General features: G+C 31.8%; 12 protein-coding genes, 2 long non-coding RNA genes and 2 pseudogenes across 16 annotated transcripts; 10 read left to right on the plus strand and 6 right to left on the minus strand.

The window, feature by feature from the left end:
• Positions 1-8,667: 8,667 nt before the first annotated feature.
• Positions 8,668-9,825, minus strand: LOC25487615 (inactive poly [ADP-ribose] polymerase RCD1-like; annotated as a pseudogene).
• Positions 9,826-10,344: 519 nt separating this feature from the next.
• Positions 10,345-12,614, minus strand: LOC112419032 (uncharacterized). 2 transcript variants are annotated; one of them, XR_005644206.1, is made up of 3 exons: positions 12,583-12,614; positions 11,522-11,751; positions 10,345-10,544 (listed from the first exon to the last, which is right to left on the minus strand). It is a non-coding gene; the product is annotated as an uncharacterized lncRNA (long non-coding RNA). The 2 variants fall into 2 exon arrangements; XR_003009052.2 differs by having other exon boundaries at positions 12,549-12,614.
• Positions 12,615-14,655: 2,041 nt separating this feature from the next.
• On the plus strand, positions 14,656-20,389 carry LOC25487616 (tetratricopeptide repeat protein 1). The gene is made up of 5 exons (XM_013609596.3): positions 14,656-15,012; positions 16,764-16,943; positions 18,122-18,248; positions 18,659-18,772; positions 19,896-20,389. Exons 1-5 carry the CDS (start codon positions 14,737-14,739, stop codon positions 20,009-20,011), a joined length of 813 nt encoding a protein of 270 aa, XP_013465050.1. The 5' UTR covers positions 14,656-14,736; the 3' UTR covers positions 20,012-20,389.
• A 5,016-nt stretch (positions 20,390-25,405) lies between these two features.
• Positions 25,406-29,775, plus strand: LOC25487617 (lipoyl synthase, mitochondrial-like). The gene is made up of 4 exons (XM_013609598.3): positions 25,406-26,005; positions 27,715-27,926; positions 28,475-28,854; positions 29,470-29,775. Exons 1-4 carry the CDS (start codon positions 25,572-25,574, stop codon positions 29,578-29,580), a joined length of 1,137 nt encoding a protein of 378 aa, XP_013465052.1. The 5' UTR covers positions 25,406-25,571; the 3' UTR covers positions 29,581-29,775.
• Positions 29,776-36,778: 7,003 nt separating this feature from the next.
• Positions 36,779-41,093, plus strand: LOC25487620 (protein SYM1). The gene is made up of 7 exons (XM_013609603.3): positions 36,779-37,379; positions 38,104-38,244; positions 38,335-38,448; positions 38,542-38,715; positions 39,583-39,698; positions 40,346-40,430; positions 40,677-41,093. The coding sequence occupies exons 1-7, from the start codon at positions 37,059-37,061 to the stop codon at positions 40,680-40,682; spliced, it is 957 nt and encodes a 318-aa protein (XP_013465057.1). The 5' UTR covers positions 36,779-37,058; the 3' UTR covers positions 40,683-41,093.
• A 10,068-nt stretch (positions 41,094-51,161) lies between these two features.
• LOC112419281 (protein FAR1-RELATED SEQUENCE 5) lies at positions 51,162-53,825 on the minus strand. Its single transcript, XM_039830769.1, has 3 exons — positions 51,724-53,825; positions 51,532-51,618; positions 51,162-51,446 (listed from the first exon to the last, which is right to left on the minus strand). Exon 1 carries the CDS (start codon positions 53,803-53,805, stop codon positions 52,024-52,026), a length of 1,782 nt encoding a protein of 593 aa, XP_039686703.1. The 5' UTR covers positions 53,806-53,825; the 3' UTR covers positions 51,162-51,446; positions 51,532-51,618; positions 51,724-52,023.
• An 820-nt stretch (positions 53,826-54,645) lies between these two features.
• On the plus strand, positions 54,646-55,816 carry LOC25487621 (short-chain dehydrogenase reductase 3b). 2 transcript variants are annotated; one of them, XM_039830770.1, is made up of 3 exons: positions 54,646-54,722; positions 54,818-55,077; positions 55,162-55,816. In XM_039830770.1, exons 1-3 carry the CDS (start codon positions 54,709-54,711, stop codon positions 55,599-55,601), a joined length of 714 nt encoding a protein of 237 aa, XP_039686704.1. In that variant the 5' UTR covers positions 54,646-54,708; the 3' UTR covers positions 55,602-55,816. The 2 variants fall into 2 exon arrangements, with proteins under 2 accessions (XP_039686704.1, XP_013465058.1); XM_013609604.3 differs by having other exon boundaries at positions 54,818-55,816.
• A 2,115-nt stretch (positions 55,817-57,931) lies between these two features.
• LOC120578092 (PXMP2/4 family protein 4-like) lies at positions 57,932-58,968 on the plus strand (annotated as a pseudogene).
• A 3,591-nt stretch (positions 58,969-62,559) lies between these two features.
• LOC120578255 (uncharacterized) lies at positions 62,560-65,432 on the plus strand. The gene is made up of 2 exons (XR_005644207.1): positions 62,560-62,926; positions 65,217-65,432. It is a non-coding gene; the product is annotated as an uncharacterized lncRNA (long non-coding RNA).
• A 1,251-nt stretch (positions 65,433-66,683) lies between these two features.
• LOC25487625 (putative cell wall protein) lies at positions 66,684-67,560 on the minus strand. Its single transcript, XM_024776677.2, has one exon. The coding sequence runs from the start codon at positions 67,330-67,332 to the stop codon at positions 66,952-66,954; it is 381 nt and encodes a 126-aa protein (XP_024632445.1). The 5' UTR covers positions 67,333-67,560; the 3' UTR covers positions 66,684-66,951.
• A 153-nt stretch (positions 67,561-67,713) lies between these two features.
• On the minus strand, positions 67,714-71,593 carry LOC25487626 (probable protein phosphatase 2C 52). The gene is made up of 6 exons (XM_013609609.3): positions 71,281-71,593; positions 69,671-70,161; positions 69,207-69,548; positions 68,845-68,962; positions 68,521-68,744; positions 67,714-68,326 (listed from the first exon to the last, which is right to left on the minus strand). Exons 2-6 carry the CDS (start codon positions 69,911-69,913, stop codon positions 67,841-67,843), a joined length of 1,413 nt encoding a protein of 470 aa, XP_013465063.1. The 5' UTR covers positions 69,914-70,161; positions 71,281-71,593; the 3' UTR covers positions 67,714-67,840.
• A 5,451-nt stretch (positions 71,594-77,044) lies between these two features.
• LOC25487627 (photosystem II repair protein PSB27-H1, chloroplastic) lies at positions 77,045-77,873 on the plus strand. Its single transcript, XM_013609610.3, has one exon. The coding sequence runs from the start codon at positions 77,067-77,069 to the stop codon at positions 77,646-77,648; it is 582 nt and encodes a 193-aa protein (XP_013465064.2). The 5' UTR covers positions 77,045-77,066; the 3' UTR covers positions 77,649-77,873.
• Positions 77,874-97,046: 19,173 nt separating this feature from the next.
• LOC25487628 (uncharacterized) lies at positions 97,047-101,155 on the plus strand. Its single transcript, XM_013609611.3, has 6 exons — positions 97,047-97,869; positions 97,996-98,204; positions 98,747-98,969; positions 99,642-99,727; positions 99,846-99,937; positions 100,489-101,155. Exons 1-6 carry the CDS (start codon positions 97,780-97,782, stop codon positions 100,731-100,733), a joined length of 945 nt encoding a protein of 314 aa, XP_013465065.1. The 5' UTR covers positions 97,047-97,779; the 3' UTR covers positions 100,734-101,155.
• A 7,084-nt stretch (positions 101,156-108,239) lies between these two features.
• Positions 108,240-109,504, minus strand: LOC25487630 (protein EPIDERMAL PATTERNING FACTOR 1). Its single transcript, XM_013609613.3, has 2 exons — positions 109,314-109,504; positions 108,240-108,700 (listed from the first exon to the last, which is right to left on the minus strand). Exons 1-2 carry the CDS (start codon positions 109,411-109,413, stop codon positions 108,429-108,431), a joined length of 372 nt encoding a protein of 123 aa, XP_013465067.1. The 5' UTR covers positions 109,414-109,504; the 3' UTR covers positions 108,240-108,428.
• Positions 109,505-119,779: 10,275 nt separating this feature from the next.
• Positions 119,780-123,400, plus strand: LOC25487632 (uncharacterized). Its single transcript, XM_013609616.3, has 6 exons — positions 119,780-120,012; positions 120,095-120,227; positions 120,741-120,844; positions 121,072-121,243; positions 121,484-121,621; positions 121,720-123,400. Exons 1-6 carry the CDS (start codon positions 119,972-119,974, stop codon positions 122,926-122,928), a joined length of 1,797 nt encoding a protein of 598 aa, XP_013465070.2. The 5' UTR covers positions 119,780-119,971; the 3' UTR covers positions 122,929-123,400.
• Positions 123,401-135,353: 11,953 nt separating this feature from the next.
• On the plus strand, positions 135,354-137,501 carry LOC25487633 (ethylene-responsive transcription factor ERF053). Its single transcript, XM_013609618.3, has one exon. The coding sequence runs from the start codon at positions 135,848-135,850 to the stop codon at positions 137,126-137,128; it is 1,281 nt and encodes a 426-aa protein (XP_013465072.1). The 5' UTR covers positions 135,354-135,847; the 3' UTR covers positions 137,129-137,501.
• The last annotated feature ends 4,169 nt before the right edge of the window (positions 137,502-141,670 follow it).

Consider the following 141,670-nt stretch of genomic DNA (forward strand, 5'->3'; position numbering starts at 1 on the left):
TAGCATTCCAGGGGCTGTCCTTTGGCTTTGAAATCCCAGCCTCATGTTCTCCTTCTGCTGGTCTTCTGATGACAAAGGCAATAGTGTCCTCAGTGATCCAGACACGGATTCCCATGATGCTTGATCTTATCTGGGTTTTGGAGAAAGTTTCCAAGCCCATTTCCGCTCTAGACTTCCCTTTGAGTTCAGGATTGAGAAGAACTTTTTCATCTTCTTCAATCTTGGCGGCTTCCCTGTCGTAGATGCTGGCTCTAACCCAGAAATGACGAACCAGTGTTTGATAAGTTGGTCCATTTAGAAGATTGAAGTACCTTCCCAGACCTTGTTTCTCGTAGTACTTGCCAATGTCACAGTCGTGAGCGGCCAAAGAATCAAAATCCACCGGACTTTCTGATTGAATGTTTAATTCCCATTCCTCCAAGGACATAGTTCTTCCTTTGATTTCATAAGCAGGAGTATCTATATCCATATTCGATGAAGAACCACCGGCAGAACTTGAAGATGCCATTGATATGAAGTGGTTTTAGGGTTCTAAAGAGTTTTTGAGAGGATGAGAGAATGCGTTTACTTTCGCAGAGGGTTAAGACGAAAAATAGAAAGTGTTTGTTGTGAAGTGAGTAGTGTGTGAATTGACTTAGTGTTTTTATTAAACCGTTTGCAATTCAATAGAGACAAACAAACATAGCATTAATGACAAATTGGGGGCGCGTGTAAGTATGTTAAAAAGCGAATAAAACATCATTGCCCTTTTTGTTATACTCCAATACAAATAGACCACGTCAGAGACTCTTCAGAAAACTACCTTTTGGGTAATGGGACAGCTGTTACATAAAGTAACTGCCAGCGTTCCCACTAACCAAGCTATTCAGAAGCAAAGAATAACACTTCTGAAGTTTTAGTGCTGACGTCATCTTCAGAAGCACATTTTCCTCAGAACCTCAGTTAAGAGCTTCTGATGAACCAAAAATGCTCCTGAATAAACTTCAGAACCAAACTTCTTATTCAGAGGCAAGCCATTTTTCAATCAGACACAAAATGCATGTTCAAATTTTTCTTAATAAAATCAAATCTTTCAACAGACAAAGGTTTTGTAAATATATCAGCCCATTGATGTTCAGTATCAATGAATTGTATATCTAAAATTCCTTTTTGAACATAGTCTCTGATAAAATGGTGTTTGATTTCAATATGCTTGGCTCTTGAATGTAGAATTGGATTCTTTGACAAACAAATAGCAGCAGTATTATCACAATAAATGGGAATACTGTTAGCATTGATCTGATAGTCTTCCAACTGATGTTTCATCCAAAGTAGTTGTGTGCAACAACTTGCAGCTGAAATGTACTCTGCTTCTGCTGTAGACATAGCAATAGTTGCTTGTCTTTTGCTTGCCCAGGATATCAGATTCTCTCCCAGGAATTGACAATTTCCACTGGTTGATTTTCTTTCAATCCTATCACCAGCATAATCAGCATCACAGAATCCAATCAACTTATAATCTAGGGATTTCCTATACAGGAGTCCAAGATTAGTTGTTCCTTTCAGATACCTGAAGATTCTCTTAACTGCAGTTAAATGAGATTCTCTAGGATCTGATTGAAATCTTGCACACAAGCATACACTGAATAAAATATCAGGTCTAGATGCAGTGAGGTATAACAGAGAACCAATCATACCTCTGTATAGCTTCTGGTCTACTACTGTTCCAGTATCTTCTTTGCTTAAGGTGCAGGTTGGATGCATTGGAGTGTTCATCACTTTACAATCTTCTAGCTTGAACTTCTTCAGAAGCTCCTTTGTATATTTTGTTTGATGAACATATACTCCTTCTTTACTTTGGTTGATTTGAATTCCCAGAAAGAATTTCAATTCTCCCATCATACTCATTTCAAATTCATCCTGCATTAACTTAGAAAATTCTTTGCAAAGAGATGCATTAGTAGAACCAAATATTATATCATCAACATATATTTGCACAATCAAAATATCTTTCTTAAGAGTCCTTCTGAAGAGTGTTGTGTCAACTTGTCCTCTTTCAAAATCATTTTTAATTAAGAAATTACTTAGTCTATCATACCAAGCTCTGGGAGCTTGTTTCAAGCCATATAGTGATTTCTTAAGTTTATAAACATGGTCAGGATGCTTAAGATCCTCAAACCCAGGAGGTTGTTTAACATACACTTCTTCTTCAATGACACCATTAAGAAAAGCACTTTTGACATCCATTTGATATAATATTATGCCATGATTAATTGCGTAGGATAGAAGTAACCTGATTGCTTCCAATCTTGCAACTGGAGCAAATGTTTCAGTGTAATCAATGCCTTCTTGTTGACTGTAGCCTTGAGCAACAAGTCTGGCTTTGTTTCTGGTTACTTCTCCTTGTTCATTCAGCTTGTTTCTGAATACCCATTTTGTTCCAATAATGTTCTTCTGAGAAGGTTTGGGTACCAGATCCCACACATCATTCCTTTGGAATTGATTTAGCTCTTCTTGCATAGCTAATATCCATCCATCATCTGAGAGAGCTTCTTCAACAGTTTTGGGCTCAATTATTGAAAGCAGTCCTATTAAAGACTCTTCTTGTCTAAAATGTGATCTTGTTCTTCTAGGACTATCTTTGCTTCCAATGATTAACTCCTCAGGATGTGAAGATTTGTGCTTGAATTTAGGTTGAATAACCTGCTGAGTGTTATCTTGAAAGTCCTCAGAAGCAATTTCATTCTGTACTTTTGAGCTAGGTTCTGCTTCTGAATTAGACTCGGCTTCTGGAGTGATTTCAGTTTCTGGACTAGATTCAACTTCTGTATACTTTTCAGAATCAGAAGGTTGATCAGATTCTGATGCATCTTCAGAATCAGTTGTACCTGCATTACTTTCACTTTGCTCTGAAGTTTTACTTCCAGGCTCTCTATCATCAAATTTTACATGCATAGATTCTTCAACACATTGTGTTTCTGAATTATACACTCTGTATGCCTTTGACCTTTCAGAGTAACCTAAAAAGATTCCTCTTTGAGCCTTGGCATCAAATTTCTTCAGATAGTCTTTAGTGTTTAAGATGTAACAAGTACATCCAAACTGATGAAAGTAAGAGATATTGGGTCTTCTTCCTTTAAAGAGTTCATATGCTGTTTTCTCCAACATAGGTCTGATATAGATCCTATTTTGAATATAACATGAAGTATTGACTGCTTCTGCCCAAAAATGTTTAGCTAAGTTGTTTTCATGGATCATGGTTCTGGCCATTTCTTGTAAGGTTCTGTTCTTTCTCTCTACAACCCCATTTTGTTGTGGAGTTCTAGGAGAAGAAAACTCATGGAGAATCCCATGTTTTTCACAAAAAAGTTCAAATGGCTCATTTTCAAATTCACCACCATGATCACTTCTGACTTTCAAAATTTTCAATTCTTTTTCAGATTGTATTTGAGTGCAGAAGCTGCTAAACACTTCACATGCATAGTCTTTACTTTTAATGAATTTTACCCAAGTCCATCTGCTGTAATCATCAACAATGACTAATCCGTATTTACTTCCATATAAAGATGCAGTGTTAACTGGACCAAAAAGATCAATATGGAGTAATTCTAAGGGTCTGGAGGTTGATACAATGTCTTTAGATTTGAAAGAACTTTTCACAATTTTCCCTTTCTGACATGCACCACAAAGTGCATCTGAATGATAATCAATGTTAGGCAATCCTTTGACCAGTTGTAACTTGCTAATTTTAGAAATTAATCTCCAATTAGCATGTCCCAACCTTTTATGCCATACCCATTTTTTATCATTCATTGACAGAAGGCAAACTACCTTCTGATCAGCCAGATCAGAGAAATTTATTTTATAGACATTCTCAACTCTCTTTCCCTTGAATGTAATGGATTTGTCATCCTTGTTGACTAGTGTGCAGTTGGTCTTACTGAACGTTACATCATACCCATTGTCACAAAATTGACTAATGCTCAATAGGTTATGCTTCAGACCATCTACTAGCCACACATTATTAATTGAGATGGAGGAATTACCAATAGTACCTGTACCAATGATCCTTCCAGTTTGGTTGCCACCAAACTTCACTTTTCCTCCATCTTTCATTGTAAGGGTAAGGAACAAAGCTTTCTCTCCAGTCATGTGCCTTGAACATCCGCTGTCTAGGTACCATGACCTTTGTTTCTCTCTTGCCCTTAAGCACACCTGCATTTTTGGCCAATTCAGATTTAGGTACCCATATCTTCATGGGTCCTTTTGGGTTAGTTTTGGAGGTTTTACTTTTCCTCCCTTGTACCTTAGGGTGAATGCTGAGTGGCTTCTGATCATTCAATACTTTAGGTTTGACACCTTTTGGTATTGTTTTCTCAGAAGCAGTAGCTGCTTTGTTCTTCTGATCCTTTTGTTTTAGAATTTTAGATTCTGGTTTAATCAGATTCTGATGAACAGATTCTGATCTTTTCAGAATTTTAATCTTTTGACTCTTAGGATCAGATTTTGTCATTACCTTGATCTTAAGATTCTCTGGCTTTGATGTGATCTTAGCCTGTGAACCTGAAGCTTCAGGTTTTGACTGAACAGCAGTTATAGCATTTGTACCTTCAGGCACAAAGGTGGATTTCAATCCATCCTTGATACAATCACAGTAGCTCTTGAGACTGTATTCTTTGGATTTCTCCTCAGAATATCCAATCCCTTTGCCTTTGTTCTTGTATGTGCTGTAGATCATAGAAGCAACTTTGCTTCTGTCTATTCCAGCCATAATAAAATCATCCAAGGCAATCTCATGTTTATTGCCTGAACCTTTATCACATTTTTCTTGTAGCTTCTGACAAAGACTCTTGAGTCTATCTTCATATGTTGTTGATATGAGGTTAAACCCTTTGAGTTCTTCTTCAGAAGCTTTCAGTTCCAATAGAGTTGATTTTTGTTGTTTCATCAAATCAACATATTTTTCTTTTAAATCTGTCAACTCATTGGTTCTGTGTTCAAACAGTGATAAAAGTTCTTTTAGAGAATCAACAAGTTCTTGTCTAGGGATTTTGGAATATACCTCATTTTCATCTTCTGAATCTGATTCAGCTTCTGATACTGCTTCTGATGATACTGTTGCCACTAACCCAACGGCTGCCTTAGCATCATCATCAGCTTCTTCTTTATCAGAACCAGATTCACTATCCAAATCTTCCCAGGTCGCCATCAAGCTCTTTTTGATTTGCTTTCTGAATTTACTGGAGTTGAAGCTTGATTTCTTGGATTTTCCTTTAAACTTCTCCTTCTGAAGATCAGGGCAATCAGCAATGAAATGACCAGGCTTCTTACAATTGAAGCATCCCTTCTGATCTTCTTTCTTGAAGTTCTTGTAGCTACCTCTCTTGCTCAAAAATTTCTTCTGCTTCCTTGCCAGATACTCAAGCTTGTTGGACAGCATAGCCATCTTTACAGATTGATCTTCATCAGAATCTCCATCAGGTGATTCTTCTTCAGATTCACTGGCTTTGTAGGCTTTGGAAGACTTTGAGGTCTTTCCTTTAGATGGTAAAGCAATGGATTTACTCTTCTTAGAGGTTTCATGCTCATTTAAACTCATTTCATGCACTTTGAGTGAGCTAACAAGATCTTCAACACTTAAAGTATTTAGATCCTTAGCTTCCTCAATAGCAGTTACTTTGGGTCTCCATCTTGAAGGTAAGCTTCTCAAAATCTTACTAACATGATCAGAGGCAACATAGCTTTTCTTCAGTATTTGCAATCCAGAAACTAAAGTTTGAAATCTTGAGTACATTTCTTCTATACTCTCATCATCCTTCATTCTGAAAAGTTCATACTGATGAACTAGCATCAAAGCTTTAGCCTCTTTTACTTTCTTGCTGCCTTCAAAGTTTGCACATAGAGAAGCAAACATAGCCTTCGCAGTAGATTTGTCACTCATTTTCATGTATTCGGTGCGAGGTATAGAAGCCACAATGATTCCTCTTATCTTGTGATGTTTCTTATAAAGCTTCTTCTGAGCAGGAGTATGTATTCTTCTGTCTATAGCAGCTCCTTCTTCATCCAAATCCAGATCATCAACTCCATCTTCCAGTATATCCCATAGCTCTTCATCCAATCCCATGATAAAGCTGTACATATTAGTTTTCCACCATGAAAACTCTTCTGGATCTCCATTAAACTTTGGAGCTTTTCCAGAGTCTGTTTTCTTGTCAGCAGTATCATAGTCATGCTTGACACTTGTGTATTTTGGAGTAACTGATTCCTCATCTCCAGACATGTTTTTCTAAAAGATCTTGAACTGTAACACGGTTAAGTGCTGTGATAACAGAGCAAGCTCTGATACCAATTGAAGGTGAAAAACACAAGAAGGGGGGGTTGAATTGTGTTTTCTTTTTCTCTTAAAAAATACTTCTTCTGATAAAACTTCAGAAGCAGTTTGTTTGCTTCTGATGAAATGATCAGAGTCAGATTGCAGCGGAAAAGAACAGAGCAGAGAAAAGAAAGACAAAGACACAAGCAGTTATCCTGGTTCCTTCCACAACACGGAAGTAGTCCAGTCCCCCTTGCACTTCCAAGGAGATTTCACTATAATCACAAAGATTACAACTGCTCAATACTTTCAAAGTATGAGACTTCACAAAACAATGCTCAAGCACACAAGCAAGAGTCTTCCAATGCTCAAGCACTAAGCAAGAGACTTCTAATGCTCAAGCACGCAGGCAAGAGACTTCTAATCAAACAAAAATACAGAGAATTGAGTTTGAATTGAACACTTGATATACAATCAGTGGTGTTCACAATACAATACAGAAAAGACTCTAGACTTTGAATTTCTAAGATGTATCAAATCAGTGCAGAAATTCAGTGTGCTTTGTAGAATCAAATTGACAGAGTTTTGGCGCTTTTAAACTTATGTATCTCTATCTTAAATCTTCAAGTCTTCATTCCTTTATATAGAGGTGTGAAAGAGACGTTGAGATAATCAGCACGTCTAAAGAGTCGTTTGAAATCCTTTGATTATCCACCAGTGATCCTTTGCCTGATTTGGGTGTAGTCCTTTGAAGAATAAACTTCAAATTCATTCCCATCTTGAGTGTACAAATTCTGCAGGCATGGCTGTTGTTTTGTCTTGTAGCGTAGACAGAAAACAGAGTAGTGGAGGTAGTGGTTGTACACTTGTACTTTGTCAACTCTATTAACGAGAGACAAGAGCTCAGTGCTATCCATATATCCGTTGATACCTCCCTTTCAATTCTTTGTTCTTCTTTGATAAGACTGAATTGAGAATCAGCAACTTTGAATCTTCAGTTTGATTAAAGGATCAAAAGTAGCTTCTGGTGAAGATATTGCTTCTGATGAAAACTTTTGCTTCTGATGACTTTCTGCTTCTGATGACTTTCTGCTTCTGATGACGTTCTGCTTCTGATGACGTCATCTCTTCAGGAGCAGTTTTCTTCAGATGCTCAGAATTTCTTTTTTCTTTCCATTGTTCTTCCAAGACCTATTGAAATAACTTGAATAGCCTTTGGTCCTGTACACTTGAACAATTATTAGTAATAACCAATTGACAATTTTTAATACCTTGTTATCATCAAAACTTAATAAGGTTCATTGTGAAACACATTTTGTTCCAACAAATACGGTCAATGAAAACGTGTTAGTGGTTGTTGCAACCGTCCAAACCCACATTAATGGCTCTGAATCTTTCCAGATTTTACATTCCGGAACGCCCTTAGCCCTATAGGAAGTGTCAACTTTTCTCTCGTTCACCATTATTGCATTAATCCGGAAAATATATTCCGAAAAACAGATGTGCATTCCGGATTTTATATTTCGGAATGCATCAGTCATGGCCGGTGGTCTGCATCATACGTTTTTGTCGGTGGTCAAGTAAAAAAAAAACGTGGTAAAACGTGTTTTTTGACATTTATGGCCTCCCAAACGTTTTTGACCCACCCCTCCCTATATATAGCCTTCGAAACCCCACCATTTCTCACACCATCCTCTCCCACTCTCTCCTCCTCCTCTTCCTTCTACAACCATGGTTTTCCATCGTTGGTCTTTCATAGATAAGGGTCTCGTTGAAAACTTTTAGGGTTTGTATGAACGGTCAATAAGGATGGAACCGCGCTGCAACGAAGCGCGGTTCATCTGAGGGTCATGTGGGTCAGTGTGGTTCTTAGCTTGGCCTGCTTGGGCGTAAGTTTGAGCACCCCCCACCTCCCTCAAGGGCATTGTTCTCTTCTTCCCGCCCTCCTCTTCCCTCCTCCTCCGGTTTTCCTCCAATAGGCAAACTATTGATATGTCCCATCACATACCAGTGGCTAGGCTCTTATGAGATTAGAATTAGACTCATAGGAGATTAGAAATAGATTTAGGATCTTATGTAATAAGCTTAAAAGACTTGAAAATTATTGTAATGTATTGTTCATATATTAATAAAATGAGTTGTTTTTATGTTTGTGTCTTTTTATTTCTATTTTTTATTTTATTTGCATTTTATTTTTCGAATTTTGTAGATTAAAATTGCAAAAGTTCTCCTAAAATATTATTCCGGATTTTCAAATCCGGAAACATCTGCAAAATTCTAACAATACCATCCGAAAAACGAAATCCAGACCAGGGGTAAAATTGGGAAAAAATAGGGCGCGCGAGGAAAGACATAGGGTGGGAAAAGTAATAGTCTTTGGGATATATATGTGTGTTTATATTCATGTTCCAAACCACATAGTGCTATGGGCTTTGAATGTCATCCACCTCATTTTCATATTCATAACCACTTGAACAACGTTGGTCATTGCTTGGACGAAGAAGCTCCATTTTCCCCATTTTGACACGACATAAGACCAAATACTTAATTCCATCTTCATCAACGTCACAATAAAGTGAACTGTAACACATGTAAAAACTAAATCCTCTTAGCGTTCAAATAACAACAACAACAACAATAAATTCCCTAAAAAAACAGCTACATCAACAACAACAACAGCAACAATAATAATAATAATAATGTATGAATCTCAATGTTCATTCATATGAAAACTAACCATGCATAAGGACGGGTCACAGTTGCAAGATGAACACGAAATCCATATATATTATTGAATGGAGATAATTCATAGCGACGAAGTCCATATTCCATCATTTTTTACAGTTCATCTTTAGAACAAGCAATCCACGCATAGCGAACATTGGCTTCCCCCTGAATTCCATTTGTGAGATCAGCTTGCTTTTGGAATAACTCCAGTCGTGTTTGCATTAACATGCTTGAGTTGCAGTAAATATCAACAATGTCAGACTCGGTAATGCCCAAAATAGTCATTCCTATAAGAAACATCTCCTGTACATAATCCACATTCAGTTTTCCATATATATATTCAGTGTAAACATCTAAATCTACATCTAACTATTGCTTAATAGCTCCACCAAAAACTTCAGGAAAAAAGCAATTCTCTTCCTCATCAATCCACGCAATGGGTTGTTTGAAACCCGTTTTGAAATCCACATTATGCATATGTAGAAAATCTAGTAAAACCTTTTGACCATCTAACTCTACCTCCACGCATGTCTTCTTGATTTTGAAGTCTTTTTTAACCAAGTCAACAATATCTTCTGGATAGTCCAACCATTTATCGTTCTTATAAAACATCAAACATACGGCATCCCACTTTTTCTATAGTTTAAATAAATCTTGGACAAGGACCTATAAATACCAGGACCAGAGTCATTTGATTCGCTAACACCTTCAACCAATCTCATTTGTTTGACAACCATATTTGTTGGTGTTGAAACTCCACTCAAATGTGCAGATCCATCCAATGTCTTTGAGGTTTTTGCTTCCATTTTTATCCACTAGATGACTATCTGTACACACACACGCTAAAATATAAAAGTTCGACTGCAATAGGTAAATAGAACTCTAGACCTTAAGTAACAAGAATATTTGGTAGTCCCTAGATAATTAAATCATTTGAGAATATTGAACTAGTATAAAGAATCATGTGTTCATCATGGAGAGCAAAACAAGTCATTTGAAACAATTGGACAAGTAAAATATTGTAACATTACGAAGAGAACATAATAAAATAAATGGTTAATAGGTCTTTACCCCCTGTAATATAGGTAATTTCTGGTTTTCTCCCCTGTAAAATTTTTATTTTGATTCACCTCCTGTAAAATATTTTTGTTTTGATTTTTGTTTGGGCCAAACAAAAATCAAAACAAAAATATTTTACAGGGGGTGAACCTAAAGCAGTAATTATTTTGAAAGTCATTGTAGTAAGATCAATTTATTGATAATTCATATGTAACACCTACACTATATTTAGCGTAAGTATTAACTTAGTACTGGATACATTAAAATTACAACAGAATTTCGACCGAATGAATATAAACATCAATACAAGTTCATACATCTGATAACTTGAAACATATGTCAAATACATGCATCTAATACATATGAAGAAGCATAAGAAACCATCCAAACTAGTACGACACATGCATATGAAGATAAGTCATTCAACCTCTTGTTTGTCTTTCCTTGCCACGAACAACCTGCTGATCTGAAATAAAATAAAAGGATTGGGGTGAGACAGGATCTCTCAGTGAGTTCCACCTATCCTAAGTTGTAGGCAATCTTGGGGAGCCTATGATCGCCATATGTGTGTACATGTACATAATTTAAGGATATACTGTTCTGTTTTGTCATAAACATATTCATCATATTCATAATTAAGTTAGAATGTTATCGTTTAACAAACAATTATTATATGAGTTCATTTTACGGAATGGATCCGACTAGAGTAACCCCGAATACATTCGATCTGATAACCGGCTAAATTCTCTATCTGAGCTATAATCGGACTCCTCTTGCCGCCGCGTGGGCCACCCAGTCGGAACATACTCCCACTTCAACTGGCAGAAGTGGACCATCCATTTGGAACTTATTCCCATCCAGGCATAATATGGAGCTTGTCTGAGCTATAACTTATTTGATTATAATATGAACATATAGTCTGAATATATTATCCGAACATAATTTCCTGTGACATATATCTGATATGTTTCTGATCATACTTACTCATATATGTATCATAAAGTATTTTCCCATGGGGTTAGTAGCATTTCCCCACTAACATTCATACATAAACTGATATTACACGCTCTCTTGTGTCATTGCATTTCCATTATGTTTGTATTATCACCATATGATCCAAAACAATCGTATACTCAATGATCGACTGAGTTTTAGCAAAATTTTCACACAACAACCTGTTGCACCATTGCCAAAGAATGAAACCGGTTGCAAGGAGTAGTGCAACCGGTTGCACAATTGTAACCTTCAACTTATTCCTCAGCCATCATTGAGCACACGGAATTTCAAGTAAAAAGAGCTTGCATACAGTTTATTACAAATATAATCAGCAACAATTACACAATTTGGGCAACTAATATATATAGTTAGACCTGAGTCAGTTGTCTCACAGTTCATAAACTTACAACCTACCCAAGGGAAAGTTCTATGCTAAAAGGAACTCACCTCGATAATCTGAATTCTCTAAAACAGCTTATGCTCAGCTTAAAGCTTTCGCCAAATTCTTATTTCTTTCGTGCTATGTTGTTCCGCACACAACCTTTAGGTCCAATCCTTTCAAGCATTCCAGAACCTCCATAAAATTAGGGTAACTTGGTTAGGAGATATCCCTGCCATGAACTCCTCATGTACCATCTCGAATAGCTCTCGTACGTCAAAACCCGCAGGGTCCACACCTGCAATTTCAAGCATCAGTACCCTCGACTTCAAATGCATTTTCAGAACTCATTATTAATCGATACCATACGAAATTGATATCCAACCAGAAGGGAATTGAGTGAAGATTCTAAAAATCCAACAACTAAATAATTCTGGGTTAGAAAGCTTAAGTTATGACTCAATTACCACATGTATGTCCATACGAATTTCTGCTCATAATCCATAACATTCAAGCACAATCATTTTTAACAATAATAACCCACTTTATTCAACAACACAACTTTACCTACATCAATAACAATTCATTTTGAAGCCATGACTTTATCAATTAGCCATCTGAGCCTCTTGTCCTTCTCCAAATTTTTAAATCACTATATTCTTGGCTCCAATTAGCAAACAACAAGATCAATACGACTGGAGTATTTTTTATCAAAGAAATAGCAAAAATCACAAGCACCAAAACTATAAACTCATCCATTCCTTCAAATCATGATATAGTTTGTCCCCCTCATTCACCTACTATCAATTAGTTATCCATGGATGAATAAACTAAGCATACAAAGTTGTTGCATTCACGTCAACTTCAAGAAACCAAAATCAAACCCATTAATCAACTCTTATAGAAAGCCAAAATGCCAAGATAAACTTCATTCCACTCTACCAAACAAAACAACACCTTGTTTATGTTACTAAAAGTCCCAAAATAAATTTATAGCAACCACACTACATCTTAACTATAATTACCAATTCCTTCAAGATTCATACCAAATTCTTACTCTTATTTAAGAATCAAAGCATAATTAAAGGAACTCACATTTGCTGGATTGAAGAAACTGGCGAGAACTTACAGGTTTTTTTTCTTTCAAAATCTCCTCCTAACTAGGGTTGGGAATAGGCCAGGTTTTGATAGGCCTGAGCCTGGCCTACAAAAAAATTTGCAGGCCTGAGCCTGGCCTATGGCCTTTCATAGGCCTATTTTTTTGGCCTGGCCTGACCTATTTAAAAGTCTGGCCTGACCTGAAAGCCTATTTACAGGTCTACTTACTATTAAAGTCACTAAACATTCCATTTTATCTACTTTTAAATAGGCTTAATAGGCGTCAAAGCCTATTTCAGTGTAAGACTTGTCTATCACTACTATAAGGCCTTAAAAGCCTTTTCACTATAAATCTTTAAAGCCTATTTAAAAAGTCCACTATGAAACCTAACATGCATAAACAGGCCGGCCTATTAGGCTTCATAGGCTTTTTTGATAGCCTAAGCTTGGCCTATTTACTTAAATATGCTTTTTAAAAAGCCTAAGCCTAGCCTTTTTAATAAACAGGCCAGGCTTAAACAGGCCAGGCCATAGACCCCTGTAGGCCGGCCTGACCTATTCCCAACCCTACTCCTAACCCTCTTGACCCATGCTCTATGCTCTTCTTTCCACTTAATTTCAGGTTCTTAGTATTTTAAAAAGTTATTTGTTTACATGATCTTGTTTTGTTAAAATAAAAATATAATAATAACAAAAGTCCACTGTCAACGCTTCAATAATACTCCCTTCGGTCCTTATTATAAGAAAAATTTCAAAAAAAAATTTTGGTCCAATTTATAAGAAAAATTCACAACTTTTAAGGTGTATTTATTGTTTAAAAGACTTTTATATCCCTCATTTAATACTTCTCTTTTTAATATTAGTATGTGTATTTAATGTTTCACAATTTTTTATGAGGATATATTTGTAAAAATATTCAAAAAGTTTCTTTAATCAATGATTGTATTGGTTTTGATGTTTTTTGGTTTTGTTTCTTATAATAAGGACATGTGGGAGTAGTAAAGAGCAAAGCTTTATTATAAGCTAGCAAAACAGGTCCATATAATTCAGGGTAAACTAATAAGCTAGATGACATGGATATAACAATCCACCATTATTTTTTTGTTAAGTAGAATAGTGATCGAAGCTCACACAATTTAAGACTACATCTGTCTTTAATTATAAGATCCTTTTGAAAAAAATTGTCCCTTTTTATAAGATCCCTTTTCTATTTCCAACTACATTAATTATTTCTTTACATACATGTCCCTATTAATTATACATCTTTTTTTTCAATCAACAATAAATAACATGTTGAAAACATAAATCATTTCTCTCTTAAAGGATAAAATTGTAAAAACAATACTAATTACAAACATATTTAATACAAATATCCACTATCTTAATTCCCGTTATTTTTTCAAAAGGACCCTATAATTAGGGACGAAGGTAGTAATGGAGAAGTGGCGTGTTGATGTTTGAATCTCGACCGCTGCATATATTATGAATTGTCCCTACCAACTGAATCAAGCTCACGGAATAAGTTATAACTAAATTGGATCAATTTCACAAAGTTACCATTACTCCACATAAGTAGCAAGACAACACAAACATCCTAGGGATTCATGGTATTTTCACCATAAATCATCAAACATAATCAATTAAGGAAAATTCATTCAATTCAAACAATGAAGATCAAACTAATATACGAAGTTTGTTGAAATATTTATATCAAATAAAATATTGATTTTAAAAAGGATAAAAATAAAAAGAAATATTGAGAATAAATATTAAAGTGAGACGTAACATAAAAAACCAAACTTTATATATTTGCTAGATATATATTTTTAATTTTCATAAAAAATCTCACTTAAAATGAAAAGTTTATTCTAACAAAGGAGTCGCGAACTTAAAGTTAAAATGAAAATGATGAAAATATTTCGTAGCACTTATTCGTCTCAAAAAAGATGAATTCTTTTTTTTTTTTGTTAAGAAAGAGGTGAATTCTAATCGATAAGCTACACAAATAAATAAATTATTATAAAAACAATTTTAAATCAAAATAATTTTATTCAAATTCAAACTTGCATAAAATATATTTTATAAGGAAAAAAAAAACAGTTTTAAAATCAGTGTAATTAGCAATCTCAAAACAAAGAATCACTTTTAATCCAAACAAATCTTTCCACAGCAAACCTTCTCGAAGATGGTAGTAATCGAAGATCGAAACGAAATTCCCTCCACCGCAGCTTCAACCAACGACGTTTCCGACGGCTTTGAAACCGCCAGTGACACCGATCTCGGCAGTGACGTCGACGCCAATGACGGCGGCGGAGCAATCAAACACGAGGAAGAAGATCATCGTGATCAGCAAAGCCACCAACAGACAGAGCAAGAGAATGAGAAGGAACAGGAGCAGAGAGATTCTCAGAGAATCATTTCCTCTGATGATGCTTCCATTGACGATGAGGAACTGAAACAGGTTTCGAAATTTTGGGTTTTGTTAGTTTTTGGGTTCTACTGATTGCTGCAATTTTTATGCTAGTTACTTTTATTTTCGATTTTTCAGCTTATTTCCATAGCTCTGTAGAATAGCTTATGTGAAAACAGCTTTACTTTATTTTATATTTTATTATAGGAATAATTCATACATAAGTTCTTTGTGCCCGTTTGGATTGACTTATTTTTGAGCTTATGCAAAACAGCTTATGCAAATAAATAATTATGTATTATTCATAAGCTTGTCAAGGTAGTTTAGGAAAAAATAGCATATGAAGATACAATTTTCGTTAGTGAGAACTTATGAGTTAACATAAAAGCTTATTTATTTGCATAAGCTATTTTTCGTAAGCTAAAAAATAAGCCAATCAAAACCGACCCTTTATATGATAAGCGCTTATAACATATGAGCTTAATTTGTTGTTTGTCCAAACGGGGCCTTATTACACTCTTATACTATCATCTTCTACTGATATGAGAGAAAATTAAGGCATGAAGAGAAGTAGAAATCCTCTGGTTTGATAAGTTTTAGGCTCTGTTTGCGAGTTTGGAGGGAAGGGGAGGGGAGGGGGAAAATAGGGAAATCGTCCATCTTTTTTGAAATAGTGATTTTGTAATTTGTAGAGAATGATAGATGAATGTTTATGATTAATATATTTTTAATTTTTAGAGTATTATAAAAACATAGATTGAATTTGAAGAAATTATCTAAACCCTCCAAAATCCTCCTTCTTTATAATTTTTTAGTTTCCTCATTTTAAGGGGGATCTTGTGTTATGAAGAAAATTAAATCCCCCAAAGTCATTCCATCTCTTCTCCTCCAAACTCGCAAACAGAGTTTAAGGTGCAAGAGGTTTTCCCTGCATAAACCTAGTTGAAGGGAGGTAGCCATGGTTTGATGGGTTTAAGGAGTCATGTCACAATTGGGGATGAGGGGTTCTCCAATAACCCAAGTTGGAGAGAGGTTCTATTCTATACATTTTTGGTCTACTAAAATTGTTCAGTATACTTTTGTCTTAATTGTATTTGGAATTTCGGGTCTGTTTCTACTTTCTAACAATGTTGAAGCGTTGAAAAACCAACTTAGGCTCCTCCGTTTACTTTGCAAAAATTCTTTATGTTTTCATTTTCTAAAATCTGTGTTTATTTTAACATGGTAGTAAGAAGATGCGAGACTCTTGAAATCAACCATTGTGATGGAGAGAAGATGAAATGCTAGTTAGGAATGTGATGCATTTTTGGAAATAATGAAAACAATTCTTTTGGCATGTCATTGTTTCTATAAAATGCACACAATTGTTCTCTTCAATTTCTTTATTAGCAAGTAAAATTAACACAAGGAAATGAAAATAGATTTTTTTTTTCACAAAGTAAACAGGGCCTTAATATTCTGTGTGCATGCCTATTAATGTTGAAGGGGAGCCTTGGTGCACAACAATTGAAATCATTTTCGGGTGACTAGAAGGTTACATATTTGAGTTGTAGAATTAGTCCCTTGTAAATACAATAGACCCGTTATGGGTCTAACTCTTCCTTGAACTTGTCATGGTTATGAACTTTCTGGCAACAGGTTTCCACAGCTAGATTATTGCTAATTCTCACTAGTGGAAAAAGAAAGCTGGTTGTTTGTGAAAAATAATTTTTTCACCAGCTTTTTAATACTGATTTGATTTCTTAAAGAAATGTTTTCTTATGATGAAAGATAGTTTTTGAGTGGTATGTTTTATGTAACAGAAAGCATTGGTTCAAGCAAATGAAGCAAAGGTAGAAGGGAACAAACTTTTTGTAGATGCAAAGTATGAGGAGGCATTAACACAATATGAACTTGCTTTAGAAGTTGCGCCAGACATGCCTTCCTCTGTGGAAATACGCTCAATATGCCATGCAAACCGTGGAGTGTGCTTTCTGAAAATGGTATGACATTCTTTTGTGTTGTTAATGAGAATAGCTTTTTCACTTATCAACCAGATAAGATATTTATCTCAATTTGCTTTTGCTTGACTGCCTCTGCCTAGTGGTCTGTCTAGCTCTTGACCTTTATATGTTTGAATTCATGTGAGAGGTCACAACTATAAGTTGATGTCCTAAGTTGGTTTTGCATTCAGCTCTTTTAGGTTTTTCGTACATACTAATCCGGAAGAATAATAAACTAAAAATTATGTGCTAATATTCTTTTGTTCAACGTAAATTATTTTAATTAAAATTTGGTTTAATAACCGAACATTGATAGGGTAAATTTTATTTTCCATTAATTTCTAATCATATTTTATCGTTTAACACAGTCTAAAGTCTAAACAGGTTTAAAGAAATAATATTATGTGACAAGAACTTGAAATATGATCAAACATCTGTCTAAAACCATTTTGTGTTGTCATTGTATAGTTATTATCAAACTCTTAATAATTTAATTTATAGAGGTAAATTACCATGTGGATGATAAAATATCTGCGAAAATGTAAAAGTTTAGCTGAAACAAGGATCACGAAAAAAGTAAAGAATACTTCCGTGAAACCTTCATACCCGAGATTAATATTCCCTGGAACTAGAAACAGTCATGAGCAGCAGCAGCAGAAAAAGGAAGTGTAGGCTGTAGAGTATATCGTCTCTGATAACATAACAAGTTTAATTTCAGGAAAGGGGACACCTTTAGAGACGTGGCCATTTTGACCCAATCATAAGCAATTTAACATGTTTTAAAAATAGTTACTATATTTATGTACGAGTATCAACCAAGTTTCTTGTAGAACTAGAAATCAAATTTGAGGATAGGTATTAATTTACTATATATTAGCTGAGGTATGTACATAGTTATTACTTATTAGCTCCCTGATGCTATAAATCTCAGCAAAGTTGGATCCCAATTTGCTTCGATCAAAAGACCTGTTTAAGCAAAAGATGATAAGAATGGCAGTCGAAACCTCATTCTTCAGTTTTGCCTTTGTTTCTACTTTTTGTCATACATGCTGATATTTTAATTTCATTCCAAATAATGTTGCTCTGCTGCGGCACAGAGTCTAGCATCACCTTTGTGTTTTTCTTTTGTCTGTGATTGACTGAGTTGTTTATTATTATCTTTGACACATATACCTCAGGGAAAATATGAAAACACAGTTAAAGAATGCACCAAAGCGTTAGAATTGAATCCTATGTATGTCAAAGCTTTGGTAAGAAGAGGAGAGGCCCATGAAAAGCTTGAGCATTTTGAAGAGGCCATTGCTGGTGAGTTCAAATTTTATAATAGGGCAGGGTAATTATACCAATGTCCTCTCAAGTTTTCACCTCTTAAACCTGACACTGTTTATCTTTGAGAATTATATCTACAACCTTTACTTTATGTACAGTTCTTTTGCTTGACACCCTTCCTTGTTTGGGGGTACTCTGTTTCCTTTTGCAAATAACTAAGTAAGGGAGTTGTAGTCTCTTAATTAAGGTTGTGAGGTGACTGTAATATTAATTGCTAACCTCGGGATGGTTATTGTTGTTACCCTTTTATTTTTGCTTTTAATATGGATGACTTTGTGTTTTGCACACTAATAGCATTTGGATTCTTACAAGTTTTTTTTTTTTTTTATTCATGATAATCATAACCAGCTCTTTTCACTTGATCAAGTTTTTCTTTCACTTGATAGATATGAAAAAGATCTTAGAAATTGATCCCTCAAATGATCAAGCTGGGAAAGCTATTCGACGGTTAGAGCCTCTTGCTGCGGTAAAACGGGAAAAGATGAAGGAAGAAATGATTGGTAAGTATTTTTGTCTTTCTCGTTGTTTTTCAAAGATTTACATATGTACTTTATTTTTATTTTTTGTATGGTGGTGTGTCGCCATGCTTTAATTGCGTTCCCTGTTTTCTTCGTTGTTAAATGTTTGTTTATTGACGCGCTACATCGTTTAATTCACGTGTTTCCGTCAAACAACTCAATCTGTAAATAGATAGTTCTTGAGTTTGGTACCACAGCCTCTATGACAGGTGGTTTGAAAAGTGATATTTTGTATCCCCGTTCTTCTAATAAAATGTTGAATTTCAGATCAAGGTAGGTGAGATTTGCTGTCTACACTGTGGTTGTCGAACTCTGTAGCTAACAAATAGAATCATAGGAGTTTATGATTCTTAGGAATCAAAACTGAACTAACTTGCTTGCAAGGTGTAAATTTGAGTAAAAACGAGTTGTTAAATTGAAGACTAATGGTCAAATCTACAACATAATGGTTATTTCCCCTTAAACATGCTTAAAGTGATAGTGGTTCAACATTTTTAAAACCCAAAATGCATCAGTTGAATGATAAGGCTCTGTAGTGTACAAAACTATAATCTCATAGTCGTAGTACTCAATTCCACATATGCTTTTTACATCCTGACACAAACTCCTGTAAAGGAGGTGAACGATACTATGTTGGGTCTAGACTCCATATAGCCCCCAACATAAAGTTACAAATCAGAAACATTAACTGACCCATTGACATTGTTGCAAGTTTGCAAAGAACCGGAACATAAAGGTTATAGCTGGTTTATATATATTATTTTAGGGAGTCTTTCAGGCCAAACATAAAGATTGTCTGAATTATATTTATTTTCATCTCTTAGAAGTGCTATGGATATCCAGACAGAACTAGTTAGTAGGTTAAGATTCTTCTGAATTGCACTTGGGACGTTGAACTACTGCATAAGCATCAAAGCTTATTATTAGTTCATTATTTTCTGGTGATTACCTAGATGCATTATTCTTTTTCATAAAAGAAAAGTTGTCTTAAATTGTGAATAGTTTGTGACACTATATTGTATGTATTTAATCTTCGCTTCAAGTGATCCTGAGTACATGTTTCACTATCATCATTTCCTTAAGACATAATTATTTCTTGATGCAGCAAAACTGAAAGATATGGGCAACTCTCTATTGGGCCGCTTTGGGATGAGTGTAGACAACTTTAAAGCAGTCCAAGATCCAAACACTGGTTCCTATTCTGTCTCATTCCAACAGTAAGTTTGGTTGAGCAAAGTCATGAAAGCGTTTGTTTTGAGATTCCGTTGTTCATGCAAGTCACTAGTACAGTTCAGATGCTCATGTATATTGTAAGAGAACTAAAGCATACAATTTTATTTCCTTCAAAGGGCATTGGTTGATTGATTCATCATGTGAAGGGGATTCATAACAAATAAGTCTTTGATAGTCTTTTTGGGGAAAATATCAAGTTGGATGTCGGTTTGTGCGATTCGTAAATCTTAGTAATACTTTTATTTAAGCTATTTTTTTAGGGAACCTGGCCAGATTGTTGATCTTTTGGCAAAGCAAGGATTAGGGTTACCAATGTCGATTAAGCTAGTATTAAGTTTCTGATTTTTATTTTTAATGTTGTGTTGACATGCTTATTCTATTTCTAGTTGTTTTTTGGTTGGGGGTAGCCCCCTTTCATTAACAAAGAAAATACATTTTTTCAAGATAAACTTGACAGTTGGTAAAAATTCCATTTTGACCCCTAATAGTGATATCAGATTATTTAGTAGGACTAGCATGAGATTTTATTTGTAATTTTGCCAAAATCCCCCCAAAACACACAGTAGGTTTGCTTTCGGTAGTGTATTCTGACAAGTTTGAGTATATAGGGGGCGAAATGAGAAACTGTAATTTTTATTTGATATAATTTTGCTAAAAGACTCAAATCCTACTTTTATGCTATGAAGGCTGGATACAGATACGGGTACGAGTACTATACGATACGGGTACGCGGATACGTGAATTTTTTATCTAATGTTGATCAATTGAATCACCTCTCTCGTTACCTTTGTCCACAAGAAGTATAATTTTAAGTGATTCATCAAGAAACAATTCTAGTGATGCATATCCAAAATTGAATCATATACATCTCTATTGAATGTTTACAACATTGTCTCACTCTTTTACTCTTCATCTTTTTCTAGGATACATATATGTGAAGTATCTTGTAAATATCCTTGTGTATCTGCGAAGTATCGTATAAGTATTCGTTAAAATATTTTTTAAAAATTTAAATAATTAATTCCGATACTTCGTGGGTGCGTATCCGCGAGTATCCGTGGAGTATCGGTATCCAATACGTATCCGATACGGGTACGTCTCCGTTTTGGAGTATCTAGACTTCATAGATTTTATGGGACTTGGTGAGTCAATCCATATGAGGTAGTGTATTTTGACGGCTCAAAAACGTTGTGCGAATTTAATCATCAAAATAAAAGTAAAAACTAAGGTAATATTTTTAGAGAGCCATTAACATGGACCCAAAAACAGTGTCCATTGGTTAGTCTGTGGATATGACCTGCAACAACCGGTAACCTCAATTTCGTTGTCTATTTCTGTGGTTTGTTGTCTAGTCTACATGTTAAATATCCTGCTTATTCTGATCCACGAGAGCAAAGCAGATAACAACAACGATTTGTATCTCATGTTTAGATCTGCAACGAAGAGCTCACTTGTGTGCTTCATTGATATGGAAGGAAAATGGGTTAAAAGAGCTTTAAAATATTGATTCTGCATATTTTGATTTACATTTTTTTTTTTTTTAGACATGAAAAATCACGTCCTCTCCGATGAATTTTGGTTGAATCAAACCGAAAATTACTTTTGAAGATTTTCTACACATATCTATTGAGATGGGATTTGGACCTTAATTTTTTATCATAAATTTATTATGGACATTGATGATTTTGAACCTTTTAATTTCGCAGTTGCTTAATATTTTTCAGGAAAAATTAAATTAATTCATATATGCCCATCGATAAAAAGGAAAAGAAAGAAAAAAAATTCGCCGTTTAATTAAAAAGAAGGTAACTTTTTCACACGTAAACTTTAAACTTCAATGCGTCATTTGACCATTGAATTCAATAATTATTTCACCAAAAATAATTGACATGTTTTATATGTTACATACCCATGTTTGGACGATGATTGCTTTGAAAGGTGAAGTGATAAAGATCCAACGATAGAAATGTAATGTAACTATGCAGTGCGGTGATGGAACCCAACACAAAGGGGCTGGAAATGACGAACATTTTGTAAAGGAGAAATTACCTTTTAAGTCTAATTAAAATAAAAATTATTTATTTAATTTAAGATAATTGTTGCGCAGCTAATTTGCAAGTCTATGAAAAATCGATGACTTCATAAACTAAGACATAAAACTTATCTAATCCAAAAAATCAATGGAGGCAAAAAGCTATGAAAAATCAATGACTTCATCATTTTAATTAATAATAACAATGTTACTAAGAGTGTTGTAAAGAATATTTGTTTAATATGTGATTATCATCCAATATACCAGTCAATTTAGTAACAGTAGAAAGAAGATGGTGCTGTCAATGATTCAGTAAACTCTACATGCCACCGTATGATCCGAATTAATAGCGAGTTTTTAAGAATATTTACTTGAGTTGAGAAAGATAGATTTTCATCACAAAATCTTTTAGAACATTTCATTTTTAGGTTTCGATTCCTCGTTGTATATAATTGAGTTTAAGAAGGAGTTGATTATATGTTTTGTTGGCATTAATCGATAGCTATGAGAGGAAGAAGAGCACAACATAATGACATTGCAGAACTAGGGTCAGTGGTCACAATTGATTGTAATGATCAATCAATGCTACCACTCCTCTCATAATATATGAAAGATAAATAATATTTAAGAAAATAATAATAATATCCTTTTTTCGTCAAAAAAGAAAATTAATTCTTTTTTTCCTGGTAAAAGAAGAGGGTGACGCCAAAAAAAATTAATTCTACTAAAAAAAATATAACTACATTTTTTATGAAATAAAATAAAATCACATTTAAATGGGTTTGTAATTCAAATCACATATGTGGTTAATTTTAGACATGCACAATAAATTTAAAGTATTCTACTAGATTATTATTGTCAATAGGAATTACCCAAAATAAAGAAAATTTGTCATAATTATTAAAAGTTTAAATAATAAAAGATAATAGCCTGAAAGAAACCAATAATAAAACTAATATTTTGACTTTTTCAGGAAAAAAAACCTAATAGTTTCACATGTACAAATTAAAAATTCGTGCAAAATCAAATCATATCATCCAAGAGAGATTATCATGATGCGATGTGATATCACTATAAATACAAACTATCTATTAATTTTTTTTCCTTAAAAAAAATTAATATTTATTTTTACCCTATCTCACTATTCTCATCATTTAAATGTTCTCAGTGAATTTAGACCAAAAATAAAAATATATTCTCAGTGAATAATAACATTCTCCTGAAGAACTAGGTACATCATTATATATCTACTTATCTATCCATTTGTTTTATTTTTTATTATATATATATATATATATATATCTTTTATGTATCTAGATCCTCGTTATCAGAAATATAAAATGTTTATATGTTTACATGTTTTATTCTTTATGTTGTTTGATATTATTTTTTTGTCAATAGAAAAAAAAACCTCTAAATTCAAAGGCGAGAATAAAATGTATTTTTTTTACTTTGAGAAGTAAGAAATATGAAAACGGTTAACGTCGGCAGACTACTGGAAAAGAAAAAAATCCAATGACGAAAATAATAATATTAAAATTGTATTCAAAACAACGTTAATCTTTACAAAGATTAAGCACGAAAGAGTTGGTTGAAACAAATTGAAAAAATAATGGAAAATTTTATTGAATCATCATTATTAAAAAAATTAGTTATTTGATAAATAGTACATAAATGTAATAAATCTTAAAATTTACAACCCTTTATATTTTTAACATTTATAATCTCAAGTAAGTGTGTAAATTGTGTACATGAAAAATTGATTGTAACAAAATTCATTCTCCATAACTCTTCACGTATTAAACATGACTCTTAGTCATGTATGCTTGATATCTGAAAAGTTAGGGAGAACAAATCATATTAGATCTAACTTTTCATGTATACAACTCACACTTATCCGCGAAATTCAATTGTTTATGAAAAAGTAAAAAACGGAGGTGGACAAACTTTTTATGTAGGTGGTTTTAACATTTTCCTTATCGATTATGTAAGTCCACAACATTTGGACATTCATTGAAAATGAACTATCATCTAAAGAAGTTTGCTCTTCCCACATCATTGCTCCCTCAAATTTTCGAAAATACCTATATCAAGATATACTGAAAAGTCATCTTCTATTCAATACCTATTGAAAGCTACATCACCATAATGAAACTTCCAATAAGTTACCAACAATATGTTTCTTTCTGTAAGTTTTGAAATGGGTATTTTTTTGAGGTCATGAGAAAAAGGCGTGGAGACAAACTTTAAGAAAGTTGCTCTATAGGCACTTACACCTTAAACTGACCAAAATATCCCAAATAGATATTAGCTATCGTTCACTCTCAACAGTTAATTGTCGTTTCAGACATATCGTATACAAGAACGCATAAACATACTTGTTCTTATTAGAAACGATAATTAATTACCGTTCGACGCTTTGGTTGTATTCTAAAGCATATTTCCACATGCGCGACTTCTAAGTGACATCATGTATTGGTGGCTTGAAGAGACTCTACATCTAAAATTTGAAGCTCTTAGAAGTTACTTACCACTTTAATGATTTTGTCTCCTCATTACCATCAACTTCTTATTGTCTTTTATTGAAGACAATTGAAAATGATTGCAGATGCAACTTATTTGAACGATAATTAATTACTGTTTCCACTTTCGGTTCCTATATACAACATGTTTGAAACAACCGTTAACTCTCATTTGAGAATGAACATAGTTTATTGACGTTGGGGTTTGGGGACACTTTTGTCGGTTTGAGGTGCTTGTAAGCAAATACTAGATACATAAAAAGCAATTTTTAACTTCTCATCCAAAAACCAAAAAAATGTTGGCCCATTTATAGGCCCATATTGGTGATTGGTGTTTATTAGCGTTGGCGTGTGTGAAGAATTCAGCTCATTATTCAAATTGTTTCGTTCATTCCTAAAGTAAATGTTCATATTGTCTCTGCGTGAGTTAACTTGCGTTGCATGAGTTAAATCACGTTGCGTGAAGTTAACTCATATAGTCACGCTAGTTATATTTTCCGTGTGAGTTAATTCACGTTGCTAGTTTTCGCACCAAAATTTCAATTTTCTAGAAAAAAGCACAATCAGAGGAAGTTGTTGTATCTAATTAAAGCTTGAAAGCACCGTCCTTTAAGAAGAAGAATCCATAAAAAAAAAAAGAGTTTTTGTATCTAATTAAAGCTTGAGATCACTTTCAATAAATTGATATAATGATATTGTATTCAGTTATATATCAGAAACCTTCACCATTTCAATGGAACTAGAGGAAGTTGTTGAATAGTATTGATATAAAAATGGAAGTTTCACTAATTTGGAATAAGAAGCAAATGAAAAAGGACGAGGAATTGGAGGAGTGGTGTGGGTTGAATTGAGTAAACTCACGCAGGGGTATTTTGGTCATTTACATTGGAAATGGGCAAAATCATTTGGGTGGAGAGCAGAATTCGTGTGTGAATCCTCTCTCTTTCTCAATCTATCTTTCCACGCGATCTGTGACTATAACGAAACGAGAGAGATGATGTACTCACGGTTCAGAACCGTCGCTAAAAACCTCAAATCCACCACAAAACCCTTCTCTTTCACCACCGCCACCACAACAACCACCGTATCATCCTCCGAATTTCCACAGAATCTGACCGAACTCCGAGCTCGTCTTGCAAGGGAATCCCCATCCCTATCAGACTTCATTTCCTTGAAATCGAACAACGCATACTCTGTTGAAGTTGGAACGAAGAAGAATCCGCTTCCGAAACCGAAATGGATGAAGGAATCGATTCCTGGTGGTTGGAAGTATGTGCAGATTAAGAAGAAACTGAGAGAATTGAAGCTTCATACGGTTTGTGAGGAGGCGAAGTGCCCTAATATGGGAGAGTGTTGGTCTGGTGGTGAAACGGGTACCGCTACCGCTACTATTATGATTCTTGGTGATACTTGTACTCGAGGTTGCAGGTTAAAACCAATCAATTTTTCAATTTTCGCAATTTTATGTTGTTTTAGTATTCTTGATAGATAAATTAAACTATGAAGCATGGATGCCAACACTTACATAGACACCAATGATAATTTAAGGAAATGTAAGTTATTGAGTGCAACGAAATGTGTTGTGTCAAACACCGTGACATGTTGCACATTGTATATGGCTTCAATATGAAATGTTGGTGCTACATTAAATAGATTTGAAATGTAGTGTGGCGCGTGTGAGAAATACAGACATTGGTATAAGCAAGTTGTATCACTTTGGTTGTTTGGCTTGTTCTGCTGAAATGATGTCAGTTCAATAGTTTGCAATGATACGTTGAATTGAGTGGCTCCATAGTTTTCAAACAGACAAATGTGTATCAGTGTATACCCTCCGGTCATTATTATAAGCAAAAAACCACTTTTTAGATTAATTTAATAACCGAAAAAACCCATCAGTTTAGTCCTTGAACTATCAACCTCTCACCAATTTAGTCCCTAAACTATATAAAATCCATCAATTCAGTCCATAGTATTGAGACTGGGGACCAAATTGATGGATTTTCACATACTGTAGGGGCTAAATTGACGGATTTTGCATATTTTAGGGACTATTTAGAACATTTTTATAGTTTAGAGACTAAATTGATGGTTTATTCACTAACTGATGTATCTGGTCTATATAGATACATAAGTTATTCAATGAATCTATAAAGTGGTTTTTTGCATATAATAGTGACAAGAAGGTGTATCTAACTACTGAATTTGTCATTCTTGAATAATGGATGAGAATGTTGATCAATTTCCTCCAAGTTTTATGTTCTTTTCATCTTTGAAGTATAATCTCATTGAATGATATTGGAGCTCTAATACAATTTTGATATGCAATTGTTGATTACGCCGATGAGTCAAGGTTGCAGTACTAACAATTCAGTTCCAAATCCCATGGATTTTTTTGCATAATTTAGTAAGTGCTAATTACATTCATCTAGAAGATTTGGTGCTTGACGGTCCTTATGAATGCATAATCTAGTGCACTCATGTATTCTAAGCTTTGTGGTTTCTTTTATGGCTCAAAGCATAGTTTCACAGAACAACTGAACAAGTGGTTGAAGTTTGAATTTCAAACTGGTTTATCCTTGTAACACACGTGCATGCGCATGCACACACGTTACGGATTTCTCTTGTTCTTTGTGTGATTTCAATATAATTTATCTTACTTAAATTGTTGTAAGCAAGTTGTAATACTTAGGTTGTTTACTGACTTGTAATGAAATGATGCCAGTTACAGTGATGAGCTGAATTGAGTGGCTCCATTTATCACCTAGTTGCTAAGCATTTAGTAGATGTGATCATATTTTCATGTTCATTACAAGTTTAAACGAAATTATTCCTAGGTACTAAAAGATTCCCTGAAAAAAAAACTTCCATATTCTAATTCTAATGAAAATATTTCTGATGGATGAGTAGAGAAAATATACCCCCGTGAGAGTATATAGCTTATTTTTAATTTGCATGACTACATTATTCTTGGAAATGTTTTAAAGTTTGGCTGCACTTTTTTTTTGTTGAGAAAGTATCCGGGATTATGATTTCATACTCATAAGAATGTTATTTAGGGGGATGTAAGTATTCCTAAAACCAGTTGAAGTTGTGTGTGGAATTTTTTTGTTATAAAATGAATTTATGTTATTTTCCAGATTTTGCAATGTTAAGACATCAAGGACTCCTCCACCACCTGACCCTGATGAGCCCACCAATGTGGCTGAAGCAATTGCATCGTGGGGTTTGGATTATGTTGTTATAACAAGTGTTGACCGTGATGATTTACCTGATCAAGGGAGCAGTCATTTTACTGAAACAGTTCAGAAGCTGAAGATACTGAAACCTAGCATACTGATAGAAGCCTTAGGTATGCATTTTGAATATATGCAGTTCCCAAAAATAGATTAATGTGATAATTTGTGAGAATCATGTTCTAACTTCTATCTAATAGTAAACAGCGATCAAGCCTGAATTTGCTAGGTGGGTACGGGTGTAATAAAAAGACGTCTATATGGATTTTAGTTAGAGCTAGTAGTGGGAGTGGGTCATGAATGTGAAATGAAGGACTATCTTTTGTGAGTTTCTTTTTCAACTTGAGCTATTTGATAGAGAGGTGAATTATGTGGTACCTAAAATGAAAATTCCCTACGGAGTTTCTGTTGATGAATTTCTCTTACACTGCTGTTTATTATCGTGACTGTTACTGTTTAATAGTATGGCTTTTAATTAAAACTAAAAAAAAAATCTTGTCTATTGGGATTTGGGCATACGGCCACGGGAATTAATCTGACAGTTTGGTTTGTGTTACACATGTTCATTATAGGGTTGAGTGGGGCCAAGTTATATTATTAAGGAGACTTCACTTAAAATAAATTTCTCCATGTGACGATTGTTGCTCTAATTTTGTTGCAACAGTCCCCGACTTTCGAGGAAATGCTGAGTGTGTAGAGAAGGTTTCCAAATCAGGATTAGATGTCTTTGCGCATAATATTGAGACAGTTGAAGAGCTACAGAGTGCTGTGCGCGATCACCGGGCTAATTTTAATCAGTCTTTGGATGTTCTAAGGATGGCCAAGGATTATGCCCCTGCGGGAACCCTCACCAAGACTTCAATAATGTTAGGTTGTGGGGAAACACCTGACCAGATTGTGAAGACAATGGAGAAGGTGAGAGCAGCTGGCGTTGATGTGATGACATTTGGTCAGTATATGAGACCCTCAAAACGCCATATGCCCGTATCAGAATATATTACACCTGAGGCCTTTGAGAAGTATCAGACTCTTGGCATGGAAATGGTATGTCTATAGCATTTATTCCCGTCGTTCTGATTTTTTTAATATTTTATTTATTTGTAAATGAAAGGAATGTATTTTGCTGGATGAGAAATAATTACTATTAGCATCCAAAGCTGTCATAGTTTTGTTGGCGTTCTCGTAATCATGATTTTAGTCAGTATTTACAAAAATCTTTTGGTGGTGGTAATATTTTGTCCACAATACAGGGCATAAAACATTTAGGCTTCTGGCTGGTATTTATAATTTTGTATGTGTTTCTCAAAAGTTAATGCAGATAAAGTCATTTTCAGCATCGTTCTTGCATATTCAGTCAGTGTAAAATAATATGTCTTGCTAATCCATAGTAAATGTGGCCTTTTTTATCCCATAATTAGCAGTTAGCAGCATGCCCTGGTGGCCCATTCCTATAGAGATTTAATTGTAGCTCTGTAACTGGCATTCTGTACATCACCATGCATGCGTAATCATGGCACATTTTTCTACTTTTAATTGTTGCATGCTGCATTATGTTAATTTTTTGAAAAGCTCTAATTTATTAAGAACTTTTTGTAGCAGTAAATCATAACTCGATCATGTGGTATGAATGATGGACTAATTCTACTTCGTATGTGATAGGGATTTCGATATGTGGCATCTGGGCCCATGGTAAGGTCATCATACAAGGCAGGTGAATTCTATATTAAATCCATGATTGACTCAGATCGGGCTGTATCTTCTCAAAGCTGAGTACCTGTTCATTATTTTTTCTTTCATTTTTGTAATTTACACACTACTGATGTGCATTATGTATAAGAAGAGGCACATGCTTACTTCATTCTGTTGATGCCCATAGCACATGTAATCTATAACTAAGATGGTATTAATGAGTGGGAAAATTTATTTGAAAAATGAAAATCTTAAAGGGGTTAATTTGTGTTCTCATCTCCCTGAGCTTATTTTGCTCTCTTTAACCCATGCAATTTATTTATACTTATTAAATGTACCTATGAAAATTGAAAGGTATTCAGTTTGAATCTATCATTTGAGAAATCGTGTGAAACTGTTGGCTTTTGGTATGGTTGAATTGAAGTGTGGTTTACTTTACAAGTGCTACTGAATTTGTGTTACTTTGGTAACTGACAATCTAACTCTACTCACTGACCTTCAATTTTAAAGTGAATTTGGGACTACTGTAGGTCCACCAGCAAGAGCAAATACTAGAATGAAATGAAATATAAGCAAAATGGAATCCAAAAACATTCGACTTTTTGGACCATTTTTGCTTATATTTCATTCCAGACCGAGTATATAATTATGGTGACAACTTGTCCCAAAGCCATGTTTAGTGTTACCGTTACAATCATTAATGGTAGCCTTGTAAAGCTGCGAAGTATTCTTTTTTGGGTTTGGAGTTATGACAGGCTGGTTAGTGTCTGTTTTCATCATCATGTGGGGGCTGAAGATGGTGAAACACTTGAAAGCTTCAATACTCGAGCGATTCTTTTTCTGCTATCATACATTCCCCAAGCATATAATATTTGGTAAAATGTGAAAAAGTTTGGTTTTGGTGGTCCATTAGTACTAACTGGTCCGCCGTGTATGTTAGGTCATTTTATCTTATGGTAGAATCCTAGGTGGGGTAAATCTTGATGAAGCTCTAGTCTTGCATGTAAATCATAATTGAACCTATTTGTCCTGTGTATTCGTGTTGAAATATTCATTCGGTTTATGTTCAGTTCTGGTTGATAATCTGCTCCACAATGAAATTCTACCTATCGATGCGTATATTGCATATTAAATTTTTGGCTAAAATATGATTTTGATCCCTGCAAATATACCTTGTTTTGATTTTAGTCCCTGTAATTTTTTTGTTTTGTTTTTGGTCCCTGCAAATATGTCTCGTTTTGATTTTGTTCTCTGACCCCACTTTTGTGATAATTTGCACATGTGGCACATGATGACTGAATCCATTTATTAGAAAAATAGTCCCTGCAAAATCTTTTGATTTTTAAAAATATCCCTGCAAAGTATTTTACTTTTGAAAATAGTCCCTCTAGGGACTATTTTCAAAAACAAAATGAGGGACTATTTTCAAAAACAAAATATTTTACACGGACTAAAAACAACAAAAAAGATTTACATGGACTAAAATCAAAACGAAGCATATTTGGAGGGATCAAAATCATATTTTAACCTTAAATTTATAATTGATATATGTTGGTGAGATAAGAGACAATGAAGGAGTCTTGAGTTCAATATCAGGAAACTAACACCCCCAACGACTAATATTACTAACATTTGCCAATAAAATAAATAAATAAATAAGTGCTTGTCATATCAAATATTTTTAGTGTTTATAGTTAATCAAGTTGTTTTCATACAAGCTATAAGATGGTTTGATAAATTATCTTGAAGAGCTTATGAAAATATGTTGAAGATAGTTTAAGGATGTTATAACTTCTAAGTTGTTTTTTTTTATAAAATCTCTTAATTAGTCTAAAAGTTATTTTAACTTTTTTTGGTATAATATATATATATATATATATATATATATATATATATATATATATATATATATATATAATATGATATGATACTACATAATAAAGCATTAAAATATGAATATTTTTAAATAGATCAATATTTATTAGAGAATAATATTGATAAATGTTTTACATTTTAAAACTAATACATATCACTCCTAAAAAAAACTAAAACATATTACAAACACATGACATGAGTAACTAAATCATATATTAAATTATACTTATCAAAATTTACTCAAATTCATAAACTCCTAGTAAAATGGAAAGTTTTCCAATTTCAATAGGAGTTACTTAAACTCGTAAAAGTTTATAAAAATAGAGCCTATAAGAGCCTTAACTCACTTTTGTGAATTAGAATTGTAAACTCGTGAAAGTTTAAGAGTTAATTTGATATTTAAACGAGGGTTAATAGTGTTTTTTATTCTTGTAATATATGTCATTTTAGATTTTCGTCCCTATAAATTTTTTGATTTGATTTGCACCCTCGTAAAATTTTTATTTTTTGAAAAAAATCAGGTTAACCTTTCATAATTGACAATTCAAAAGGTATGCATCTTTTTTTCTTTAAAAAAAAAAAGGTATGCATCTTTTATTATTTCTTTTCCTCTACTTTAACACTGTTACTTTCTTTAGCATGACATTGACAACCTTGCCCAACATGTTTATAACTTTTGAATCTTCTCTTCCCATTTCTTGCATAAACTTTCAGAATTCCCTTTCGAATTCTTTTCTGTTTCTTGCATAAAATTTAAAAATTCTCTTTTGAATTCATCTTTTCTATCTTTTGTGAAATATTATTAGAATCAGAATGATTGCAACGGGAAATAAAATTATGAGACAATCTCTTTTATAGCTTCAAATAGTAATCTAATTTACATAAAGTAACGTAAGCACAAGTAATTTTGAATCTTATAAATGATAAAATAGTAATTTTATCATTTATAAAATTACTAATGTTATTACTTCCATTCCCTGTTTGCTTGATAAGGTTAAGATATTGTCTTTGGGATGGCTGAAAGTTAAAAATGCCATTTTTATTTATGGAACTCAGCAGTGGTGCTCTAGCCCTTTAATTTGTTTGGGTATAGGCTAATGTTTGTTTTGCTGGATGCCCGATGTTCTCTGTTTCTCTTTGTATATGGTAGTCTCTAAGGCACATCTTGTGCTTTTATTGACTGCTTTATGGTTATAATATTTCATTTTGACTTGTTAAAAAAAGATAAAATAGTAATAATGAAGGGAAAATAGGTATTACGTAACAAGAGATTTTGAGTAAACATTTTTAAAAAAGATTTTGAGTAAAAAAAAATGTAACAAGAGATTTTGTGTGCAAGAACCAATGAAGAAAAAGATGTTCTCATAATTATTTGATTTTTTGAATTATCCTGTCATTAATTTTTTCTTGCAAAATCACTCTTACAAATTGTTTTTCTTTTATTTTAGTTAAATAAGTGTTTTCCACATATTTTTATTCTTCTTTCGTATGTTTCTAATTTCATGGTCTTAACACGATTCCGTTTGTTTTGATTTCTCATCTATGAGCAGTGTGTTTTTTATATCTTGTCTTTGTGTAGTGTTTATTTGATTTAGATTGAAAGATTACCTTTGATCAAATGTAAATACAATCAATGACTTTGGTGTGACCAACGTTGCATATTATGATATATGAATATTCCAAAGACTTAAATATAATCATATTTATAGGCATATGTATTCTTCGTGTTACGCTATTAACATAAATGATGTGATTTCGTTCGCAGATTCATCCTTTTTGTTTTAAGCAATTTTGAATTTATATTGTATTATGATAATCTATCAATTTGATTTTGAATTTATACGAATATCATTTAATTTTGTCAAAAAACAAATACATTCTCTCAAACAAAAACTTCACATACATTAGTAAAATAATTAAATATATTTAAAGAACTCAATATCATTTAATTTGATTTTGATTCAACTTTTGAAAATTAAATAATGATTTTTAATTATTTAAATAATCTTTCACCATCAATATCATAAGATTTTTTTTATGTTTTATATAAATTAAACAAATTCCCTTCAAAAATTTAGCAAAAAGTTTCAACATAACTTCAAGTTCCTTAACTCATTCAATACTATGTTGAATAAAAAAAATAAAGAAATCTCCTCACATGTGTTGCATCTTTCAATTTTCGTTGAATCAAAAAATACAATATAAATAATATGTTGCAACATTTGAAAATAAATCTCAAGATAATGTAAAAGAATTAAGAGTATCACAAAGTTTTTACATCTTGGTGTGTCGATTTATGTTCAATATTTTTTTGTGTACACCTTCCTTTTTACGTTTAGACATCATCATATATGTTTGTCCTTTCAAGTTATAATAATTAACATCAAAACAAAGAGTTTCTAAAGTATTTTCTAAATTTTCAAATGTTATATAACTAATTTGAACCATTGAAAACAATGTTTGATGTCAAATAAAAGAAATGAGTTAATAAGTACATTTAAAAATAAAATTTTAAGCAACATAAGTTAGTACAATTTATAATGATTTAGCTCATATTCCACGGTAACTTTAGTTCAAATCTCGTAAGCGATGTGATGAGGACATAATTGGTGAGTAAAATGTTAGGACCTAATGTTATTCGAGTTCAAGTCCTTCAAAAATGAAATTGAACAAAAAACTACTATGATTATGCTCAATTTGTAAAAAAATAAAATTAGTTTAGTGTACACAAACGTATGATTGTGTACCGATTGTATTGTATTTTTTCATCAATATAGCAATATCAAATCTAAGCTATTTAAAAATGTCCAACATAATCTTGATCCATACTCACTCCACTATGTTGCTCCTTCTACTCTTCACTTCTATAGCCGTTTAACTCTTTCCATTTTCAATCAACAATAATTTCAAAACCAAGCTAATCAAATTAGGCATGCAATATCCAACTCAACCTTGTTTCAATTACCACTAAACCACTTTCACTCTCTTCATCATTTCTTTCAAATGGGTTGTTGTATCAGCACCCCAAAAGATGACCAAAATACCCTCAAAAACCAACAAAATTTCACCCAAGAAGCAAAATGCAAAGTTCCACCACCACAATCAAAATCACCACCACATATTGTTGAAGAGGAATCTGTGAAAGAAGTTCTATTTGAAACAGAAACACCAATTTCCAAACCCCAACAAGTTCCAAATTTGACACAAGAAACAATGACCCAAATGCAAAATATGGAAATTACAAAAGACCCCATCATGAAAAAACCATTGGAGGAGGAACCTTCTGAAGAAATTTCTGTCATTTCAGAAACATGCAGTGTAGGTGAGAGTTACAGCTACAGCTACTCCACCACCACCACCACCGCCACCGTGCCGGAAACAAGAGAAGATGAAGTTACAAGTAAACGAAGGATCAGAGAGGGAACTCAGAACCGGAATCGGAATCGGAATCGAAGTCACTCCGATGCATCAAGGAATCGTTCTTACAATGCTGACAGGAATAGAGTCGGCGGGAGAGAGCGACGGCGACCCAAATCCCCGGCGAGGGTACCGGAGATTCCACCGGAGAAGAAAATTGTGGCGGGTTCACGGTCTGTTTGTCGGAGGGAATTTTCCGATAAGCTCCGGCGTGACTCCGGCACGGGTGTTTGCCGGCGTTCAAGGTCGCCGTCGTGCCACAGGACGGCTGGCAGCAGCAATGGTCGGAGTGAGCTCAGGCAGACGGAAAAGGACGGCCGGCGGTTTCCGCCGACGGAGGTGGTCGGGGACACAAACGACGGCGTTTCAGTGGAGGAGTCATTTACGAATCCGCATGTTTCTTTGGAGTGTTTTATTTTTCTGTAGATTTTGGAAGCACGTTTGTTTTTTCATGGTTTTGTTTTGTAGAAGTGATTTTCACGTGGGCATTTTTTTAAAATTTTTATAAATTATGTTTGGATTTACAATGAGGTTTTGCCAAGTTTGTTGTCAAACCAAACATGGACAAAATCGAGTTTGTTTGAGTGTTCATCTTGTGTTGAGTCTTTTTCTCACGAAATTGCCTGTGTAAAAACTAATAAAAATGTACATCTTGATAAATGTAAATTTTTCCTAGTTTTTGATTTTTGATTTTAAGCACTTCTTGTCTTGTTTAACTCTATGCTAATTTGATTAGTTGAGATTGGACAACTTTCTTTCGTCACATTCTTCTTTAGGATGATGCACTTAAGACTTAGACCATTTGCTCTTCCCAGATGCATCATTTCTTTCTTTCTGATGCTGTTGAAGTTGCAATATCCAGATGTTGGATCAGATTTCTCACTTGTTCATCTTTTGAAGTTTTTTCTTTCTTTCTTGTTTTAAGTACTTTAGCGATTAGATTCACACAAATTATATTTGGAGAAGTGAGAAATTAAAAATTCAAATCTCAACCGCTACACATATAGCTACATTTATGAAATATGGAATACTTGTTGTTATTGCAAAATACATAAACAATTTATGATCGTCATATTTCATCCAAAAATCTATCAAATACAACTAAGTACTATTTTAGACCAATCCCATTTAGTTAAATACTTCTTTGGATATTAAATATAAGTAAAAGTTTAGTCAACAAATATGATAAATGTATTTAATTTAAATTTTAGAGCAAATGTATCAACTTTTATTTATTCAATTTTTATTTATAATTAAGATTGGATTTAGTAATACCTCCGCAAAATGAATTACCTGAGATCAAAACTTCCAAAAATTAAGTTGGTTGGCCTCGACTCCAGTATGGGCATCTTCTTTACTTTATCGGGGGATGGGGAAGACAACTTCTTTTGCTTCTTGGCGTTAGTGTTGAAATGTGGATTTTTGTTTTAAAATTGTCTTGGTGTCTGGTAGTATTTTCTTCAGTTCGATAAAAGTTGATGTATATGATGAGATACATCAACATTTGTCGACTTTAATATCTTTTATAAATAGAATCAGATGAAGTATTTGGTGGACTAGAGTCTAGAAGCATGTGAAAATTATTTTAGATGGTATAAAAAAATAGATAAATTGATTTTGTACAATTGATTCTAGTTTAATTGAAGATAAAATAGTTTATGTTTAGATTCATTTCTTTTCTATAAAAGTTATGACTTTTAATTTGTTAGAGATGTTAGCATTTTCGATTAATTATATACTCAACTTAATTATCCATAAGATGTTATTTAAGTGCAGGAAAATGTCCCGTGAAAATAGCTCAGTTGGTAGGATAATACATTATTATATGCACTTATTCACTTTATAAGATAAATTTTAGCCACTAGACTACCGAATCAAAAATTGGTGTCCACCAAATATTTTGGTTTCGTGAACTTATTGTCTTTCCTCACTAACGCACGCACAATATCAACGTGGGATTTGGATTATACCAATTGAAATGGAAATGTTTGAACAGTCAATCCATCTCCAACACAACAGCACCGCAAATCCGCACCCACCACTTCCAGTTGAGAGAGACAGAGTTCCCATTTGAATATGCTATTTGTACCTCCATTTTCAAACTCATACAGTTGGTAGCATATATAACAGGAAAATTTTAATTTCGATTTCGCGTACCAATCAATTCTCGACTAGAACCTTCTTTCTCTGTAGAATAAAATAAAAAACACATCAACCCCTTAATTAATTTCGCACGAAAAAAACAAAATCTTTCTTTAAATTCTCTCATGGCCATGTCAGTTGCTTCTTCTATTTGCACCCTCCTTCCCTTCTCTAAACCCCACAACTCCGTACCTCTCTTCTCTTCCCAAACCAAAAAACGATGTCGTATCATCATCAGCTCCGTCACAGAGGATCGTCAAGCAGCTTCAGTTGTGTCAAAAGACAAGAAAGTCCTTGAGGATTCTTCTTCGCCTTCCAAGGATATCACAGAGGTAGCTACTGACACTGATATTCTCACCGGACGTGCTATCAATGCTGCAATTGTTCTCGGATTTGGAGCTTTTGCTGTCACCAAATTGCTCACCATTGATCATGATTACTGGCATGTTAGTTTCTTCTGGTTTATATTAAAATTTGCTTCTTTTTTCTTTTTCTATTATAGTATTTGAACTTAGCTCATAGATGATGATAAATTTACCGCAGATAACTGATAAACTAGCTTATTACTCATAACATAAACCAGCTGATTAAAATTATAAAAATTAACGGTTGAACTAGATGATAAATATGAAATATTGAAATGATATATAAAAAAAAATGTTTAATTGATTAAATTTTGTTCAATTAAGATAACACAGGTAAAATTGATAGAAAAATTGATAAGTTTTAAGTTATAAGCTGTTTGAAGTAGCTTATAAAAACTGTTATAATCTAGTAGAAAATGGCTATAAGCTTGTAAGAAAAAATTAATTTTGTCTTGCCAAACAGAGTCCTCGGAAAATAGTTCATTCATATGGGCTTAATTGAGTTGTTTATCCTAAGAGGTGTGAATATGAGATGACCATATTCTATCTATACAAAACTATGTTTTTTAATTTATTTCTTTACTTTGTGTTCGTGGCTGTGTTTCTTAATTTGGCTTTAACCTGACACGATCATTATAGTCAAATGTGATACTTCAAGATTTTCAATTAGTTGATTGCAAAAGTCACTCGCTTTTTACAATGTATAATAGTAAACCAGACGGAGAAGATGGTTGAATTGAATCTAGTGTATTTTCTGTATTGTAAATGGAAGAAGTTGAAAACTGATTAGGGTTTCATAATTCAGGGTTGGACACTTTATGAGATACTGAAATATGTGCCTGAACACAATTGGATTGCCTATGAGCAATCTCTGAAAGCAAATCCAGTTTTAGCTAAAATGGCAATAAGTGGAGTTGTCTACTCAATTGGAGATTGGATTGCTCAGGTATGTTTTTGAATTTGACTTGAAAAATTTATGAAGTGTTTATGTTGGATAGGGTTTTTCTTGTCAACTTTTTCTTACCAAAATATATAGTGCTATGAAGGAAAGCCTATTTTTGAGTTTGATCGAGCGCGGCTATTTAGATCAGGTCTTGTTGGGTTTACTCTCCATGGATCTCTTTCTCACTATTACTACCAACTGTGTGAGGTGATTATTGTACATCTTTGTTTTGGATTTTGGAACAATTAGTTTGTAAATTTGTATTATGTTAATTGCTAAAATTGGCGTTGTGTAACACAGGCTCTTTTTCCTTTCCAACAATGGTGGGTTGTCCCTGCTAAAGTTGCTTTTGACCAAACTGTGTGGTCAGCTATTTGGAACACCATCTACTTTGTGGTTTTGGGCTTGTTGCGTTTCGACTCTTTGGACAACATCTATGGTGAACTCAAGTCAACATTTTTGCCCATGCTTACCGTAAGAATCTATTTGTTTCTTAGGGCCTGTTTGAATTGATTTATTATCTACTGGCATAGGCACTTGTGAGACTCTTTAGGAGAGCTTATTAAAAGAATTTATACCTTGTATGAAAATAGTTTGACACTTTGACTTGATTTTATCTTTTGTTATAGAAATAGCTTATACATAAACACTTACATGATGAGTGCTTATGCTACAAGTGCTTAATTAAGATGTTATCTGTAATAACTCGCCTCTTTGTTCACATAGCTGTAATTTTATTGTAATGTCATGGAGAAACAGTCAAAATCAAGTTACAAATCATCAAAATCATGATAGAAAAATAAAGCAAAAGGAGAAAATTGATGAAAAAAAGGAGTCAGAGAGGAATTCTATAGTACAGCTAACAATTCAAGGATGAACACACGAATGATGAATAAATGAACTGTGTATAATGTTTTTATCCACAAACAATTTTTTGATTAGCAGTTTAGTTCTGTTTAGATGTTGGGTCCACTGTTAATAATGTGGGACCAGTAGCTCAACCAATCACTTGGAGGGTGTATACCCGTAGAGTGAAGGGGAATATTAGAGAATAGAACCTTCTATTCCTGCTGCGCTGGCAGCTGGCATTTTGTTAGCAGAGTCCTTAAATAGGGGAATTGGGGGCGTGAATTGGGTATTCAGTGTAATAATCATGAGTAGAATGGAGAACATTTAGCTCTCTGTAGGGGCTTGCCCTGTGGTACTTGGGAATATCTCAATTGTAATCCTTCAATTACATCAATAATATCAAACTCTTTCTCTCTTTTCATTATTTCCTGTGTTCTTATCTCTAGTTCCTACCATTAGATGACTAAAATTTCACTCTAATATGCTTCACAGGCAGGTTGGAAGCTTTGGCCTTTCGCCCATCTGATTACTTATGGTGTGGTTCCTGTAGAACAAAGGCTTCTTTGGGTGGACTGTATCGAGCTCATCTGGGTCACAATACTTTCAACGTAAGTTCTCTAGAATTATTTGTCATATCATACTGAATTATTGCACAATTTTTTTTCCAGTCGGCAGAAGTGTTTTCATGCCCATACTGAAACATTGAACGGAATGCGTTGGACCCAAACTTGGGAAAAAAAAAACCAGATTAATTGGTGTGAATTGTTTTTTTGAGTTCTTTGAGCAGTCGGTTCGATACCCTTTTGGGATATGTATCTCATACTTCCTTGTAATTAAATCTCATTTAAGAATGGATGTTAATAATATAGAGAAGAGTAGAAAAGGAAAACAAAGGAGAAGGAGTTTGCTAGAGTTCAATAAGACCGCAATTGGCTAGAATAATGAATACAGAACAATAGAGTAAGTATATACACAATAAGCAAAAAACGAAACAACACTTAATTAGAGCAAATAAATTAAGAAATAAAAGTTTTAGTCTTACATCCCCTCAAACTCTCGATGCTTTGCGAAACATTGAGTTTGTCGGTTAACAAACGTTGAAAAGAATGCACTGGATCCAAAGAACAAAAAACCAGACCAATTTAATTTGATTTTGCGTTCATTGGATCATTGATAGCATAGATTTATGATACATATAACTATTAAAAACATGAAATAAGATTCTATTTCATACAAAATCTTGTTTTGTTTCTAGGTATTCAAATGAGAAATCAGAATCCCGAAAATCTGAGGAAGTGTCAGAAACAGCAGGATCATCTACTCCAAGCCAAAATTCTGAGGTAACTAAGAAGATCGTTGTATTATTTTTCTGTCATGTTTTGAGGTTCCAGAGTCCTCGTGAAACTTATCACGAAATGAATTAGAGAAAACACTGCTGCACACATTCTAACAGTAATAGTACATTAAACTTATGTTTGCATACCTATGATTAAAAAATCTTGTGCTCTACTTAGACGATTCTTCCATCAATTTTCTCAATATATTGAGCTAATGATTTCTTTTTCTCTATATATTGTATCTGGCAGGAATGAAACTGAGTAAAATTATGGAGAAAAAACTATATAGGTCCATGGCAGTTACAAGTATCATCAACCTTGCAAAAGCATTTGATGACTCGGCTTAAAATTCGAAGGATCTCAATTGAAGTTGAAGGAAGTACTGAATAACTTTCGAAAACAGCGATGACGACTATACATAATATAGATATACTTGTTGTGCATCCTTCGGTGGTGACGAATTATTCATGTTGAAGTGATATGAGACATAGATTATTGTACATATATATTTGTTAACACATTCACGAAAGTTAAATTATGTTTTACTTCTTCTTTGGGGGTGTATTCAATCCGCCTATCATTTGCAATCCTGTATAAAGAACATACGATGCTGGAAAATGTGAAACAGCTCTTGTAATTAATATAAACTTACTCATTACCTTACAATTTTATTCTGTCAATAATTTTTAATCTTCTGCATAGATTACAGTTTGGGTTAATCCCCACCTTATGAACTCTCATAAGTCATAACTTCACCACGACCTCTATGCTTGATTTGATTAAGTCTAATGCCTTATTCATATGGGTGTCTCTCTTTATCTCTCGCTTTTGGGAAGAAGAAAATAAAAGTTTAAACTGGCTAAAGCGGTTTCCTCTTACTTGGTATGTTTTTTTTTTATAAGCAATGAGAGTGGACAAGCATCAAGCGGTATCATCGACATCCCAACTAGGTTGGCACCCCGAGACACCTTCATCCTATGCCGCCACACTCGAAAAATTTATTAAAAAAAAGGGGAAAAATAATTACAAAAAGAGGGGGGACTAGACCAAAACCTTCAAAAGAGAACAACAGAAAGAAAACAGAAAAATAAACAGAAGCAGTAGAACCCCAAAAAACCAATCAAGGGAATATTTAATTTGGTAGTCCACATCTTTCCCAAAAGAATTCAAGACGCACACCCGTGGGAAGAGTGTCTATCCAAACGACACCGGCTATAGCGTGACCCATAGATGGTGATAGTGGTCCAATAATAAAGAGAGTGCTTAATGGAGAGTGACCAAGCATTGTCCCTAATATTGTCCTTTGTTGTATACCATTCATTTTAATTTGATTTATTTTCATATTAGAAATAAAGGAGTCATAATTATTTTGAATGAAATAAGTTCCCGTGAGCATAGTTCAGTTGACAGGGACAAACATTGTTAAATGCAATAATCGAGGTTCGAACCTCGGATAACCCATTTATTCACTTTAAAAAATGTGAATTCTAGTCACCAGACTACTTGACAAAAAATATTAATGCTAATAAATGCAAAAATATATCAAACAAAAAATTAATTTTAAACGTAAATGCATAAAGCATTATGGAGGTTGGTAGGGGACAAAATCTTTTTAGGAAAATAAATAATCATCTAAGACAACAATGGACAGGCGAAAGAGGGTCCATCATTCTTAAATACTCTCACTTCATTTTTATTCTTTATTTCTTGGCTTAATTGATTTAACTTTTTCAAACATGTCTCTTAACTTATTTCTTTTATTTAATTTGATCCAATTTTGATAATTTTAATCTCCTAAAAAAAGAGACCGTTGGATTACAAAGTATAAGATTTTATAATGTATCACCAACACCAAATTTATTTACTTTCTTCTTTCTTCCCTCATCTTCTACGTTTATCCTTCATCAATATTCATCAATAAAACCCAGGAAAAAACCATACCCATAATCACTCACTCACGATCACCATATCACATTTCAACAACAACTTTAACATTCTACATTGTTCAAACAAAAATTTCTCATCTCCAATGTTCCAATCCAAACAACACTACCAAAGAACTCTTATCCTTCCTCGTATCATCATCAATTTAGGAAGGAACAAGCCAAAATTTAACCTAAACTGTGGCAATGAAAACTGTGTTAGAATAAGAGAAAGAGATAGGGGAAGGTGTTACCTGTGAGAAGAAGCAGAGAAAAAACATGTTCTCACTGGAATGCATTTAATAAAGCCTGATTTAGAAAGAAAAACAAACCACGGTTGAAGTCCAACAAAAGAATTAAAAAAAAAAAAAAATGGTTGTTTGAGGTGTAATTTTCCAGATCTGGACAAAATAGTAAATGAAGAGGAGTGGTCATGGGAGATGGAGTTGAGAGAAGACGAGAGGAGTTCAGAAGGGACACAACTTCCATAATTGTATGTTGTTGGTGGTTGTAATAGAGGAAGAAATGGATTTGGGTTTCAAAATTAGGAATTAGGGATCTAAGATTGTAGTGGAGAAATAAATGGTTTTTTAATTTATTGATGATTTAAAGATTGATGGATTAGAAATAATAAAATTGATTTTTTCTGGATTTTTTTTCTTCTGGATTTTTATGATGAAGATGATGAAATTTGTTGGGTTTAGTGATGAAGAAGAAGAAAGTAAATAAATTTGGTGTTGGTAATACACTGTAAAATCTTATACACCTTTGTAATCCAACAGTATCTTTTTTTAGGAGATTAAAATTATCAAAATTGGACCAAATTGAATAAAAGAAATAAGTTAAGGGACGTGTTTGAAAAAGTTAAGACTTATGGGACCAAAATGAATAAAAGAAATAAATTAAGGGACCGACAGATCAATTAAGCCTTATTTCTTTTATACATCCTTCCTATCAAAACCCTTCACGTCCTTTGAAATCGAAAATGAACTATTTGAGTTCATCAATTTTTCCAGCACTACATTAATTTATGTTATGTCAATTGAAATTTCTCACCATTAAGATACTAGGAGCATGTCGACAGTAATATATTAGATATGAACTCATTTCTTCATTTATATTTCTAATTAGTGTTTTAAACCGCCTATTGCATGTTTTTCTATTTGTTTATGAACTTGATCTTGTTGTCAAGTTATAGAGCATGCGTTGAAAGAAATATTCCAAAAGGAAGAAAATTAACCTTTGGAATCTGAGATCTCGTTGTATCACACAATTACACGATTTTCAATTTCTTAACACCAAATGTCTAGGAGTGTGGCGAGTACATGAAATTAGGAATGAGTTTGTTTCTTCATATTTATTTCATGTCAATGTTTTAAATTGTCAATTTTATTTTTTATCTATTTGTTTATGAAATTGTGTTTGTTTTTGAGTGTTAGAGTGTGAAAGAAAAGAAATATTCCGAGAGGAGGAAAATCAACTTTTGAGGTCTGAGATCATCAAGCATCATACATTTATATCATTTGCAATTTCTTAACACCGAAACTGTAGGTGCAACACAACGGTAATAAATTAGATATGAGATAATTTCTTCATATATATTTCAAGTCAGAGTTTTAAATTTATGATTACACATTTTTCCTATTGGTTTATGTAATTGGATTTTTATTCTTGAAAATTATAACACAAAGATAATTTTGTTGCAAATTGAATATTGATGACTAATTTTAAAGAACAATACAATCAAATATGTTGTCTAAATTTTAATAAAAATTGCCCTAGTTTAAAAAATAAAAAATAACATTTTTTTTTCTCTTGCACGTATATTGAGCGTGTTTGCTTATGATGTGTTGATATATAGGTTATGAAATTGTACGTGCATCCTGATAATCATGAATATTATAAGGAGATTCAAAAGCTTAACTATATGCTAATTAAGATGACATAACGGAAATCTTATGATATACAAATCTTGTTTGAAAATAAAAAGGATAATGAGCTTTCAAATAATTCATATTTACATTAATTTACTATAATAATAATATGTATATCTAACTCTCAAAGATGTTTTCATATTTTGATATCAACAAAAGCACTTAAGAACCAAAAATCCCTATGGGTATAATATGATAAGTGTTTAAATAAATATTTTTTTAAGTACTCTATGCGTTTGGTAAAATTAAGCTATAAGCTAGCTGATAGCTGAAAAACTAGCTTATAGCTGATGGCTGATAACTGAAAGCTTATAGCTGAAAAGTTAGCTGATTGAGTGTTTGGTAAAATTAGTTGTTGAAGTGGTTGTTAAATATAAAATGACATAAAAGGACATGTTTGTCTTTTTTGTTTTTTCATAAATTATACATATAATAATTTTTACTTAATGTATTTCTTTTTAATTATTTAAATATTTTCTTCACCAAAATTCAATTTGACATTTTTGATTGAACAAATTTTTTTTAATGAATTTTTTTTAACTGAAATTGCTTTACTATTTATTGTAAATTAAAAAAAAACGAACAACAAAAATATAAAAAGCAGATGACATAAAAAATGTCCCCTAAAAAAAGGGATATAAAACTTCCACTAAAAGAAAGTGATATCAAGTATGGGTAGTTACCTTGCTATCAACGTGATGTTTATTAAAAAATAATAAAATAAAATTAATAAGGTTAAAATTGGAAGAGAGTATAAAAAGCTATCAGTTATAAGTTAAAAAGCTACTTGAAATAGCTTTTAAAAAAACGCTATAAGCGAATAAGAAAAGTTTTTTTACCAAACACGTCGCATTCTTTCAAAACAAGCTTATAAGTTAGTCCAATAAACTATAAGCTAGCTTTTTTATGTTACCAAACACTCGTTTTGATATTTTGAATCATTTTCAACACTTGAAAAGATTTTAAAAAAAAGTTTGATATCATATTGTACATGAAGTGATTTAACTAAATAATGCTAAAACATAGATATGAGTAAAAAGATGGAGATAGCATTCGACAAGTTTGTCATGATTCACCCAAACAAGCATTGTCATATGTTCAATCGCCACAAATAATATGATTTTGCACTATGATGCATCCGATGTAAAAAAGCTGAGAAAGATAGTGCGGGTCTGAAAGATAGGAATTCAAAAAGATATGAATGAAACCTCTATTATTCTGTTCAATCTATAACAAAAAGAAAATGTACATACAAATATTTCTTGAATATTTGGGGTTGTCGAAGTGCAGATTACTTTCTTATTTTTATCATTTAGCGACCATCCTGTATTTCATAAAAATTGGGGGCGATATAATCTTTACGTAAAGACCATCCTATCCAACTTTCGGGCATTAAAATACGTTTCAGACGCGGATGATTATCATAAGAGATTCCTAACATATCATAAGATTCCCTTTCTTGAAAATCAGCATACCTTCACATGGGTTAATTCAGTCGGGTTCGGTTCTGGAAAATTAAATTCACCGGTGCCCAAACCCATCCGATAGTGCTTTGTTTTAGAGCAATGATATTTGTACATCAATTCCATGACAACTTTAGTGACAACCTTGTTTCTCTCTCTTCTTATTGGTCAAAAACAATGGAGGGAGAAAAAGGAAGAGAGAGGATAAGACCATCATATGAGTATGAGAGAGAAAGTTCTACAAAAATTGTCACAAATTGATTGTACAAATATCATTTCTGTTTGATCTAGAGAAAGCCTAGTTTATTTTTCACGTTAGCCTACTGTCTAGATTCTTGAGACCCACATCATGTCAAAAAGCTTTCACTTTTCAAAAGCTTTTATATTTACTATTTTATTTGCTTTTGTACACCACACTCTGACACATAGTAATTCAGGTCCTTTATTAAGTTTACAATTACAGTACACACACTTCAATTACAACCATTAGTATATTTTTTTTTCTTTCTTTTACAATTAAAATAATAATTAAATTCTAAAGCAAGTTGTTTCCTTTCTTCTATCTTTTTGGGTTTCTCTCTCTTAAACCAGTAAACGTTTCCAATTGTTTCCTTTCTTCTATCTTTTTGGGTCTCTCTCTCTCTCTTAAACTAGTAAATGTTTCCATATCTTGCTACCCATTTGATCTCTTCCACCCATTCAAGGTTAAGATAGAGAAGAACACACAAACCTCATGCGAGTTGCAGCAAATGAAGTCTATGACTTTGCATTCTTGTTTGGAAGAATTGTTCTAACCAATTAAAAAACTTCTGATTCAAGTTCAACAAACCTTCCTTTTAAGGGTGGTGGTAATGGTGAGAGTGTGGTGGACTGAAACAGATGAGGTAAAATACAATTTTCTCTACTCACCCGAACCAACAGACTCGTGCAACCCGCATTTCGACGTACTCGAGACCCGCTTAAACCGATCATGTGTTTGGGCGGAATCGGTCCTCTAAAAGTAGTTGTCGGTTTCATTTAGCATGGCTGTTTCGGACCCGAAGCCATCTAAAACCGCCCGATGCTCTACCCTATCCTTAACCATTGTCCTTGGGACACCGGTTAGCAAAACCCTTATTTTATTTGTATTTTAACCATTTTTTTCTTCTGTAAATGTAACAATCTTAAATACATTTGTTTAACTATTTAATAGACGTGAAAATATGACATATATGAATTTGTATTTAGGATCCGTTGACAACCAGGTATAAGTCTCTTAATTCACATCAAATCTCAACCATTAGATCTAATCAATCGAATGACTCATAATTTAATTTAAAAAAAAAAAAATAGTAGTGATACACACACGATTCTCTCTTCTTTCTCTAATGGCAGCGTCATCATTGAACGATGATGCACAATGTTTTCCAGAATTATAGAAGACACCATCGCTGCAATTCGCTCTTATTTCTCTTATCATAAGGCTAGTTCAAGTCCTTTTTCCCAATCGCCCACTGACACCTTCCAATAGACTCAACCACCCTCTTGATTTTGAAGCTTATAGAGGCAGGATCCGTTGACACCAGATGTAAGTCGAATAACTTACACTAAATCTCAACCATTAATTCCAATCAATGAAGTGACTAATAATTCACAATATATTAAATTAAAAAAAAAAAATCCAAAAACAGTGGCACATACAATCTGTCTCCTTCATCTCTTTCTGGGCGTATATCATTCATCATGTCGTCATTCCCTTCTATTTTTTCAAAGACCTTCTACCTAAACTCATTTATTCATACGATTTGCAATTTTTGTTTCAATTACTAGTGTTGAACCATCAATCATCAATCATTGCGATAAAATTATAAAATGGATTAAGGTGTTAATTTATGAAGGGTTTTTCTATCATGTGCAAATTTGCACATGTTAAGAAATTTAAAATAGTAATTTTACATTGGAACTTGAACATTTTGTATTAAATATATAATTTTTTGTTAAATAATTGTTGGTTTTAATAAAAACTTGCTATTTTAGTTACCTTAACATGTGCAATATTAACATTAATTGAAAGAAATTCCTTTTGTTTGATTACGCTGAGACTTGCAATTTCTAGTTACGATGATTTAAATAACCCTCAAATCTTGATTTTGTTCTTCTTCCAGAATTTGGGATAATTCATTTTTATTTGGCATCATAAGATAAATTCAAATTGAATTCCTACCATTGCTTTATAAGACAGTGAGCTGATGTTCTTCTGGAGAATATTTATTCAAAGGGACAAGTTTGGTAGGCTGAGAGTAAAATTTAGAGAAGATGAAGGAGAAGGATCACATGTGCCACCGTTTTTGGATTTTTTTTTAATTGGATATATTATGAATTATTAGCCACTTGATTGATTGAAATTAATGGTTGAGATTTGGTGTAAGTCATTAGACTTACACCTGAAACAATTTCAATTCAACAGGGGGAACAGAGAGATAAGAGAAGAAGAAGAGATGGGAGAAGAAGTAGAAAGGAAAAAGAAAAGTAAAAATGGTGAGTAGCATGCAAAACGACGGCGGAATTGGTGGGGAAAGGGGGCGACGACGACCCCTTGTATAGTGGATATTGAATCGGATAGATGAAGAATCAATAGTATTCTCATGAGTTTAGTTTAGTTTAGTTGGTAGAGATATTACATATTATATGTATGTGTCGGAGTTCGAACCTCGGACGCTCCATTTATCCACAATTAAATTATGTGAGCTCTAGCCACTAAGCGACTTGAAAAAAAAAAAGAACAAGAATCAATACACTCCATGACTATTTTCTTTTGTTTTTGTTGTTTGTAAATGAGAGGAAGAAGATATGCCACTAAGGGGAAAGAAATCGAAATTCACATAGAAAATAAGAAGAAGGAGAGAGTACTTGTGACTAATAAAGATATAAACAAAATAAATGAGGTCCATATTAGGGGGTCATAATTGTAATGATGTATGTTATTTGAACAACCATTTGTGTGATAATTTTTTGAACAATTATAAATTTATAAAGAAAAGTAGGTATTAATAAAGAAACCTAAACAATGAAAAGATAAAAAACCATAATATGAGTATGCGATAGAAAATTGTCAGTTGTACAAATATCATTTTTCAATTTCAATATAGTTCTTTTAAATAAATTTAATATTACTTTAATATACTCGTATCTAGACATTAAAAATACATAACAACTCGTATTAAACTATATTTCTCATACATAGCCGGTGAGTGTCTACCTATTTCTATTGTTAGGTAGAAATAGACGCTTTTTTTTTTCTTTTTCTTCTACGATGCAGTCAGAAAATTGACTTTTTGAAAAAGTTATCTTGTTTAGTTAATAGTGTAACTAGTGTTCTGCTGGTGGACCACTCTAAAACTAAATTTTACCTTGTTACAAATCAGTCCTCATACAATATTAAGGGGAATTTCAATCTTAGAGCGCAAATTGGAATCTGATTAATTTTGATTTAATCAGGGACACAATTGCAATAAGTAAAGATATAATGACATATATACCTTATTGGCAAATGTGCAATACATCATATAATCTGGGGTTCCACTTGTGTAACATTGGGTATTTTAAGTTATATAACATTGTCCAATCAGGGTGTGCCACATGGCACACCCTTTTAAAAAAAAAAAAATCAATTAAAGGAGAATAAGAGAGAACACGTGACTGAGAGAAGAGTGAAAAATCAAAAACACATTCCTCTTCTCTTCTCCTCTTCTCTTCTCCAGTACGACGAACCCACCACCCACCCACCCACCATCAACTTTTCTCCCCCACCGCCGACGCTTCCCTCCGCCTCCGCCGCCGCCGTCCTCTCCGCCAACGGCCACCGTTCCTCTTCACTTTCTCTTCTGCAGCACTCTTTTTCAAATTTGATGAATTTGATTTGGAATTATTGATGAATTTGATTTGGAATTAATTTTGAGATTCATTAAGGGATTCATTGAGGGTTGTTATTGTAAAGATCAGTAGACTAATTACAACAAATATCCTTTCAATTGTCTCTTGAGAGGTGGGTTGATTTGTGATTTTTTGAATTGTGACAAAAATAGTGAAAAGAGGGTTAATTAAGTATATAAGATTTGAGGTTAAATAAGCCGTATAATACAATTGATAATACATTAAAGTACTTAGTAATAAATTATGAAAAGCTTTTTTATAGAACACATTTGAAGTTATATTAGTATGTTCATCATCTTCACCGGTTATCAAAATTAAAAATAGCAGTTTGTGATATAATTACAAAAAAATGTTTTGTTGGAAGAACTTTGTCTGAGAATGATCCTGACTTTAGACACCTTAACTACAAATTTTTTATGGAAATTGTATACATAATGTTCATTTAAAGTTTATGCCACCGGTAATTTTTTTCTTTTTTATGCCACCGGTAAGATATTAACACTTGCTAGAAGCACTTGATAATTTCTTGAGGTTACATAAAATCCAAATCCAACGTTTTATCATCTTTACCTATATTATGTTTGTCTAATATAAGAATAGTTACTAATTATCATATGAAAATACATCAGAATTCAATGACACATCAACACTTCACAATTCTTTATGTCCAATTTTCATTCCCTATTCATTGTAACAAAACCATGTGTCTAATACATACAGTAATTACAAACTAATTTGTCCTGATACCCTTTATATCAAGAGCAAAATATAGAGATATAAAGAGATCCATAGAAGTGAAATCTGTGAAGAAAAAAAAAAAGGAAATAAGTTTAGAAAGACAAACATAAGGAAACAATAGTAGTAATTAATATGTCATAAGGATTAAAAATGAAAGAGAAAGAGAGATGAGGAAAAAAGTATGGAAGAAAAATAAAATAGGTATTGCTCTCTAATGTATCTAACATAGCCAAAAGATCTACAAAAGTATCTCGTTATAGTTTTAATTCTATTCTATAAGTTACATTATGATGAATGCTAAAAATGAATAAAACTAAACCTTTTCTATATCAAAAGAGACCAATACATCCAGCTAAAACAGACAATAAAAATCTGTAAAATAAACCAAACACTTGAAGACCAAAGCAAAGAGAAGAAAACAAAACCAATATGTTGCAGCTGGAACACAATGATACTAATCAGAACCTAGGGGTGGAAGAAATGCCACAACGTAGCTGCAGCACCACAACAGTCCACAGGCGGAAAACCAGCTTTGAACTACGTAGAGAATTACCTCAAACTTGATCCGAGATATACAGAAAATTACCTTGAACCAGCATTGAAGTATGCATAGAACACCCAAAAAAAACACCAGATTCAGTAAAAGCTCAAACTCCTATGGGCAGACAGTCAAGTTCAACAGGCTACAATCCAGTAGAGTTAACACACAATCCAAAAACAAAAGAATCAAGATTTGTTACACACTCTAAAATTATGCTAGCAAAATAGAAACGAACAAATGACAGAGGCTGCTATAACACAATTAAGATTTGTTACACACTCTAAAATTATGCTAGCATAAATAGAAACGAACAAATGACAGAGGCTGCTATAACACAATTAAGCTAGCAAAATATTGTATATTCCATTCAAAATACAAAGTCAATGTATGGCAGAAGCTGCTATAAAAGTGCTGCTATAATCCCAGAAAACTTAATAACAACAAAAATGCAGCAACGCCAGTGCCCCCTATGCATTCATTCCATTCAAATAGGTTGGCCCCCCTATTTCCTACATTAATAACAACTTAAAAATTAGCATCACGATACTTGTTGAATGTATGAATAGTTCATTATGAATTTGTTTTTGAAATTACCATTAGCATGGCTGTGTAATTGACTTGAGACTCGTGTGCTTGTGGGGGCTCATAAGTTGTAGGCGCAGAACAAGATACTCCATCAACCTAAAATGATTATGTCAAATTATTAAGCTAAGATACATGTAAAATTATGGCAGTCACCAAAACAAGTAAAACTAAAACAAGTACTTTAAATAACAACTCATATACCTGTGAACTTTTTTCTTTAGGTGGAGCGCGCCTAGATGTAGCGCGACTATGCTGTTTTTCCAGACAACTTTTGTGTCGCTTAATTCGCTTTGAACCGGGTCGTACCCTGAACCCCTTTGCTTGCATAAAATCCAAACTCACAACTTCTGGACGAGCACCATTATCACCGTTATTGTCCATAGCTTGTGTCCGAAGTTCAATTATTTTCTTGAACATGTCATCTACACCATTATCAAGAAACTTGAGCCATTCTTCCTTGGGTGATGCTTCAGTTGCCGCTTTAATGAACTTAGAGACAACTCATCTGAACATTCGATTTCTAGACAAGTTAGGATCTCCTTCAACCTCCTTTCCCCTAAAATCTTGCACAACTCCAAAACGGGCTTCTCTTGTCCACCTTTTTAAAATATAGTTGTCAGGAATTACCTTAACATCATTCAATTCAAACACTTTTAAAGCATGTGAACAAAGTATGCCAAAAGTATCAAATTTCCTACAACTACAAGTGATGGAATTTGAAACACGGTTAAATGAAACTCTCCAAGATCCTTCATGTTTTGCCTTTGTGATGACATATTCACAAAGAGAGTCAGATTCATGTCTAATTGGTACAGATAAAGTTAAGAATAACTTAAACTCATCTTGAAACAATTCAAATACAGTGTGTGTGTATGTTTTTCCCATTTGAATTAGTATTGGTGCAGTTTCATATGCTAACCTTGCAAGCTTATGGGAGGATTCATACACACAACTCAATTCTTTTGCTCTCTTCTCCTCAACAACTATTTCAAAATGGTTGAAGAATTCTAGGATATTCACATTCGGTTTCATACAAGACTTGAAGTGAGCATTCAAACTTTCACTAACTTGTGTACTTCGCATACCAAGTGTTAACACTCCCTTCATATAACATGAAGCCCATTTTTTTTTAAGCTCATAAGTTGAAATGATCCAAGATTTGTCATGAATATTAAATTTGTGGATCATGTCAAACCAAAGTTTCTCAAAATCTGCTTCAATGTCAATATCATACATGCATTTTTTGATATCACTAAGCAAAGAAGATCCTCCCTTCATCATGTTCCCAAGATGTTTAACTCCATTTTGTAACAAATGCCATGTGCATAAACCATGATGAGTCTCGGGCATCACATCTGCAACTGCCCTTGCCATTGCTTGATCTTGGTCAGTGAAGATCGTCTTTGGTTTTTTGTTGTTGTGTGCCTGTAAGAATGTATCAAACAACCATCTAAATGACTCACTTGTCTCATCATACATTAGTGCCGCCCCAAATATGACTGAACCTCTATAATGGTTGAAACCAGAAAAAAAAGCAAGTGGTCTATTGGCATAGTTGGTACAGTATGTGGTGTCCAAAGAAACAACATCGCCAAAATACCCGTAATCCAAAATCATCTGTGCATCACACCAAAACACATTTGTAATATGTTCTTCTACATCCATCTGATATGCATGAAAGAAGGATGGATTCTCCAACAATTGTCGTTGAAAATATTTTGAAAGACATCCAATCTCACCATATGCCATACTTCTTTTTCTTCTTGCAGTGATGTAGTTTCTTACATCCACCTCTGTAAATCCAACATTAGCTCTGTGCCCTGCTTGTGTGCTCAAAAGTTGAAATGTTGACTTCTGCCTTAATCCAGAGTCATTAGCCAAATCAATCTCATATGCTTGCACCTCAGTTATCTTTCTATGTGACCGAAGCATGTGTTTTGTCTCAGAATTTTGTAGATCATGGTTATGTTCTTCTTCAAAGTCATTGATGACCAACTTTCCATTCTTACGAGAAAGTGTAATTCTTACAGGGCAATTTGTTCTAACATCGGCTCTCGTATATTTTCCTTCATATGCGTATCTTTTCTCCTTCCTTTTTAGCCCTTCCTTACAACAAACCAATCGACATGACGATACGCTACCATCTTCTTTTTTGTTTGCGAAACGTACTCTAACTCCGAAGCCCACACGAAAACTATAAGCAAGCCAAAACTTATTAGCCTCTTCCATAGAATCAAATCCCATTCCAATCTTTGGTTTCCAATCAACATCTGAAGATGTCATATTTGATCAAACTATCCAAAGAACCTAAAAAGTAAATAAAGAACATAAGGCATAAAAAACAATTCATACAAAACATTAAGAAAGAAAACATTAAAACAGAATGAATGATAAGAACAAAAAAATTCAAGGATCAATCAATCCCCTTTGCCTTTTTTCAAAACAACAACAACATGAGTCAAGCTTTTTTAAAAAAAAGAAACAGAGTTTAGTAAACATTGCAATGGGTTATATACATCCTTAAATAAAACCCTAAATTTCCTAAAATCAAATCCTAATAAATTGAAACTAGTTCAAAAACAATTGTTTTATCTCTTGATCAACCGTTGTTATTCTCTATTTTCATAGAAATTTTGATTTTTATTATGGGTTAATCTCATTTCTATGAACATTTCAATCATTCTAAAGAAAAAGATAAAAGAAAAAGAAAACCTTATGATGCCACAGTCATGGCAGGTTGACGGCGGCGGCGGTGATCGACGGTGGACGGAAAACTGATGATGATGATGATGATGGTGAGTGAGTGAGTTTGTTTTGAAGTGGAAGGAGGAAGCAGAAGAGTTAGCGCGCGTTTTCTATTTCACTCCTTCTCTGTCACGTGTTCTCTCTTATTCTCCTTTAATTGAATTTTTTTTTTAAAAGGGTGTGCCACGTGGCACACCCTGATTGGACAATGTTATATAACTTAAAATCCACTATGTTACACAAGTGGAACCCTATAATCTGAAGTGTCATGGATTAAATACACAAATTCTTAATGATTGGTCATTTATCTTAATCAGAAAAGTCATTATCATACACCGTAGATTTTTTTGTTTATATATATATAAAAAGAACGGGAGGCAGGATTAAACATTGCGAGCAAAAAGGTTCATAACTCAAAGCAAGGGTAGCGTGAAGTCATCAATGTCAAAACAAAGGTATAACTTTCTATATTTGTGAATCTTTCTCTAGTGTGTGCCTATTTCTATTGGCTTAATTAATCAATATAGTATATTTTATATTATGATGATAGGTTGGAGGGTAAGGTAGCTATAGTGACTGGGGCAGCAAGTGGAATAGGAGCAGAAGCAGTAAAGATATTTGTGGAAAATGGAGCATTTGTAGTCATAGCAGATATCAATGATGAATTGGGTCACCAACTTGCAACTTCAATTGGGTTAGACAAAGTGAGTTACCACCACTGTGACGTGAGAGAGGAGAAACAAGTTGAGGAAATTGTTGCTTTCACGTTGGAGAGATATGGTACCTTAGACATCATGTTCAGCAATGCTGGTAACGCTGGTCCTTTATCTAGCATACTAGAATTTAACCTAAATGAATTTGACAACACCATGGCTGTGAACATTCGTGGTGCAGCTGCAACTATCAAGCATGCTTCACGTGTAATGGTGGAAAGAAAAATACGAGGATCAATAATTTGCACAGCCAGTGTAGCTGGTTTTGTTGGTAGATGTGCAGGACATGATTATACAGCATCAAAACATGGTCTTATAGGCCTTGTTAGGTCAGCATGCGGTGAGCTTGGAGCTTATGGAATCAGAGTCAATTCAATCTCACCCTATGCTGTTGCTACACCTCTTGCATGTAGAGCACTGGACATGGTGCCGAGTGAAGTTGAAGCTGTTGGCCTTGATTATGCTAATTTGCAGGGAATTACATTGAAGGCTGCTCATATTGCAGAGACTGCTTTGTTTCTTGCATCTGATGAATCTGCTTATATTAGTGGACACAACTTGGTCGTTGATGGAGGCTTCTCAGTCATTAACCGGTGTCTTCCTAGTATTAAAAAACAATAACTCATCGTTATCTTTCTACCACTTTCTCTATCATTCACTCTTTTATTTGTTGAAGCTCATGTGCGTTTGTATTCTCATTTTATATGAGATTTATTTTCTAAGTGTGAAACTTACATATATTTTCATGGAGAAATAATGTTAACGAGAGTGTTCATAACACTCCTTAAAAAATAAACTATGTGATTTGGAATTATAATGAAATAAACGTTTTTTTAGAGGAATGAAATAAATGATAAATATTTGTACTATTTATTTTTTTTTAAATAAAATATTTGTACTATTGTATATTATATATTTATAATATTTAATATTAACTTAAAAGTGAATATTCTTGTTGACCCCATTTCATTCTTAGTGGTACAAGCGAAAGTGACCTTCCATATATTGCTGCATACTACAAAGATTATATAGAGCACAATAATTGTACTATAAAGATGCTTTTTTTGCAGTTTGTACACATAAAACAACTTAGTTAAGGGGGAAGGAATATTAAATGCATTATGCATGTGATATGAAATTTTCATATTTCAACATAAATTTAAAATTTATAAGGGTATGTAATTTGAACAACTATTTGTGGAACAATTTATATGACATTTAAAAATATATAAAGAAAAGTAGATGTTGATACGAAAATTAAAACAATAGAGGCAGAAAGTAAAAAAAAAATATAAGTATAAAAAAGAAATTATCACTAAAATTATCATAAAATGAATGTACAAATATAATTTCTCAAATTAATTATATTATACTAACAATTAACAATATTTGAAAAATAAGAAGGAATCATTGAAAGAAGCCAAAAAGTGGCCCATGCATAAAGAAGTCGTACTTCATTTCTATGATGATTGATGACAATGGGCAATACATACAGTACGTGTCTTAGTTTATGTGAGAGTTACTGTGGAGCTGAGGGTCCAGTTTATTTGAAAGAGGTGAAATAAGGAGTTTTGTTTTTAAAATAAGAGGAGTGTTATGTGACACGAAAAAGTACATATTGACACGAAAACTAAAATAATAGAAAGATAAATAAAAAATAATTTAAGTATGAGAGAAAAAGTTATCATAAAAATTGTCACAAAATAAATGTTTAAATATCATTTCTCTTAAAATAAGACAGATCCAAGCTTCAACCAATTTAAAGAAAGTTTCAACGATAAGATCAGGAAATTAATTTTTTTTAATAAATATTTGTTATGTGTAGAATTTTTCACATATTAGTCAATCCTATAAAATTTATATTTTTTTTGAAACAATTTCAAAACTATATCTTTGATTTTATTTTTATCTAATTTGAATAAAAATATTTCTCTTGAAACAATTTCAAAATCATATTTTAATTTTATTTAAATCCATTTAAATATAATATATCTTTTGAAACAATTTCAAAACATTATCTTTGATTTGATTTAAATCTCATTTGAATAAAGTATATCTTATGAAACAATTTCAAAACATAGATATGGTAGTGAGATTTATATGATTTATTTTATTTAAATAAAGTATATTTTAAGATAAAAAAATCAAAATCAAATATTTGATTTTATATAAACAAAATATATTTTGAAACAATTTCAAACATATCGTGGGGAAAGATTCCAACATCATCATCGATCATAACTTCACCATAAAATGTTGTCGGTTATGAAGTATAACAGACGACGAGTTTCAACAATCGTAATATCATCATTGATCATAACTTCACCATACAAAATCGTCGGTCATGAAATAAAATCGACAAAAAGCATCATCTACCGTAATATGATCATGGTTCACCATACGAAGTCGTCCGTCATAATGTATAATCGAAACCAGAGTATCAACAACCACAATTTCATCATCCATCGTAACATCATTATACAAAATCGTCGGTCATGAAGAACAATCGACAATGGATTCATTATGGTGTTAACAACGCTAAGCAGCGCAAACCAAAATCAACCACATCACTTTATTTATTAGATTTAACCGTAGTTTTGGTCTCCTAAGTATCACAATCTTTCGATTTTGGACCCCTAAGAAAATAGAAAGTCACATGTGGCATCTCACTTTAAGTGATATGGGTGACACGTATACATTGACTTGGTCAAAATTGGTCTGGAGTGTCAAAAGTGCCAAGGGGGTAAACGTAGGGGGCTGATTTGTTATTGTTTTTTTTACAGGGGGCCAAAATCGCAAGATTGTGATACTTAGGATGGCCAAAAGTGAAATTAAGCCAACATATAATTGCTCCCAGAATTGATTACACGCATCTCTCTCTTGAATCATATTCAAAATAAATAAAGCATATCATCAGACATCACAAAAAGGAAAACAAACAACCACACAAAAAGACGGATGGAGAAAATGGTTGAAATGAATCTAGTGTATTTTATGTCACGTATATGTATGGAAGAAGGTGAAAACTGAATAGGGTCTTGTAATGCAGGGTTGGACACTTTATGAGATACTAAAATATGTGCCTGAACACAATTGAATTGCATACGAGCATTCTCTAAAAGCAAATCCAGTTTTAGCTAAAATGGCAATAAGTGGAGTTGTCTACTCAATTGGAGATTGGATTGCTCAGGAATGTTTCTTACTGGCAAGATTTATGAAATGCTTAAGTTGCACAGGTTTTTTTTTTTATCAACTCTTATAAGTTATATCCGAAATACAACTTTACGAGGCTATTCAAATTTGGTCTTGTTGGATTTGCTCTCCATGGATCTCTTCCTCGCTATTACTACCAACTTTGCGAGGTAATTAATGTATATAATTGGTTTGGAACTATTAGGTTATTTTCTATCAATGGCTAAAACTGTTTTGCATTTTTTCATATTGGCTCTTTCTCCTTTCCAACAATGGTGGGTTGTCCCTATTAAAGTTGCTTTTGACCAAACTGTGTGGTCAACTATTTGCAACACCATCTACTTTGTGGTTTGGGTTTGTTGCGTTTCGACTCTTTGGAACACCAACTATTTGATCTTAGGATATGTTTGAATTGATTTATTTGATCTTATTTACGGACATAAACACTTCTGAGACTCTTTGAAATAGCTTATGGAAACAACTTATGGTATGATCATTAACTCTCCAGGATCGCTTAAGAAGAGAGCTTATGGCTTATTTGAAAACAATTTGATTTAATTTTATCATTTACTACAAAAATAGTTTATACATAAGCACCTATTAAATGTTTATGTTATAAGTGCTTAGTTAAGCTCATTATCCAAATAAGGCATAAAATTTCACTCATGCTTCACTTGCAGGAAGGAAGCTTTGGCCTTTCGCCAATCTCAATACTTATGGTGTGATACCTGTGGAACAAGGGGTTCTTTGGGTGGACTATATTGAGCTCATTTGGGTAACAATACTTTCAACATAAGCTCTTTGGACTTATTTGTAATATCATATTGAATTATTACACAACTTTTTGTCCTAGTCTGTAGACAGCAAGAGTGTTTTCATGAGGGATTCTCTCCATCTAAGACTCTATCAATTTCTCTCATTTAGAGATATAAAGACACAAAGAAGTTTTAAAAATTTAATGGTATGTTTGTTTTCACGTTGGAAGGACCAACTCACTGTGCGTTTGGTTGAAGCTAGTATTTCAAGCTTCTTTAAAATCACAGCACAAAGCCATCTGGATGTGCGTTTTCTTACACCGCTGCGAAATTAAACAAAATAATTAATGATTATGGGATTCACTTAATGGTAAGACCCACTCTATTTTTTTTGGCTATCTCTCTCCAAATTGTACTCTCCATTTATTTTAAGCAAATTGAAAGGACCATTGCTATGTTTTATGAGTCAAGTTCATCTCCATTTTGGATCTCCTCCATTTCTTCCATTTGAAAAGATAAAAATACAATAAAATTTAAAAATAATTAATGACGGTGGAACCAAATTGTAAGTAGGGCCCACAATCTATATTTTGTGTGTATCTATTTCTAAATGACAATTTCAATTCATTTTTATAAATGGAGAGGATCCTAACTTATGTTTTCTCGCTCTTTTGCATGCTAAGCGTCACTTACTTCCTTTTAGCATAAATTTTTGCATGCTAAGCGTCTCTTACTTCCTTTTGATGAACTATGATGCACGGACACGGGACACGGACTCGAACACGGGACACGACTAATCTAAAAAAACGTAGGACAGACACGGCTATATATATTTTATATATGAATAAAATAATGTATTTTGTGAGAATAATTTATGAAGAGTCTAAAACGAGAGGCACAATTCATGTTTATTTAAACTTTCAATCAACCAAACAGAGACAAAAATTAACCAAAATAAACTTAGTACTTTCAATCAAGAAAAATAATCTAAAACAAAATGATGAAAGTATATCTAAAGTCATCAATGTCACCATAGTATTATCCTAAAGTTTGACATAGGTATATATAAATCAAATAGGACAAAACGTGTTGACCAGGTCTTGTGACCTGTGTAAAGGGGATATATTATAAAATATATACCATCGCCATGTGATAAAAGTTCATACTTGTGTTATTAATATTATTATTATACTTCATAAAGAAAACTTGTGGTCATAAAGTTCAGACACTGTTTTCTATCAAAACGTGTGGTGGTCAAAATTTTTAACAAAACATAAAGCTGCAAACAGATAACGAAAACGATAGCACAACATCAAAGAGAAAAGTGAAAAGTGAAAACCCATGAAATTATAAACAAGAAAAGAAGAAAGAAAATTGATAGAAACCTGGAGTAGACGACGACGACGGGAAGGAAGTAGACATCGGCGCCGGAAAAGGTGTGGTGGGGTAAAGTGAGCGGCGAAAACAGGGTTCTATCGTTTCTAAGTTGGAAGCCCAGAAACCTAGTTCTCTTCCTTTTTTTTTCTTTTTTTTTTTTTTTTTATTTTTATTTTCTGTCATGGGCCGTGTCCTGCTCAACTGAACGGTGTCGCGTCCGCGTCCGCTGCAAGTTTTTTTTTGTTGGATACGTCTAGATCTGCGTCTGACGCAAATCGTACGCATGTCCGTGTCGGAACCGCGCCGGACACGTCGACACGGCGGATCTCAGCCGCGTCTGTGCATCAGAGCTTTTGATGATCTATTATTTGAGAATGGATGTTTGACCTCTTAGAAGTAATAATACATAGAGAAGAGAATAGGATAGAAGGACAACCAACAGGAAGCTAGGGTTCAATAAGATTGCAATTGACGAGAATAACAAATACAAAACAATAAAGTAAATATATACACAACTAGCAAAAGGGAACTACTATTAAGTAGAGTAAATAAATAAAGACATGAAAGTCCTATTGTTTAGCACTCCTCAAACTCACAAAGCATTAATGGGAAGCATCAAGAGTTTGCTGGTTAGAAAGCGAAAATGTTCAACGTACTTCTTTCGTTCTAAAATATAAGTAAATTTGACTTTTTAGGTTCATTCAATTAATGATGTATGTGATATGGATCACATACATCATTAATTGAATGAACCTAAAAAATAAAATTTGCTTATATTTAAAAACGGAAGGAGTAATTGATTAGACTCGAAAATGGACAAAACAACAAAACCAATTTAATTGGATTTTTGGGTTCATGGAGTCATTAGTTTGATTCTTACAATTAAGCTAGATGCATAGTATAAATAGCATAATTTTTTTGTTGCAAATTAGTTTAATTCTTACACTTAACCTAAATAGCATGAAATTTGTGTTGCATATAATCATTTAAAGTTTGGAAAATAGATTATATTTCTTACATACTCTTGTCTTGGTTTTAGCTATTCAAATGAGAAATCAGAATCCCGAAAATATGAGGAAGTGTCATAAACAAGTTCATCTACTTCAAGCTAGAATTTTAAATAACCAATAAGAATGTTGTAAGATTCTTCTGACATGTTTTAATGTTCTAGAGGGTCCTTATGATATTTTTTTTTAAGTTAAACTAGTCCATCTAAATTGACACCGAGAATCGAACATAAAACTAAAATAGACAAAATTGCGATCTGACACGTAAAAACACAAGAGTCAATGATCTTGAGTACCATTTGTGTGCTTGAATAGGTCAGGAATCGGAAATTGGTGGGCACGGCCGGGATCTCCGCGAAAACATGTGAAAACTGTGGAATCATGTTGTAAGATTTTATAAGTAAGTTAAATTCCAACATCCATATACTCAACCCATATAGCTAAACGGTCAAGTGATAGAAAGGACTAACTTATTCTAATGGGAGTAACGTTTGAGACAAACTTAAAACTTTTAAAATATAAGAGACTAATTTGAAACTTTTGAAACATAAGAGATTAGCTTGAAACTTAAAATAAACATATGAGACCAAACATAAAATTATGGCATTATTTTATTTAGAAGTTTACTTTGACTTTGAAATACTATACATTTTGATATCGTGTTGTCTTTATACGTTCCATCAAAATCACATGAAGTTGCAATTACATATGTTATGCTTAACTTTTGCATTGTAGAATCATATGAACTATTTCTTGTAATTTGACTATGTCTTTTAATGTTAATTGCCTTCTTGCAGGCACAACGAGGTGGAGGATCAAATGCTTAAACATTAATCAAGAACAAGACTTTCAAATGAAGAGACAAAGATCTTATGCTTAGAGTCAACTATTGTCAACATAAAGTTGTGATATTATTTGTTCCTAGGAGATTTTCTTTTTCTTTTTTATTTCATTTTATCATCATAATTTTCAACTTTGATTTGGAACTGTAATGCATGTTTTCTACCGAAACTTATAATGTTTTATTTTAAAAAGTCTGATGATCAAATAAATTCAAATAAGTTTCTAAGATTTGAGCAAATCTACAACGTGACCATAATTATTTAGTAGTATAAAAAAATTGAATTCCCAAAGTACAAGAATAATTTAGTTGAAAATGATACGCTTTATTACATTAAGAAATAATCTTATAATTATTTTTTATTTGATATCAAACGGGATCATAATTATTAGCATGATATCGAAGTTAATTATAGAACTATTAAACAAAAGTGCGATGGAAATAAGCTCCTCAAAATAAACAAATAATAAACTCCAAAACAGCGTTCGTTCTGGTGATTGTTTTGGATTTTTCTTTGGCGCCCGTAGGCATAACTATTGCAATTCCGACGGGGTGAAGATCGAATCCAAACTCTCCATTCTCTACAATGGTGAAGATCGAAGAGATCAACGAATCCGTTGTGACCAAAACGAGTAGAAAGAGGAATCATGGATCGACCAGATTCTTTGTCTTCCTTGATTATTTTTTCATCTTCATGTTCCTCGGATTCCTCTGCTTCATCGTTTTCCAGATTCTTAGCCTTTGATTCATCACATTCTCCTTGTTCTCAACCAGGTATCGTGTCCATCTACTTTATTTATTTATTTATTTATTTATTTTTTAATTAATCGTGCCCCATAAGATGTTTTTCTTCAATGCATGCTTATAATTGTTGTACCTGATCAACCATGGGAATATATGATATGATCTCTATATCGCTTAACAAGGGGTTCTGATTCGAATTCAGCCCTGAAAATAGTGTTAAATTTCCCGAGGGAGAGGATTAATATCGGCATTTCCGCGCAGAGGATACTTGATTCACAACAAACAAAACCATGGGAATAGCTTTAAATTTAGTTCCTAAATGGCCTACGGCGTAAGATAACTTGGACTGCCTACTGATGATCAATCAATGATGAGAGACCCTAATTACAATGGTTTAGCACATTTTTTAATTTATAAAATGATTATTACATTTATTTTTTTATATGGTGGAAACTAGGCTTAGGTGGTTTGGGATGTAGAGAGAAGACCTGTAGATGATGCACTAAGTAGAGTGGATCGAAATATGGTTTTTGACCGAACGTTATGGCGTAATTTGATCCATGTAACCAACACTACGTAGTGCATTAAGGCTTGGTTGTTGTTGAATCCCACAATGACAGTGCTTATATTTTTATACCATGTGACCACATAGGAAGGCTCACATATACGATTAAATTAAATGGGTGGTGAACAATGTATTATCACTTGGCAGCAAGGCGGTCAAGATTATGAGTTAGATCATTGGATCGCACGAGTCTACGATCGACAACCAGACTTCTGTGCTGCGATGTGAGCAGGATCGTTGGAATACTTTGTCGTGGTTAAAATCGTGATTTTCCAGTGGGATCGTAGGATTGTGTGTGTGGATAGATGCAGGTCAGGTTTTGGTTATATGACATGTTTGGTTTGCGCCAATGACTACTGCACTCGTGCTGCCATCTGACTCTCCCTTTTCCATGTCACGCGATCTTGACAACCATGGTTGAGGTGGCTCATGGCCTCTCTTTGTCTATATTTGCTTTAGACTTCTATATGTTTGTGACAATGAGGGAATTGGGCTGTATGGTCCAAACTCTCTTCCAATCAAATCCATTCTCTTGTATTTTATTTAGTTTAATAGTGATTTAAGGGTTATTTTATGCATATATTATAGTTTTTATGCCCGTTGTGTATATGTATATGTATAAGTACAATTTTATCCTACGGTAGAATCTTACGAGTTGTGTTATGACACTCAAGTTACAATGTTTCACCCACTTCCCGATCATAGGTAGGATCTCGAGTTTGACTATATTGCTTGGCAGGGCAAGTATTGAATAATGAATGTCCATGTTTAGAAAGATGGTGGTGCCAGTGAGGAAAATAATAAAGTTTTCTCAATTCTTTTTTAATTCTTTTAGGTTTCTGGAAGACATTATCATCTTCTAATATTGATAGGTACAGATCTGAGGAGCCTATGCTATGTTCATAGCCTAATAAGAGTTAGTTAGGTAATTAGAAGGTAAGGTATGTTGCCTATAAACAGGGAGTTGAAATTAGAGAATGATGATCTAATTATGTGTAGAGTAATAGCAGTCCGAAGTTGATGAATTCTGGTTTTTTGTTCACCTGTCATGATTATTAGTAATAATAACAATTTGGTAGGGTTCGGCTCGAAAAAGTACAGTTCGGCTTCTTGTAAAGCTAGTTCAGGTTCGGTTTGAAACCACAAAACTGATGAACCGAACCTTTATACCAGTTCAGTTCAGGACTAGCCATCAATGGTTAAGTTCAGTTTTACCGAACAGTTGTAACGGTTCAATTCGGTTTGTTTTCCTTCTTGAACCAAACCATGAACAGTCCTATATTTGAGAGACTCTACAATGCCAAGAGGCCCAAACTTACACAAATAATAAGATCATCATTATCTAATTTGTACTCTATTTATAGGCAAGATGCCTTGTTTTCTAATTTCCTTTCTAACTAGCTACCTAACTCTTATTAGGCTATGAACATAGCAGAGGCTCCTCAGACCTGTGTCCATCAATATTAGAAGAAAATAAGGATTGTTATATTCTATTAGATGAATTATATTGTAATTCTGGGATTTCCCCTATTTGCTCTAGTAATACCAGTTGGTTTATTTCAAATACTTTTATTCAATATGACAATATCATCTTTAGAAGTTGGTATGTAAATGTCTTTGCTGGTACTTTTGCTTTATCTATGCTTGTTATATCTATTCACAAGTTATACACTTTTTCTTCTTTGTCTACAATTGTCCTCAACTTAAAACTAGCATTTCAATAATTTTTTTCCTTACAACCTCTTCTTTTGGCAGGATACTTCTGTGACATAGCAAGGCTTCCATTACAGATATTCAAGTTCAAAGGTCAAATGTCATATTTGATCAGACCCTAAATTTAACGCTTGAATTTATTAACTTTCTGTGTTGCAAAACTTTTGCTCTGGAATCCCAAAATTTGCACCATTTATCTAGTCTGTTACAGTTGATCTTTTGTTAACATATCCTTATCCTACTTTAATAATTTCATTACCTTTTTGCTTGACAATGATAAAAAATTATGACAGCTAAAGTAAAATCATGATCAAATTACACTGCTAAAACTAAAAATTGATATTGATAGCAGAGCAAATTTCCTTTGTTTTCTGTTAACTGTATCATTACTCAACTTGAAATGCCTTTTCCTTGAGTGTATTTGGGAGATGAAAATTTACTGTTTTTGTTTCTGGTTGGTGGTTTGGGTGGGGTAGAAGAGATGAAGACCACAAACAATTATGCTGCATGTGAAATTTGTAGTAGTTTGGTGTGGTTGCTTGCATATTGATGGCACACCAACTTTGCATTTATGTGCAGCATTTCTTTTGTTCATATCATGATATGTGAAGGAGAGGGAAATATTTAGAGTTGTCATTTGTCATATATGAATTGAGGAAAGGTTGATTTAATGACTTGAAGTGTGAAATTCAAGAGTTACCTTCTTTGTAATACTGAAATCTTAACCTCATGATTGACAATACACTCTTGAACACACTCTTTATGATGGTAGTTCATTTCCTAAGATGTCAACACATCACTTACAATGTGATAAATTTAGGAAACAATTAAATTAACTTATTAAAAACAAATCAACAATGAAAAAATCAAGTGGTTGACTCACGTGGCAAACAAACTTCCGTTAATGTCGTATTGATTTGGGTTACTTGAGTTTGAGTCCTAATTGAAACAATCTTTAGTCATACTTTACTTATCTCTCAACTAGACTTCATATTACAAGAGTTTATTTTCCCTGAAAACCGGAAGGTTAAGACCGGAAAAAAGTTATAAACAATGTAATCAATAGTGTGTCAAAAAACATTTATTCATTGATATTTTCATAGAATGACAACTTTGTGCTACAAAAATCAACCATAGCAAAGTCCATGAAAAGAGTAAGATCTATATTTGGTGTATTGACTATTGCAGATGCACCCAAAAACATGTGACCTCTTAGTCACTAGGCAGCAATTACAGCTGGTATACTAAGACTTTCCTTCTACAGGATAAGGCCAATTTCCAAACAAAAAAAAAATTATACTAACTCAAACTTGTGACCTATTATTCACATGGTAGTAGCTAGCAACTCCATTAATTGTTGCACCAACAAGACTATTTGATTAAATTTATTACAAGACTACATATTATGCCGTTTGCAACCTTATCCCTGCATTGACTTGTAGGACAGAGGAACATATTTACCTTAACAACTTCATAGTAACATAAGTGCAACTAGAAAAATATTCAGTATGAGCCAGTGTTCATAGTTTTTATATAGAAGATGTACTATGAATTGAAATTGTAAGAGTAAATTTAATTATAGGGCTACACACATTAGAGCTTACATCATACATAATTAATCTTAAAGTAAATAACACAATGGCTTTGCATACCATGTAACAGATAGTGTACTCTGAACACTTATTCATGGGTGCTTAAATTGGTCAAAAGCATAACAAGGCTTAGAAACTAGGTCTAATTAGTAAAATAATGCATGATGGCTCATAACTGAGTTAATTCAAGGATGAACTGCAGCTGGAACTGGAACAACACCACCACTGCCAGGAATTGGAACCTCAACACCAGGATTAGGGATAAAGGTGTCATCACCACCTGGAACATAACGGCCACGAGCTGGTGCTGATCCTGGTCCTGATTCTGATCCGGCTCCTTGTCCCCCGCCGCCGTTGTACGGATTTTGAGGTGTAGAACCAAACAAAGGCGGGAATCCTACTCTGCCGAAGCCTGGAATCCCATCAAAATGGAAAAACCACTGAGGCTCTTTCTTTTCATCGGTATTTGAGTTTTTCGGAATACTATTGCGTGCTTGACAAGTAGTACTAAGCATAATATTTGTGATGAGAATTAGTGCAAGGAAAGTGGAAGCTTTGTAAGCCATTTTGTTTACAAGACTATTGAATATTGAGATAGGTTTTTGTGTTTGAAACTAGAAGGGAGTGGCTGCATTTTATATAGTTCAAGTTTCTGTTGAGTTTGGTGTGAAATTTTTCGGTGAGTTAAGTGTTTCTTGCACAATGCCACTAACATGGTAGCAGCCTCAGTTGTTGGTTGATATTTTGTGGTTCAGTGAATTGCAGTACATTGCATTTCTTAAAATGGTATGTGTTATTTTGGCCTCATTTTTATTACCTGCTATTTGTGGAAGAATGTTACCAATGTATAGTGGCTACTAAATGAAGCCTTCACATGGCTCAGTCATGTTCAACTATATGAAGAAAAAATTGAATTGCTTCTAGCTTCATTCTTAATGTTGGCCGCATTTTTCACAACTGAATATTAATCGTCATTTACTACAAGTAATTAACCAAGTAAAAAAATAATTCTTCTTGAATTCACCGTATTGTTATAACCATTACACCAAAGAGTTTCAACTGAATAAACAAATTTCAAGAGTTTGGTCGTTCTTCAGAAAATCTAGGAAGTTGTACCAGTGAGTTTACTCGGGTGACACCTTCTAGACCTAACCAGTTTTGATCTTCAGCTAATGATGTTCCATCTTCAACATCGACAGACTCTCCTCCTTTTCCTCCTCCTATACATGTCTCATTAAATTCTGAGGTTCTCACAGTGAAGTTCCTTTGTAAAGAAGGCTCGGACTTTTGACCATCATCCGACTCAACTGGATTACCTGAATGTCTGTTGCTTTGGATGGTTGCGGAAGAATAGCATTGTTCATCACAATCTGATTCTTCTGAGTCCATTTTCCCATCCAAAAATAGACACACAACAGCACAGTCATCCATTTTCGAAGTTGGATATTTAAGTTTCCACTCTCGTGCGGCAGATTCCACCAGAACCCTCGCTGCTGATGATCGACTTGGTGCTGATGATACTATTTCCACAACCTCTTCATTGCTCAGAACATCCCATATCTGCAGAGACCAAAAGAAGACAAATGTTTGAGACCTAACATTAAACTTTTGCAAAGTGTCGTAGAACCAAATAACGTTTTCTTCTCTATAACTTTCCTCATATAAATAATATTTATGAAATTGAAATTTCTGAAATAGAAAAAACAAAACTGAACAATCAAATATACAGTAGATATGAAATTGAAATTTCTTACACCATCCGAGGCAAGAACAATGAACTGATCTCGGTCTGTGAGAATCCGGTGCGTAAATTCAGGTACAGAAATCACACCATACTCCTTCAAGCAAAAATCGCCAAATGCTCTAGCCATTGCTAATCCAGGTGCATCATCAAAAGGTAGCCACACCCTACAAACTTCTGGTTCATCTTCCAATGCAAATACCCTACCCTTGCACTTTTTAATTCTTTCAGCTTCTCCTATAAGAATATTATTACATCAAAGTTTGAATAAGTTGAAAACAAGATAAAAAACTTAAATTAAAACAGAAAGGATGAATAATGATTTCATATAACACACTTGGCAAATCAGGTTTTAAATCAACTGTCAGCTGAATTGCAACCATCGAGTCATTGCTGTCCTTGGATCCCATGATTGCTCTTGAATCACCAATATTGCCCATGTACAAATTTGAACCCTAAAAAAGTGAAGAAAATAAGGAATTGTTAGAACACCGACCTTTGTTCAAAAGAAAACATATACGGAAAAGGCAAACAAAGAACACACGCGATTTGATTACGGGGTTAAAATACTACGGTCCAAATTACAAGATTACTCTTGATCGAGCGACCTGCCCAATTATCAGTAAACTATGAGTCATACTCTACAGAAATTTATAAAAGAAACAAAACCAATATGATAGATGCTGATCTTTGATCTACCTGTTTCACGATAGTCACAGATGTGCTTCCACTACAAAAACAGTCCAAATTTGCATGAGACTTCAACTCTTTGTCCATGGCCTTGTATGCCTTCATGAAAGCTTCTCTCCACATAGAATTCACCTCATCCTCACCAGAGAAATTATTCTCAGCTTCTCCACTTTCAAACTTTATGTCCTTGGAAAAAGCTTTACTGGATTCATTTCGCCTCGACTCAGATGAATCCAAAAATGAAAGCAATTTTATGGGCAAGGCATCCCTAACTTTACGCGCTACTAGGTGACCGTATGGACCATGGCCATCAAACACACCACAGAAGATCGCATCTTCTGACACAAAATCCTAAAGAAAACAAAGATCAAAACTAGGATGTAAATTTCAAAAATTAACCAAGATTCCAAGTCTCTCTTCATTTAATGAGAATCAAACATCATCAAAACAACCATAACATGAAACATACTTACTTCCCATACAATCATAGCATCCTGATTAACACCCTTACGACCCTGCTGCGTAAATATACAAGAAGACCGACTCTTTCCATTACTAAATATTCTGTTTGGTAAGGATGCTAACTTGTTCAAAGATACAACATGATCAGAGAATGTTCTTCTTGCTTTCTTTTGACCACACAACCCGATTTCAAGACAAGATGGAATATGCGAACCGTCATTACTTTTATTGCTTGTTGAGACACAACACCCCATTTTCTCAGTTCCAGAAAGAAAAACACTTTAGATGAATATCATGCTATGTTCATTACTTTTGTACCATAGATCTCACTTGAAAAAACTCTGAGATTCCAAACTTAGTCAATTGAGTAAACAATCCTGATTCCAAAGATCCTTTCACTATTAAAAAAATTCACACCTTGTTGCTGTTGGAAACTAGCTCCTTTTTTACTCGGTCAAATGCGAAATTTGCCGTAAGCTATATGAATGGATAAAGAAACCGGCTGAACAGAAGAAGACACATGAATTTAATATTTAATATATATGGTCTGCAAGAATCAAGCCTTTGCTTAATGTAAACTAATTACAAGATAATGAAACTCAATTATGTGAAATATAAAAGTCTTAACATGTCAACATGAAATAGAATATGCTAAAAATCTGGCTGATTATTTTTGTCCTTCCCCAGAATTCACATTGACCTCATCGAAATGCGGAGTTTTAGACTATTAAATTAAATCAAATACGGGAACTGTGCAATTAAAACTTTGAAGAAAACAAAGACATAGAAGAGAACACACAAATTTAGATATTTATGGAATCCAAGATTAAATGAACATCTAGAAATGAGAAAAATACAAGAACAAAATTAGTAGTATATAAACTTGAATCAAGCAACTATATCAAATGAGAATAAAGCATTTATTTAGTTAGAAAAAACTTGAAACTTAAAAAACTTCAGTGTTTTTTTTTTTTACTTATGCAATTTTCATGGCTTAATCTATGCAACAAGGTAACACACAATAGAAGAGATAAAGTGAAAAACGCAAAAGAAGAAAAAGACAGAAAGAAAAGGTGTGATATATGATATGATCAACCGAGAATCAAAGAGGTATCCGACAAATAGCATTGGTAGATCAATCAAGTAAATGTTACGTAATGATCATAATAACTAACAAGTAAAAGAAAACAACAAAATATGTAATAGTACACAAATAAATTATTGAAAAAAATATATAAGATGAAGATCAAATATTCAACCAAAACCGAAAGAAAAAAAAAAAAAACAAGATATTAGATTAAGATTAAGTCATCATTCAAGAGAAAAATATGAAGGAAATCAAATGTGTGATATAGTAAAGAGAATGTAAAAAAAAAATAAAAAATTAAGAAACTCTAAAAGTAACTAAACCTTTTAATATATTGAAAAGAGAATGAGTTTGAGTAAGAAACTTTTTAAGGAGACACATTCAACATGAAGATCTTCTTATTTGAGAGTATTGTATCATATTAAGCATGCACTATGATGTCTAGAAGAAAACAAGGATTGATGGTACAAAAATGGAAAAATTAAGGTGAAAATGAAGTACTAGTAGTAGAAGTAAAAAAAGTACATTGATCACCTTTGTTAGAAAAAGTAGGAAAGAGGTTTGAGAATGAGAGCATAGAAAAAGGTTGAATGAGGCGTGTGGTGTTGTGTGGAAGAACAAGAAGGAAATGGTGTGATGTTATTAATTGCAAAAGCTGAGAAGACAGCAGAGAGGGAGAAAGACAGGAGTGATAAAAGGAGAAAAATGAATGAATATATTATTGCACCGATGGTTTTTGGGACTTGGCCATTTTATTTAGTAGATTTTTTTTTTTCAACATGAAAAGTTTGATCTAGGTGGGACCCATTGTTAATTATTTAACTCAAATTCTTATATGATTTGTGTTTGTGTGTGAATGTTTGTTATCACGGTGAATTTGTCTGAATTGTTGTAGCTTTTTATAAGATCACGATGATGGTAGGTGGTGGTTCATTGTAATTCTAACAAATCTATCAATTGTGATACCAAATATGAATTGTTGACAATGTGATGTTTGCGAGTAACATGTAATCAGCTTTGGAAATGATCTGTCAAGGTTTTTGTTAGCTCTTTATATTCAATCTTATCTAAGGAGCTAAAATTGCGGTAGTTTATTGTAATTATAGCAAATTCATTGTGATATCAAACATACACCGAATCTTTGTTGACAATATGATGATGTTTATGAGTTAAGTGACTATTGTAGTGATCTTTTAAAGTTTTGTTTAGCTCATTGGATTTAAACTCATCTAAATTTTTATCTAAGAATGAAAATTTGATTTAAAATATGGTGTATTTTAATTTGGAAAATATTACATAAACACCATTTATTCTCATACATCTTGTACACCCCATACATTAGGAAGAGAGAATAGGAGAGAAAAGAGAAAGTGTGCTAGTGCGGGGTCCATGTGGCTACGTGTCAGATTTTTGTGTGGGTGTTAAAGGGTGTATTGCCATCTAAGAATGTCTATGTATCATAACTCTTTTAATTTTTATGTGTATTTTTAAAATGTGTGTAAATTGTAAAAATCAAAAGTAAGAGAAAGATAGAGATAAATATATAGTATATCTTATTTCGATGCTTAAATAATACAATTCTTATTTGAAATGTGTAATATATAGAAAATAAAAAATAGGAGAGGGTCAGAGATAAACATGTCTCCATTAATAAAGTATTTTCTCCTAAACAATTAACAAATAATAAAGGCTTCTGTTTTATTAAACACACATTTATATAAATATATATATTGTGAATGATGTATATATTTATATCCTATAATATATGAAAGTAGGGATAGGATCAAATAACACCAAGGTGTCAAATAAAATTTGACACCAAATCTTATCCATTAATATAGTTTTAATCCAACGGCTCTAATCAATTCTATAAGTGCTCACATATTTGATTAAATGAGCCACCTTTTAATTTTAGAAACAACCTATTCTTTCTTCTCTTAGTTAAATTACTTTCTAAAAACTCTTTCCTATATCTCTTTCTCTTTAAGGATTCTATATCTCTTATTATTATGGCTCCATGCAGAAGCTTCATTCTTATTTCATTACTCTAATTAACATTTATCTGTTGCTGCTCAACGCTAGGATGATGTAAAACACATAGACATATAATTGTTTGACCTTTTTATTACCGGTAATATAGATGTTCGAATGAATTGCCTCAAAAAGAAATAGTTTGATCAATTGATTTCAATTTTTGTGAATTGAAGGACAACACTTGATGAATGTTTTTGAGAACTTATCGAGCTATGGTGAGAGGGATATCCCATTAGTTAAAAAGAGAGGACGTGGTCCCCGAATATTCAATATATCTTCAACAATAAAGGAAAAATTAAGTACAAAAATAAAAAACATAATTACAATTAAGGAAGGAAATCACCCTTCAGAAAAATAAGGAAGGAAATCATGTGAACACTATTGACTAATTTTGATCGTTTGATTAAATCAAAATGGAGGGATAAGATTTGGTGTCAAATAAAATTTGAGATCTTGGTGTCAATTGATCCTATTCCATGAAAGTAAAGCAGGATGAGAAATAGAAGGAAATAGGTTGTGATATTAATCAAAAGGACCCTTTCCAGCATGCATTATGGTGCATTCTTCTGCTACATCCGTTAGATGAGAGAGTCACACATTTAATGGCTGAGTCACACTCTTTTCTCCCTATCAAATGTGTGACGGTAACACCTCCTCCCATTGCATTGCAGCAGGACTGAACACCGTTGGCAAAAACATAGTAACAAATGGCCTAATGAATTTTGGTAAGTTTTGATATCGAATTTAGATTAGGCCTAATTCAATCTTACAAAATCAATTTGAGGTAAAGATTTCTTCCACTTATAAACATATTTTCAGGTCATATCTCATCCAATTTTGATTCTTAAACCTCCTTTGTTAGTCCAGTTTTAGATCCATTAATCAATGTATAGTTGAATCATCTTAAGAAATCAAACAATTGCAATAGAAGATAGATGGATGCTACATATTTATTGCAGGATTCATAAAAATTGTTGAATTCTGCCTTGTCATCTCTAGAAGGTGTTTCTTTTCTTGTCAGAACAATTTGAGGTTTCTTTAGTTCGTTGTGAAGCCAAGAATTATTTTCATAGTGACATTATACATCAACAAATCAAAAGTTATATGTGAACACCCACTAAGCAACAAAATAACTATTTCTTACGTCTTTTCTCAACCAAGATGTGATCCATGTATTTCAATAAGCTACTTTTTACGGCAAGCCATCAACCATTTCAAGAAGATTTGAGATCTTGGAGATTGTTTTTTTCAATGTGAAACCATAGTAATCAGCATTTCTTACATTATTTTTTCTTGATGCTTTTTCGGTAGTTCCTCAATACATTGCACCTAATTCAAACCTTCATAATCCCTGGCCTTTCCTAAATTGATCACAACATTAAATTTTTTTGGTGGAACAACGCATTATGATTGAGCTACTATTAACATGCATGTCGTATGGTTTTAAGCTCTTTTCTTTAAAAAATGGACCCAATAAAATTTGAAAGTTAAATTTTAGCAACCATCCTAAAATTCGGGTGGAGGAAACAGTTAGGCCTTCGACCTATCTACGTAGACGCCCCCATGTTTGTTGAGATTGAGAGCAACTTTATCAACCTAAGGTTTTTAAAAGAATACCGATGTGTTCAAAATTATATTTTTGAATGGGACATAATACGTTTTTTTTTGTTAAATTGTATTTTTGATCCCTTAACTATTTATGTAGTATTGCTTTGGTCCCTTAATTAAAATTTGATTTATTTTGGTTCTTTAACTTCCCTCTATTACACATTTTGGTCCTTTCCGTTAGTTTTAATTCAAAGACGTTAGATTTTCTTTATTTTCTTCTGGGATTCTTGTTGTTGAAGGTTGATGGAGATGAAAAAGAGGAGAAGAAAATGAAGAAAACCTAACGTTTTTGAATTAAAACTAACGGAAATGACCAAAATGTGTAACAGAGAGAAGAGTTACGGGACCAAAATAAATCGAATTTTAATTAAGGGATCAAAGTGATACTACCTAAATAGTTAAGGGACAAAAAATGCAATTTAGCTTTTTTTTTTTTTCTTGATGCATGAGTTTGTTTGTTATAGATTAAAATAAAAGAGATTTTGCAGTAAATAATTTGGACATTATTCTTTAGACATTTTTAAGCAAACAAACTATAGTTGAAAATTCATTCGTGTTAAAAAAAATAGTATACATTCATGGTTTAAAAATTTAAAATGATGTTTTTAAAAAGATAATCAAAGTAGCTATTTTGTTTTAGGTCCCTATAAATAGGCGTATTTCCAACATTAGTCTCTACATAAATTTTATTAAATTTTTGGTCCCCAACGTTTTTTTCCGTTAGCAAAATAGGTCATCGCTGTTAATTGTTGCTGATTGAGCAAACACTGTTAATTAGATATAATATAAGATAAGGCCTTAAATCTTCACCAATAGTTTTAAATCGGAAAATGGCATTACAAATTGACATCTCACTAACATTTTTTCTTTTTTGTAAATAGAAATATATTTCATTCACCAAAACAGATATTACAAATTTTATGGTGATAAAAAACCATAAAAAAGAATTTCGATCAAAGCTCTAACAACACGAGAAAAATCTAAGGCCTTATAAACTTAACATTAGGTTATTTAGTTTAATCATTTTGATTTAGCTAAAAAGTTCATGTACTGACTGATGCAAGTTTTGAAATCTACCATTCATCTTCTTTCGGATCAGACACTGAGTCACACTTACAGCCATTCTACTCAAGTGATGCATACCTTTGTTTCTGTTGTACTATATATATAGACACATTGCATCACTAATTTCCAATTGCCAGTACTAATGCTTATGTTACTCCATTGCAAATTATTCAAACAATATCAGAATACTCACAATTTAAGAAAAGGTGAGAATGAGTTTCATTATCCTTCTTACCCAAAATACACAATTGATCACATTTTATACCAACTTTGTTCAACGAGACACAAGTTGGTAATCTAGCATGTATTATGGATGAAAAGGTGTAATACATACCATTTTTCTCTAACTAACTTTTAAAAAATCACCTCTTAAGACATCATACATTTTCTTTATAGAAAAATTTGATTGTTGAGCAACATTACTATTGGCATTTGCAAAATTCTTGGCTACATCAAAGACTTTTTTTACTATACATGAAGCTTCTGAAGGAACTTCAATAAGTAGTACATTTCTTCCTTTAATGTAATACTTATGAACCCATTTAACTCATAACACATCATTCTCGTTAGCGAAGTTCCAGAAGCTTGATTCCAACACTTCAAATTAATAATATTCCATCCACCAGTTAACTTAGGTAAACAAAGATACTCCAAATGAATACGAGTTCTTTTTAAAAATCAAATCTACTAGTTTAGAGAAACACTCTACATACAGTTGAATTAATTTGAGCTGAGGAAGAGTAAAGACTTGCACAACAAACAACACTGACATCTCACTAACAATATTATTAATACTATTATTATTAGTATGAATAGGTGCTAATTGCAATACCTATCAACAAAAGGTGTGTAGAGTTATCCATCTTGAGTTGACACCAATCAAAATCAGATGTTTGTCTTTCACTATTTATGTTATAGACAATGATAGACAAATGAATGAATTTGAATGATGTCAGATATGCATTGATAACTATACTCACCTTTTATTGGCGGGTAAATAAGAATTTGCCATGGTAATATTTTAACTCTAAACGACCAAAAAATTAGTTAATTGCCCAATCTTATTTCAATAACATTTTGTTTGTACAAAACATTTCTAACTCCTTTTTTATGTGTTAACACTTCGGTTTCCTGAAAAAAGGAATCATAATAATTGTGAGTTTGATAAAAAGACAAGTAAAAAAGTTTGACAAAATATTACTATTACTTAAAAAAATTGAATACAGGTTCTCTAAAACTATATATCCTTAAGTAGAGTCCATTAAATTATTTGTACTCATATAGTTCATTCATACATTACATTCCAATTTAATGTTATTTTAACTTCAAGTATAGTTGGAATTCTTTTACACCCTACATTCAATATTAAGTCATATTATTTGATAGCATGCGCTGTTCATATAGCATACACTCCATTTGATTATATTTATAAACAATTTTGTTTATAAATTAATATGACTAAAGAGAGTAAAATGTTATATGAGATTGAGGGAGTATGTGAATTTAGAGCATAATTGGAATTCTATGATGACACAACACATGGATCTATACCTTAGAAACCATTGGTTGCTTTCTCATCCAAAAACCAAAATCAAAGATAAGACGATAAGGCCATGTGGCAAAAAACCAATACATCTTCCTCTCATATCACCATAACACAAACTCTCTCTCTCAACACAATCATGGCTTCACCAACACTCATAACTCCCACCTCCACACCCAAATCACTCCCACCCATCAAAACCAAACTCACCACCATCTCCTCCACCTTAACTCCAACCACCACCATACCCTCTCGCCGCCGTGAGTTCCTCTCCACCTCAGCCACCATCCTTACCACCACATTTCTAGCTCATGTCACCCCTGCATTAGCAGCTTCAGATGAAGAGTACGTGAAAGAAACAGAGGAGGTTATAAGCAAGGTAAGAACAACCATAACACTGGACAAGAATGATCCAAATGTAGCTACTGCTGTTGCTGAACTAAGAGACACTTCAAACTCATGGGTTGCTAAATATAGAAGAGAAAAAGCACTTCTTGCAAGAGCTTCTTTTAGAGATATGTACTCTGCACTCAATGCTGTTTCAGGTCATTATATTAGTTTTGGTCCAACTGCTCCTATTCCTGCTAAGAGAAGAGTGAGGATTTTAGAGGAAATTGAAGTTGCTGAGAAATCACTTAAAAGAGGAAGATAAGGAAGAAAAAGAAGAAGAAAAAAAGCACTTAAGTTGCTAATGTATTTGGAGGAAATGAATTTTGGTTTTCATTCCTCTGTTTCTTGTTATTAGATTCTTATTGTTTTTTCTTTGTTGTTGACTATTTGGTTTTTGTATTGTTGTATGTATCGAAAAACTTATATATTACATTAAGAGGCTCACTTTTTCTGTTAATAAAAGGAGAAAATTATTTGCATAGTTTAATGTATCGAATAATGGAGGTTTTGTTAACTCATTAAGTGCTTATTTTTAGGGTTAAGTTGATTTTGTTTTTATAGATTTAAGAAAGAACTGAAACTGCTTATTATTCAACCATAGGATAGAGGCCCAAGTTTAATTTGGATGTTTGAGTTTAGAAATGATAACATTCTCTGAATGGTTAGTGGTTACTGCTCTTTGGAGTTGCTTATAGGGTGGAAAAGTGTCTGGTATTGTGTAGGGTTGATGACTTGATTTAAGTTCGTTTTTTCTTAATTTTGTTGAATTAACATGTGTTGAATTATCATCTTAGGGTTTTAAATGAATTCAAGCATAGATGTATTGTAGATTATATTGGCATTCAAGTGAATGGTAGTAAGACATCTCGACTATGAACATGTTCAATGTTGAATAAATAAGAGAGGTGATCCATATTTCTAATGGTCTTCATGATTTGAATGAAGGTCTGGTGTCTCAGTCTCTTTGTTAGGCATGAGTTTTTAGCTCATTGTTGCTCCCGACCTACCTGAACTCCACAACAAGTGTATTAGTGTCTTGGTTCGGCTTGGTGAGGGAGCGAGAGCAGGAAATTGGTGTTTGGATTAAGTATAGTGATGTGGCATATTCAAACTCGAGGTTGAAATCGTTGGTATTCATGTGTGAATAGTGGTTTCAAATCGACTATGAATGAATAAAATGTTGAATATATAAACTGACCCATCAAATTAAGATTTTGGATGGATATGTAGTACCTCAATCTCTCAATGGTCTTGCATTGTTTGTTTGTCGTTGCAAATGCTCTTCGGAATCCACAACAATTAGTATAACTTGTTTTTGGTTTGAGCTAGAGATATGAACAATTGGTTGGCAATGGTGCAAGATGTGGTGTAAAATTATGTTGATGCATGGCTAAAGATTCTTTGAAGAAGCCAACATGAAAGTTGTGTTACTTTTTTCCACCTGATTTTTGGCATTTGTAAATTCCTGGAAGTTATTTATCTTGAATTGAAGTATACTTTTTATAATTGAGTATGATTATTCTTTTTGAACGATGATTTTTTCCTGTTTAAATAATGAAAACTAAGGATGTTCAATTTCAATCAATGTGGAGCTTGTTGGAGTTTCATGAAACATATTGAAATAAACCTCACATTGTCCATTGTAATAAAGGAAGTTGGAGGCCAACATTATATATTGACTCAAATTCTTTGTTACTCCCACCACCATCCCAGTTTAATCGAATCAGTTTTTCATTTCACACATATTAAGAAAAATGTATAAAGGAAATAGAGAGAAAAATGGTTTTGAGTGCCTTTTTTAAATATTGGTGCATTCTTCTTTATCATAAATGTAAAGTAGAAGGTTTTTTCTAGATTACCCTATTTTATTTAGAGGGTATTTTACCCTCTCATGATATCAACCAATCAAAATGTAATATACATTGGCAACATTAAATGTCATAAATGAGTCAATTTTTTTCTAAAAAAAGAATCAATTATAATCATAAGGTAACTTTTAATACTTTTAATTTTTATTTAATTATAGACATGATTACATTAGAGATCATTTATCTTATTTATTTGTTACACTTGGGTCATTTATCTTTATTTTTTTCCGCTTTGGTCTTTTATCTCTTATAAAAGCACATATACATCCTTTTTCTCATTTTTTTTATTAAAAAAAATACATAATTTTATTTTTTAAAATATCTTTTTATTAAAAATGAAACAAATCCAGAAATATGACGAAGATGTTCATCATCTTCATCTTTTTCCTTTGAATCTTCATCATCTTCATTGAATCAAAAAAATTTTTACACAAACATATCTCCAAATATCATGAATTAATGTTATATTCACCTCAAATTTTCTTTTAAACACAAAAATCAAACCCCTATAGAGAAAGAGATTTAGATTCATAAAAAAAAATTAGTTATATAAATTATCACGTTGTATATTATTATTATTATTTTCTAACTCAATATTGAAGTCCGACATAAAAAAAACCTCAAAATTGATAGCAACTTTGCACATCAATTTTGTTGTTTCCAGAACAATCTTAACTTTCGTAAAGCCTAACCCTTCCACCAGTGACTAAGCATCCACCATCCGCCTTGCAACATTTGTGAAATTATGGTTTTGATTTTTGTGTTTAAAATAAGATTTGAGGTGAATATAACATTAATTCACGATATTTGGAGATATATTTTAGTAGAATTTTTTATTTATTTAAAGAAGATGATGAAGATTCAAAGGAAGAAGATGAAGATGATGAACATCTTCATCATATTTTTGGATTTTTTTCAGTTTTAATAAAAATATATTTTTAAAAATAAAATTATGTATTTTTTAATAAAAAAAATGCGAAAAAAGATGTATATGTGCTTTTAAGAGAGATAAAGGACCTAAACGGGAAAAAATAAAGACAAAGGACCAAAGTGTTACAAATAAATAAGATAAAGGACCCATAATGTAATATTGCCTTAATTATATTTAGGTGTTCAATCTTAATTAATTTGCACTACAGGACTGGTTTAAAACAATTAAAATTTCACATCAAATTTCTTTCATCTGAATGTCCTTAAATTTATCAGTTATATTCATAAAATTTATTCCTCCCATTTTAATTGTTCAATTTTGTCGTTCCCAACTGCCGCATTTTTCAATTTTCGTGAGAATTGTCATGATTTCAAATATCGTGAGAATTGTCGTTATTTCCAGTACAACGTCAGGTATGATGACTTGATTTTTCTTTTTGATTTGATTTTTCTTGGTTGTGAGGTAGTTAATTATAACAATTGAGTAAATCATATGTTGTACTTTGAGGGCTGCTAGCAGGTGTTGCCGCTGTGATATTGTGGGAGTTTGCTAGCATTTTTTTGGTTGCTGCTGAAATGGTTATGTGATGAGGTTTTTGTTCTTTTATTTGGACTTAAAGGCTTTTGCTGATAGTGAGACAGGTCTATGCGTGTTAACAGATTTTATTAGGTTGGCTGCTTAAATAAAAAAAATAAGTCACGATACCTGACGCGGTTCTAGAAACAACGACAATTCTCACGATAATTAGAAATTGCGGCAATTTAAAACGACAAAATTGAACAATCAAAAAGGGAAGAGGAATGAAAAAGAAACAAAAATTGATCAATATGGAAGAATAAAGAAGAAGAAATTTGAAAGAAGGAGATGTTTTTGTTCTCACGTTCGGGGTTCTGGAATGGAAGAAATTTTATGAATGTAAATGATGAATTTAAGGACATCCAGATGAAAGAAATTTGATGTAAAATTTTATTTGTTATAAGTCTTGTTAATTAAGATTGAACACCTTAATATAAAAAAAAAATTAAATCATTTGTTGTTTCAAAAAAAAATTAAATAAAAATTAAAAGTATTAAAAGTTACCTTCTGATTAAGATTAACTCTCTTTCAAAAGAAATAATTAAGATTAACTCTTTTATTTTTAGAAAAAATCTACTCATTTATTTGACATTTAATGTTACCTATGTATATTACATTTTGATTGATTGATATCATGAGAGGATAAATTACCCTCTAAACAAGAGAGGGTAACGTAAGTCTCACCAAAGTAGAATATATTAAATTGGGAGTGGTGAAAGTAATATTAATTAGAATTATAAAATTGTAAAAAAATAATTAATGTTGTATTAAAAAGTGAGATGAATCAAGATTCTTGGGACAATATTTTTTTATAAATGGTTCAGTTATTATGGGACGGAGGAGTAGATAGATTGATGATCAAATTGTTAATTCTACGCTACAATAATGATTAAAAACGAAAATCGAGAGATGCTTTTATCTGTTCAAGTAAGTTAACTAGCTATGCATTTCCAGAAATGGTACTCTGCTTCCTTGCCAATACCTCTCTCACCCTCTCACCTGTTTTGTGCTTCATTGCTCTAATCTCTCTTGCTTAGATGAAACGATTTCTTTTTTTATATGACCATAAATGACAGCAACAACAGTGGGACGCAAAGACCCTTGTCGTGTCAAGGATGACAACGAAAATGGCGGTGATGTGCATGCGGTGGGTGGTACTAGAATCATATGTTGCGCCGGTTATGAGGTTCTCCACGTCCTTGATCTGACACCAGGAACAACCCCCGCTTCCCCAACAAGTCAAACATGCCATGACACCACTCATGGGACTTTGATAGGAGTCTTAAACAAATCAACACATTGAACTTGAGCAAACACAGAAGTGTTAGATAAGACGTCTTCGTGAAAATGTTTAATGCATTAGTTATATGAGTCATATCGCATATATGTTATTCAAAATCAAATTTTTTCATCCAATGTGACACTTGTAACTCACACTCAATATACAAAACAAAATCATGAATTTTGATAAAACTATTAAGCATATTTTTTGTCAAAATCAAAGTGACATACCATAATTCTTAAAAACTCGACGTTGATTTTTTAAAACAAATATCAAACTTTTAAAATTACTTTGAAATTTCTCTTACACGTATTAAGACAAATACATAACATTTAAAATAGTGGTTCACATTTAAAACATGGTTATATTAACTAATGATATTTAAATGACTAAATACTCATGATCGCTTGAATGATGATTCAAATATTTTTCAACTTAACAAGATATTCTAGATTCAAGTTCAACGATGAGAACTTATCAACCTTAATATTTTTTAAGAGCTTAATAGTCCATTGTAGTCCTACGTAGTTTGAGATATTAGTCTATATAGTTAGACGGAAAAGAAAATCTCCTTTACACCAAAAATATAATTAACTTTCATTTGCAAAATTCTTACATTTTCGATGGCACATTTTTATGACTATTATTATTGGCAAGTAAAAGGGGGTTTGGTAAGTTCCATTGCGTGTGTTGAATATAAATATCAGACCCATAACTCCAGTTGCACTGTCTTTACTTGTACGGCTACACAATCACGGCTCATCAATAAAGCCCACAATCGGCAGATATTGCAAAATTGTTGTTTACACTCTTAAAAAGGTTAAGAAACACCATAAAATGACAAACTTAACCTCAATTTTTCTTCGGCAGTTAACTACCGTTGGTTAAAATTCATCGAAAGTTGATGAGATTATTTTGGTATTTTAGTGGTGTTTCCCAGCATCCTTTGATGAGGGAGCATCATCATTCCAGATATTGGATGCAACATTCACTGATCTTACAATCATGTTCCTCTCGTCTAAGGAAAAAAGTACATTATATTTTCTACATATATTTTACTATAAATTTTTAAATATTTTTTTAACAGTTAAAAGTTTTCAAAATATCTTGTAAAAAAAATCATAATTTTTAATTTAATGGAGGAGGCATCCAGACCGTTGTCTGCTCTTCGGTTGTCTAATGTGGATTTTTAGATGGACACTAAGGTGTGGTGGTACATAGTATCTATGGTTGTACAACCTCTGATGCGAGGTTTATTAGAAGATTAGTCAATAAAGTTGCTCGTTGTTTAATTAGGGTAGCTCCATGTCATGCTCGTTTTCATATTTTTATTTAAATTCAATCTTGTATTTGTATTCTTATTTCCAATTAAATGCATTATTTTGTAAAAAATAATAATAATTAAAAATTCTTGTTTTATTTGTCACATAAAATTTAGGAGAAGAGGATTCTGTTCTAAAATTACAGCATACAATAATATTTTCAACGAGAATCAAGTACCCCCTCCAAAAAATAATAATAATAATCAAATTTCAATATTCTTTGTCAAGTATTATAATGATTAGAATTCACCTTAAAGTGAATAAGTGAGATGTTCAGAATTTGAACATCGACTCCGACATATTACGCATTGTCCCCACCCCACCCTCACGGAAATATCAAATCCCAATCTTTTTTCAAGGTTGCGTGGATTAAGGTGCTTCTACCTCTGCACAATAATTACTAGTATGATTTCCCCTAAAAAAAAAATACTCATAATATTTGTTTGTGGTTAAAATGAGTAATTATTTTGGGCCTCAAACCCTCTTTTGTACAAAAAAAAAAAAAACGAGCAATTATTTTGCAAAGGTGGTTGGGGGAATATCAACATCTTCGTTACCACCTTGCTATTGACTTTGAATATTAACGAAAACTTAAATTCACATTAAGTTAAGGCCGGCTTTTGGCTTTTCCCATCAAGTCAGACAAATTTGGGTATATGTTTGCGATTTTTGGTCTTGTTGCCACAATTTCCAATTTTCAAGCCTCCAAATGTAAATTTAGATAGCATTCTTGAATCTCACACATACCATTCATTTATTACGCATAGTTGAGCGTTACATGTCACTCTCATTACGGTTCAAGAATCAAATTTAGATTCTTTTAGAGAGAATCATGTTGACAACTCTCCCAACACCAAATTGATTTTACAATAGAAAATATTGGGATGGAAAACAAACTAATATAAAGAGAATTAGAGAGAAAATTTCACTTGACCCTTTAAGTAGATTTTTCTACAGCTGAGACCGAAAAAATAGTTAATACAAGAAAAATCTATGATTAGATGAACTTATATATTCAACTAATTGAGTTTTTTTTTAAGATATTCAACTAATTGAGTTAAATTCTAAATGTTTGGCGAATTATCCCATAAAGTCAAATAAAGAACACTTGAAAGTCGATAATAAATTGTGTAGGACAAATGAGTATAATTTCCTTGAAGGATTGTATCGTTAATGGTGAATTTTTCATATACAGAGGTAGAAATCGAACATGGATAGTATGTTTAAGAGACTTGAATTGCTTACTATCAGACATTTTAGGGTTTGTTTGGTTCGAGAGTTTTGAAGGGGAGGGGAGGGGAGTGAATATTTTTAATTTGAAGTGTTTGGTTTAATTTTTAGAAGGAAAGGGGAACAAATTTTATTGCACTACCAAAATTATCTTCAGATTAATTTAAAATCTCAATATTATCCTTATAACAACATTTATTATTATTAGGTTATATTATCCTTGAAACAACTTATTATTATTAGGTAATAGGTTATATTATCTTGTAACAACTTTTATCATTATTAGGTTGTATTATCATCGTAATAACTTTTATTACTGTTCGTAACAACCTTATTACTAATTCATTATTCAATCGTCTACATCGTGTTGTTATCGATTACATTGTTAATGTTTCGTTACTTTATTATCCTTATTTAATTAAGTTTAAGAGTAAAATAGTAAAATAATTTCAAAATTCCTCCCCTCCCCTTGCGAACCAAACACATTTTTAACTAAAATATCTCTCCTCCCCTCCAATAAAATCTCATCCACTCCTCCCAGTTTTCGAGCCAAACGGATCCTTAGTGTACTATTACTTCTTAATTTAATGGATTAGCTTCTAATTTTTTTGTCCATTTCAATGGGTTAGATTAGTCCATTTTCTGACAAGTTGTTGAGGCTGCGTACGTGTTGTCGTTAACAAAGAATTTAAAACCATACTAATTAGCGCCGATAAATATGCACTAAAGGGCCAAACTCTTGATAGAAAATATAGGGTTTTTGAGTGCGTCCAAGATTTCATTTTCTGCCCTTGATTTCTTGGCTTGAATCTTATTTACAAGTCACTCTTGACCTGCCAATTCCAACACTATGGGCAGTTGCTGGGAAAACTTTAGAGATTGCTATAGTGGCCTTGTCGGCTACACTAATAATATTTAATTTATAAATAAGGGGTGTCTAATATGTAATTTTAAAAAATAATTTATAGTTGGACTTTTTTAATAAGGTAAAATAAAATATATTAATCAAACGAAATATCCTACTTAGTACAAGAAGTGTATGGGTAGGACTTAAGAGTTCACAAAGTCAATTACAAAAATACACAACATAGCAATAAGAAAGCAATAACTAAGAAACAATACTCAAACCGATAAAAAAGTTCAACCATCAATGATGAAGATCAAAAGTTGTAACTTAGTTTTTTGCTTTCAACCAAGAATAAGATAATCGCTTTACTTTATCAAACAAATGTTATATTGGATCTTCCTTTTGTCGAAAGAAACAACAATTATGTTTCTTTCTAATTACCCGCTCACAAACTAGCCAAATCACATGTAGTAATGACCGGTTATTTTTGGAGTAGCCTCCAAGATTAATAAAATGAAAAATATGATCAGTCAAATGTAAAGGAGTCGCTGGATGAACCTTTATTCATTATCTGACGAACATTTAAATGGATCCAAAAAATTCGCACCTCACAAACTGATGATGAATACTTATAGATGGACGCTTATATTTTTTAGTAAAAAAAGTTGAATATTATAATAATAAATCAAATGAAGAATACATAATAATTTTATTAAAATTTTATAAAAATAGTAAGGATCACATTTAGATTAGATCCATATAATAGACACAATTTATAAATATATCTAATCTATGGGCTTTTATTTATTTGCAAGATAAAGTAAAGCTATACTATTATAGGAAGAATTTTTGGATGAAATGATATATCTTTTTAGTTTAATTAGTCTAGGTGGATACTTCAATATGTACGAGTGGGAGTTTTGTTGTCTATATCTAGTTTGATGAATTATGGTCTATGCAATTAGTCTAGGTGGATAGTTCAATTATTGTCTATATCTAATTGGATGTCCAATTTTTTTAGTGATGGTAATCATGTTAAATTAAGTATTTATATTGATTTTATTTTTTTCCGAAAAACTTAACCAATTAGCTAGTCATCTTGAGTGAATTTCACCCTGTCAACCACATTTTTTCTATCCACAACGTTCAAATGCAAGAGTTTGCACATAATGTTGGTAATATCCTATTTATTAAAAAAAAAAATTAACAAATAACAATGATCTTTGTCACAAAAAAGATCTAACATTTTAATGCATGAGCCAATTATATTATCAATATGCCATAATTTGTCACCCACACCATTGAATTGGACCGACATCATCAAACACTTAAACTTGTACGTACTGCTCAAGAAAACTTGGCTTGACATGGATCGAAACATTTGAATTCTGAATCTTTGAATCAAGCTAGGAACATACCTGTACTCTCTCCAAACTCCACATCACAATTAACTATTGAGAAGAATAATTAAAACTTAAAAAGTAAGATTACGACGTTACTAAATTTTGGTTAAGAGGTTAGGGGAAGTTGGACTAAAGCAACACGTTTATTTATGATAATAAGTCAGCCCTTTGTATAAATTTACCTAACATATCTAAAAGCAAATCTAACTAAAAGTGAATGCTTTACCAAAATTAACGAGACATCCGGCTTATAATTTTCTAATTTCTTCTTTCAAATGCTTAAGTTTCCTTTTATGTATGCTATAGTATATGACCCATTCCCTTGATTGCGTCCATTTTTAAATTATGCTTGATCACAAATCATGGTGCCTTAGTTTGTTGGAAACTCATAGTAGTAGTAGTACACATTTTTGTTTTTGTAAATTAATTCCTTATTAAAACAAAGTTTACTTAAATTAAATGTTTTAATTTATTAGCAAATCAATATAAAATAAAAATATTATTTTACATCGTCAATTAATTACGAACTATGAGTTTATCAAAAAATGTATGTGTTAGAACAACTAGTAACAAAAGATTAAATAAGAGATTGAAAGAGAAAGACAATTAACACATGATATTTGTTAACGTAGTTCGGCCAATTGTAATTGCGACTATAGAGCATTTATAGTTATGTTTCTATTTCTATGATGAGAATTAGGGTTTCAATGTTATAAGCAATATATATATAATACTACTACGATTCTCTTTACAATATTACCCCTAAACCGTATTTCAACATCATGATTTTAATTCATAAGTATTTTTGAAGACACGCATAGAGCTGTAAAAAAATGGGCCGGGCCAATGGCCCGGCCCATTAGCCCATATTTCATTTGATTTTTGTTAAAAAAACAGTATATTTTTTTAAAAAATATCAACTAATTTAAAGTTTATTAATAAAAAAAATATTAAATAAATAAACTAAATAAATATGAATGAATTTAGCTTAAAGTTTTAAAACTTTAAATTTTATAATTATTAATTTGATTTAATTGAAGGAATAATATAGAGTTTAACTATTATTCAATGTTAATGTAAAAATTATTTATATTTTTATGTCAATCCAATCATATTTTAACAAAGAAATAGTGGTAAGTAACTAGTACATAAAAAATACATATAAAAGAGTGATTAAATTTAAAAAATAAAACAAAAAAGAGTCAGGACGGGTTCGCCCAAGGCCCGCACGGGCCGGCCCGGGCTCTATAATTTGTGGCCCAATTATAAATGGGTTGGGTCGGACTGACTCATTTATGTAATTGGTCCATGCGGGCTGGACCAGCCCATTTGACACCTTTAAACACGTATATGAATCGTTGTGATTTGTCTTGAACTTAAAACTTTTACATTGACAATATATGCAAATTAATTATACAAGAACTTGGAAGAATTGTTCCTCAAAAAAAAAAAAAAAACTTGGAAGAATTGTTTGGATTAATTGTTTATTTTCTTAAACCACTTGCCATAGTGTCCACACAGAAGGGGTTTTGGGCCTCTACAAAGGAGCAATTGCAGATAAACTTCACATCACATTCTTAAAAAGTGGGGTGATTCTGTTGATTATCCGCGTATCCAACCACTACCTGTTTCCCACATAACATTAGCTTATGAATAATTTAATTTAATTTAATGAATTTAATACTGACATTAACTATAGATATCCAATGCTTCTCTTAGCAATTATTTTTTTTTGGTACATCTTCTCTTAGCAATTATATTTCTTCTTCTTTTTTGCCCACATATATGGTGTTTACGGGTCACTCCACTTGGATATATATAATGGTCCCAACCATTGTACTTGACTTTAAATTATAATCATATACCATATCTTAAATAGTTTATGTGATGCAATATGTGTCATCCCCCAATTTGAAAACCACTAAAAACTCTAGATATTTACAAAATACTATGAAAATGTCAACTTGTCTGCCACAATATCACATCTTAAACTAATTATTAATTACAGTAGAATTTTCACCAAGATAAAAATTGATTCGGGATTTGAGTTCTTTATTAAAGTTGCATATTTTTTATTCTTTATTAAAAACTGACCCTTGCATTTTGGATCAGTTTAGTTTAACATATTATCTTTATACCAAAGAGGAAGTCATCAATCATCAATTATTTCTTCATTCAGTTTACTTTCAAATTTTGCTCAAGTTTTTTTGTTGACTTCTGATTAATATCCACCACTTTTATTTTTTAAAGCTAAAGTGCTCCACTTCTATGCACACAATTAAAGAAAAAGCAAACATCCGAACTAAAAAGGTGAAAATCATACAAAGTGAAAAGCATAGATGAATTGCACGAGAATATGATGAAAATATGGTGCAAATTGTCTGGGAAGAATATGGCAAGTGTGTGTTAGAGAGATAGAGAGAGAAAGGAATCTAAAATGAGATAAAATGAATTAATTTGCGAAAGACTTGTGTTCAATTGCAGTACATATGATATATTTATCCTAACCAACTAATAACAGAAAACTGAAAAAGTTAGTTGCAAACATAACTAACTAGCTTCTATTTACACTAAACAAACTTAGTTTGAATTTCTTCTCCCAACAGAAATTCATATCATATGTATCATAATTTTTTGGTCAGATGGTTTCGATCACTAATAATGATTAGAAATCTTAGGCCTTATTCATAGAGTTATCATATTTTTACAACCATTTTGTGACAACTTTATTTATCTCTTCTTATTGGTCAAAAACAATATAAAAAGAGAAAGGAACAGAAAGAATAAAAATATAATATGAATATGAGAGAGAAAGAGAATTGTCAAAAAATTGTCACAAAATAGTTTGTACAAATATCTTTTCTCTATTTATAATAAGATGACATTTTGAAGCATACATAATGATCTTCTAGCTTATCTAATTTTCTAAGTCTTTTGAGAAAAATTATCAAATATTCTTAAATTTTTTAATTAAATGATATTAAGTCATTTACAACCATCTCCAAATGAATTTAAATTTTGTACTTTAATTACAAAGTTAAACTCTCATCACTTAACTAACACCTCAATAGTATCAAACATCTTAATTAATAACTTATACTTTATTTTGATTATTCGATTGAGTTAGGAGGCAACTTAGAGCAGCATGACCTTATTAATTTATTGATGTTTTGATTGTAGGAGTAAGGAGAGACAATTGGAGAGTAATTTTTTTTTATGAGACAGGAAACCAAACAACTTAATCTATATTTAGCTAGAGTTGTCCGTGTCCAAATATAGTCAAACTTAGTTTCAAACGACATACATAGAGAGATATCATGAGGGGACTAAAATTATTGATATGTTATTAAGATATATCAAAATTAATAGTTTATGTATTTTTATAGAATACTGTTAATTTTGGTGGATCTAAATAAAATACAATAATTTTAGAGTTATGTAAAGATTTACATTAATGATTTATGTAATATAAACTTATAATTTAGTGGTCAACTTTGAAAACTATGTATCGAGTAAGCGGTGTAAAATTAAATTAATGTTACACCGCGTTCAATATCGTTTTACTCGATTCATATTTTTTATATTTGATTGTTAGGTTGTAAATTTATACCATATATATCATCTATGTAAAATTTTACACAAATCTAAATTCATTTGATATGTTATTCAGATCCATTAAAATTAACAGTTTATGCGTTTTACTGAACATCGTTAAATTTAATCGCTCTCAAAAACATATCTAATGATTTTAGATTTGTGTAAAATTTTTATATAGATGATCCATATGATATAAACTTCCAATCTAACAATCAAATATAAAAAATATAAATCATTTGATCATTAATCAATATGATTTTGTCATAGAAAAATGTTAACTTGTGTCTTTAGAACACAAATTAAGAAACTAAATATAAAAATATAGTATTAGAAATTGTACATTCTGAATGTTAAAAGCTTAAACATTTATTTTCTCAATACAAAATTTCTCTTTAAATTCTATTTTGATTCTTTATCTTATTTGATTAGGGTATAAGATAGTGTGACCCTTAAACATATCAACCACGCATATTGATACATACTTCATCCGTTTCCAAATACATAGTGCAATTTTACAACATGCATTATTCAGATAACTTACTTTGACCATATTTTTTAACTAGTATATAAATACAAATGTTAACATGTAAGATGTTGTTTGATTTGTCTCAATGAATATTTTCAAAATATCAAATTTTTATAATTTTTTTATCATAAATAATATTTAAAGATATTAATTGTCAAAGTTATGTATTGATATGTGTTCAGTGGTTGACTGCGATATATATTTTAAAACGGAGAGAGTAACTATTAAGGATTTTAATAAAAATTTAAGTGTCTAGTGTAATCATGTTAAATGTGTAAGAAGAGTATTTTATGGTCTCTTGTCCTGCATGCTCAAAGCCAAATGATATTTTAAGAAAGAGTGTTGTTAAAGAGTGCTTCCGGGATACTCTTTAAGCATTTTAAATTAGGAAATTATTCTTTTAGAAAAGTGAAATAGTTCAATTATCAATGCATTAAATACACAACTTTTCATAAAAAATTTTCATTTATGACCCATAAAGAGTTTCTCCGAAGCACTCGTTAAGATTTCTTTTTAACAAATTGTCAAGCCAAAATCACACATAAGTAAAGACCGACTGTTCAAACAAGAGGGGCCCCCACAGATTTTTTGCAACTTCATCTACTTTGTTTGTTACTGACATTTTCTTTACGTCTTCCATCTTTTGTTCTTTTATATCCCCCTGAAATATAAAACTCCAAATTACATGCACAAACTACAAATACAACCAAGTCAAGAAATGTGAATATGATGTAATAAATTAATAATTTCTTCTTTCAAAAAAGAAAATGTCAATAATTTCTTTGTTTAGTTTGAATAGTTTTGGTGGTTGCCCATAAGGTTATATAATGCAATGCCGTGCTGTCTAATTCAGAGGGCTGAACGAATTCAGTTTCGTTTGCGTATCAAGACCATGTCAAAATTGTGGCTTTGCTTGTTCATGTTGTACCGTGCAATGCATTAGTCATTTCTCTTTCTCTAAGTTATGTACGTCGTGTTTAAGTTTACTCTTAGTTTTGTATAGGTACATCACAAAACAATGGCACAAAGTGTTAATTAATTAATGATATAAGTAGAAGTATTACAATAAAGTATTAATTTTGGTTTTGAAGTACCACTCTCTCTAATTTATTCCCTAAGATATATAAAAATAATAAGTATCATTGAAGTTTATAAAATATGTCAATTTATAAGTTTCGGCTGTCCCCGTGAACATAGCTCGGTTGGTAGGGATATTCATTATTATATGTAGGGGCCAGGGTTCGAACTCCTGATAGATTAAGATTCGAACTCCCAACACCCCACTTATTCACCTTAAAAAAGGTGAAAACTACTTGACAAAAAAAAAAATCTCGACGTTATGAAAATATTATCATATAAATATTACAATTTATCTGGTTTTCTTTCTTCAGGTTCTCCGATCCCTTTAATTTCTTCATCAAGAGGGATGTTTTGGGTCACTTTTTGATTCAAAATCACTCATCTTCATCATTTTCTATGTATTTCAATCAAAATAAGTGATTTCACATAGATCTAGTTCTTTTTTTTTCTTCGTGATTTCTTCGTACGAGTGCAGTGTTATGTTGTTCGTCGTCTTGTGTGACGTTGTTTGATATCCCGTCTTATTGCAATGTTCATTTGGTTTATATTAAAAGATTGATTGTTCAATCAATGATTCGAGCGTCAACGTTGTAGATCCGGATGCACCGATATTCTAATGACTTTAATTTTATTATATTGTCGGTAGGTATTTTACCGATGTATACTATTCTACCATATTCTAAGGCTTTGTTTGGGAGTTTGGAGGGGAGGGGAGGGTTTTGGAAAAAAGGAATGAGCAAGTGGAAGAAATAGAAGACATTGGGAGGGGAGAAGAGGGTCTTGGAGGTTAATTTTTTACTCATAATAAAAAATCTCCCTCATTTGGGGAACTCAAAAATTGTATTGGGGGAGGGTTTTTGGAGGTTATGGAGGGTTTATATGAATTTTCCAAATTCAATCTATGTTGTTATAATATTCTTAAAATTAAAAGTATATTAATCATAAGTATTAGTTTATCATTCTCTAAAAAACTGTTCTTTCAAAAAATGTGAATCTTTTATTCATTTTTCTATATATTTTCAATCCTCCAAAGTCCTCCCCTCCCTTCCCCTCCAAACTCCCAAACAAAACCTAAACATTCATTTGTTTTCATGGTAGAAATGGTAAACACACACTAACATTGAGTATTAGATTTAGATGTATCCGTGCACCTACGTTCACGCGGTTTCCCCAACTTCTATTGATCTCTCACTTTATGAAGGGAGGTACAAAATTAGAAGCAAAAGAATAAAGAGACTATACTATCATTATAATAACTGTACTTTTTCTTTTGCTATATAAACAAATTTTAAATATGCTAACAAATTTTTAAGACACTTGACTTGAATTTAGTCGTGAATAGTAAGAGATATTAGTAGTTGCATGCTTTCAGACAAGGATTTCGCTTTCAATAACTAATGTTTCATTTTTTAATTCTAAAGACTTTTGTGGTAAAACTTACACTAATGCTTTCATTTGTTGCAAAATTAAAAATATTAAAATTAATTTTGTAACCACCTAAAAGGCAACTTATTTTTTATCTTAAAAAAACAACTTAATAAGACTGATAAATTTAATACTAATTCAAATTCAGTAAAAGTAAATATAATATATTTAACCTTCCCTCTCTAAAAAAAAATTGTTAAAAAATACATCAAATAGTTTATGTAATTTGGGAGAGTTGCGTAAAATAGCCTCTGTAAAATAAAAAGCATGTATTTTACGTATGTAATTTTAGATTCTTCATATCTTAAACATTTATAGAAACTATTTTTAGATTTCGCATAAATTACATAAGCTATTTGAGAAATATTTTTTTTAATAGGATGATATCTAATTATGAAGAATCTAAAACTACAAAGGTGAAATCTGTATTTTTATTTTTACATGGACAATTTTGAGCTCTCGTCCAAATTAGGGGGACTACTTGAGATGTTAACTCAAAAGTTAATAAAACATAGGAGCAAAGTTTTGCAATTTGAGAATTTATTTCAACTCATTTTGTCTAGGTTAACTCGACTCGAGAACTTGTACGAGTTTACCTAAAATTAAAATTATATAAAATTTATTATATGCATGATATATATAAGCTAATTTAATATTGTAAATAGGTTTTATTCAAAATATTGTAAATAGGTCAATGATGCAAAATATGACTTAATTACAAAGACAAATTATACCAAACTACCATAATAAAACATTATGCTCAACTTAACATCGTAATACAAAAATTAACGCACAAAATCATAAGTTTCATAAGTCTTTAAGTTTAAGCCATCCAAAAAAGAAAGTTTCACAAATTCCTAAAGTTGCTAATAAAACTATCTAAAAAATAAACTAGTTAATTTCTTCAAAAAGGTCAGCAAACACCACCACCGCAACCCTAACCGGCGTCACAATCACCGACATCGAAATATGAATTTCCACAGTCGGAATCGCAACCCTAACTGGTATGTGCTCCCCTGTTTATGGTTTGAGAACTCAGAGAAGAAAGAAAAAGAAACGTTTCATTTCAGGAACAACGTGTTAATGTAAAGGTAACTATTTCAGTCTTTGGACTTGTAGAAAATGAATTGGGTTTTGAAAAAAAATATTTTATTTTATTTTTTAGATGTTAACTTGTAAAACTTGGTAAAAACAGTCGAGTTTACACGAGTTTACCGAGTGTTAACTCGGTCAAACTCGTCAAACCTTCTGATTTTACCAGAAACCAAATTTTCCTCCGAATTAACACAATTTTGATACCTAAGATAATCTTTAATATCATTCTGGATAAGTGATATGCTTCAGTGTAGCTGAATAGCTAAATGTATGAGGGATTATATTAGATTTGAATGAGCTACTTGATATGTGGAACAATATAATCACACCAATGCCTATAGATCTATTATTTGTTGTTGTGCATGTTTCTTGGGATGATGTCGGAATTAGTTTTCACATTGCCTTATTTCTTATTGTTGATGTGGGCATATCGGGTCTTGACTGCATTTTACTCATGTTTGCTTCGTTTTAAGTAGACTTCCTCCTCAATGCTTGATCCAAACTATAACCTAACCATATTTTTGTGTGTATGTAAAAGATTCGAGATTTTATTCCAAAAATTTAATATAATTACTTTTTGGGAAATGCTAACCGGTGTCTTGGGGCACTGGTTAAAGATATGAAAAAGAAAATTATATAGTAATTAATACATTGAAATTGTGTAATTAATTTATAATAAAGTCAAAAACAGTTTCTTTTTATGGTAATAATTTTCTTTTTTTATGATATTCAATATTTGATTTAAGGACTAACTATTTGAGGACCAATTCCACCAGGATTGAATGAACATCATATGTGACATTTAAATCTCAATTCCATTAAAGTTTTATGGGAGATATAATTGACTATAACGACCACCGACTTCATCAAATAATTTCTAAATTAGAACATAAAGTCGTTTATTTATATACTATAAGATAAGATTGTGATGTATTAATATTTTATTTGTAAGCTGTGATCACCAATCATAAAACAGTACTTTACGGTTTTATAACCGACACCTAATTATATAATTTCTTTTGAATGAGAAATTATAAAGCCTTTCGTTGTATGTAAATTAATAACTTTGCTGTCACATAACACTTTCATTGAAGTTAACGGGTGAAGAAAGAGTGGAACTTTTTACGTTAAAACTTACAACCTGGAACCAATAAGTTTTACTTACTTATAAAACATTAATAAAGGGAGGTTGGGTAGTTTAAGGATTTGAGTTAAGCGTTGAAAGGGTCTGATGAGTTAAATGATCAAAATTCATTTTTTTTTCAAAGATCAAAATTTACATCTTGGTGAAAGAAAAAAAAAAAAAATACTACATTAACATTTATCTATCTTCTCTCAAAACACATTTATCTATCAAAAAATATCTATCCAAAATAAAATAGAAAGGTAGAGAGAACTTAATTTTTAGTTTTGGAGTTGTGATTACAAACAAAACCATTCAAACATATATGGAAAGTATGTATTTTGTACAAAATTAACAAGTATTCAAGATTTCTTGTTTTCTTTTTACATTTCCACTTTTCCTTTTTTTTTTTTTTTTTTTTTTTTTGCATTAAAAAAGAATCTGGTGTACTTACATTTTTTTTTATATAAAAAATAAAACTCTTTTTGTTCCTCTAATAAATATATATAGGCTGGTAAATTTAAATCTATGAACGAGGCCAACAAAATTCCAAAGATGATAGCTACGGGGTTGTGGTATACCAACAAACCTCGTCCCATGATCAAATTATTAATATAAAAACAAAGAAAATATATTATATTCCCTCAGTTCTTCAAAAAAAAAAATTACATTCCCTTAAAAAAAAAGAAAATATATTATATATCATATTAATATTTTTGTTATAATATTATTATAATATAATATGAGTTTTCTTTAGTGGAAAAGGTCATATATGCTCATATTTAGTGTTGACAATAATTTGAATAATTTTTTTATTGTGAGAATTTATGAGAAACCAAGAAACAATGTTATATAATTTATTAGAATATAGCTAGCTCAAGTGATAAGAGATTTGAACATGTTAAGCAAGTGATCAACGATTCACTCATGTGTGGGGAGAAATTTTGTTGAAAGATGAGTATCCATCTTATGCATTAAAATATTTCCCTAGTGAGGTTAATCACTGATATAAAATGCATATTGTTTTTTAAAAAGTTAAACTAATCCATCTAAATAAACACTCTAAAACTTTATCGAGGAATATAAAAAACATATTAGTATAGTTATAAGCTTCTCTCTCTTTTTTTTTAATAATTTCTATCAATTTTTTTTTTTACAATAATAATGATCTGACAATATAAATCGAATGACATTTGAATAATAAGATAAATGATATCTTCCAACTTAATTAGATATTCTAAGTTTGAATTTAGTTTCGAAAATACATCAAGTTAAATCTCTTAAAAAGAAAATTTTTTCATTCATCATCCTAACAACTCGAGTGATTAGTCTCGACAGTTACGTGCAGATGATATTATATGATTGAGTATTAGGAGGGACAGATGAAAGACATAAATGTGTGTATAAATAATGTAATGGTGTTGCCATAATTATTGCCGTGTATCCAATCCATAACCCCCCATCTCCTCTGTTTCTCATCAGTTACAATCACAATTCTCGGTTTCATCTAGCTACATACACACACCTTCTCTTCTCTTCTCTTCTCTTCTTAGTTTTCGTGTCCATTTTCTCAGGAAAAGCCACCCTACTTTTCCGTTAAACACCGTCCACTTTTAACGCTCCTTAAGTTTCAAACGTGAATACTCTATCTATCTATCTATCTTGCTTCATTTCTATGTTTGTTTCTTAAACATTGAACAAAGTAGATTTCTTTTGAGTTTTCTTCAAGCCTTAGACATAGCGTGTGTTGAATCCACAACATTGTAGAAGAAGAATAACAAAAACATTGAAAGAGAAACAGATAAAAATAGTTTTTATGACACTTAGATTTTGCGAAAAAATAGGTGTCTAAACGTTAAAAAATAGAAAGTTTTTTACTTGAAGCAATTTGCATTTCAATTCTCTTTCTTTCCTTCTTTGAAACACAAAACTTGCAATCCTTGATTAATATCTATATATACCCTTTTCTCTGTTTTTTCTTTCTCTCTGGGTTTTCTCTGTTTTTAGGGTTGGGAGAGAAGCTGAAAAACACCCTCTTTTCTTCTTCCCTCCCTTCTCTCTCTATCTTTCATTTCTCCCTCTAAAATCATGATTTATAATAAAGGATCAATGCATTCTAATCTTGATTGTTTCGTTCGATGTACCACACCGGTTGTTCAATCTCAATTTCTACCTAAGGTTTTTGTTCTTCTTATTTTTCATCTTTGTTTTTACATGATCTTATGAATATGTTATTGTTGTTGTCTTGGATTTTATTTTTTTCTTTTTAACGTTGTTGTCTTGTTTTTTGTTTGTTTGTTGCAGTCTGAGATTACAAACCTGAACGGTTTATGGCAACCATGGGAGAGAGAAAAAGTTGAATATTTCACCTTAGGTGATCTTTGGAAATGTTATGATGAATGGAGTGCTTATGGAGCTGGTGTTCCAATCACGTTAACTAGTGGAGAAACACTTGTACAGTACTATGTGCCTTATCTTTCTGCAATTCAGATTTTCACCAGCAATAGTTTCAGGTAATAAATTTGATTTATATGGTTGAAAATTGGATTGGATCATTATAGTTTTGACTAAGTTTTAGTTTTTTTTTTTTTCTTCATTAAATTCCACCATTGTTGCTTTCATAGGTGTTCCCAACATGTCTAACACATTTTGATATTGAAACCCCACTATGTAAAGATCATGTTCATGAATTATGATTTTGTTACTGTTTCTTATGGTCAAACTTTTCCACTCGTTGTATAATAATGATTTTTAAATGATGGGTTTTAGGTGGTGGGCTATATTTTTGTTTTACTGTATTGGAATCATAGTAAATTTGACGAAATTAGGGTGACTTAGTGATTTTGTTGAAGTATAACTTTTGTCAAAATTACATTGATAAGTCGTGATTTTGACAAATTCATCATTAATCTAGAGATGCTCTGAGTGATTGTGTAAATTATGGAAATATCTTAGATTGTGATTTGGTAGCATAATTCACATAGGATTAATTAATTGAATTGCGATTGGTGTTGTTAAGAGAAATTAATTAATGAATTTGAAATGGGTATTTCAGGGATGAAACAGAATCAGGTGACTGTGAGACAAGGGATTCATATAGTGATTCTTTTAGTGATGAGAGTGAATGTGATAAATTATGGAGATGGGATGGAACTTCATCAGAAGAAGGAGGATATGAACAAGATTGTCTCTGGCATTTGAATGATAGATTGGGTCATCTCTATTGTCAATATTTTGAAAGATCAAATCCATATGGAAGAGTTCCTCTAATGGATAAGGTGTGTAAATTATTTGCCTTAGTTTTCTTATGAGTTACTCTATGATTTTTTATAGGTAAATATTAGTGGGTCACCTTAGTTTTTAAGTTACTTCATGACTTTTTTGAATTTTAATGTTTCTCGGTTCATCAATCAGGAATTCCGAATACTTTAATCATAACTCTTTTGAATTTCAATGTTTCTTGACTCATCAATTCGATTGACTTTTAAATGATTAATTTTTTCTTACTCTCTATTATTTGTTTGTTGCCTTGATTAAAAGTTTATTTATATCTATGTTTGTTTGTCTTTTGGATTTCTTAAATTGGTTAGGGATATAAATTGGGACACTATTACCCTAACAATAATTTGGTGAATAGTGACATATAGACATCCCTAAGAAAGATAAATTCTAACTTTTGACCTTTGAATAAGTAGGAACTATTTTCCTCTAAACTTATCAAGATGGAAATTAAGAATATTCCTTTATCTTTATTTCCTATCGATGTATTTGTCATGCTTTATAGCATATGTTCTTCCATAACTTTTGTCTAACTTGGATGGATTATGGTGCTTGTTACAAAAAGAACTTAAAATACATCAATCATATCATATAAATAAATGGTAATGTGCAAAAAGCATATATATTCTATTGTTGAATTTGTGACACAAATGGTTTTTTTTCAATTTCAGATATCTGAATTAGCTCAAAGATACCCAGGGTTGATGTCATTAAGAAGTGTGGATCTTTCGCCAGCAAGTTGGATGGCTGTTGCTTGGTAATCAATTTTGTCTTATCCTATCCTACTCTTAGCTACTTATTATTACTTTTTCAACATAATAATGTAACTTTGTAACAAATTTATTTAATTGAGGAATATACTTTTTGTTTTTCAGGTACCCAATATATCACATCCCCATGGGAAGAACAATCAAAGATCTTTCCACATGCTTCCTCACTTACCACACACTTTCATCTTCATTTCAAGGTATTTATTTCTCATTAATGATTTTTTGATGTTAAATTGAGGGACATAACTTAGCTATAGTACCATAGGTGGCTAGATGCAATAGATGTTCTTTTTCATTATGATTCAAACTACTCATAACTACTTTTACATAATTGCCAATCAAATCCCAACTTTCATGATATTTTTATTAAAACATAGACATGTCTATGACATTAGATGCTAGTTTTATCCTATATTAGTATTATTGAACTCGGATTCTTTGTACCATGTCTTTCTAGCCAAATATTGATCATTAGATTAAATATAACGATTACAATTAAGTTGTTTAAGCTGTATCAAATGAGTTGAGATCATGTTTGAAAAAATTCCAATTGAAGACAGAAAGATTCAAACAAAAAAAGTAACAATTTGTTTGAGTTTTTCCGTCTATTATTGTATATTTTTAGTCATGTGAGGTGAGAGAAACCTAACTCGGACCTAGTTATGCATCAAGTGTGTCACATTAACTACTCCTACGATTATTTAATTTTTCCCATACTAATTAAAGAAAGGTGTTTGATTATGTATAGGGATGGACCTTGATGATGATATTGAGGGTGGGAAAGAGAAGAAAAAGGAAGGGGAAAGCATCTCTTTGCCAGCATTTGGATTGGCAACATACAAGATGCAAGGAGGGAATGTGTGGATTGGAGGAAATCGTGGTCGGGACCAAGAAAGACTAATGTCACTATTGAGTGTGGCAGATTCATGGTTGAAGCAACTAAGGGTTCAACATCATGACTTTAATTACTTCATGGGCATTCGTCATGGCTAAAACTAAAAAAGGGATTAATCCACTACTCTAAAAAAAATATCCTCCATTTCTAGAATCTTTTGTTATTTTCCTAGCACTTTCTTGGACCATTAATTGATCCTTTTGTATTATATTGAGGGGGTGTGAAAAGAACATTGAGGATATGTAGTAGTAGTAGTAGTAGTTGTTGATACTTATTAACCCTTGAGGGCATTTTAGGACCAACGTTGAACCCTTACATGGAAAAGGGTGGTTGATGATGACTTAACTCCTTTTGATAGCCTTTATATGTTCCAAGAGGGAATTGGAGAGATGGGTAAGGGAGGGAGTGGTCATGAGAGGGACATAAGTGAGAGGCCATAGAACTTTGAGCTTTGATTGTGTATAATATTGAAAGTTTGTTATTTAAATGTCAAAATACATACACTTCTTGTGACTCAGTATTTCTTGTCCAAAAAAAATGCGACTCCGTATTTGTTTACCTATATCTTATATTTATTTTTTTGAGAGAGAATGACATTGTATTTGACATCACACTTTTGATGTAAAAAAAAAAAATCGTTTTTCTAATATTAATCACTTTCTTTTTGGTCCATAATGGTTTTGGTTAACGAATTTGATGAATGATTTGAAAGCCTCTTGCACATCGTAATCTCATTTCCCCTTGGAGTGATGAGATTCATTGTTTTTGTTTTGGTGGGCACTTATTTAACAAAGAAAAAGAAGAAAATGCAAGTAGCTAGGGAAGTTTCATGGAAAAGCAATGGACAGTTGGGTCGTATTTATATTGAATTACTTCCACGTCCATCCATATGTAAATGGTTATGAAAATATTTCTAAAAAAAAAGGACAATGAAATTATATCCCAATTTTTTTTAGTGTTAACTCTATTTGGTTTTTAGTAGAAAAAGAATTTTGATAATCTGAAGTTTGGTCAAAAAATAAATAAAATATGATAAAATATAATTCCATTCAAAAATCAAATTATTTTTTTGAATAATTTATCTTTAATAAAGTTCATTAACCACAATTTCGAGAAGACTAAAATTCTCAAGAGTAAATAAATAATTTACAAGCGACACTTTGTTTATTTGAAAAAGAACAAGACGACTTATGTAATTACTTTGATTAATCAACCCTCGTCCCACTATTATAATAATATTTTTTTATTTGTAAAAGGAACAATGATTTTCAAATATCATTTCTTAGATACTAAGGGGTCAGCGAAATTGTTTTTACTAGAATAATTTTGTTGGATTCAGCTTGGTGCCAATATCATATTAAACTAACAAGTTGTTAGATGAAGTCTATTGATAGAATAAGTCTTAATATATAAAAGTGGAAATGTGATTTAATTATGTTCTTGATGCATAAGTTTTGGTGTGGCTATAAATAGCCACATCAAAAAAATTCAAAAAAATGAAGAATTTTTTTCATTAGTGACTGAAATTTCAATAGCTAAAACATATAAAATGGTCGCTAACTTGATTAGCAATAGAAATAGCAATCGAAATGATGACCACCAATGTATAAACTTGATTAGCAAGAAATTAGTGACCAAAATTTCGGTTGCTAAGGTATAATTTTTTTTAAAAGTTGGTCGCTATTTGTTTAGCCACACTGAAACTTTGTTCTTGGGTCCGTCTCTAAGAACATAAGCAAGTGTTAATTCTTTTTTTGAGAATCATAGAAAGCACTTAAGAAATGTCAATGCCATTAAAAAAAAAAAACTTAAGAAATGTCAATTAGGAAACTTGATTATATAGTAAAGTTTCTTTGATCAGACGACTCTTTGATCTAACCCTTGTCTCATTTGAAAGCTCCGTTGTTTCTCTACAAATGGCTATGTCTTTATGCTTGGAAAAGCATAAATCTATCGGCGCACAAAGATGCAAAACGTTGTTGTGTTATCTAATTGTGAATCAAAAAATATATATGTTACATATGGAGTTAGTCACACGCAATAACTAGAAATGTTAATGATGAACTTCATATGAAGGGAAATCAAGTGATGAAGCTGAAAGTAGATAAAAAAAAGTCTGCAATAGACTTATTCAAGTATCATATCCTACATGTTTGTAGAAAGTACATTGAGGTAAAGTTTTCCTTTCTAAGAGATTAACTAAGAAAAGGAAAACCCATAGTGGAGCACTGCAAATCAAAAGATTAACCTGCAAATGTTCTAACTAATCCTTTGAAGATAAGAAAATTTGAAGAGATGAGAAAGAAGATATGAATGCATACCTTACATAGTTTGAGTTAAGAGGGTGTAATTTTTTGTACTTCAAATAGATTAGAATTTATTGTTGTATATGTGCAACTAACTAATAGAAATAAGAGTTGAGTTAGTTAGGTTTTGATCGTTCATCAAGTCTTGTCATATAAAAGGAAACAATTAATTTTATTTTGAAAAATGATCCAATAAAATAACGCAATAATGAAAATTATCTATTGAGTAAATAAAATTACACAATTTCTAGATGATAACTACTATTGATTGAGGACTTATAGAATTGGATTTTGTAAATCTCATTGGAAAGACAATCAAGAGATTTATTTGATAAACTAATAAAAAAATTGTTGTTGGTTTTGAGTGCATGTAAAATTCTTGTTGAGGAGGAATGTCCACAACATTGATGCCACAATGGTAATGTTGGTAAAGTTTGAGTAAAACTAGTTTGAGGTTGGAGTAGTGGGGGAGTGACCTTGTACACATTATGTTCATTCAATCGGCACAAAAGTATCTCTCTCATGTGCAAATCCTTCACCTTGAAATGCCAAAGAAAACAATCAATGGAAACTTTGTTAGTTTGACAAAATTGAGAAACAAAGATGAGATTTTGTGGGACATTGGGAAAAAAATAAGAAATTTCACAAATGTAAGGGTGAACAATATGTAGAGATGGGAGTAGAACCAACATGTGAAATAGGAAGAGAATTAATCACTCCTTGAGAGACATAGTCCCCCTATTACACCAAACTCTAGGCCTTTTGGACGTTTATGCTTTCCTTGCTTAAATCCTATACCCAAAACAAACTCGAACCCCAATCTGACCCATGTATATGTGTGTGCGCGCACACACACACTACAACTTTTAAAACAATAAAACATATGTGTCAAGACATGTTCAATGCATTGAAACTCTCACTCTCTATCAATCGTTGTACCCATGGACCCTACAACAACCGTTTCATTAACATAATTTATTCCTACTCTAACTATCCAAAAACCCTACACAAGTTTAGATTTGCATAATTTATCTACCTTTCATGTACTATCTATTTATAAGGAAGATAGACATAAGTACTCCTCAAAACTAAAATGAATCTCACTGATCTATTAAAATAGCAATTCTTGAAGACAAAAGGAAGAGATCAACTGTATGTCACAATCTATGAATTTTCTTTGTAATTTTTCTATTGAACAATTGACATTATTCACTTTAATTTCATTTTACCTATTCTAATGAGAGAAAGGACAATAATTTTTTTTGTGCCAACCAGATTCGAGATATTTTTTTATGCATTTTCAGAGCATAGAAAAACGACTTGGGCGTACTAATATTAATTTTTTTTTGGTGTAGTACTAATATTAATATGATATACACACTTCACTATAATTTTCTTTGATAAATTAAAATATAACAAAATCAGTAGGCCACACTCCCAAGAATGAATATTCAATTAAAGATACTTTTTCCATTCCTCGTGAACAAAACATTTTTCACGAACTGAAAGCCTACTTAAATTAAAGGGTTAAATATATTTTTGGTCCTTATAAATATGTCAATTTTTCGTTTTAGTTCCTCTAAAATTTTCCTTCAACTTTTAGTCCCTATAAAGTTTTCAATCTTCACTTTTGGTCCCTCTTTTAAAGTAAACTTATATGTAGAATTCATATTATTTAATAAAAATTTTCAGAAAAATTCAAAATATTATAAGAATGACTCCAAAAAAAATTAAGAATTTTTTAACAAAACAAGAATTTAATATGAATTTTTATATTGTTTATGGTTAAAAATTCATATTTAATTTGTGTTTTGTTAAAAAAATCTAATTTTTTTTAGGAATTGTTTTTAGAATATTTGACACATTTCTGCACAATTTCATTAAAAAATAAAAAAATTAAATTAAAAATAGGGACCAAAAGTAGTGATTGAAAATTTTATAGGGACTAAAAGTTGAAGGAAAATTTTAGAGGGACTAAAACGAAAAGTTGACATATTTATAGGGACCAAAAACATATTTAACCCTAAATTAAATTACAATATTTACATATTTTTTTTAACATTAAATAGTAATATCACTAAGCAGAGTATTATTGAAAAGATCCTCCATAATTTTAATTTTTTTAATTTTTTTTAAATTTTTATCAAAGGAGATAAAAATGTTTGGGACACTGTCCAACATTAAATATAATTTTTTTTGAAAGACAAAATATAAATAACTTTTTTTTTGTCAAAATTGGAACCATATTATAGAATTCAATCTCATTTGATAAATGATCTCAATATTACTAATTGATTTTAAAATAAAATAATAACAAAAAAACTTGTGCTTTGATGTGACTTTGATATATAAAAAAAAATAGATCTCTTTCATTTTAAATGTGAGAATGACGTTAATTTTAGAAAGAGAGTTGATAGCATTTGTCGTTGAGTGAAAACTTGGTTAACATATGTGTATCATGGTCACCACGTGAAGAATGAGGACTATTTCGTTATCGTACATTATAGATTTGGATAAGATGCAGCTAAAATGCTTCGTGGCAAACGTAGCCTCAAACAATATGCATGTGCAATTAAGATCCTTAACTCAAAAGAAAAAAAAACTATAACCATTATTTTCATAATGAATTCTGCAATTCTACCAGAAAAAAATAATGAATTCTGTAACCACTTGAAAGTGATGTATATCATCTCCCAAACAAATCTTTTGGCATTGTGTTGGTTTTTATTTGGTAGTTTAGTGATTTGAGGGACTTTTTGAACATTTAGAAAACGAGAGACTAAATTTGTGATCGAGGGGAACTTTTAAACGTCAAAAACATAAAGAAAATTATTTAATTTATCCCATCTTAAAAATTCTAAACTTTTGCAAGAGAAATTTCGATAATATATTAAATATGATTGATAAAAAATTCAAAATTTTAAAAAATAGACATGATTTGTCAAAAACATAAAAAAAATACATATGAGTTGATTTATACATAAGAATCACTGTTTGAAGAAATATTTTGGAGAAATTAAAAAAGAAATTTAATATATTTATAGGGATCAAAAACTTATTAAACCTTGTTAATTAATCTTAAAATGGGCAATAGTGGAGATTTTGAAGTTCAAATAAACCATGCATGCATATTAGACTAACTAGGGAAACAACCCATATTTGGTTTTAACCTAGCCAAAAAGAGCAATAATGGACTTTTTATACATTTGAATTGGATTTTAAAACACGGATATTAAAAATTTATAAAATTGCATTTTGTCACGAGAGAAGTTCAAACCATGAAGATGCTTGTTCAGATTCTAAAATTTTGATGTATAAATCAGATTTTTATCGTTTGAATTCTAAATTAATTATGGTTGGTTTTTCATCTTTTTTTTCTTCTTCTTTCTAAATGGTAGAAAAACACATTTTGGATTATAGAGTCTGGAAATCAAGGGGAATTTTGTAACCAAAAAAGAAATCAAGGGGAATTTTTGAAAAAAAGGAGGGGCACATGGGTGTGTGTGGGTGGAGGGAGGTGGTAGCAGTGGTGTGGTGGGGGTGGAAGAATATAACATATAATTTGGGTTCTACTTATACAACCCAAACTCTGAAGTCTTATCAGGATTTTTGTATGACATTTTTTTTAAAACTCAATATATGGTCTAAGAATAGAATCTAAAGGGTCTAATTATACCGTCTATTTACATAGGTCTCATTTTAAGTTAAACCATAACTTTGTATGGACTTAGCTTACAAATTTGATAACAGAGGAATCAAACCTGAAACATTAAAGGGATCATACACCATGGTCTCAAAAGAGTCATTTTTGGATCACATTTATATATGATTGTACCATGCATGTTATGCTACAATAAGGAAGCAAGTCTCTTTTACCCACACTTTAAAAATATCACTTATGTTTTTGAAAGAATAATTATGGATGGCATGTTTTGTTTAAAAATACACTTTCAAACGGTACAAATTTCACGTTTTTCTTTTATTTTTCTAGATGTGTGTATTCAGAGTAAAATTAAAGATGTGGAAAACCCATTCCCAATAAAAGCAAGATTGTTTCTTTTCCCACCCTATTAATTTCTCGTGTGTCTTATGCAGTTTGAATTATAGAATCCGAACGGCATAAACACCCTATAAAAACTTTCAAAAACACGTTGAAACATTTCAGATTTTAAAACTAGAATAGGGCGCGCAAGACACTCTAGGGTGGAAAAAGTAATGGTTGAAAAGCAAAATGCGGGGGTTCCAATAATAGCCCATTTATTTTATAATTTTTGGCCCAAGTAGTCTATTATTCAAGCATTTTTGTTGACTATTACTTTTCCCACCCTATGCATGACTGGCGCGCTCTGTAAAATTTTCAAAAATGCCCTTGTGTAATTCGGATTTTAAAATCCAAATTCATGTTTCACTATTTCGGATTTTATACTCCGGACAATTCTTATGTATAATCAGTCATCAAACTCTCTCACATTTCAGCAGTTTTGAGTTTTTCTTTTAAAAACATAAAAAAAACTAAGTAAAAAAATTCTAAAAACCTGTCAAATAAAATCATAACAATACCACAAAAAATTCTAAAAATTAAATAAAACTAATGCAAATTTTTTCGGATTTTTCGGAGAATATGAAAAATCAAAAAAGGGTCTAAACAATGGAATTTTGGATTTTGAGGGGCGGAGTCCAATAAAAATTCCCTTCTAAGGGAGTCATGATCCTTGAATTTTTTCTGATTTTCTGGGGAAGTTTCAGAGCAATCTGATCAAGTAGCCCGAAATCCCGATTTTTGACTAAGAACAGGTAACAAGACCCAAAACAGAAGGATGATAGTTATAAGAAGATTAATATTGTCCATAAAATGACAATCCATGTTAGATTATATAATCTGAACTGGTTTTCCCTTGAATTTTTAAGGGGTGTTCGGATTATATAATCCGGAAAAATCAAATAGCGCGCCCTATTTTTTGAAGTTTTCGGATTACATAATCTGAATTTGTGAAAAACTCAAATTTTCACCCTATAACAAAGGAAAAACTGAATTCGGATTACAAAATCCGAATTGCACAAGGACATTTTTAGAAAATTTACAGGACATGCTAGTAAGGGATAGGGTGGGAAAAGTAATACACTCTTTTTTTTTTTTTTTTTTTTTTCTGTTTGTATTTCTACAACACTCGGGCAAGAGAATTTCTACAACACCCGGACAAGATGCTTTCCTTAAAAAGCCAATGCAATGGATATTCATAATCTCAACTCTCAAACATTAAAAATTCATTCTCAATAAAATCAAGAAAACACTTCTAATTGTCACAGTGCCAAAAACCATTTTCATTGCTAGGAAGCCATTTCTACATGTTTGACAATAGAGAGAAATTTCATAAAACAAAAATATAAAACTCAAAAGAACAAAACAAGGAAAATGGGCACTATATATATTACACCAAGTTAGAAATTGAAGCATGACTTGAAATTGAAATTCTATTATAACCAATTCTATGGGACAGGATAGGACTTGTTATGGCACATGCATTTGTAAGCCATTGGACATGATTCAGCCTCTGCAAGGGATGCACAAACTAAGCTGACCATAACCAATCTGCATGGTGAACATGATCCGCATGCATGAGAACAATCCGGCAACCTCGACCCAGCTACTTGCATCGTGTCCGGCCGCCGTGTATGTTTTGATCTTCCTTTCCAATGCAGATTTTGGTTTGCCCCTTTGCTTTCATCTATTTTGTTTCCCACATCGAAATGTCCATGTCCTAATTAACATGAAAATTAACATAACATTAATTTGACACATTAAATTAATACATTTAGCCAAAAAAAAAAATTGTTTTGCTACAATACTTTTAGCTAATTTAATATGCATGTTTTAGTGCTTTTTTGAGTGGTGTAACATGTTTTATTATTATTATTATTATTATTCATACTTGAAAAATTGAATTGAGTGAGAAATTAGCAACAAATAGAGATGGTTTTTTTTTTTTTTTTTATATATTTTTTTTATGTTTTGTTTCAGACAACAATTCAATATTATTTTTTCTAATAATGCATATATAAAAGAACATATATTATAAAGTCAGTATATGAATAGTTAAGCTTATCAAGAAAAAAGCAAAATTAATGAGGAAAAACAAACAAAGTCTCACTCTAATTTCCACGTCACAAAATTTAGTGATAAAATTGAAGAGGGATTTCACATCTACCCTCTCTAAATTTCTCTTATTAATTTAAGTATTTTTAATAGTCATGTTTGAATGTATTAGTAATTAGTAAATAAAGCAATGTCGCAATCCAATAAGAAAATAACGTAACAATTACGTGAATCTATCTATCTAATAATCTTATTAGTAGATAAGATTGGAGACTTACGTGAATTTGAGTGGCTTATGTGCCTTGAAGAGGCGATGATTGGAACATAAAGTAAAATAAGGACAAATGCAGCAGCATAGACCAAACTCCTCTTCATCATGGCTAATTTCTCTTGCAATTTCAAAATGTTGAGTGGCTTATGTAGCTTGAGATGTTCTTCTTAGTACTTGGTGAATGATGTGAAGGAATGAAAAAAATATATATATATAGGTAAAAAATAAAGCATGGAATTGAAGCGGTTCACAGGCAAGAGGAGAGTGTGATAAGGGATTGTCACATGAAAGAGGGTGCGAATGAAGATTATTCATACTTAGGTCACAAGATTGCTTAAGGTTTTTCTTGTTTGAGGGAAAGAAGAGAAAACAGTAAGAATTTAAAACATAAGAGTTAAAAGTGCTTCTTTTACGTGATTGCTTGCATAGTAAGCACATGTATTTGTTAGGTAGCATAAATGCAGCCTCAATTTGCACTTACATTTGTGTGCTATCACCATTTTTACTATTTAATTAATGTTCATGTGCTACCTAGTTCGCATAATAAATTTAGCAACCAAAGCTTTGAATGTGACTGCCATTAATACCTTCTCTTGCATAGTATACTTGTAGGCTTAACTAATATACTCCTAGTATTTTTGTATGGTACCACAAAAAAATTAATATTTTCTTATAGAGGCATTCCATACCTTATACGTAGATATACTTTACCATCATAAGGTAGATATCTCGAGTCTTATAAGCAAAATTTCGGATTCATATCTTGTGGATAAAAAAATTGTTATTGGAAGAAAGATTACTTATTGATGTAACTAATTTATATTTCATATCAATAACATAGTTTAAAAAACTAGATATACTCTTTAAAATTTATCGGACTAAATATATGATGAAAGATCATATTACGTTCGAAAAGTTACACTAAGAGTTACACTAATTAAATAATATTGTTGATGTGACTCTAAGCATTATGTTTGACAGTGCCACGATTTCTTATTTGCTTTCCAACAACTTTATGTACTACAACAATTGCGACACGATTTTGGTCAAATCGCGGGGCAATTTTTTCAGGACTATAAGAGCTATAATATACAATTAATTTTGACTCATTTCTTTGCGAATCTCATGAAACGAAATGATGGAACTTTTAAAAAAGATAGAGACAATGTTTTAAAGGTCTTTGAGTGAGATTCTTGAGTTAGAAAAGATTGTAAACACATTGGATAAATGAAAATCTCTGAATCTCTTGATCAAGAAAAAAGATTAATGAATAGAAATTAGGTTGTTCTTGAAGATTAGAAAATTGTTATCCCATGAACAATCCCAAACTTAAAATTTTGTGATGACATAAACATTTAAATTTCTAACTAACCCTAAATAAGGTCGATCATTTTATATTTAGATGATTGACATGTAATGCAACTTAAAACATAAAGAAATGGATAAAGGGCCAACAAGGGTTAACAACGCATAACATTCAAAGGTAGTCAAAAAGACTCAAAAATACCAAATAAGTTGTCTTATTGTATGCATCTATCACAAGTATAACAATTAAGATCAAATTCAATTTCTTCAATAAAAAAGAAGAAGATATGTTGTTTATGTCATCAAATTGCAAAGTTGGAAAACATAGAAAACGTGACACGATTTCATGGGCGTGTCACGATTTTGGTAATGTCGAGAGCTGTTTTGCAGGGTGTCCAATCGTGACACGATTTTGACAGCTGAAGACTGCTATATAAGTGTTCTTTGCAGATTTTGAAGGAGAGCTTGAAGAGAGAGAAATTTGGGAAATCAAAGGAGGTAACTTTAGGGTTGAGGATCTTTGATTAGAGTTCTCTTGGGTTGGGAAACATTGTAAACACCTTGGGTGAGTGAAAATCATTGAGTGTCTTGTTCATTGGTGAGATTGGGAAAATGGGTAGAAATTAGGGTTGTTCTTTGTGAACTTGTTGAAACTAATTTCTTGTAACCCATTTGTATCTCTTTGTAAGAGCTCATTGATAGTGGATTGGAGAGATCAATCTCTCCCCCAGATTATGTCAAGTTGGACCGAACTGGGTCAACAATCTTTGATGTGTTTGTTCCTCTCTTCTCTCCCTTTATCTTTTGCTTGTGGTTTTGTGCTTTTCACTTTGATTCCTAGATTAGATCTAGGTGCTGTTATTGTTGATTGTTGCTTGTGTTCACTTTGATATTGGTTACTACTTTCCTTTGCTCCACACATCATTGTTTATATTGGTGTGATTTTGAGTCCGAATCACAACAAGATCAAATTCAAGTTCTGAAGGGTGACACTTGCGAGGAGAATCACATATCAAAGAAGTTAAAGTGTTTAGTTTACAAAGCTCTCATCTAGGATAATTGAGAGAATAAAGAAGCTAAGAACTCTACAACAGCAAAGCAATCAACAATGCATGTAATAAGTGAACTAAACTAATGGAGTTGTTGATGCATTAACTAAGGAGAGAAAAACTCAAATTGATCTTTGTCTAGCTGGCTTCGTATGAAAAAAATAAATTATTTTGCATCAATTTGAGTTTGTTTAGTAGGCCTTGTTAAGTGATACGAAACAAAAACATCTCGTATCACTTAACGAGGAATGTCAGTTCACTTAGAAGTATTTGTTGAATTTAAAGTAAGATGTTTATGTTTTGTATCGCCAATCGACATGACTGAGCTTTCGAAGTGAAAGTTTAACGTTGTTGCATATGTTAGAGTCGTCTCTCCTGTTGTCTGGACACAATAGGCTCCCTCAAGGACATGAAGTGTTTTCCTAAAGCAGCATTAACAGATTTACAGAAAAATCCTAACCATTCTTGAACTTTGGGACTTAGAAAAGATAAGGTAAGAGAAGATCGAATGTAGATAAATTGATGATTCGATCTTAAGAACAAGAGATTGAATACTCAATGAAAACTTCTTTGTATAAATTTTTTTTTTAATCAACATGAGTAGCTAATTTCATTATACTGAAAATACAATTTTTAACCATAGACATATTGACTAAGTAAGAGTATAGAAATATGATTATTTGTTGTTGAAAATTGTTCTTAAAGCTTCATGTATCGATCACCCGCGATCTAAACCAAATCATTATATTTTATATTTCTTTTATTTTATACTATATTAGTACGTATTTGTTTTAATAATAAAAAATATATATTAGAGTGCTTGAAATATTTTCAAGTCTTTTTAGATTTTTAAGATAACTTACATATATATATATTTTTTTAAATTGTGAACCTGATTGAATCGAACAAAATCTACTCATTTTTTATCGTTTGGTTTGTTTTAGACTTCGTGAGAAAAAATTGTAAAAAGCGAACCAAACCAAATAGATTGTCCCTATATACTACTACCCAAAAGTCCAAAAGGGTAGGGAGACAACATAAAAAATAAAATACCATTAATCCTTTATACCATTATTTTATGCGCGCGCCCAAATACACACTATGAAGAATCAATACCATATATATATATATATATATATGGGACTCATTCTTCATCTAGTTTGTATATTAAATACATTATTATATATGATTAATCTTTAAACTGATGCATCATGTTAATTGGTTTTGTCTAATTTCAATTAGCCTTTTCTTGAATTAGCATGTCGAATTATAGATAGAAAGTTGGAATCATCAACAAGCAAATTCAACAATAATAATAATAAACAAGTGCCTAAATTTAGGGAGGCAAAGATAAAAACAGTAGAATCCAGCTTGACCTCCACAAAACATGGACATAGAGAGAAACCTTGTACGTACACACATACATACATAACAAAATTCTTAACCAATTGAAGGTTCTCTAAACAAACAAACAACAAAAAAATTTGTCATGTATAATCTCAAGGAAATTATTCAATGTTAATATATAAACCATTGAACTATCACCTTCAACATATTTACCATGGCAAATGAATTTTATGTTCCTAAAAAATATGACTCATTAAATGATCGTAGAGGGTACCATTCTCACCGGGGCAAAAAAAAGTGTGGATTCCTAAGGTGTTGTTGTTGTTGTATTTGCACCTTATTTCTTATACTCATTATCATTATATTGGCAATTGCTCTAACTGTATATTTTCTTGATCCAAAAGTACCTACCTACAATATTGATAATCTTGATATAAAGGATTTTAATATAAAAAATGGCATCAAACTACACACAAACATTAATGTTGTTCTTAAAGCTACAAATCCAAATAAGTATATTGCTTTGGATTATTTATCCAATGAAGTTAGCATGGCATATTCAGGGTCCATACTTTCCTCAGGGCATTTCCCTCCTACCTTGCAACATGGTCATGCCACAACAAATTTAAATGTAATATTGAAGGGAGATGCTGATTTTGGACCTACAATGCAACTTCAACTATTGAAAGACCAAAAAATGGGATATATTCCTTTGTTGATAATGGTGAAGGTTCCTATTCAGCTTGTGATTGCTGATTTTTTTCATCTTAAGAAATTTGTTGTTCGTGTGAATTGTTCAATGGTTATAGATTCGTTGGAACCCAACAAAAAGCCTAAAATATTGAAGAAAGTGCTCACTTATGATTTTCATTTGTGAAGAATCATTTATTCTTGATAACTTTGTATTTATTTTCTTTCAAGCACTCTATTGAATGATATTCACATTAAGAAAGATATTGATTCGTATATCTCATAAGTCATATACTAGCCATATCAAATTGCTCTAACATTTACGAGTTAATGGTAAGTTTGGCATAATCTCAGTGTACCACGTTGATTTTACGGTGTATATCATATTGTACACTTTAAAATTTCAACAAAATCATGTTTTCACCGTAATTTCAGCATAAAAAATATTGTATTAAAATGATTTTAAGTTAATGATGCAAATCATAATTTTTTTTTTAACATTAATGATGCAAATCATAACTTAAACCTATGTAATATTTTTTTGGAGCATTTTGAAGGATGAGTGATTAAACTATTTAACTCTATGTTTTCTCTATTATTTTGTCTCATTATTGTACGTTAATCATGTACTTGTCATCGATCATAAAATAACTCATGCATAATGAAAAAGGTTTAATTTATGCCAAAGTTAGTGAAGAAGCACCAACATTTTTTTAAGAAAAATGAAAAGCACTAACATGAGCCTGAAGAAGTTTTTAATTAACTTTGTTCTGTTTTTTATACCAGCATGCTTCTAATAGATTAAAGATTGTGTCCAGAAGCATGCACACGCAAATGCAAAGTGAATACGTATATATATATATATATATATATATATATATATATATATATATATATATATATATATATATATATATATTAAAACTTATATACACACAAACATGTACAAGCAAGGACAATGCTGTGTACTTTTATATAAAAATCAATTATGTGTACGTTTTCAATTAGGCATGCATGTGTTAATTCATCACGAAGTGTTCTAAATAATTGAATCTGAAAATATCGGCATTGATCTCTGATAAATATTTGGTAAGTGTATCAAAACTATCGAAGTAGTAATAAAGTTCGTATCCACGAGGACCGTTGTTAATTCTACTTAGCAAGTTCGTTAAAATTAAGGATGTAGTAAATTTTACGGGGTTGTCCTAGGCAGTTGGATTTGGTTGCATAAAACTTAATACAAAGTAAATAAAATGGTTTGATAATTGGATTAAAACAGATGATCAAGCCTTTCGAATCCTCTATTGCTCACAGTGAGTAATTTGCCTCTCTTCTCTCTCAAAGAAATTAACTTAGCTTTACGACAAATTAACTAAGTGGTATTGATCAATCTCTTCACTCAAAACCCTTTCCTAAGTTATAACCTTTTAATATCTTAAACCGATTGAATAACTGCGGAAGCATGGTGAGAACGTTAATTCATAAGTCATAATCCTCAATTTCCTATCTCTAAGTTCCTATGTTGAATTAAACAGAATTACTATTTCAGGATTAAAAGCTAGGGTTAGTAGTCATTCAATTCCTAAGATCAATTTATGTGATTGAAAGAAGCTACGGTTAGTAGTCATACAAACAATCATAAGAAAAACATTAAGCACAAATAATTCTGAATAAAGACTAGGTTTTCATTGATGTCAAAGAGAGTTCTTAACAATTTACATGCTCACATATCACAAAGATTCATCTCATGGCTTAATCAAATCTAATAGTTTAGCTACTCATAACTAAACAATCAAATACATAGAAATAATAGAACATACATAAATCAGAACCAACAATGAGTTGGGTGAGATGCACTGCATGTTCTTCAGCTTCCTGGTGTTGTCTATGCTCAGTTTAGGTCTCCAAAATCGCACACCTTTAATCTCTGGTTGCTTCTGACTTTTATAGACACAAAATTAGGGTTTCAGAAAGTCCACCATCGTGCCACGTTTCGAGACCATCATGGCACGATTTGCTCATTAATCCTATGTGGCAGCAAATTTACTCAACCATCGTGGCACGTTACACATCCATCGTGTTACGATTTTTCCAGCATTTTCAGGTAAATTCCACGCTTCAAACGTGCCACGATTCAGGTCTATCGTAGCACGATTTCTCAAGTAGCTAAATTCTTGCATTCTTCTCCAATTTGTGCAAAACTTCTCTTTTGTGAATCTTGAGGTGATTTATCCATGTATTCAAACATTTGACTCTCAAAACATTACAAAAATGACACAAATATGACTAAAAAACTAGTGTTGACGTACTGTCATCAATCTCAAGTGAGTAATTTCCTTGTCCAGTATCAATAAATCAAATGAGGTGAGTCATTCATATTTGATTTTTCCACATTCATTTCTAGTAAAAATCTCAACAAAGCAAGTTTGAGATGGATTTCATTACAAGCTAGAGTGATATTTTTGAAACTCAAATAAACAAAGGATTTTCTTATCTGAACGTATGAAACACCGATACAAACATATATAGTTAATACAAAATACCGACACATAATCATCAATAATATTTAAAAAAAATCAAGCAATTCAATATAAATGTGTTAGTCAATCTAAAGTGCTAATGATATAAAGAAATTTCATTTCCCAATTTCTATACTCTCGTCAATCAATTTGATCCCTAATTGATGGGTGGAAGTATAGTTTAAGGACACTTTAGTTTATTTTAATAGTTTATGGATCAATGAGAGAATGATTGTTTTTTTACATTGTTTTTTTCAAATGGATCAATAATATTTTACCAATACATTCTGAAACTAGTTTATTCCTTATCCAAATGTTCATCCCATGTATTCTCAGCGAATAAGAAAACAAAGCAAAACCATACAACAACAAAAATAGCATAGGATTCTCACACGCTAATCAAGATAATGACAATCACCTAAAGCATGCATCTTCATTATGTAATGCTGCATTGAATCAACAAATTACGCACATTTTAAACAAATAATTGTACACATTAATTTGTTGGGTTTTATGTGACAAAGGTTAAGTCCTACATATAAATGGATAAAATGTTTTATACATAAAAACGGTGACTCATACGTTTAATGTATTAAGGTTTTAAGTAGAGATGTGATGTCTTCATCTTTTATGATAATGCAACATTGTCCGTTTTTGCTTATGTGCCCCCCGAATCCCCAACAAGTGGTATTAGCTTCGGCTTGGTGGAGGAATGAGAGTTGGATACTGTATTGGGTAAAATGTTGGATATATAAAAGAGTTTACACATATCCATGTTACCTTAAAGTTTTTGAAGTATTGGTCCATTAGTGCACAAATGAAACAAGTCTTGCATCATATATAAATTAGCTTTCACTATTTGATCAATAAATTTTACCATTAAATTAAATGAGATATATAATATAACTTATTTATTCAATGATAAAAACTACACTTATGCATATCGCAGACTATTCTAAATGTATATGTTAGACAAAGTCTGATTTATATATTTATTTATTGATCTAGCCAAGCCTTTATCCATGACCACGCCAAACCCTTGCATGAGTTGGTGAACCGTAAACGACCCATGTGAATTACTTATAACATGGAATACATAAGTGGTAGGTTAACTTGTCAAAAAAAATAAGTGGTAGGTTAAATTTCCCTAAAAAAAAAAGTGGTAGGTTAAATTGGTTAACGATTTTGAAATTTTGCTTTACATAAAAGCTAAAAACCTTGTATGGGGAAGAACAATCTATCAATTTATTTTGAGAACCATCAAATTGAAACCAAAATAGTGAAGGTTAGACGGTTTGTGACCACAAATTTATGAAATAGCAAATTTCTCCTTCAATTTGAATCACAACCGGTAAAAATATTCTCACCGCTATGCAGCTGTGTTCGGATGACACATTAAATGACAGTCAGTAACAAATATGTATGAAATACTTTGATAATTTATACCCAAAACATTTTGTCGAGTGTGAAATTTTATAAAGCATTTTGCGTAAGAGTTTGCAAATTACAATGAAGTAATTTGTCTTTAAATAATTTAAAGGAAAATTTTAATCGATGATACTGTTAACTCCTCAAAAACATAACAATTGTTGTTTTCACTTTAAAATTTTCTTTTTTATTTTTCTTAATTAGTGTCTGGGGCACCAACACCCTAATTTAAATTAGAGTTTTTGACCTAAATTTTTTGAACATTTGAGGCAAAATAAGCTATCTATGAGTTTAGAATCAGCCAATGAGGGACCCCACTTTGGCACTTTCTATCTAACAAGGAATATTTGCAGCCAAGAACATTCCATGCGTACTTGTTACGGTTTAGTACAATCAAACAGTGATATCAGCTCTTTTGTCCTATATATTATATATATGTGCCATTCCAGCATCAATAGGTGCGCATGCTTTGATTCTTTTTGGTGTGAGGAATGTGTGTTGTTTTCATCAATAAAAAATAAAATAAAAAGTACAATTTTAATTAGCCACTAAATTATGAATTGAAGGTTAGGTATATATCCAAAGTATGGAGTAGGTTATTATCACTTAAAAAATGGTCGATTTTATAGATTAATGACATGTTTGAAATGACAATAAAATCATGTTAAACCACTACGATTTTGGCATAAGCTACATTATGAAGTTTCTATTAATCGAACGCTGCATAACTTCTTGGTCTTGGAATCCAAGAGAATATCTAAAAACGAGGTAAAGTCTCCTGTAGTGTGGGAGCTGGCTGGTCACATTTTTGTGTGGTGTATTAGCAATTAGTATTAACTATGTTTTTTTTACTCTTTTTTCAAACAAAAAAAAACTATGTTTTTTACTCTAATTAGTATGCTTAACTGATAAGAGATGTTTTTATTTGTAAGTTGAGATCATTTTTATTTGTAAGTTGAGATCATCTTCATTTTGTAGAATAAAATTTATGAAAAAGATAATCGCTCGCAATTGGAAGATTGATAATGATGAGACACAATTTTAAAATATTTTTGGATTTTAATGATGTTTCATTTGTTCTCGCTTCAAAAAGACCCCTTTATTTCTTTTGAGAAATGAAGAGAATCTTAACTATTTTTTGGTGACCTTGGATGCATGTTTAAAATTGATTTACAAGTTATTAATTTTTTGTGGTCGAGTATTTACAAATTATTATTTAATTGTTAACATAATTTAAGTGTTACTTTTTAATTTTTTATATTATCAACTCCTTCTCTCCAATAAAAAAATTTAGAATAGGGTAAACACTAATGTAAAGTTAGACAAATACATCAACTTCATTGAGGATTTACAATGGAGTTCACATATCACCTAATAATTTATAATTACGAAAGCACGGATCTTTTACTAGTTTTAAACTAAAATTGAACTCACACTTAAATATACAATGGAGTTCACGTATAACCTACTAATTGATAAGCGAAATGATAGATACAGTGGCAAAATTTATCAAGAAAAAAGAAAATTTTAAGACAGTGTATTTGATAACACATTTCCTTATTTACACATCATTACCTCCTTTGATTTCCACCAAATAACAAATTTAATTGGTTGAAAACTTTTCTTGATAAATTCTTGATAAAAACTCTCTAGATAAATAACGATGCTCGATTGATAATGTTAAACTAAAATTGAACTCACGCTTAAGATGAGTATGAGATAGTGCCATATTTGATAAAGAATAAATTTATAAGCATAGTACATCAAACCATCATATATTTTGTAGTGTCACTGTCCAAATATCATTTCTGAATATTTTTTTAATCAATCATTATAAATTATATGGAGTGTATGCATAACTAGTCTAGGATGCACAACATTAATTGCGTGAAATGGTACGTGATTAATTTATAGTGTGCTAGAAGTGCTTAGTTTTACCAAAAAAAAAGGTACAATTTAGTATTAATAATATGGCCATCGTGGTCACAAACATGAACAATTTGATATCCATATGGTATATGCTTAATTTCCACGGGCGTAGTTATAAAATCAAAGTGCATAATTGACATGTGTCCACAAAACTAGCGACTAAGTAGTGTGTGTGGAGCAGTTATTTGAAAAAGAGACCACACAATTATTGTCACATTGTCATAGACAAAACATGTTCAATTCAATTTAACCCACTCTCTTATAAACAAAACAAACACGACCAAAAAACTCTTATATTCGTGGTGGTTGATCAGTTATTCTTAATACAATGTTCTTCCCCCAACTTTTTCACATCACAACAATTCTTCTCTAACTTCACCTTGTATTCATTTTTAGATATGTTTGACATATTGTTCGGTTGGTCCAAAGCTTCAAAATGGTATGGTAACTATACTATATATGTAAATTGAAATCATATGATTGCATGCATGATTTCATGTTTGGTTTTTTTTGTTTTACAGTAAGAAGGCTATTAAGAGAGCAAGGTACAGAATCAAGCTTCTCAAGAACAAGAAAGATGCAATAGTTAGGCAATTAAGAAAAGATTTGGTTGAGCTAATACAAGGTGGTTATGAAGAAGCTGCTCTAAACCGGGTAATTTGTTAATAATAACATTTCATAGTAATAATATTACTATTTTTTTATTTGTTGTAACTTGAAAGTAATCTCATTCTTTTATTTTGCTTTCATAGTATATCATGTATGTTCTTTCTACCATTACTGCTAGAACAACAGTTTGGTTCAGAAGAAAACAGATACCAAAACGCAAACAAATTTTATTTCAGGGTTCGGTCAATTGTGCATGTGTTTCCGACTATATTACCTTTCTATTATTCAAGCTTAGAGTTCCAGTTTACAACTTGCGTTTAAATATTATGGTTCATTTTACGATATTACACTTGAACTCAATATTCACCGGCTCAAACGACTTGTCCATTTATCTGTGAACTATGAGTCCTACCGAACAATTACAAAAAAACTTTAGGTGGAAATCTGAAAATCTATATGCCAGTTATAGTAATGAAAGTAGGAACCATTGATGGGTATTATATTTAGTGACTTAGCTTAATACTGCTTTAATTTCAACAGTTTTTGTCAAAATTTCAGGTTGAGCAGCTAGTGAAAGATGAAAGCTTGGCAGCTGCATATGAATTGTTAGACCAGTTCTGTGAATTTATCCTAACTCAACTCTCCTATATCCGAAGGCACAAGTAAAGATTGCTTCCTACCTATCTAATCTATCGACATGTTTGGAACAATGATGAGTTTGACACAGTAGCACCATGATTTTGTTAAAGCCCTAAACTAAAGTATAGTTTTTGTGTCAAACTCACCGTCGATCCAAACATGAACTATATCTTATTCTAAATTAAATACATCTTTTAAACTTCTCACCCTCGCCAAAATTTCTGTTGGTTCAAAACTTTCCATAAATCAGGGACTGTCCAAATGATATAAAAGAAGCAATTTCTAGTCTTATATTTGCATCTGCAAGATGTGGGGATATTCCCGAGCTCTTTGTAATCAGGATACTGTTTGGAAAACGTTATGGTGAGCAATTTGCAACTACAGCTGTGGAGCTATTTCCGGGGAATCTCGTTAACAAACAGGTACATTTTTGTTCGTTTCAGTGAAGGGCTATGTAGCACCGACAGTTTTGATCCAAAACGTGCCCTATATTTGACATATGTCAGTGTCTGACACCGACTTATGTGGTTATATTTAATCACTTTTACTTTCTTAAACTATTACAAATGTTAATGTCCGTGTTTGCGTCTGTGCTTCTTAGGTAAAGTAAGTCGACATTTGTTAATGATGTATGCATACTCATGAAACGTAAAAATTTACAGTTAAGAGAGAACTTGTCGAGGAAATATGTCCTGGAGGATATGAAGTACAGAGTGGTGGATGAAATAGCTAGAGCTAATAACTGCCTCCAACAAAATGTGTTAGCCATAAAGTACAACCCTGATTGGCAAAAAGTGCAGGTTCATTTTTCTATACTATATGGTCAATGTAATCATATTTATGAACTTATGATCTTATTAATTAATAGTAGCAAATAATGTTGAATGTATTTGTGCAGCTGAAAGAAAACAAAGGATATCGACTTGTCGAAAGTAATGCTCAAATAAATGCCTCAATTTCAGAATCTAAAGTCCATCCTTCAGAGATTGAAGTGATAGAAAGAGTTTCTAAACCATGTGAATCTTGTGATAATCTTTCCAAATCAAGCATCGATGATTCTTCTACAATTGTGTCAATTGTTCAGCAATATCCTCAATATATCATGAGATATCCTATCCAAAGTAAAGTAGAGAAAGTAGTAGAGGTAGATTTTCCTAAGCTACTTTCTACTTTAAATTCTAGTTTTCGAAACAAGGAGGAAAAATTGGCATTAATATCTTCATCAGAAATGATAGACTATGTTGACGACTTTGAGGAATATCAAATTTCTTTATCACGAGACGGTTCCTGTCAGGAGAAAATGCTATTCAAATTCAACTCCTCAGGTCTTTTCAGGAGTGAAAAAACTCAATTTGGCTGTGAAGAAAGTGATGTAGATGAAGCCGAATCGCCAAGTGAGTCGTCAAGCACAAGGAGCTCAAGAAGGAATAAAAGGAACCCTAGGAAAAGATCAAGAAGAAGATCATCCTCCATAGAAAAGATAGACATTGTGGATATTGGAGACATGATTTATTATCAAAAGCCATGTAGAAGTCCCTCTACTCATAAGGATGTTAGTGTCCAGACGTGCCTCGAACAGGGTTATCTCAAGTCGAAGGAATCCGATGGAAACCAAATAAAGAGTGAAGATATCAGGAGAAAAAATTTCAAACAAAACCTTAGAGGATGCAGCTTGGACCAGCCTTGTTATTTTTGCCTATATGATGAGAAAGACTGTTTGGAAACTCAAACTTTGAATCCAAAGAGAGTGATAGAAGCTGCACATGCTGAACAAGGAGTTATGCTTGATGAATGTTGTCATTGTAGACCCTTTAGTGAAGTTAGTAATGGAAACAAGGAAACAAAAGCAGAGATTATTGCTTCAAACATTGTTTCAAATCCAAGGACTAATGGTTCTCTTACATCAAGAACAGAAACTGAAGTTCCCTATTCAAGGGCCATGACAATGCCACAAATGAGGCAAAAAAAGGGAAAAGATAAGATGTTAAGGACATATTCATGTCCTTCTCAACATCCAAATCATGTTCATCCTAAGTTGCCAGATTATGATGATATAGCTGCCAAGTTCACTGCTCTCAGGAGAGAGTACCTAGAAAACAAAGACTAGAGTAGCAGTAGAAAGTCATATACATAGAATTAGTTAGTATAGCACAAGAATATTAAATTTTGAATTATTCATTAAGTAGCTTTCAGTGAGATTGTTGCTAGATACCACTAAATATTCTTTGATATTCATCTATGTAAGATTATACATGATTGAGAATAGCAATATAGGATTTTCCTTTAGCATGTACAATTCATTTAGACTTTGTTTGTGTGTTACACAAACAAATGAAGGAATAAGTGGAAGAATCAGAATACATTGGTTGGGGAGGGTTTATTCTATTGATGTATTTGGTAACATAAAAAAGCTAGCTTATAGCTTGTTGAATTAGCTTATAAGCTCGTTAGATGAAAACGTGGCGTGTTTGATAACAAGTTTTTTTCATGAGCTTATAGCGTTTTTTGAAAAGCTATTTCAAGTAGCTTATTAGCTTATAGCTGGTAGCTTTTTATATTTTCTTCCAACTTTAACCCTATTAATTTAAATTAATTATTTTTTTAATTAAACAACTACGCATGTTCATCTTTATAACCGCCCCATTTTGTCCCTTAAAAAAAATGCCACGTTGTTTTTTTTTAAGGAGCACTTCATATATATATATATATATATATATATATATATATATATATATATATATATATATATATATATATAAAAGTATTTTTTTAAGAAAATGCTTTATATTTTGCTATAACTAACCTGCCGTACACCACACAAAAAATAACTAGCCTATTTTTTTTTTAAAGGAAAAAATAACTAGTCTATTGTACGTTGTAAAATTTTATATATTCTAGCTCACATTTTGTTTCCACATTTCTCTTATTTTTGGAATTCATAAAGCAGAGATCAAAATTGTCGGTGAATATTTTTTAGGATTAAAGGTCGAAGAATTTTTTTATGGAGACTAAGACCAAAAGTTTGAATATTTATAGGGACCAAAAACATATTTAACTATAATTAAAAATATTAAAAAATAAATACATTACAAAAAAAAATGTGTGTGTCTATATATATATTAAAGAAAAAAAAAACATGTCTTTTTATGTCATTTTATACTTATCAGCCACTTCAACAGCTAATTTTACCAAACACATTATTTTTAATAAGTAAGCTTTTCAGCTATCAGCTATCAGTCATCAGCTATCAGCTAGCTTTTCAGCTATCAGCTAGCTTATCAGCTATCAGCTAGCTTATAGCTTATTTTTACCAAACAGAGCCTATGTGGTTATAATATTATTAATATTAAAAATATATGAATCATAATCATTAATTTATCATTCTCTAAAAAAAATCACTCTTTCAAAAAAATGTGAAAGATTTTTCCATTTTCCTCTATATTTTCCACCCCCAAAACCTTTCCTTCCCTTCCCCTTCAAACTCAGTAACTCACACGTTCATGATTGATGACAGTCGTCATTACGTTATTTTTATGGTCTTTTTATGATATTTTTATGGCATTTAGAGAGTCAATTGTTTGTATACATGGTTAAATCATCTCAAGATTCATAAAAGAGAAGTTCTGCACAAATAGGAGAAGAATGCAAAAATTTAGCTACTGGAGAAATCGTGCCACGATGGACCTGAATCGTGGCACGTTTGAAGCGTGGAATTTACCTGAAGATGCTGAAAAAATCGTGGCACGATGGATGTGTAACATGCCACGATGATTGAATAAATTTACTGCCACGTATGAATTAATTGGATGAGCCACATGAACAAATGTTTTGTTTTAGGTGGTGTGAATATAAAAAGGAAAAGGAGAAAAATAATTGGGCTGATCTGTATTGGAAAAGAAACAGCATTTGGAGCAAGGAAGAAAACTAGGTCACAAGGCTATATATAAGAAGCTAGCTGCATACAACCAGGATATTCACGTTTTGTGCAATCACGTTTTGGAAGGAAAAGAAGGTATCGCGCATCACGAGAAGAAAAGAGGAGGGGATAGCTACATGAAAATTCCAATATAACAACAACACTGATTGAGAGAAATTGGGGAAGAACGTCGGTAACGACGGAATTCTATCGATTTATTTTCTTTACTACGTTGTTTATTCTTTTTAATCATGTCTAGCTAATTCCCTTTGATTGAGCCATGATGAACCTATTGGAATATATGAATCAGTAGTTGAAACTTTCTTTATTATCAATATTATTCCGTCTTTATTCAGAATTATTTGTGTTCATTACTTTTGATATGATTGTTTGCATGACTATTAACCCTAGCTTCTTGCAATCACATAAATTGATCTTAGGAATTGAATGACTACCAACCCTAGCTTTTAATCCTGAAATAATAATAGGAAATTGAGGGTTATGACATATGAATTAACTAAGTAGTTTTGATAGTTTTGATCAATCTCTTGACTCAAAACTCTTTCCTAAGTTATAACCTTTTAATCTCTTAAACCTAAACCGATTGAATAACCGCGGAAGCGATGTCAGAACGTGAATTCATATGTCATAACCCTCAATTTCCTATCTCTAGGTTCCTATGTTGAATTAAACAGAATTATTATTTCAGGATTAAAAGCTAGGGTTGGTAGTCATTCAATTCCTAAGATCAATTTATGTGATTGCAAGAAGCTAGGGTTAATAGTCATGCAAACAATCATATCAAAAGTAATGAACACAAATAATTCTGAATAAAGACGGAATAATATTGATAATAAAGAAAGTTTCAACTACTGATTCATATATTCCAATAGGTTCATCATGGCTCAATCAAAGGGAATTAGCTAGACATGATTAAAAAGAATAAACAACGTAGTAAAGAAAATAAATCGATAGAATTCCGTCGTTACCGACGTTCTTCCCCAATTTCTCTCAATCAGTGTTGTTGTTATATTGGAATTTTCATGTAGCTATCCCCTCCTCTTTTCTTCTCGTGATGCGTGATACCTTCTTTTCCTTCCAAAACGTGATTGCACAAAACGTGAATATCCTGGTTGTATGCAGCTAGCTTCTTATATATAGCCTTGTGACCTAGTTTTCTTCCTTGCTCTAAATGCTGTTTCTTTTCCAATACAGATCAGCCCAATTATTTTTCTCCTTTTCCTTTTTATATTCACACCACCTAAAACAAAACATTTGTTCATGTGGCTCATCCAATTAATTCATACGTGGCAGTAAATTTATTCAATCATCGTGGCATGTTACACATCCATCGTGCCACGATTTTTTCAGCATCTTCAGGTAAATTCCACGCTTCAAACGTGCCACGATTCAGGTCCATCGTGGCACGATTTCTCCAGTAGCTAAATTTTTGCATTCTTCTCCTATTTGTGCAGAACTTCTCTTTTATGAATCTTGAGATGATTTAACCATGTATACAAACAATTGACTCTCTAAATGCCATAAAAATATCATAAAAAGACCATAAAAATAACGTAATGACGACTGTCATCAATGATACGTTAAAATCCTTGACGTGACTTACACATTCACACCAAACGCATCGATCAATGGTAATTTACATAATAAAGTTTTGGCAATTTCTCTCTGCAGTAGAGAAAGTATAGAATGATTTCATATTATTTTCAGCATAGTTTTTACTCACGATAATGTGATGTTCGTAAATTCATTCTTTTACTGTATTACCCCTATTCCCCAAGCTCTCCATTCTTTCCATTTCAATTCCAATAAAGCAAAAAACGGCGGAAACTAATGGAAGGTCTCAGCCAAAATTTTAAATTTCAAAATAGCAAATGTTGTGGAGGGAATATTTTTAGGGTTAACAGTTGGAGTAATTAAGGCAAGCAGATTAGAGGGAAAATGCTAGGGTTAAGTGTTTGCAAGGGTTTATCTAATAAAATTAAAGGGTAAGGGATTATTTAAAGGGTTTATCTATTATGTGCAATCTCGTACATATCAGTAAAAATGAAAACTTTTTATTGAAAATCAACAATTATTTATTAAAAAGAAACATATATCTCTTATCTCTTATTTATTAAAGTTAACCCGGACGTTAATTGTTGCCCTAATTTTAACCTAAATTATATGCTTACTTTTACAGTATTACCCTTGTTTAATTAAACCTATTGAATTTAGTTAATTTAATCAAAATCTTATTTTCAAACGGAGAGATCTCTTATTTATTAAAGTTAACCCGGACGCTAACTGTTGCCCTAATTCTTATTTATTAAAGTTAACCCGGACGCTAACTGTTGCCCTAATTTTAACCTAAATTCTATGCTTACTTTCACTGTATTACCCCTGTTTAATTAAACCTATTTAATTTAATCAAAATCTTATTTTCAAACGGAGAGATCTCTTATCTCTTATTTGTTAAAGTTAACCCGGACGTTAACTGTTGCCCTAATTTTAACCTAAATTATGTGCTTACTTTTACTGTATTACCCATGTTTAATTAAACCTATTTAATTTAGTTACAACAACAACAACAACCAAGCCTTATCCCACTAAGTGGGGTCGGCTACATGGATCAAATGAAGCCATAGTGTTCTATCATGCACCAAATTTGGATCCTTCATTGACCTCTAAATCCTTTCTAATGATTCTATTTAATTTAGTTGATTTAACCAAAATCTTATTTTCAAACGGAGAGATCTCTTATCTCTCTTTTATTAAAGTTAACCCGGACGTTAACTGTTGCCCTAATTTTAACCTAAATTCTATGCTTACTTTTACTGTATTACCCCTGTTTAATTAAACCTATTTAATTAAGTTAATTTAATCAAAATCTTATTTTCAAATGGAGAGATCTCTTATCTCTTATTTATTAAAGTTAACCCGGACGTTAACTGTTGCTTTAATTTTAACCTAAATTCTATGCTTACTTTTATTGTATTACCCCAATTTAATTAAACCTATTTAATTTAGTTAATTTAATCAAAATCTTATTTTTAAACGGAGAGATCTCATATATCTTATTTATTAAAGTTAACCCGGACGTTAACTGTTGCCCTGATTTAAACCTAAATTATATTCTTACTTTTACTTTATTACCCCTGTTTAATTAAACCTATTTAATCTCTTATTTATTAAAGTTAACCCGGACGTTAACTGTTGCCCTAATTTTAACCTAAATTATATGCTTACTTTTACTGTATTACCCCTGTTTAATTAAACCTATTTAATTTAATCAAAATCTTATTTTCAAACGGAGAGATCTCTTATCTCTTATTTATTATATTTATTATTATAAAAAATATGAGTGGATGGTAAGAAAAAAGAGAACATGAGTGGACCTTTAATTAAAAAAATAAAATTTAGTATAAGTGAACCAAGTGGATATGAAAGCATGGGTGGCGAACGGTTAATATGCACATGAGTCCTATAGGGGTCCTATATATTTCATGGGTGGCGGTTGCCCCTTTTCATTAGTATCTAGCTTTGTCCCTGCACTTAACCTATAATGTTGTGTTACGATATCAAGGACGATGTCATGGAAAATTATGTTATGCTACAGTACCAACGTCTATGCTTCTTAATATTATGAAATACTATATGACATTCATCCAAACTATTTTGTTACTTATTACCTTCAAATATTACCACGCACGTGTCGATGGTCTAGTTTATTATTAAATTTACAAATTCCAATGTAAACTTATTTTTTAAACTTCTTAACATATACAAATTTGCATATATGATATTAAAAAAAATAAAAATAAATACCTTAATCAAATACCAATATTAAAATCCAAGTAATCAATATGTAGACCTTTCCTTAAAAATGATAAAATCGGTGGACCATGGTGAAGTGTCAAACTACGATTGCTTATAAGCAATTGATGTTGGAACCATTATACCTTAATGAGCCAGTAAGTAATGATTATGATCACAATACTTTGAGTATTAACTATTAAGTAATTAGAGCAGCCTTCCCAATTGAAATTTTATTAGTCCTATGATATTTTAAACCATTATAAAACTGTTGTTCGACGATAACTATGTCTTACTTACCAAATCCAATTGCCAATACTAGCATGACACCTATATATCCATGTTTTTGTCACTCCCTTAATGTGCTTATAAGCTGTACTTGATTAAATAATTAGAGCAGTTGATTATTGATTAGTTATGTTAATATATAACCTTTGCATTGGTCAAAATGGGATAATATTTTCTTTGGCTAATTCCTAACTCTAATTAGTTGGAAGAGAACAATGGTGCTGCATAAATGGCCCAGTTCTTATGTTTGCGAGTGCCAACCACTTAATTTTAATATCACTAATCATCATAATATGATAATATCACAATAACAAAGTACGCCGAAATGTGAAGTAGATGGATAATTTTAAATATTCATTATGATTTGTGATACATTAACGTATGATATAACATTTACACCATTATATATAATGTTAAGTTCGTGATAAACACGTAAACTCTTGTTTCTATTTTCATTATGCGCCATGTTTTGAGCACTTCCAATCCAATAAATGAGTTGACTTGATTATTTTTTATTCTGTTCGCACTATTGTGATGAATTTTTCTTTAGATTGAATTGAAAAGCATGAACAAAGTAGGATGTGACCTCCAATATATCATTCAAATTCTACTTAGCTTCACCTTTTGCTGCTTTTATAAGGAAAAGTCAATTAATATTGAACTCTTACCTAGGAGCATCAGTACATATCTATATGCATAGTCATCGATCATCATCTTATATTCTCTTCATCCCACAATAACCGTCACATTTTCTTATTTGACATGTACTCCGACCGTTTTTAAATGCACATTGTAATAAACTATTTCATACATTTTAATGTACAACTTTGATCATTAATATATTTAATTATTTGTAATAAAAAATCATAAAAATTGATACTTTAAAAGTATTGATTGAGACAAATAAAACAACATCTTGTATACTAACTTTTATCGTTAGTTCTTTCAAAGAGAAAAACCCTAAAAATATGTTGTTATCATGTGATTTGATTGAATATTTATAAAAACAAGTTTCATACTTCATACGAATTTATATTACAACAATAATATATGTATATCCGTTAATAGTTTTCATCAATTTATCATCTTTTTTCATCTCTTATTTCTATCACATCATCAATTTATCATATCATTTCTTAATATCGCTTTCTCTTTGACGATGTATACACTCCAAAGAATATACATAAACATTTTCCTTTATATCAATCGAGATGATATATATCAATATCAATAATACCTATTCTATTGGTCAAATTAATAACTCTACTCTAGATATTTATCTGAGCCCACGGTGTAGGAGCTGGTGCCACGTGCCTATAAAATGAAAAAAATAAGTTCAGATTCCACGAACTTAGATGTTGATATTTCTCCTTTCAGGAACATTTTGTTATATAGAAATCAATCGTTGTCAACTTTTATTGTTCTTGTGATACCTTTACGAATTCAATTCTTCCTAAACTTTCATGAATGAATAAGAAAAAATAAAAATAAACGGCTATAACGATATAAATCCGTGTTAATGAGACTTGGTGTTAGTATAAATTTATGGTTAAATTGTAATTAGTGCTTCAAAGTGTGATTTTGGGTTGGCTAATCATGCTGTGTTTATTAATTCATGTAGAGAAGAAAACTAATTTTATTCAAAAAAAGAAAACTTATTTAAGAAGACTTTGACATAAAACAACAAAGTCTAAGAACAAATTAATGATGAAAAGTTTAATGTGGACCACCGACACGTGCCGATTTTTCACCGACCTTGTTGTGAAAAAACAATGTTATGGTGTTGACTTTGCAACATCTAGCACATAGGAGTGTTGTTTTAATGTTTGAATTTGAAATCCTTAGCATTGTTACACCGAAAGTGAAAGTGAGAGGAAGCAAAACGTGGATACTTTTCCTAACACAAAATTGCACTACTTTACTTGTTTAGTAGTTTTTATTTACTCAATATAAATATAAAGTGCAAGCGGTTTGAACAAAATCGATAAATTTAATTTTTTTTAAAGAGGTTAAAATGAATTATATTATCAAATCAAAGAGTTCCACCCAATACAAGATGTACCTTGAAAGAACAAAAGAGTCACAAACAGTGTTTACAAGAAAAAACAAAAACAACAAGGCTGAAAGAAACAACTAGCCTATGCCCAACATAGTAAACGGATAAAGCCACCACCCATGATATATAATTCAAAGGAAGAGAGACAAACTTTGCCTCCAATCACATGAAAGAGAGCGACTTTATCTTATCAACCACCTGGATAATGGAGCATTCTTTAGCATTAAAAATCATGTTGTTTCTTTCTTTCCAAATTTTCCACACAGTAGCAAACCAAAGCATCTGCATTATTGATTGTCCAGCCTTGGCACCACCAGCAGCATAAATAAATTGAGTAAAATGGTCCGTTACGGAATATGGCGTAGCTGATGAAATACCGAACCACCGATAAATATAGTACCAAAAGTAACCAAAAGTGTTACAATGGAATAAAAGATGAGATGAAGTCTCCAAAGAACCACACCCGGATACACACATCCGTAAATCCGCACCAATGACACCGCGACGAAATAGGTTGTCCTTTGTTGGCAACCTATCCCGAAACAAATGCCAAACAAAAAGCACAATCTTCAGCGGAATACACACAAACTCCCCCTTACACACCAATAAAAAAATCTAAAAATTAAAACAAATATAACTGAAAATTATACAATCTTCTTTAATTCGGTTCAAAAGTCGAATCAAAACAAAGGAAACCAAATTGGATTGGTTTGATTTTCGGTTTTTAGTTTTTAAACTCAACTAACTGATATATTCTTGGCTAAATTACATTTTTGGTTCTCTAACTATTTAATTGGTATTGGATTGATCCTCTAACTAAAAATTGATTTATTTCGGTCCTCTAAGTTTCTCACCGTTACTATATTTAGTCCTTTCTGTTAGTTTTATTCAAATAAATGTTAGGGTTTGTTTTATGTGGGTCCTCTAACTTTATTTATTAGTATCATTTTGGTCCTATGCCTTGTTAAGATATTATGATTAAATAGTGACTGATATTATTGGTCCTTTCTGATTAAATAGTGACTGATATAACACAAATCCTAACGTTTATTTGAATAAAACTAATAGAAATGACTAAATGTAGTAACAGTGAGAAACTTAGAGGACCGAAATAAATCAATTTTTAGTTAGAGGATCAATCCGATACCAATTAAATAGTTAGAGGACCAAAAAGATAATTAAGTCAATATTCTTTGTACCACAAAAAGATACATATCTTACCCAAAAAAATCCATATGATGCACTCTATCTCCCGCCTGAATTCATCTAAAATTGGAAATCAATATATCCTAATCATTTGATGATAACCCTTTTAAATCTATTCGATTGGATGTTGAAGCATCTTCTTTTGATTTTAAGTCGAGCAATATGCAACAGAAAGAGTTTTCAAATGCTTTTAGAAAGAAAAAAACAATTACGATGTCTTTGTTTTTAATACTGCAAATAAGTTTCAAGCCAAAAAAATAAAATATAAATAGGCATGCCTTCATAACCTTTAAAAAAAAAAAATGCCCTCATGACATAAAATTTCTGAACTAGTAACTATGTATAAACATTCCTTCCATTAAAAAAAACTGTGTATAAACATCTCTCCGAAAGAGAAAAAAAATAAAATAACACATTGAGATGTAGTTTAAAAAAAAGCTCCTCTAACCAAAATATGTAGATTAAAAAACGTGATGTCGATTTTTTTAAAAGAATTTGGAAAAGTACATAACATGTGATGGATGGAAAGAAGGACCATCACGCCTCATGCAATCATGTAGGAACAATATTAGATTATTTTAAATTGATTTTTTAAAAAATTCAATGGATGACACCTAAATTATCCGTTGATAAATTGGAGGTAATTTACCATTGTTAACAAGTAGAATTCGATTCTAGAACGAAAAAGATGAAGATGACACGTTGAACGAAAGAGATTAAGAAGTTAGATGTTCTTGAGATGAAAATAGTAACTAATTGTAAAAAAAACCACCCAAAAAAAATTGTAAGAAAAAACCAAAATACTGTTTATATACAAAAGATTTTGGTTTGTAGTCAATGTTTATGTATAAACTTCTAACCAATCAATAGTTATCCTTAAAAAGAAGTATCTTTACTTTTATTAGATAGATGGAATGACAATAATCTTTTAAAACTCATACACATTGATGGATGAGTCGGGATTTGAACCTCAATCACAACGTGTGACCTATCAACTTTATAATTTTTGTCGATTCAATTAGAGTTTGTGGACAAATAATAATCCTTATCAACAATCTTTATATTAATTTTTTTTGGCGACCTAATCATCTTTATATATTCCTCTTATATTTTGAATAATTTATATCATCCTCTTGATAACGATGTAAAGATTAAAATAGGTGATATTTTACTATTTGTATGCTATTATTTATTAATTTTGTAATGTACCATTATTGTTTTTGACTATATGTTATCTTGCTCCAAGTGATTAAAAAATGTCTAATGACAATTACATATCAATTAAAGTAAGAGCAAGCCATTCTGATGAAAATTGTTGCATTCTACAATCGTTTTGTGTGAAAATTTTGCTGAAATTTAAAATACTATTTGTTGGAACATAATGTGTGAGTTAAAAAATTCCTAGAAATCTCATATAGAGACTACATGTATATCCATCGTTAACATGTAAGATATTGAAATAGAGAAGTTGTATAGAATCTTTCGTGTCCTCGTGAGATTAATTCAATTGGTATGAATAATATATAATATATGTAAGGTTCAGAGTTCCAACCTGAAAAAAAAAAAAAAAAAAAATCTTTGATGTACCGTGGTGGTGCAGTCACTGAGAAGCAAACAATGAAATAATACTCACAAGAGAAAATATCTAGTCAATGATGATACCACCAATCAGTGCATAACACATCATGTTATACGGACAGCGAAACAGTTAAATAACTGTTTTTCTTCCAACCTACTCACAATGGAGCCCTTAAATTACGACATGTGTAAACCTAAAGACAAACAACACAACATGAACATATATCTCTCTCAAAGTTAGTGACCGAAATGTTATCATAGGCGGTTGAGGATGAAATGAAATAAAGGTGTAAAGATGATGTTTATTCCTCAAAAGAAATAAATTGTTTTTTTTTATTAAATAGATAGATGATAGACATAAATAAAGATTGGTGGGCCCATTTTTTAAATTATTTAGTGAAATAAGTCACCAATATTTTATGTGTGTCTACTTTTTTTCATAAGCCAAATACTGCATTACTTTTAAGAAATAGAATAGAAGATTTTTTTTTGAGAGAAAATAGAGTAGAAGATATAAACTAATAAAAAGAATTGGTAAAAAAAATAAAAATATATCAACTAAAAAGAAAGAGAATTTGTCTTGCCAAAGGTTCTACCTACGTATTCAACTCATATTTTACATCTTTGAATACTCGTTTTTTTACAAAAATCTTTGAATATGGTTATTTGAGTTTATTTATAGCTATATGCATTTGTGAGACAGTATAATTTTAAAAAAAAATAAGATTATAATGTATTTATAGGTCGTTTTTAGCTTATTTCAACAAGTTCTTCAAGACAAGTTATGCAGACAATTTATAATATACAAAAATATAATTTAAATTTTACTTGTATTTTGTTATATAAATAACTTATGCATAGATGGTTATTGTAATAAGCGTTTATGCTATGACATGTAAATTAAGTTATTTATCTAAACAAAACTTAAGTCTTTAAATCATGCTCCTTATATAAATTTCCTGTAATATATAATTAGTTTTATAAGGGACATTTGAAACTTAGATTTTTATCTTTTTAGAGTCACGAGAACTCACTTTAATTAGTTCATGTTTGATTTTATTTTTGAAGAGACGAAATCGAATACAAATGTGTATGATAAATTGACAAGTTTTAAGTAAAACAGATATTGTGTATGTACTTGATTCTAACTTAATGACAAATTTATTTATTTTTCTTTACACTTGATTTCTTGTTTCAAAATTTCAGTTAAATTTACTTTTACACAAATGTACTAAAATATACATTATTTTACATTTGAACTCAGTTTTAGTCTTGATTTATCTTTATCAAACACATATTTAGCTATAAAAAATTAGATTAAATAATAAATCATCTGCGTTCAACTGCGAAAATTAACCTCTTGAGTCTTGCAAATCTCTAATGGACAACAAACTATGTCTAACTTTTTTAACACTAGAGTATACTCAAATGCATAATCAAATCTGAAGTCTTAATTACACTAAAATTATCAATTATTTCATCTAAACGCTCTTAAATGTTTAAAACTTTCAATTAATTTAACAAAAATAAAGATTGGTTTGGAAGCAAAAGAAAGAACCGTGTGGGCTCCATTCAGCCAGCCACAGAAGAAAGTTCTGCACATTTTGTCCAATTCTTTGCTTCTTCAATCAGGAAAGCTAAAAATAAAAAGTTGAAATTTAATTTCAAACCACTTTCAACTTCCTCATATATAAACCAAACCCCTCTCACAACACATATTCATTTCTCACAAACAAACATCTCCCAAGGCTTTCACCACACAAGAAAAAAGAATCTCTCAGCTCACAAAAAATTCACCACATTCAAGCATCAAATAATAGCATTGAAAATCCATTTGATTCTCATTCCGCTCGCTCTCTCCATTTTCATTTTGTTCTTTCTTTCTATGCAAAGATTTTCTTGAAATGGGTAGCTTTAAATTTAAGTGCTTTTTCATCTGATTCCCTTTTTGATTTAATCAGATTATAAGTTTTTTTTTTTACAACAGCCCAGAATTAAAATTTTGGTCTTTCTTTTATATTTTGACCAAATCTTTATCTGGGTCATCAAATTACTTCACTTTGATTTCAATAGTTGAATCTTTTTCATTTTTTACATAAACCCATTTCAAAAAATCACTTTTTTTTTTGTGCTTTTTGATTTTGTGCTTGAGAGAGCGAGCGGAAGATAATGGCTGCAGCTAAGAACAGTGGCAAATTCAACAAAGATTTTGGTGATGAAACTCATAACAATCACAACAAGGTTACCAAGATTGGTGAAAGCCAAGTTAATTGGGAGATTGAAAAAGGAAAAAGTGTTGAAATAAGCTCTTCTCAAAGACATCATTGGAAGCCAGTTTTTGATGAAGCTTCTAATATGTCACATAATAGACCTTACAAGAAAAGCAAAAGTCCTCAACGTGAAAATCAAAACCAAAACCAAAACCAATTTCAACCTTTCTCTTTTCCTTCTTCAGCTTCTTCTTCTTCAAGGCATGTTTTTCCTTTTGCTTTTGATCATAATTCAGAACAATTTCCTCAACAATTTGGTCCCAACAACAATTTACCTTTTCACCCTCCAACACAAAACCAACAACAAATGATATCTTTTGGTACACAGTCACAACAACAGACCAATATTGTTCCATATCCACCAATGTTGTCTCAACAGCAACATCAACAACAGATTCTTCAATATTGGAGTGATGCATTGAATCTTAGTCCAAGAGGAAGAATGTTGATGATGATGAACAACAATAACAATAGGTATTTGGGGCAATATAGTAATAATAATGGACCAATGTTTAGGCCTCAAATTCAACCTATAAGCACTACAAAACTCTATAGAGGAGTTAGACAAAGACATTGGGGAAAATGGGTTGCTGAAATTCGTCTACCTCGAAACAGAACTCGTTTGTGGTTAGGAACATTTGATACTGCAGAAGATGCTGCTTTAGCCTATGATCGCGAAGCATTTAAGTTAAGAGGTGAGAATGCAAGGCTCAATTTTCCTGATCTTTTTCTCAATAAAGGAAAAGAAAAAGAAAATGAAAAAGAAGAAGAACCTTCATCACCGCCTCCAACAGAAACAACAATTTCGCCTGTTACTTCTCCTTCAAGTAACACCGCGACAAAGCAGCCTGAACCTCCTCCGATGCAGACACTTCCAATGGAAGAGTCTAATGAGAATGACTCCGGAATTGGATCAAGTGACGCGACAGTGAGTGAAGGCGGAGAAGGAGTTTCAGTTTCGCAGTCTCAAGAATTGGTTTGGAGTGAAATGTCAGCATGGTTTAATGCTATTCCAGCTGCTTGGGGACCAGGTAGTCCTGTTTGGGACGATAATCTATTTTCGCAGTCACAAAATCCGTTTTCCAATCTAAATCAACAATCAGAATTCAATGATTTTGATTCTCATACGGAGTCAGGTTCTTCCATTAGGCCTTTCTTCTGGAATAATGATCAAAATTAAACTTGAAGTTTTCTTTTGTCCTCAAACCAATGGTTGCTGATATTTTTACCAGACAACCTTTGAGCTTAAGGGTCATATACCTTATAGTCTTACCTTTGTTCATTTAACTTTATTTTTTTTCTTAACTCTTTTGTACTATTTAGTTGCTTTTTATTGATGTAGTATAGGTAGCTTAGGGAAGAAGGGAACAGTTTTGTGATTTCCTTCTTCATTCCATCCGTTATGAGCTATCTTTTTGAGCTTCAAGGATGGATTACTATATATAATTATTACATAAATTTGTAGTTTGTTCATTGTGAAGTTTGTTTGTACTGCTATATACATAATGTATGATGTATCATTTTCTAGTTTTTGTAGTTGTTAGAATTAAATATATCGACTCGCAGCATAAATTATGACATATTATTATTAGAGAGAGTTTGCCTTCCATTTAAGTCCCACAAAGCTTAAGAGATTAGTCTTTACAGTTATGCACGCGGAGGATATCCGATTTAAAATAAAAAAAAAAAAAAGACTTTGATTATGTTTCTACCTTTAACTTTTTTATTGATTTGCCCAATTAACATGTTAATTGGATGTGCAAGTACGAGCAATCAAAGTTATATTTTTATATTAAAAAAAGGAAGGACTTAGATATTTATAGGAGTATATGGCTTCCAATATATATAAGTCAAATAAATAAATATGATAGTGGTAGTCCCTAACCTAATAAGCCTTTTCACAGTCATCACCGTCTTTGGGTAGCACTAGGAATTATATATAGTTCCAATATAAGTTTGAGCAACACAATGATTTTTATGTGTATGTTTAGCATGATTTTAATAAAAGGAAAATGCTAATGAGTGTTCTGGACATCAATATCTCGAGACACTGATTAATATGTAAATTTAGATTTTAATAGAATTATGGTGTCATTTTGATTTTGATTAAATTCACGGTATATCCAAAACATACTACTCCCTTCATATCACATTGAATGGTTTAGTTTGTTTATGTGCATTATTTTGATAACATGATTTGATAATATTTTACTACTAATATATAAAGAAAAATGATATCATGTAAGATATAGTCGGATTTGTGTCGATAAATATTTTTAAAATATCAAATTTTTATAACTTTTAAAAATAGATAGCTAAAAATAATAAAGGTCAAAATTATATATGAGAAACGGTCAATTCAATCACTCGCTCTGGAACACAAGGAATAGTGTGACTTCATTTTGCTAAAATAAAAAAAAACTTGCATAACTTTACTTTATTTAATAAGGAGGATGAATGAATTAGAATATGGAAATGTTAATTGATGTTTCTGGGACACTGGTTAAGAAGCTAATATAGTATATATTGTGTTAAAAATTATGTTGTCAATCCTTTAAAAGTCAACAAAATGTATTTTTTAATTTAAAACTTCTTTGTAGTCTTCTTAACCACTCTTCCAGGAACACCGGTTAACATGAACCGTTAGAATATTGTTGTAGCTATCTTGTTTTTCTTTTTGGCTCACGATGAGTGAAAGGTCAACTTTAAAGTACCACAAATATAAATGAGTTGCTAATAGCACGTTAAGTGGCGTGACTTTGGTTTTGGTCGGATCATTATTTTTGACCGTTCTTATGCTTATTGCACACACTCTTCTTTTTATTGATTTCTTTTTGTTAGGGTTTTTAATGGAATTGTTGTACACTTACCAAACGAAATAAAATTATATGCACACCTTTCTCCCCAAATAATTGTGAAAATCTTATTGTAGTAATGAGTTATCATACCTATGGGGTCATGGTTTCAACTTATGTTATCAATGTCAAAAACTCTTTATTGAATGATATACAAATACTTTTGTGAGCGATTTTTTAGCTTTACAATTCACATACTCCAAGGTTATAAGATAAGAGTTTAATTTATATAAACGTCAGTGTAACAAAATTTTACACATATTTTTAAAGATGTGTTTCCACATCATTTACATGATTTTTGACATACGAAAATTAATTGATGTGACAACATATTATTCTATATATAATATTTTGTTTTCGTCGGTATATACAAATTAAACATGTTATTTTAAATATAATAATTAACTGATTTTTGTATAATATAAAAAAAAAATATAATTTTACAATGCCAAAGCCTATACGGTCTTTCTTCCCCTCTTCGTGACAAATGGGACACACAATAAAGACAAAAATTAACACAGCATTTCCGGTTTCCGCATTAACTAACTAAGTGCAACTAATATTTTATTTTCAAATAATTATTAATTATAGTGGGCATATAGGTGGGACCAACCACCGGCCCATGAGATTATTTACACATTTCTTACTTGTGACGGCACGACAACGATAAGTTTTAACAGCATTAATAATGAAATGATTTTAATCATGCTATCAAACATGATTCCAATGGTAAGCATTTTGAAATAAACACTAAAAAATTGATCTCAAAATATCTACTACTAGCAGGATGGTACCTAGTGACGTCCATAGTTTAGCTTGTTTCTGCCGGTCGTCATCTGCTATTAACCAAACCCTATCTTCTAATGTCACTTTGATGCAATAGGCTGCCATACCCCCATTTACCATTCATTATTGAAAAGTCAATGAGAATTGTTGTTGACACATTGCATATTGAGGTTTCCTCGGCAGTTAACTGTCGAAGTTTTCAGTTTTCTTCGGTAGTTTACTGCCGAAGTTTTTCTCGGTAGTTAACTGTAGCCGGTTCCATAATTCGGCAGTTAACTGTCGAGGGACATTTCGATAAATTACTAGTGCGACACAGCCAATACATATGTGTCAACAACAATTCGTCTTAAAAAAAACATACTTGTTTTTATATATTATTTCGGTAAAAACATACTTGAACTCGGTCTTCTATAAAAAAAAAAATCACAGATCGAGTTCAATATGTGTATCTTATAAAACAAGTATGTTTTTTGAAGACGAAGGATATGATATATATTTTATATATGATAAAAATATTTTCTTTGTTTATCATACTTATGTCATTTTTTTTTTGTTACATCATACTTATGTAATTGAAGTACAATTTTTTTTTTTTAAAAAAATGTTTTTAGTTTACTCTCTGTTTATCGCGATTTTTGTTTGAGTTATGACAAAAAAAATGCATATCGGACCACTTGATTCAATTTGGTCACATGGGTGGATCCTCACGATCTCTTTGGTCATTGTTACATTTAAATTTAATTTTGATTTGTAATCATAAGGAAGAAACGTTACCGTAGCCTGTTAGACAAAATTTCGATCATCTCTCTTTGGTGGTTGACGGCAAAAAATTGATAGTTTTACTTTTGATTACCATAATTGGTGGCTTAATCCCTTACAATGGTTAGGCATTGACATACAATTATTCTTTTTAATTTTGGTCGCTTGTTCTCACAATGTAATGTTAAACAATTTGTGTTCTATTCTGGCACTCCTTGTGCTCGAAAGAATGCTTTGTTATTGGCAATATGTTTCATTTTGACTAGTTAAAAAAATGATATAGTTCTTTTTCAAATTTAAATTTAAATTTAGATCATAACAAAAGAATAATTCCAAAACTAATCCATTTGAGGTTGACTTGGGATCTTGAAGTTTGCTCCTCTCAAGGTCTCAGATTCGATTCCCCCTGTTGTCAATTATGGGGGCAAATCTATACAGAGCCTTGCTCTGACTTTAAATGGCTTCCCCGCAAGTGAACGGTGTGATTGACCCTCTCAAATTAATCAATTCTTAGATCGGATAGTTTGATTGAGAAAAAACTTGTATGCAAAATTCCACCCTTAAGACCTTAACAACACAATTTTTTCCAAATTTAAATTTTAAAATACACAACATAAGTTTTATAAAAAAAAAAAAAGAAAAAAGGGGGAAACATAGGGGAAAGAAAGAAGGAAAAGGAAAACACGTTTATCAGAAAGTGTTTCCTCCTTCTTTTTATTAAAAAGAACTTACTATATATACCACTTAAGAAAAACGGAGAAAAAGAGTCAATAACAAGGAAAAGAAATACAACAAGGGGTTTATTTTTTATAGTTTGGTTTGTCTTCCCGAGGAAAATGGGAAGGCAATGGGCTACTTTATGAAAATAGTCTTTCACACAATACTAAAAGATATAAGATAAGTTTAACTTTAAATTCCATCGGCGGTTAACTATCGTTGGTTAAAATTCATAGACAGTTAACTGCCGATGAGGTTATATTGGTAATTTCGTGGTGTTTCATAGCAACTTTGACGTGGGAACAACAATTTTCCTGCTTTATTAGGCTCGTCATGGCAACAAATCCCGTGCCCATGGGTACCTGCCCAAACCAACCCCAATTTGATTGGGTTTGGATATGGGTTTGAGTTTTCCCCGATTTTAAAATACGGATACGGGACGGGTAACGGGGATATATGTACCCACCCCGAACCCATACCCAAACCCTACCCGAATGTAGAAAGGTCGTGTTTTTGTTTTTGTTGAGGGGTTGATAATGATATGTCATGTTATTTGGTTTGATAATTGTCATGATATAAGAACTTTCATTGATAGTTAAAGGAGC

This window comes from Medicago truncatula, chromosome 2 (assembly GCF_003473485.1).
Source record: "Medicago truncatula cultivar Jemalong A17 chromosome 2, MtrunA17r5.0-ANR, whole genome shotgun sequence".
Taxonomy (NCBI): Eukaryota; Viridiplantae; Streptophyta; class Magnoliopsida; order Fabales; family Fabaceae; genus Medicago; species Medicago truncatula.

Bases quoted from the DNA above. Each gene is read 5' to 3' on its own strand.
- LOC25487633 (XM_013609618.3), top strand. From the start codon at position 135,848: ATGGCTGCAGCTAAGAACAGTGGCAAATTCAACAAAGATTTTGGTGAT.
- LOC25487626 (XM_013609609.3), bottom strand. From the start codon at position 69,913: ATGGGGTGTTGTGTCTCAACAAGCAATAAAAGTAATGACGGTTCGCAT. The intron at 69,549-69,670 runs GTAAGTATGTTT...TGTTTTCTTTAG, and splicing joins ATGCTATGATTGTATGGGAA to GATTTTGTGTCAGAAGATGC. The intron at 68,963-69,206 runs GTAGATCAAAGA...TCACTTTTTTAG, and splicing joins CTGTGACTATCGTGAAACAG to GGTTCAAATTTGTACATGGG.
- LOC25487628 (XM_013609611.3), top strand. From the start codon at position 97,780: ATGATTTATAATAAAGGATCAATGCATTCTAATCTTGATTGTTTCGTT. The intron at 97,870-97,995 runs GTTTTTGTTCTT...TGTTTGTTGCAG, and splicing joins AATCTCAATTTCTACCTAAG to TCTGAGATTACAAACCTGAA. The intron at 98,970-99,641 runs GTGTGTAAATTA...TTTCAATTTCAG, and splicing joins GAGTTCCTCTAATGGATAAG to ATATCTGAATTAGCTCAAAG.
- LOC25487625 (XM_024776677.2), bottom strand. From the start codon at position 67,332: ATGGCTTACAAAGCTTCCACTTTCCTTGCACTAATTCTCATCACAAAT.
- LOC25487630 (XM_013609613.3), bottom strand. From the start codon at position 109,413: ATGATGAAGAGGAGTTTGGTCTATGCTGCTGCATTTGTCCTTATTTTA. The intron at 108,701-109,313 runs GTAAGTCTCCAA...CATGTTAATTAG, and splicing joins CATAAGCCACTCAAATTCAC to GACATGGACATTTCGATGTG.
- LOC112419281 (XM_039830769.1), bottom strand. From the start codon at position 53,805: ATGACATCTTCAGATGTTGATTGGAAACCAAAGATTGGAATGGGATTT.
- LOC25487627 (XM_013609610.3), top strand. From the start codon at position 77,067: ATGTGGCAAAAAACCAATACATCTTCCTCTCATATCACCATAACACAA.
- LOC25487620 (XM_013609603.3), top strand. From the start codon at position 37,059: ATGGCCATGTCAGTTGCTTCTTCTATTTGCACCCTCCTTCCCTTCTCT. The intron at 38,449-38,541 runs GTGATTATTGTA...TGTGTAACACAG, and splicing joins ATTACTACCAACTGTGTGAG to GCTCTTTTTCCTTTCCAACA. The intron at 38,716-39,582 runs GTAAGAATCTAT...TATGCTTCACAG, and splicing joins CATTTTTGCCCATGCTTACC to GCAGGTTGGAAGCTTTGGCC.
- LOC25487632 (XM_013609616.3), top strand. From the start codon at position 119,972: ATGTTTGACATATTGTTCGGTTGGTCCAAAGCTTCAAAATG. The intron at 120,228-120,740 runs GTAATTTGTTAA...TCAAAATTTCAG, and splicing joins AAGAAGCTGCTCTAAACCGG to GTTGAGCAGCTAGTGAAAGA. The intron at 121,622-121,719 runs GTTCATTTTTCT...GTATTTGTGCAG, and splicing joins CTGATTGGCAAAAAGTGCAG to CTGAAAGAAAACAAAGGATA.
- LOC25487617 (XM_013609598.3), top strand. From the start codon at position 25,572: ATGATGTACTCACGGTTCAGAACCGTCGCTAAAAACCTCAAATCCACC. The intron at 26,006-27,714 runs GTTAAAACCAAT...GTTATTTTCCAG, and splicing joins ACTTGTACTCGAGGTTGCAG to ATTTTGCAATGTTAAGACAT. The intron at 28,855-29,469 runs GTATGTCTATAG...CGTATGTGATAG, and splicing joins AGACTCTTGGCATGGAAATG to GGATTTCGATATGTGGCATC.
- LOC25487616 (XM_013609596.3), top strand. From the start codon at position 14,737: ATGGTAGTAATCGAAGATCGAAACGAAATTCCCTCCACCGCAGCTTCA. The intron at 18,249-18,658 runs GTGAGTTCAAAT...TTCACTTGATAG, and splicing joins TTTTGAAGAGGCCATTGCTG to ATATGAAAAAGATCTTAGAA. The intron at 18,773-19,895 runs GTAAGTATTTTT...TTCTTGATGCAG, and splicing joins GATGAAGGAAGAAATGATTG to CAAAACTGAAAGATATGGGC.